Source organism: Mauremys reevesii, linkage group 13 (genome assembly GCF_016161935.1).
Source record: "Mauremys reevesii isolate NIE-2019 linkage group 13, ASM1616193v1, whole genome shotgun sequence".
NCBI lineage: Eukaryota > Metazoa > Chordata > Testudines > Geoemydidae > Mauremys > Mauremys reevesii.
The window spans coordinates 26,055,201-26,199,379 of record NC_052635.1 but is presented as its reverse complement, the minus strand read 5'-3'; the positions used below and the strand labels follow the sequence as shown (position 1 = coordinate 26,199,379).

At 43.9% G+C, this 144,179-nt stretch overlaps 1 long non-coding RNA gene across 1 annotated transcript; it reads right to left on the bottom strand.

Annotated features, from left to right (window-relative positions):
* Nucleotides 1-51,999: 51,999 nt before the first annotated feature.
* On the bottom strand, nucleotides 52,000-138,820 carry LOC120381151. Its single transcript, XR_005587954.1, has 3 exons — nucleotides 138,702-138,820; nucleotides 123,480-123,575; nucleotides 52,000-52,062 (listed from the first exon to the last, which is right to left on the bottom strand). It is a non-coding gene; the product is annotated as an uncharacterized LOC120381151 (long non-coding RNA).
* Nucleotides 138,821-144,179: the final 5,359 nt, after the last annotated feature.

Genomic DNA, 144,179 nt, shown 5'->3' with positions numbered 1-144,179 from the left:
GGACTCTCCATCAGCTGCTGAGGATAGCTGTCTGGATTTTCTCAGAATGCACATGATCAACTACAGGCAAGAAGCATGGTGCCTGTGGATGCACTAACACACTTACTTGCAGTATCATGGCTGTGTGTGTTGTGAAAAGGCTGCTGTATAGAACAAGAACCCAATTGTGGTTGGTGCAGCTGGGTCACATGAGGGTGTCATGCCCTCATTACAAACACACTGTTGTGCTTATAGTGTAAATGAGGCCTTACTGACACAGGAAACGACCCATTAAGCCCTTTGAAATGCTGAACTCAGAAATAAATGGGCAAACTCTTCTAGTATCACAAAGGAGGTGTACTAGGGTGAAGGCTCCAGGGCCCGTATTTGGGAAAGGATGTTAGTCACCAGTGACTCTCTGAAATTACATGGACTGACTGCAGCACTTAGTCAATAGTAAATGACAGAGGTTCCCAGAACTGATTAGGTGTCACTATGCGGGAAGACAGGGGCAGATAAATGAATGCCTTTGAAATAAAATACAGTCACCAGATCGTTAGCAATTTTTCTGATAAGGTCACGGCCAGCAGCAGAAGCATCAGAGAAAACCTTTGATGCTCACAGAAAGTTTTTCGAGTTGTCTGCCAATTTCCAGAAGCTGGTCAGTGCAGCCATCAGCAATGATTCTCTGATTTTCACTGGCCCCAGGAAATCATCAGTTTAAATATCAATTTCAGACTATGGATGGATGAACCTAGAAACATATGGCTATACAGTGGGGCAGGGTTACTGTAACCCAGGGAATGTAACATTTTGTACTGCTAGGCATGGAAACTAGTGGCTAGAAGGATGGATTCTGTTTCTACCTCTGCCACAGACTTGCTCTGTGACCTTAGCCAAGTTATTTAATGCACTCAATTATCTATATTTGAGGATTAATCAATCAGTTTTTGTGAAGCACTTGGAGACTGTCAAAAACAAAGAATGATGTCGTGTAAATGGAAAAATATTATTTTGAATAGATTTATTATACAAATTCTCAGTGACACTATAGAACCAAAGGATCCAAAAGAATTCAGTCTTACTGTCTGTTGGTTTCATAATCCTCACATAAAAATTTTGTCTGCAGTGGGCCCATGACTTAGCAAAGGCTTGCAAATGGAGTCTGACCCAAGTCGATAAAAAATGCCATCCAGAGAGTTACGCTATCTGCTTCGTGATCTGTGCCCAGATAAAGAAGCTCATGAGCAATCTGATGCATTGCCATGTGAACCTGGACCCCTGAACAGACAAATGACTCTGTAGCCTTGCCCTCACCTCCCACTTTCTAGACAACGCTTCATCTTCCTTTGGCTTCTTTGCTTTCACTTTGTGGCCAATCCCATGAGGTGATGGTCCCCTCAATTCCCACTAAAGTGGATTCAGGACCTTTTTGACAGAGGGTCAGCTTGCAAACATTCTGAATCATGCTGAATAATACTTACTCCAGGACGGGTCCCCTGAAGCCAATGGGATTACTTGTGGAGCAGCAAGATGCTCAATAAAAGGATACCAGAAGCTTAATAAGAACCAAACACCCCACCCAAAAAGTTTCTTCCTTTGTTGTAGTTTCAGGGTAACTGCATCTGTATGCCCCCTCTGTGGTCACAAAATTAAAGGTTTCCAGATCCCAGCCATCAGCTCTCTTGGTTTACCTGTGGCTCTGTCCACAATCTTTGTTGCAATGGTGCGTTTGGTCTGGATGGAGCAAGGGTGCTACCTTTGTCAGCCTCTTCCCTTCAGAGAGTTGGCGCCAACATCCCCATCAAGCAGCTTATCTTTCTTCAAAAGCAGCAAAGAGTCCTGTGGCACCTTATAGACTAAGAGACGTATTGGAGCATGAGCTTTCGTGGGTGAATACCCACTTCGTCGGATGCATGGCTTTCTTTCTTCACCTGTTCATAACTCATTTCCCCCCTTTCTCTTTTTGCTAGTCCTTTTCAAAAATAACTGTGAAACTTTTTCCTATGCACTTTTTTCTTCTATAGTACTTGGTTTCCCTGCTATTGGTACTTTTGGCAATTCACAGTATCATAGCTCCCACCATAGGTGGCTGGAGCACCCACAGAAAAAAAATAGTGGGTGCTCAGCACCCACCAGCAGCCCTGTGGATCAGCTCCTTCCCCTCCCAACCCAGCCCTCCCGTCCACTGTGTTCAGTTGCTCAGCAGCATTCTGGAGGCGTGGGGAAGGGGAGGGGGAAGAGCGGGGACAGGAAGAAACAGGGGAGGGGGTGGACTGAGGCAGGAAGAGGCAGAGCCGGGGTGTGACAAGGCTGTACATGGGTGGGGTTTTGGGGAAGGGGCAGAGTGGGGCAGGGCCTGTGGTGGATCAGGGGTCGAGCACCCCTTGGGAACACAGAAAGTCAGCATCTCTGGTTCTCACTGCTGCCATCACATGTGTGTCAGTTTCAGTGTAACTGCACCTATATTCTGCCCTCCAGGGTCCCTCAAGGACACACACACACACAAAGGTTTCCAGCTCCCTGCCATCACCTCTCTTGGGTAGGGACCCCCCTGACTGGGGGTTTTAATGCGGCATAGCTTCCTGTCTTCTACTATAATATCCCCAGAAAGCCAGTGTGCCAAAAAAGGCCAGTGGTTGTGCTTTACTTGCTCTCCAAGGGCTATGACCAGCCAGAAGTTACAAGTTGCCACACAGCTTTCTCTAAGCAATCACATTTATTCTTCAGGTAAAAGCATTACAAAGAAAAGATATACAGGAAAAAAAAACAATAAACATTCCTATATGCATGCTGACAGCTTTCCAGAAATCAGCCCTCAATGTTATGCAGCCCCCAGTAAGCCAAAGTCCTTCTGCAGGGCTTAGGGGTCCCCCTTGGACAGCAGGACCTGTCTGTTTGCTGGCGCAGAAGGAAGGCCTGAGTCAGTTTATACACAGGCTATTTAAGTTAAAAGGTTTTCTTTTGTCTGTTGGTCCCTGGAGAATTCAGTTTGAAGTTTGAGAATTCAGTATTCAAGTGGTACCGCTCTGGGGCGGCGGTTTACAATCTGGCTGAATTGCCTTAATCACCACCCATTGTTTTTAGTTCTGGAGGAGCTATGATAATCCTCCCTCATGGAGTAGAAAAGACTCACACATAAACCATGCATTTAAAACAATGGACCCCAAAGATATTGCATGGTGCTGCAATATCTGTCGCACCTTAACCACACAAATTGGCATGTAAACACAGGCACCTGTATGCAAAGGGTGTGTACAAAACCCAGAGTATATCTTGAAGACCGTCTTTTCTCTCATGCATATATCACCTATACACTTTGGGGAAATTCTCTGATCTTTGCCAACTCTCTTCCCCACTTATTTGTGCCATTCCTGGCTTACATAATGCCAGTTGTCAGCATTAAACCCACAGTTAATAAATCTGTGGGTTTCATGTGATCTTCTGCCTTATAAAATCAGTTGAAAAAGTTACCTTATTTAAAAGACGCACAGGCAGTTATAATCTAGGATGTTTTTAGAGCTGCTCAGTTTTTCTGCCCACTGCCATGCCTCACAACTAGAACTGCTGGAATTACTCATTGCAAGTAAAATATTTGATGAATGTAGCCATAGTAATTATTATTAATTTGCATTGTAGTAGCACTGTCTGAGCCCATCAGGGCTTTGGACTTCATTGTGCTAGGCATGTACATGACACACTCACACACACATTGACCTGTATAATCTAAATATAGGACAAGGGGTAGATAGAACAAAAAATTAACTGAGATGATTGATTGGAGTAGCAAACAGTTATAACTGTGCACACACTAAGTAGCAATTGTAAAGTATTTTGTAGGCATCATGGATATATTGAGAAATTTGAAGGCCACCGAGGCTTTGCAGATTGTTACAGGGAGCTCCCTCCATGGTCAATGGGTAGCATGGGAGACAAAACAAAGGTATTTGCTGGGCAATAAAGACTGGCATAAGTAGCACAGCAGAGTAGGGGGGACAATGGCTTGTTTTACTCTGTGTGTGGCATAGATGCAAGCCAGTTGTCTGGCTTGCTGCACCCTTTTGATGGCAGTTTAGGTAGATTAAAGTCTAGGTAGATTAAAGTCATCCAGTATTTACATAGTTTGTCCAGAAGCACAGGTGTCTATCACAACGTTTGCATGGAAACTCTGGATTTTTGTTTTTACCTAAGAAACCCTTAGCCCAAGAGCCGCTGCCTCATGCTGGAAGCTGTCGAGAGAATCTTTGAGATCGATTGCAAACTGACCCAGGAGGGTGACATCATCTGAATAATCCAGGTCAGTAAAAGAAATTGAACTGAAAGTTATACCAGTATGTTCAAGGAGCCAATCCACTGCACCACAGAACAGAGCTGGTGTCAAGACACAACATTGCTTCACACCAGATCTAATGTGGAACCTATTAGACCTATGGATTCCCCAATGCATCCATGCTCCTGAGTTATTATGTAGAGCTTGAATTAATCTCAGCAGGCGTTGCTTATAGGTAAGCACCTGATTAAATGCTGCTCTGAATGGAGATGGGTTTCAGTACGCACGGACGGTCTTTTCTGAATCAGAACCTACATGCTACAAATATCCAGGCATTCTGATTCATAGATTCATAGACTCTAGGACTGGAAGGGACCTCGAGAGGTCATCGAGTCCAGTCCCCTGCCCTCATGGTAGGACCAATGATGCAGTATTAAAGACATGTTGACAGTTTTGAGATAATTTTCCCTTGAAGTTGGAGATTTATAGCTGAAACATAACATTTTAGCATAGGTTTTTGTTTTGTGTGTACACATTTTCTAAACTGTAGAGTTTATTAAAGTTCAAATAGTATATATGAAGAGGTGTAAAATACAAGAGCTGTGTATATTTACTATCTAGTTAAGGACCAGCCAGAAATAACTCTGACCAAAACTTGCCCTTGAAAATTGAGTGAAAATAGATAGATGAAATATAATTCTGTAGTATCTGTTCTCCTGCTGACCAGCAACCACCCTAATTGAAAGTAGAGTAGTGGGAGAGAGGAAAGAGGAAGGCTATTTGGAAAGGTAGCTTACTTCAGTTCATGATTATTCCTATGATAATCTTACAATCACAATTTCTTAAGGGTGAAATAAAATATGCTGAAGTTGCTGGTAAAAGATGGTTTATTATTAGGCTTGGAAAGGTGAGATTTTTATGGTGAATGTCAATTTCACTGTACACACACAAACTAACAAAAATATTTTCATCAATACATTGAAATTTGCAGATAGGCAAAGAAAAATGCTGCATGAGGACTTAGAGTTTGATGGAAGGATATTTATTTGTATATTTTTGACATGTGGTGTTGACAGTTTTTGTTTTAAGATTTATAAAGCTTTAACTTTTTGATTCTCAACACCTACTGTCGTTAATTATTGTCGGCACCTGCATAATTTCCCACAAGTGTGAAAATGTAAATGGATAAAAATAAAAAAGTGAAAAATAAACATTGATAATACACATCAAAATTATAAAAAAAAAATTGAATTCTGTTAAGCCTACCTATTATATTTTGACTCTTGGCAATTTTCTATCATTGTTCCTGGGCAGGGGAGTGTGAGAATACTTAGCAGGGAACAGCTCAAGGATTTCATGCTGAGTGGTGAATGCCCTTCTGAAGGGGAAGATTGGGGGTGGGGGAAGGGGAGGAAGGAAGATACATGAGCTTTCAGTTAATGGGAAACTGTAGGATGAAATATTTACAAAAATACGCTATCACTATCTAGTTACTAAGAAAAAATCAGCATGTTGAAAAGTGGCTTAAATGTAATAGAAAGGAACAATATTAAACCTTCAGGGCATAAGCCAATTGCTAACTCTTACAGATCAAGTTGAGACCTACATTGAGAGCAGATTATCCCACAACTGTCATTGCAAGATTTTACACCTTCCTCTGAAGCGTCGGGTACTGGCCACTGTCAGAGTCAGCATATTGGTCTAGATGGACATTAGATCTGAGTCTGGCAATTCCATGTTCCTAATTAACAGTTAATGTAGAATAGGCTTTTTGGAATTGGACTACCCTTTGAATGCATAATACTGTGAAACTCTGTTTACCACTTTTATATGGTTATGTTATATTTTTTACAAAGTATACCATGTGAGGTAGCATTTGAAAACTCATAATCTGCTGAATGTTATTATCCTGTTGAAATGTGTGTAACAACACTGCATGTAGAATCATAAGAATTTGCTATATGACTGTTACTGAAACATGTTGTAGTTGGGTAATGCCCACAAAACCCATTTTTCAGAGACAAAGACACACTGGCAACTGGTATCAACAAAGTCAAGTGGGCTATCACTTACTTACACAACCATTCTTCAGCAACAGGGAAGTGTAAACAAGAAATTTACATTTCTTCCCTGCTACGGTATGACTCTCATATACACAGGGGACTGTTTGTCTACACCCCGGTGAGGGGGTAATCCTCAGAGAGAGGAGTAGAGTATAAAAATAAAGGACAGTGACCTCAACAGGTCCCATCTCTTTTGCTTCCATCTCTCCGTTTATGATAATGACTCTCAAAGAACTGAACAAACAAGGGAGTAGTAGTCCCAGGCTTTAAAGGGATGCAGCCTGTGAAATGTATTGCAGCTCATGGTGAGACACACCTTTTGCTTTTAAGACTATTTAGTCTGGTAAAGTTAGGAATTAGCTTGCGGTTTTATTGTTTTATTTCTTTTGTAACCAATTCTGACATTTGTGTCTTACCACTTGTAATCACTTAAAATCTATCTTTCTCTAGTTAATAAACTGTTTTATCTAAACCAGTGTGTTTGATTGAAGTGTTTGGGAAATCTCTACTCAGGCCAACACAGCTGGTGCATATTCATTACTCATTGCTGGAATGATAGACTGTTTATGAACTTGTACTGTCCAGTGGCTACTGAGCAGTACAAGATGCACATTTCTGGGGGCCAAGGCTGGGACTGATGGATATGTGGGTGTATGTAATTTCTAGATGTATTGGCATAGGATTCATATATTCAGCTTGGAGTGGTTCATGTTGCACCCTGGAGAATGTCACAAATACAGGAAACTTTAAAAGTTGCTGTAAGTGCCTCTAAAATCAATCAATAGTTTATTTGACTCGTGGGAGCTATTAATCAAAAAGTTGCTAAATGTAGAACTCCCTTGTAACAGCTTGGAAAGTCCCTTCTGTTTCTTGCACTCATATGGGACCTGAATTCGATGAGTCAAACTCTGCATCATGGAACTGATCAAGTAGACAGAAGCAAACATGCTCCAACATACCATCTGTTTACTTGATCTTCACCTAGCTCTCAGTCTAACATTTTACCCTGCATATTTTTAAAGAAATAAGGCAGGTGGATAAAGACGTATGCTTTGGATTTTGGATGTAGTTGAAGGTGTTCACAATGCTTCCTACCAATTCCAGATCTATTTCCTGGCTCCTAACCAACCTGTTCAGAAGCCAAGCAAAATGTTTGCCGAAGCACAGCATGATTCTCTGATATCTTGGATCATCATCTAGATCTGTGCAAACTGCTGCCACGCTGATTTGGTAATGTTCAACACTCTGCATATGTGTCAGTGACTACACAACAGGTAAGGCCGTGGAGAAGCAAACTCTTTGCACTTAATTTACCTATTATGGTCTGATTGGTTGGATCTTCCATCTCCCTATCCTCATTGTAATATTACCAATCATTGTTATTAGGGCTGATTGAAAATTTTCAATTCAAACTTTTTTCTAACAGCAAATTGGATTTAACGAAATGATTTTTGTTTTCTTCAAAAAAAGTATTTACTTTCTGTGGAAAAATTATTTTTTTTAAACTGACCTCTCCAAAATAATGATGAAAACAAAAATACTTTGATTTGGATATGCTGCTGCAGTGCCTCATGGAAGATGTAGTTCAGTGGCCACATGTCCAGGTTCTCTTCTATGGGCTGGGCTCGCCACCTGAACACCATCTCCAATGAGTCACTGCAGAGTTATGACTCACAGTATACGGTTGCCTCCCTCACCAAATGGGGAGATAGTAGTGCATTATGGGAGATATAGTCCAACCAGGAGAGCCCAGCCTAAGAAGAGAATAGGAGTACAAGGCACTTGAAGTACAAATTCTAGGTGGTGTCATGGCAGCATTTCAGAATCTAAATATTTTGTCATTTGGCTGAAATATTTTGGCTTTTTATTTTATTTATTTTTGCCAAAAGTCAACATTTTCAGTGGGAAAAAAAAACAAAAACACCATTTTCCAGCCAGCCCTTGTTCTTATCCTGGATCAAGATTGCTTATGCATTGGATGGTTGATTATGCATAGAAAGAGACTACTGTACAGTGTGTCAGCTATAGACCTAAAGGCATTACAGATAAGTTCAGGTCAAATGGAGCAATCAGCTTTGCCTAACACTCCAGAACTCTCATAGCAGTTCATATCTCCAGCACCTGTATGCATCACCCTGTGCATCAAATCCCCTTGCTAAATTAGAAGCAGTAACAGAGCCTTGGAAGTGTTTTACTAGCTGATCCTTGGTCTGTTCTTTTACTTCCTAAATATTAGTTCAACACCTTCCTTTAGACTAAGCTGTGGTTAGAAGCAAAAGCTACTATAATTAGACATCATCAGGATAATGATTTCATTAAAACTTATTGGATGGATTAAGTCATGTACGAGGCAGGGTGTTAGAAGACATAGTCAAACTATTTATCACGCCAGTATAATTGGAGTTGTAGGGATTACAGTAAAAGATCACCAAAAGGTAATTTCCAATTTGGCCAAAGCTCTCGCTGATTCCCTCTGGCTTCCAATTATCATATTTCTTCTCTGAATCAGATCTCCTCTACATTCTCAAGCTGCTGTAAGCTCAAAGCTATTACAGCAACTCTAATCCTCACACGGAGCACTGAAGTTCTCATTTGCTCTTTACACAAGCTCATCTGTCAGATATTTACTGCTGAGAACTAGGTTTGTGGTTCAACTCAGGTGATAAATAGCCATGGCAAGACTTTCCGAGCAGAAAGACAAATAAACATTTGAAACTGATTAATCTAAAAGACACTTCGATCAAATAATGTTACTGGGCTGATTCAAACGCACAAAGGTAAGAAACAGAGAAGCTCAGGCACCAGCCTATGGGGTCTAGGTGTTGCATTAATGTGTGCACACTTAGCTGGTCTGAAAGCAGACCCCAGTGTATGGTATGGCACAATGCATTATATAAGCAATAATGAAACAGGAAAAGGCATTCATTTAGAACAAGTATTTACTTTTAACTCAGAGGTGGGGCATCTGATTAAATATATTTCAGTGAAAGTTAATCATCATTAAGACCCCAATTCAGCAAGCTACTCAAGCATATGGCTAACTTTAAACATGTGAGACTTTTCATTGACATCAGTGAGGCTACTCACATTTTCAAAGTAAGACATGAATTAAAGTATCTGCTGAATGGGGCCTAATTCACTTAGCTTCTCTTTTCTTCAGTTTGCCTATCTGTAAAAGTGGGCAAGTGTTTCCGATACCACAGTGTTAGCTCGTAGTAGTGGCAATTGTATGGGACATTTTATGTGAGCATTTCAAAGTCCATTATAAAAAAGGACAAGGACTGTTCTAATTTTACATACGGGGAAAATGAAGCACAGGAAGGTTAAGTGACCTGATCAAGCCCATGCAGTGAGTCAGTAGCAATGCTGGGTATAGTGCCCAGGTTTTCTGACACTCAGTTCAATTCACTGGGTCATGCTGCCGCTCATGCATTCTGTCTTAAAGGGTGAAATTCTCCCCATGCACAAGGCAAGCACAATGCACATGTGGTGCATGGGTCTTGCATTGGTCCCATAGCACAGGGGGAAATTTCACCCCAAATGCCTGGCAACGAGGGGTTTTTCCCCTGTATTTTTAATGGATTGTTCCATTCCAGATTATTAGCAATACATCCAAGTTAGTACATTTGTGGCTGTTTATTGCCCCCTTCTGGGGAGGTAAAAGTCACTCATCCTTTGTTCCCCATTCCTTCAAGTACCCTTAAAGCATACTATAGTTGCCCAGAAATACATTCAGCACCAGTCATGTCTGATTATGTACTTAAAAAAAACCTATTCTACATTGATCGTTTAATACATCTTCAAGGGCTTCATTGATGACTTTCCAAAAGGAACGTACAAGAAAGAACTACTGAATTTTAAGCTGCTCTGAACTGGGCAGTACTTTAGAACCCAAATCAGATCCAATATATCACCAGGAAAAGAAAAGCCACTAGATAAAGAACACTTTCTCCACAGGAGGATGTGATATGTGTAATAAGAGCCACCTTACAAAAAAGAGCAGTTCAAAAATGCCCCACTACGAAAGACATGATTAGAGCTTGGATACTCCTCTCTTCAGTTTAAAGCTCCCATGTGCGACTTAATAAACACTAAAGGAGATGCCAAGTTAGCCCTAAGTGTACATTGCTTGTCTTGACAATTCATGCAACTAGCCCCTTGCAAGCATATTTTTAGAGACAGCACGTTGTTATGTGGCAGCTGTGTTCCTTTCTGAGTTCAGCTTTTTTTCCAAGCGAAATGTTTTGTATCAGATGTAATTTATTTTCTTTAAAAAAGAGGTCCGAATTAATCTACAATTGCATTGATACAAAAAGCTAATAGATGCTATATTAGCCACAGGAGGGTTCCTCATTTGTTCTCTGAACAGAACAGAAACATAATGACAATTACAAGATAAAAATCATTAAAAAGAAATTGGAACTTGCAGCCTATAAAGTTCAAACAAGATACATTCTCTACTTTATACCAACATCTGCTTGCATGCAAAGTGTCCAGAAAATTACATTTTATACTGTGTATTATGCTTTGCTGCTGCTGCTTCAAGAATTGAATACACCGTTGTTAAGGTAAAACTAATATGGGGCAAGGTTCTCAAAGAGTTTAGGAACTTGATTATCCCCTGCCTTACACTTTGTGGTGTTCTTTATGTTTCATGTCCCGTGTGCTCAATAACATCATAAGAGGACTGCCTATCTATAAAATTAAACCAGCTATTTAATAATAGAACTATTTATAGAGGTGCTACAACTGAAGAAAGCATTCCAGCCAGGGACACACAAACTGGCTTCCTGGTGCCTCCTCCAAACTCTTTCCTCCTGCAACCTGTGCTCCTCCCTCCAAGTTTCATGCAAGTTGCTACACCTTTCTTTTTAAGAATTTTTGTTGCTGATGTGTCTTTAGTGTCGCTGATACAAAGCCTACCATAGGGATATGGCCTTTACTGACAGCTCAATGTGGCCTGTTAGGCCTCATATTTCTTCATGGGGGCTGGTCTTCAAACCAGTCTCCTTCTTCTCATTTGTGATTGCTGTTGGTGGGGGGACTTGGTTACGTGCTGTTGCTGCCTTCATTCTGTTGGGAGGCATCCTGCTGGACCTCTGTGCGCCTCATTACCTTGTTCCTTCTGACACTGTGTCAGGCCAGTTGATGACTGAGGCTCTAAGTCCTCCTAGTCCAGGTCTTGATTCCATTTGTCTGGATGTGCCAGCTGTTTGCTGCTACTCTTCAGCTATTTTCTCCTCAGCTGTCCTGAGTCTGTAGTTACCTCACATGACCTGTGCCCCTCTGCAGTTGGGATTGTTGCCTTTTGCCATTGCTTTATTTGATGCTTAGACCCAGATACACTCATTTGTGTTTAGTGGCCTCAGGCCCTTGGCTCCTTTGTTGTAGCAGGCTGCCTGCCTAGCTTGGTGTTCTCTAAACTGCCTCTATATTCTGTCTGTTGTTCCTCTGTTGGGTTGCAGCAGACTATCCGTCATCGGAAGCAGAGTCTTGGGTCTCTGGCCCACCAGTTCCTGCACTAGGCTACTATCTAATCCCTGGGGGGGACGTGTTCCAATGGGATCCTTTCCTGTCTGTTTTGCCTTTGCCTTCAGTCTCTTGGGTGGCTTTATGGCTGCCTTTGCCTTCCCATAATTGTGTTGTTTAGCTCGACTATTTAAACTGTTAGCCCTTAATGTGGCCATTTTCATAGATTCTTACCCTGTGAATCCTTGAACTGTTAAATTTCTAAGTTAGGTTTAGCTCCTTGTCAATGAAACAGCTGTTAGCAGTCAGCTCTTCTGCAGTGGCATCATGTGAGCTGCTGTTCCAACAGCATAAGAAAGCGCAGCAGTTATGCATGGCCACCAATCACCACGCTGTCAAAGATGTGGTTAGAGAATCCAAGAGCCACCCATTCATTCTGCATCTGAATGTCCGCTGACACTTGCAGTACCCAGAGTCTTCTCAAGAGCAGTAAAATCAGCTCCCCAAGCCCTCATATTTGTGATGAGCAGAAAATCAAAGGAGCCTGCATTGGATTTAGAAGAAAAATCAGAATTCTGCTAAAGCAACAGTGCCTTGACAACACTCACGGCTGCAAACATCACTTAACTTGACAAACAACCTGTAATAGCTACAATGAAAATACAGAGTTAGGCAGGTAGAGAGATAAAGAACCAAAAACATGCTGAGCAAATAACTGCCTTTTGAGAATCAACATTAGCATAATTACTAAACATATGTAATTGCTGAAATAATGTTTGCTGGCATCATTTTTATTTCTAAATGGAACATTTTCTCCCTCCCCCCAACAAACTTCCTCTATGACTATGAGGGTTGATAACATTCAGCTTTTAGCTAAGAGAAAGATGGCATGGAAATTGGCATAATCTGAAAGCCGAGGGCACCAAGAGGAACGAACAGGTTTAACACTTTGGAGGCCAACCATCCTTTTGAAACAAGGTTGTCACATTCAGGGCTATGTGCCCTGTTAAAACACAGGCACTGTACCATCAGCTCAGCATCTGTCCCAGAGTCACAGTTGCTTCTTGATCAGGTTGGACATTTTCAAATCAATTCCTATTGATTTCCTTCTGCTGCAATAGGTTAAGAATGTGACAGATACAATGAGCATTTAGTACAGTGTATTGAGCCATTCCAGCAATAGGCAGTGAGTTGGCTGTAAAACAACAGTAGCAAATGCAATAACATGCAGGGCATAAGCAGAGGCCCTGGCTACAATCGCCAGCATTTTCCAGGCCTTATTAAAAAGGCATTTGGCTATGGTGCTGATGGAAGGGTGGATGAAATATAAAAATGAAACAAATGAGGTTACATCTGTGAAGGACATGGGGCTGAGCTGTAATAAATTATGAATACCGTATGTGACCTGGTTATTGAGATAGCTACTGTGTAGCTATACTGGGTGATTGGAAAACTTACCGTATGCATATGTTGATTTAGTTTAATAGCAGGGCTGTTAAGAAGCTATCAGTAAAGCAGCACAATCTCTCTAGATAAGTAACCTCCTGATAAACATGGTAAGGTCATTAAGAAAGAGTGCCAATCTATTAACAGTGAAGATCCCAATTCCTTGGTTCCAGCCCAAAGCTTTGCCAGGAGTGATAATGGACAGATCATAATGACTTGAAATGGCTGAAAAAAACCCACCAAAAACCATTCTCTAGAAAGAGGGGGAGCACTTGTCAGGGGCTGTTTGCAAGACACAGGCCCTGCAGAGGTGGTCTGACACAGCTGGACCTTCCTCATCTTCCAGCAGGATGGTAAGCCTTAGGTGAGATACACATGGGTATAGACTGTCACATTGTTTTAAAATCCTCTCGCTTTTATGCTGTGTTCCCACCATTAAGATTAAACAATACTTTGTTTTAAGAATGCTGTCTGGTCACTCCGTGACAGATATGACATATGCAGGTATATTTTGAGATGATTGTATCCACGTGTAGAAGGGCTTGGCCGAGGCTCGTCCCTCCACAGGGCTGTGGGGGATCCCACCACCTCGCAATAGTTCACTATGGGCCCCGGCCCTGGGTCAGGGCGGGGCAGTAAACAAACAGTCTGGAGCTCAGGCCCTTAGGCAGGGGCTGAGCCAAGAGTTCAAGAGAAACCCAGGCCCTGGGTCAGGGTGGGGCAGCAAACACACGGTCAGGAGCTCAGGCCTCTGAGTGTCTGGTGCGAGGGGGAGATGCCAGCCATGAGTGAGGTGGCAGGGGGGACTCAGGCCCACCCACTCCACTGCGTCCCAGCCGGGGGCCCTAGCAGCGGCAGGAGACTCGCTGCTGTGTCAGTGGGGATCCTGACTGCAACACACTGACATGGGTTCTGGCTGAGCTGCGGCCAGACCAGGGTCGATTGCCCCAGGGCTACTTCCGGACTCCCCCTCGGAGGGTACCTGGGTCAGGGCTGTGTCCTCTGAGGTTTCCAACTCCATCGGTTCCTCCGGGTAGCGGGCGAGGGGTAGCTGGGCTGCTCCTCAGGGTAGGTGGCCAGGGGTAGGCTTGGCTGGCTCAGCCAGTCCTCATGTCGGCCACAGCCTGCCAGCATGTCCCAACCTGGAGCTAGGCCACAGGCATCTGGCCTCTCCAGCAGCTGGCTTTCAAGTAAGCTCTGCAGTTGGGCTTTTCTACTTCCTGTCCTGCACCCTGCCCTCAGGGGGGTGGGCGCAGGACCCGCTGGCTCCACCCACGTTGGTGCTGGGGGAGGCTCATCCCTCCGCGGTGCTGTGGGGTATCCCACCACCTTGCTACACCACTTTATAAATGTTATCTGTGTGTTTGAAGTTTCCATGCTCCCAAGGGCTGGCTCACAAAGACTATGGTATTGAGATGTGCCAGATGATATGGGTCCATAGAATATTCATAGACTGTTTCAACAAGTGTTATATATATTTGTGTGTTCCTGGCTAACTGGGTGGATGTCCTGTGGAATGTGAAATAGCTAGGATGAATAATGCAAAATCCCAATGCTGGTTATGCAGATACCCAGCCTTTGAAGCTTCACTCCCTGCTGGGAAGAGGATCAGTAATTGGTTTTACCCATTTCAGGAGGCCTAGGAAACAAAGAAATGCTTTTGGGTATAAAGGTCCATTTAGGCCCACAGCTGTACACTGTGTGCAAAAGCTGAGGGCTTGAATCTCCAAGTAAATGACTCTGAACACAGACTAGAGGCACAAGTACTGACACATGCAATCCATTTTAGGGGTATAAAAAAAGCAGGCACAAATTTTGTGGGGTGCAAATTGCCATCCCTCTAAAAACTCACCCAAACATCAAAAGATTATTTCCCCTGAAGACACTCAAATGCAGTAAGCAAAACGGGAGATCACTGGGCAACACAAATAACTAAATACAAATATAAAAACTGTAGAAACATCAAAAATAAGGAAAAGGCCTTGTCTTTCCTAACTGTGCAAATGACAGCTTTTAGAAAGACATTTCTTTAAGCAAGGAAATCAGTTTTTCGCTGTCATTCATTAAGGATTTACCAGTTTTGAATTGATTTTTCTTGTGGTGGTCTATGTACTTTAATTGCTGCAATAGAAAAACAAGTTGCTATACATGACATTTCCTTTCTGAGAAGATGGCAACAGAATTGTAGGAACCACCAGTAGACTCACTGATTTCCCCAGTGTGTCTGTAATAAAATGATGACTGAAATGGCTTGTCCCTTTTGCTAGTCCAAAACAGCTATTTTTGCAAGAATTCTCATTTACTGTGGATTTAAAAATCCCCGAATTATTAAATAATGTGGCCAACATTTCAATAGTTCTTCACTATTACTAGGTATGCTGTGTGTGCATGTGCCCGCACACCCTGATTTACCAGATATTAGGTTATTATATGGGAAAGAAGACAGCATGAGAAAACAGAGAAAAATGCCCCTGAGTTCCTGGAGTGGGTTAACAACCTGAGAATAAGAGTGAACTTTTTGTATGATCAGCATGCGACTTTCACATTAACATGCTACCATCTCAACTCCTGATACTGCATTTGGATCCTCAAATTGATCTGATTCCAGGATCAGGGCCTAAAAAATCTGACTCAGGCAGCCCAGTTTACATACGTGTTATTTATGACAATGGCACAGGTTCATAGGCTCTCTCTCCTAGGAAATTCAGAACATCTGGTCACCCATGTGATATGAGAGGCAGGAAAAAAAAAATGTTAAATTTAGAATTGGGAGAGTAACTGATTGTTTTTTCACTTCATTGGATGTTCTGAAAAAAAAGTCATTTCAGGTCAACAGGAAATTAAAATGTTTTTAATTTTTCACCGACTAAAAAGTAAAGACAATTTATTTTGGGTCGAATGAAATATTTTGTTCAAACACCCCCCCAACCAAAAATTATTTAGTTTTCAAGTTGTTTTACAATGCTTGTAAATAAAATCAAAGTAAAATTTCAACATAAAAAGCTGTTTTGAAAATGTGGCAACAAAATGTTTCAGTTTTGGGGGATATTTGGGTTTTTTTTTCCAACTGAAACAATTAAGCAAATAAAACATACATTTGCAAAAATATTTTGGACAACCTGAATCTGCATTTTTTGGCAGAAAAAAATTCGTCTAAATCACAAATTTTGCCCAGCTCTGGTACTAGTATGTGCATAGATCCCTAATCATTAGCGATGGAGAAAACCTATTAAGTTATGGAGGCCATCTCCTTGGCCAGTGCAGGATTTGCTCATGCTTTGTCCGGGCTAGTTTTAACTGTCTCAAGCAATGTGGTTTTCACTCTTTCCTTTGGAAGTTGCAAGGCTTGGTACAGAGTATCTTCCTGAGGCTGACGTATGACAAGTGCTTCCATCTTTCCCAGCATAGGCGCTGACTCTGTGGGAGCTCCGGGGCTGGAGCACCCATGGGGAAAAAATAATGGGTGCTCTGTACCCACTGGCAGCCAAGCTCCCCTCACGCCCTGCCCCACCTCCTCCTCCGTCACCTCTTTCTCCCCCCCTGAGCGCGCTGCGTCCCTGCTCCTCCACCTACCTCCCAGCGCTTCCCCCCCAGCCGCCGCCAAACAGCTGTTTGGCAGTGTGCTGGGAGGGAGGGGGAGGAGCGTGAACGTGGTGCACTCAGGGGAGGAGCTTGGGAAGAGGTGGGGCCGGGCGGGGATTTCGTGAAGGGGTTGGAATGGGGGCGGGGGTGGCGCCAGATGTAGAGGGGTGTGAACACCCAGGGGAAAGTGGGGAAGTCAGCACCTATGTTTCCCAGTGCTTTTCTGTCCCATCTTTTAATACCATAGTCCCTCCTCTTTCCTTATTTACTAATGTCTGTGTATGCCTATCTGGCTGGGATGAGCTGAGGAAGCAGTTTTACTATCATCTTTTATTTGCAAATTCTAAATCCCTTATTCAGGTTTTGTTCACTTCTGCCTCAGGCAAAGCTCCCATTACTTTCAATGGGAGTTTTTGCGTAAGTAAGCACTGAGAAGGGATGCCAAGAACTGACCCGTTGACAGTAGTTTTAAAAAAGCGTGTGCATCCCAAGCAGAATCTCCTTTACCCCTGAAGAAGTCCACTAGAGACCATACCATACGTATCTAATTATCCAATAATGAAATGCTTTGCTATTATTTATTACAATAGCACCTAAAGCCTTCAACTTAGTTGGGGTCCCACTGTGTTAGGCACTCTACAAATATATTTTAAGTTTATTAGAGAATATTTGAAAATAAACGATACAAAGTGTTTGAAGCGTCAGTTATTGTGTCATTGGGGGTAACATACAGGTTGTAGGGGGATATTAGCGTTTTGGTATTGGACAGCATATACCATATACAGTCTGTCATGTCCCCAATGTGGGGTGTACGGTGGGTGGGATCAAGATACAGTCAGGAGGCAGTGGGGGTACATCACTCATACAAACAGGTTACAGACAGTCATGGGCATGAATAAGCGGGCTGGATAATGGGGATGGGACGACCCTCACATGGTGGAGTTCGGTTCGGTGGGTTTAGGGCTCAGGGGATAGAGTCCAGCATGGGGGGGTTCACTAGTACATGAGAGTCCTTGCCCCAAAAAGCTTACATTGTAGTCTACAAGCTTAGCTACAATAGTGATGGCACAACAGAAAACCATAGATAAAGGAAAGTATGCACGTAATACCTTGCACTTATGTCACTCTTCATCCAAGGGTCACAAAGGGCTTACCTCAATGAAATTCCCTTAGTGGTAGAGTTCTGGTTGGAATGACAATTATCTAGAAGTATTTTGCCATGTTGTTGTAGCCATGTTGGTCCCAGGATATAAGAGCGCAAGGTGGGTGAGTTAATATCTTTTATTGGACCAGCTTCTGTTGGTGAAAGAGAGAAGCTTTTGAGTTACACAGAGCTCATCTTCAGGTCTAGGAAAGATAATCAGAGTATCACAGCTAAATACAAGATGGAACGGATTGTTAAGCACGGAGTTAACACACATTGCAAGAAACCATTCAAAATGAAGTGGACAATTAACACTTCTACAGTCATTAGAAAAAGGAGAGTTAGGCCATGGCTACACTTGCAAATTTGCAGCGCTGCAGCAGGGTGTGAAAACACACCCTCTCCAGCGCTGCAAATTGCGGCGCTGCAAAGCGCCAGTGTGGGCAAAGCCCCAGCGCTGGGAGCGTGGCTCCCAGCGCTGTCTGTTATTCCCCACAGGGAGGTGGAGTACGGACAGCGCTGGGAGAGCTCTCTCCCAGCGCTGGCGCTTTGACTACACTTAGCGCTTCAAAGCGCTGCTGCGGCAGCGCTTTGAAGTGCAAGTGTAGCCATAGCCTTAGCGTATTACAGATTGTAGTAGAGACATAAAAACAGGGTCTCTATTGAGTCCATGAATTGATGGCAAAAAATGGAGGAGAGGAATTGTTTAGGGCAATACAATAGGGGGTAGAACTAGGATTAATTGCACGAAATTAAGCAAAGGAAAATGTCAGCGTGATTATCCTGAGAGAGAGAGACAGAGACAGAGACCAACCAGCACATAAAGGACTAGATTCTCTAGTGTGACCAAACTGCTCTCAGTTCAAGATCAGGGATGGGAACAAATATAGCTTTAAGCCACACTGCTGATCCTGAGGCTGTCTTGGTGTCAGTCCACTCTCGAGTTCAGCTCTATCCTGCACCACTTGCCCATGGACCTAAGGAGACTGTTCAAGCAGCTAGGGGCTAGTTAGTACAGGGATAGTCCAGTCCCATCCCCTTTTACTCAGGCAGACCCCAAGCACCAGAACCCAGGATGGAGGTCGCATGGAGCTGGAGTGATGGCTCTGTGCCCCCCACAGATTCTCCTATACCAGCCTCAGATGCCAGTTAAGCAATGCTCTCAGCTGTTTTGGACCAGCAGGGCAGCACATTTAGTTAGGGCATACCAATGAATCTGTCCCAACGTTAGTAGATGGAAAAAGTCATGCTCCGAGAAAAATGAACACAAAAAAGTCTGAGTGTATTATGCCATCTATGTCAAGGTACCTCATTAAAAAATGTAAACAAAACCCACCTGGTGATGAGAAATATGTCAATCAATGTGCTGATGAACTTTCCGGAGTTTGTTATCATTAGATGTTTTGACTAACTGTCTGAGAGCTCATGCTATCAGGAAATTTCCCAATGGATTTTAAAATAATGTTTAAACCATTGGCTTCTCAGTTAGCTGGTCCCTGTGTTAGCATACATGGACGGGAACCTGAGGACGGCTAATTATTTGTATATAACAGGCACGCTTCATAAAATATATGTTACATTCTTCAGAAGGCAGGATAGATTCCTTTGTACTATAGAAGCATTTATCAGTGCTGTTTATTAAGGACAGGCAAAGGTTCAGACAAATTTAAACAAGTGTCATAGCCATCTACCTCTTAAACAGAACTGAATCAAAAAGGTTGAGTAACTCTGAGCTTATTTTCACATACTTTGGTATTTAATTATTCCGGTCAAAACTGGAAATTGAAAGTACCAGAAATCTGTGAGGTAGCCTGTTTTCCAAGATGTCCAGCATGATGTAACAGAGCCAAGGTTTGATCAGTCAAGCAGTCAGTCTGGGTGATGATCTCTAAACCAAACACAACCTCCACGTTTTTGAGGACCCCCCCCCCAATGCTACTGTCCTTTCCCCCAGAATGATGCAGAAGTCCTTACTCAGGATTTAATCAGGCAAACTCCCACTGGTTTCAGGTCTGCCTTGGTCTTCAGGCAGAAGAGTTAATGGGAGGTGTGCTTGAGAAAGTACTGAGCAAGGATTCAGAACTTAAAAGAAGTTAAGCACTAACTGCCATGTGGCTACTGAAGTCCCTGCTGTTTGCTTGTCTACATAAATATTTTTAAATTGGCTCATTTTGGGTCAGCTTCACCATGATCCACTGATTTCCTCCAAAAATGTGAGTATTCACGTACCAAGACAGCCAATGCAGTGGTAAGTATTGGAAGAGCCAATGATTAACTTGGAGTCCATACAGTGGAATGATTTGGGACAGTAGAAGAGATTTACTAACAAAAACACCACTTTTCTCTAAATGGAAACGTTTTCTTTCTTTCTTTCTTTCTTTCCTTTTTTAATCTGTTAAACACAGTTATGCCTCTAAGGGAAGGGAGAATGAGCACTTGTGAAATAAATCACAAAGGGGTGAAAAACAAAGGAAAGAAGCATCACGTATGAATGACTGATACTGGGTTGGGAAGAAGTGTAAAGGAACAAAGCATCTGGGAGGAGGAAGTCTTAGGTCAATCACAGCTGGTGGTGGCTAAGAGAAACAGATTAGTATGGGCCTTTCATCTGAAAAAATGTGTGGAAAGTGAGTATGTGTTCATTTAAAAGTCAGATATGGGCCCACATTAAAGCTCCTGACATGGTTAAAGTTAATCCTTTAGAATCCTCTTGACACGTAATTGATGTAGCACTGGTTACATTGTAACCAATTCACAGTCACCTAGGCCTTCAGGGCATGCTACCAAGAGGAGAGAGAGTTGCAGGGGTATTCTGGCAGGCTGGCTTACTGTCTATTGTCTTGTTGTGTTGATGGGCTACTGTTAGGGACTGATTGTGAAAGCTAGTATAATAATTGTACCATTAAAAAATTCTTATGGGTGCCTAGAACTATGTACAGGAGTTTTGTTTTCATTTATTATTTAGCATTCATTTTAATTGTTATGAAATAAGAAAACCGTAAAGTTTGACTCTCTTAGGCACTCACAGACTAATCCTGTGACTTGCAATCTAGTCAGTATTTGAAAAGATTCAATCATTATTAGAAGCAAATAAATGGCAGCCTGCAGGTTATTAGCAAATACCTCCTGTTGGTGTTCAGGCTTCAGAATTAAATCAGTCACATAACTAGGAGGGTTAATACACTCATCTGAATCACACAGCCCAGATTCTAAGTTTTATGTGTTCATAAATGCTAGGCCATATGTTCAAATCAAATAAAAGCATTAGCATTTGTGAAATATTTGTTAACACTTTTTTCTAGTAATTAGCCGGCTGTGTTAATAAGTACTAAACCTTTGGTAGATTCAGCTAAGTAACACAGAAATGATAAGCCCCATAGTCCTTTACTAGTCCCCTAAGAACACATCTGAGGAATTACATGAATCATACAGCAGATATAAAGAAGGTCACATTTTAGGCCATATATATTCAATTGAACAATGTCCCTTTAAAAAAAAAAAAACAGTAAGAAACACAGTTCCGAGCAGACTACTTGTCCTGTGACTTCTGACATTAAAAGCTCGGGGTGATAATGAGTTAGTGATTAGTTCAGGAATCAAAAGAGAGGGAGTCAGAAGCCATGAAAAGTGTCATCGCAGAGATTATTTATACAGCAATAATAGCTACACATAAGGAGAGAACAGCTTGATACAGGGCGCTAAGTCATTAAAAGGTTTAGATGATGTGGATAAATATTGATGGCTTGACAACTCTGTGCATACTATGTTACCAAATGGAAGTAGGAAAGGGGCAAAACTAATAACCAATGAGTGATACATGTTAAAGCCTGGAGCATGCATCCAATGTGTGCACCTTTAGCTGAATTACACCTTGTTTACACTGAGATTTATACTGGTGGAGTAGCTTCACCAATGTAGCTATATCAGTGCAACCCACTAGATCAGTGATTTTCAAAGCCGGTCTGCTGCTTGTTCAGAGAAGTGTAATGGGAGCTGTGGGAAGGGCGGCCAGTATATCCCTCGGCCTGCGCCGCTTCCCACAGCCCCCATTGGCCTGGAGCCGCGATCAGCCGAACCTGTGGACGTAGCAGGTAAACAAACCAGCCCGGCCTGGCAGGGGCTTTCACTGAACAAGCAGCAGACCCAGCTTTGAGAACCACTGCACTAGATGCATTGTACCAATGTCACTTGTGCTAGGGCAACTTATGCATATCTACACCTCCACACAGAATAATTTGAAATAACAATGAATGAAATGTGTATGTATGGCCATGTCCAGAACATTATATAAATATACATATATGCACACATATTAATTCATATATACACATTTACTTAATTGCCATTTAAAATGGTCATCTCCTAAAATTCTATTGGTAGTTTGAAAAAAGTATGGAAAATTAATATAGTTCTGAAATGTCATATTCCTTCCTGAGTAACGTAGTTCAGTTTTATGTAGCAGCAGTAGGTGTGTATCTTGGTTATACCATTAATATTACATTAAATTGTTCTGTTTTCCATTCTGCTGAAATATGTCTGGCATTTTTCTACAATACAAAATGACAGAGATCAATTATGAAACTATTAAATGTCAATTAGCATCTTTGGAAACTGAATCCAAAATTAACTTTCTGAAGCTACTTTATTATATGTCACCTGTATGTGGAAATGCTGATTAAATGTTTAATGAGTAATTAAAAAAATAATTACCTATTTACTACTTACATAATGGTAAGGTCATCCCACCACAGGTAGGTGTGTCCCTTAGAAAAGTAAGCCAGAATTGGCAAACTTGGATGTCTAAAGTTAGGCTCCTACATACATATTAGGCTCCCAAATAAAAATAGCCTGATTATAGAGGTGTTCTATACCTGCATCTTCCATTAATGCAAACATTTTTATTAAGAACCCTAAATATAAACTTCAGAGTCTAACTTTAGGCAATTAAATATAAACATTTTGGCTTTATTAAACCTCCTTTTGTGGGAGGAAGGAGGGTTATAGTGATGCCCATCATGGTAGTGCATATGGCCCATAGGCCCATACAGCAACTATGAAGCATTGAGCATTCCTGTAAAGGTCATAATCTCAACAAAAAACAGCAAAAGTAATGTTCAAGCAATAATTTAGGATGAATTGTACTCAGCACAACAACGTTAACAGGTCTATTCTTATGACAATTTAGTCATTGCACTTGGGATGAAACCTCTCCCTTTATAGAATATTTAAAAAGGGATCTTTGCTACAAGTAATCAAGACTTTGGCATCTCAGCCAAAGGACATCACTGTGACGAGTTTGGTCAGAGACCCCCTTGGGGCTGTCACCTGATGTGCTGAAATTACCTCTGAGCCTGTTTTCCCTGCCAGCTTGGGACTCTAGAACCCTGCCTTGTTGAGCCAGACATGCTAGCCTGCTGCAACACAGCCTCAGGGTCTGGGCCATGCCCCCAAAGCTGCAGACTTTAACCAAAACCAGCTCAGCAGGTTACCTCTCCAGCACCCAGACACCCAGTTCCCAATGGGACCCAAACCCCAAATAAATCCATTTTACTCTGTATAAAGCTTATGCAGGGTAAACTCATACATTTTCTCATGACTGACCACCCCCTTTGTCCTGCTCCATGCCCTTTTATAGCTTTGGCACAAGGCAGGAATCTTTTGTCTCTCTGGGTCCCCCACCCCTCCTTCTAAATGGAAAAGTACCAGATTTAAGATGGATTTCATTATTAGGCGACATGGTCACATGTCATTGTAAGACCCCATGTCCATTCCCCATGGGCTGACCCACACGTACACAGGAACGCTTTCAAGTAATGACGGCCATTTACAACTGATTGTTTCTGGAGCACCCTCAATGGTCTCCACTTAATATGTTTACTTCAGTGATACAAGTTTATATCTTATTCTTCTAATGCCAGATAAACAAATAGGATGAACACACTTAGTAGATTACAAGCTTCCTAATGACACCATACAAGGGGTATTTAGCATAAAGCATATTCCAGTTATGTCATATTCATAAGCATAGTTCCATAAAATATATGGCGTGCAACGTCACAATCACCTCTAGCAACATAGCTCCTGTAACAACAGCCAGTGTAATAGTTCAGACCCAACTCAGAGGAAAACCACCTGCTGATTGACCAAAACCACATCCTATAAGCACCTCTATATTCCTTGGAAGTCTCCCATGTCAGGACTGGCTGTTCCCCTCTTAGCCCTTGAGACCTCACAGGCTCACAGCATGAAGTAGAAGGTAAGCACAAATTAATACAGCTGATGTGTTGAGACCACTGACTGATAGTCTCATTGTCTCCTTGTGCTCCCTAATCCAACTGTATCCAGCTGTATCCATTTGTTTTTTCTTATCCTATATAGCTTATAGATGTGATGGGTTTGGGCCCTTTGGGGTATCACCTGATATGATGGGATGCCACTGAGTCAGCCTATTCTGCCAGCCTGGGTTCCCTTTACCTGGCCTTGCTGGGCTAGGCTAGCCTTTTCCAGTCAAGCACACAGGCAGGGCCACACCCCACTGCACAGAGAGCCAGATATCCACGCTGGAAGATTCAGCCTTAAGGGCTTGCCCCAACACTCTGGTGACCACTCCCTTTATGGGGTACAAACCTGAAGGTTTTATGAAATTCACCCCTGCCCTCAATGTGGAGGGAGATATGCACAACTTCTTGCCTCCCCAGTTAGAAATTACATAAACTGGGCTATATTATAAACAAGAAATAAGTTTATTAACTACAAAAGGTGAATTTTAAGTGAATATAAGAGATAACAGACAGAACAAAGCAGATTAGTGAGCAAAGTATGCAAGCTAAGCTCAATATACTTAAGAAACAGGTTACAAAATGCAATTTCTTACCCTAAATGTTATTTTAGGCAAGTTGCAAAGTTTCTGTGGTTCACAGTACCAGTTATATTTCTTTTCAGACTGGACCCCTGTCTCAGTCTGGACTCCTCTACCCCCTTCCCCCTCCACCTTCCCTTCAGGCGGTGTTAGCAGCAGTCTCTCTTCTTGGGCAGACAGGCCATGGAGAGGAGGAGTCCTGTTTGCCTTCCTCCTCACCCTTAAATAGGATTTACATAAGGCAGGAACCCTTTGTTTCCCAAATCCCTCCCCCCTTCCCTTCCTGTGGAAAGTTATAAGAAATCCCAGGTAATGGTTAGTATCAGGTGACAAGACCACCTGACTCTGTAGTATCACAGCGTCCATCAGTCAGTGGCACTATGGAGGGTCCGCAGGAAGGCCAAGCATTTTCACAGTCCATTTTCATTGCTGACGGGCCATCAGTCCTGTCTGGCTTTTCCATTGTTGTACCTCAAGTGTTAGCAGTGGGTATCACCCAAAGAAGCAAAGTTGAAATACAGATACATAGTCAATATTCCTAACTTCAGATACAGAAATGATACAGGCATACAAATTGGATAATCACATTCAGTAAATTATAACCTTTCCAATGACAGCTTACAAGACCCATCTTGTATAAAGTATATCTCAGTTATGTCATATTCATATCATAAGCATATTTTCATAAAGAATATGGAGTGAAACATCACAGTAGGTTCTTTGTGTCAAAGACTGTCCTTTTCAGTCTGTGTTTGTACAGCACCTAGCACAATGGGGTCCTGGTCCAGGACTGGGGCTCCTAGGTGCTACCACAGTACAAGTAATAAATAAATGTGTTTGTTTGCCCTCCACATTCTGATAGGTGGGCTCTGCTTTCTTGACCCAGCTCCCTTGTTTTCTGGACCATGTTGGAGATAAACATATGAGGTGAGATTCTTTGAAAGCCTCCTAGGTGACTTGATCAGCTAATTCGCATTACAGTGAATCCACAGTGCACATCCAGCCTCCATGCTGTGGCTTTGAAAATCCCAGATTCAGTTTTTCCTCTCCTCTTTGTACCAGTGACCTCCAATGGTGGCCATTAGCGTGAAATTGTACTGCAAAGGGATCTTCCCAAGTAACCAAAGCTTGACCTTGGCCAGCAGATTGCTTCATCCACAAGAGTAATAAACTCCTGCCACTGAGTAAACTGAAACCAAACTTCTGTATTAATCTCTAGCAAAATGCAGCAGCAAACACAGGGGTGACTGCTCTTGAAAAATGGGAGAATCCGGGGAGTGAGGTTTTCGTACACTAAGGGCATTGTTAACAAGGGGGTCTCCACTGGGGAGAATTTTCTCTTCAGTATCCCTATTCTGCATGAGTGCTAAGCCAGAGTCATTGCAGTACCTAAAAATGACAGCAAATGCCTCAACATAATTCACAGGGGAAAATGCTGGGTGTTCCCCCCCTCCCCATTAAATAGCAGTAGTAGAAAGAGGGAGTTTTGTTTGGTTGGATGTTTTAGGAACATAATTTTGGTAATTCAGTTGCTTCTCTGATAAATGTCTGCCCTCTGAACCCAGCTACAAAAGATGGAATTAAATGTAACTAGCTTTGACAGACAGAATTTGTTTGCAGAGTTTGAAGCACATTTAAGCGGCCCCAGGAAAAAAAATTACAGCAAATTCTATTTTCTTATCTCCCCATTCTAGCAATGCAGCAGTAGCGCAGGGCTGTGAATGATCAGGCCCTAAACAGAACAGCCCCTGAGAAGCTTGCATTATGGAAAATAAAGTTTAAAAAATTCTATGGAAAGGCAACATGTTCTAGTAGATAGGACACTGGACTGCGAGCCAGGAGACCTGCATTTGAATTATGTGAGATATGGAGCAAATCACTTTCCCTATTTGTGCCCCTGTTTCTCCCACCATTTGTCTGTTGCGTATATAGACTGTAAGCTCTTTGGTGGAAGAAGTGGTAACTTACAATGTGTATGTGCAGTGTCTAGCACAGGGATCGGCAACCTTTGGCCCGCGGCCCGCCAGGGTAAGCCCCCTGGTGGGCCAGGCCAGTTTGTTTACCTGCTGCAGCCACAGGTTCGGCCGATCGCAGCTCCCACTGGCCGCGGTTCGCCATTCCAGGCCAATGGGGGCTGCCAGCACATTCTTCGGCTACGCCGCTTCTTGCAGCCCCCATTGGCCTGGAACGGTGAACTGCGGCCAGTGGGAGCCGCAATCAGCTGAACCTGTGGACGCGCCAGGTAAACAAACCGGCCCGGCCCACCAGGGGGCTTACCCTGCCGAGCCGTGTGCTGAAGGTTGCCAATCCCTGGCCTAGCATAATGGGACCCTGATCTTAGCTGGGGCACTGGGTGCTGCTAGAATATAAAGCATCATCACCACCACCCTCATCACTTTGCTTGTATGTTGTATCCTTTATTCCTACCTGTTTGTTTGTTTAGACTGCAAGCTCCTGAGGCAAGACTTGCACCTTTCTCTGGTTGGAATATGCCCAGCACATTTTTGAGTACTATCACAAAGTTATAGATGCACATGAAGGTGGGCACAATTTTGCAAATGCAATTATTGTATCTTGGACATCTATTTAGCTGGCTGGGATTGCAAATCGGGTACTTAGACATTCAGGTAACAGTAATTATGCCTGAAAGAAGTGCAGATGCTATATTCTGCCTCAAGTTTTTTATACACACAAATTTGCAGGTTCAAAAACAGAGACAAATTTATGAAAAATCTTACTTGTTGGGACCCTTTAATTCTTATACTCTTGAAAATGCCAACAAGGCTGCCTGTTAGTGCCAGTGTGTTTTTGTCATGCAGACACATCTACTAGGAACTGGTCTGATGCTACTAACTTAGTTAACATCCATCAATGAACAGCACTCAAACGGAAATGCCTTTCAACCACCACTAGGCTGACATTGCTTTGAACGAATGATCTAGAGAGGTTAAAGGTTCCAGATCTCATTCCCAGTCCCTGGAACCAATATAATAGCATGCAGGGTCTTTCAGGGACTTAAACTCCCAAATGTGTGGCACAGCCAGCACTAAAAGCATGCAACATCCAGAAGAGACCCCAGATCAGCATTATGTTAGAGAAGGCTTCTGGGAGCCATTTGCTAAAATTCCCTGCCAAACTGTAGAAAGGCTCAGAGTAATTTCTCTGCCTCTGATGGACTCATTCTCTGGATATTACTGAATCATCTCTGAGAGAGATGACTTATCCCTGGAGCTTATCAAAATACTTCAGAAGGAAGGGAGAGCAAACTCAAGCACAGAGAAGTGACAGGCCAAATAGACATGGTACACAAAGGATGGGAGACCAGAAGATGCAGATGCACGAAACCCAATTCACAGGGGCACAAACCAAGTATCTTGCCCAAAGTCAACCAGGGAGGCTGTGATGGAGACAGGAATTTGACCCTGGTCTCTTGCATCCCAGTCCACAAAACCCATCAGTGCTCTGGGGTCTTTTTTTGTTTATCAGTGCTGTAACTGCTCTGCCTCTTCAAAGAAGGTAGGAAAAGGGAGCCATTTTTATCCATATCCAGAACCTGGACCACAGATATGGCATCTGACAAGACTTCTTCTGTTCCTCCTCTTTGGAGCCCCCGCCCCAAACATCTGACTCTAGTGTGGCTCCTCCCTTGGTCTGGAGCTTTCCTCCCTGCCTGCCTCGTGGACAATCATTAAACTCATTACACTTTCCACAGGGATCTAAGTGATCTAAGTGATCCCTTTTTAAATGTGAAAAGTCGAGAGGGAGAGCAAGAAAGAGAGCGAGTCTGTCTGCCAAGCGAACAGGCTGATTACGTCAAGGGACAGGAAGAGCAGCAGTTGGGAATCAATACGGATGAGGCTTTGAAAAGGTTGACTGACTGCACTGGATTAGCTATTGATTTTTGTCATTTTCACAGCTAGTGCTCTGCTCTCCACCCGCTGAGGCCATTAAGCTCAGAGGCCTTAAACTTCTAATCCCTCGCTAATAACAAACAAGACAATGGCCCTGCAAGCGTCGTATCTAACAGAATGTCCAATAGTTTCAGAGCTGTATTGAGTGTCCCAGTGCCTAGAAAGCAATCCAAAGCAGCCCAGGGACATGAGATACAAACAAATACAGACACAAATTGAGACATGGATCATCACACTCAAAGGCCAACTGAAAATTGAAGCTTATTGCTAAGCACCTCCGGTCTGCTTCCCTGCCATGTAGTGCTGACAGAGTGTAATGTACCCAGCTCACTGCAGAGACCTTTCTATCCTTGGCGTCATTAAAACAAGGGTTTGCTTGGCTGCCCCTTTTTTTTCTTTCACGAGGTGTGGGGAAGGGGAGAGGAGCTTAGGTTTCATAAAACAAGGGAAATTTGCCAGGCTAGCTTAGACCATTGGTCTCTCTTTCTTCAGTGAGACGGTCACAGAGTCCAGTTTCTGCCAGCTGTGCAGCGATCACCATGTTACTGGAATCCAGACTGTGACCCAGCAAACTCATGGCACATAGCTAAACAGCCTTTGGGTGGTAACTTACAGTCACTAGCCCCTATCAACCTGCCCCACTGGCCCTCACATTACACCCAGTGAGCCGCAGGAGAAGGTATTCGCAGCCCAGGAGCACTCCTCTGAGCCATCCAGGGCTTCTGCTGGCTATACAGAGCAATGTGAACAGGCCTGAAAAAATGTGCAGGCACCAGTACACCAAAGCTTCAATCCCACGACACAGAGCATGTGACAGTCACAGGACATTTCCCCTGTATTCCATCGTGTGACATGGCCCCCGTGGCTGGCAAGGTAAGGCTGTTCACAATCCCTCCTCTTTGGCTGAGTCTGGTCTTATAGGGGTTGATTCACCCTTGGCGTCAATGGGAGTTTTGCCATTGACTTCATTGGGTGCAGGATTGGGGGAGGCCAATGTACAGTAAGGCCCAAATCTCTAGAAACACTTACATGTGGAATTGCATGTACAAACTGGGAGTGCAAATGGCTGATTTTGGCCACTTGCGGGTACGAGTTAGGTAGACTGTTGCATGTATATTTTGTACACATCACGAGTGCCCAACTTTTCTGAGTCTTGTATCTGGTATTTACTTGAAGGTCCCTTGTGGTGTTAGGCAACTATGGAATTATTGTCAATATACAAAACTAATGGGCTCTTCCCGAATTCATCCCTTTGGCATAAGGGGAGCTAATGCTTTTGGAATAGCAATCACCCTCACCCACTCAAGTGAAGGGCAAACAAAAGCAAGAGGAATGTGCTAAGCAGCAGACATAACTTTGCCATTCAGAAATCACTTGCAAATCAAGCCAATGCCATGCTACCATGTCCCTCGATGTTTCATTCAGGCAGGCAGAAAGCAGAAGTGAGTCAAATTGAACCATTCCCTTCTATTGTTTAATTAAGGTTTAATTCTTTTTCAATAGTGGCATCACAATGCTGGCTGAAGAACATAAGAAGATACATAAGAATGGCCGTACTGGGTCAGACCAAAGGTCCATCCAGCCCAGTATCCTGTCTACTGAGAGTGGCCAATGCCAAGTGCCCCAGAGGGAGTGAACCTAACAGGTAATGATCAAGTGATATCTCTCTCTCTCTGCCATCCATCTCCACCCTCTGACAAACAGAGGCGAGGGACACCATTCCTTACCCATCCTGGCTAATAGCCATTAACGGACTTAACCTCCATGAATTTAACTAGTTCTCTTTTAAACCCTGTTATAGTCCTAGCCTCCTCAGGCAAGGAGTTCCACAGGTTGACTGTGCGCTGTGTGAAGATGAAAAATAATTAACATAGTAAAAAAAAAAAAGAAGATCAGGGTCAAACTGTTCTCTCTTACCTCTGCTTAAATATGGAGTAACTCCAATGAACTGAAGTGATTTGAGGCTAATTGAGAGCAGAATCTTTAAGGTGGGCCTAACCCATGTGACATAAATACGTGCCAAATTGTGTGGTCATGGCAGACCCATTCCTACCCATAAAGAAAAACTGCAGTGCCTGAGATTTTCTTTCTTGGATCAACATTCACTCCTCCCCCTGCTGCCCCTCCCTCCCATAGACATGGTTTCTGTCTTCAATTTAAATGGGGGGGGGGGAAGACATTTAACAATTTCATTTTATTTGTTTTAAGTCATGAAAACAATCGTCCCCTGGCTTTGGACCAGCTCCTCAGCCAGTGTAAGTCAATGTAGCCACCAGAGACGACCCATACCTGCCAATAGTGGGGAGGACAAAGTGAGGGCAGTGGCTTCAGCGGATGTTACTGAGCATGCTCAGACCATGTGTGCATGCTCAGTACAAGCCAAGGAGTAGCTGGAGGTGGGGGGTGGAGGGGAGGCATGTAATCCCGCCTGCCCCTCCACACATCACTTCTGGTATCCACACTTCAGTGGCACTGCACCAGTTGAGGAACAGGCCCTTTTTCAGCAGCGAGGGAAGATGACACGATGAGCTAGATTTTGTTCTCATTCATGCTGGCGTACATCTCCTTACATGAAGGCGTGTCTCTGGGTTCACACCAGTGAGATTGAGATCAGACTTTGTCTTGGTGCCTGTGATGGGGTATACAAATCCCACACAGGGTTAATAAGCAATTGCAAGCTCAAGCAGTCCCCTCCTGCCACACCTGTGAGAGATGTCAGATGTGCAGGAAGGAGCTTAAAAGGGACAAACACAGAACAGCTGGGGGCAGAATGCAGAGGAAAGCAGGCCCCTAGTCCTCAGCATCTGGATATGGGCAGGTGCTTCTTGAACAACTGTTGCTTGATGCTGAACCACTACTGGGGGAGTATTATTATAGACTAGTCTGACTGGGGCCTCTCTGAGGAAAGAGTCTCCTATCACATCTGTTTCCTTTTGTCCACCGACAACACTGGAAGGGGTGGACTAGCTTGGACATGGCTGGAGAGCTGAGTCTCCCACAACCGGAGCTGGGCAGTGAGCCACACTGATGTTGCCAAACAGGAGTGGGTGAGCACAAATTCCCTCATTTTGGGCCAGATCCTCACCCGATGTAAATCACTGGTGCCCCATTGCCCTTTGAAAATATTTTGTTTAGCAGGTTTATGTAAACATTGGTAAGTATAAGTAGATGATGATGATTTCCTTGGGTAGAAAACAGGCCCATAAGTCTCTTGTTTGAACAAGCTGGCTTGCCTCATCACCTACACCTTTGATGCATGTTCTGTCATGTTGCTTTGTTAAATAACTGTGTTAATTTTTAAGTAACAATAATTGTCTGTAACAGACACAGAAACAGGGAGATGCCAGAGGCAAAAGTGACAAGAAATCATCCAGCTCCTCAGAGAATGCACATGCCGGGCTGAAGGTGCTATATATTCAAGTTAAATCACAGCCAGATTTGGAAATAGGTAACTTTTATTAATAGGCCCTTCACTGTCACTGCTTCGGGGTAGGTGGTTCAGTGGATAAATACATGTGTGTTTCATCTCTGACGACCTGGATTCTGATTCTATTTGCAGTAGATGGGGGGCGGGGGGAGAGTTTTACTTAGTCTAGTTCTTCTTGGGCATGATTGACCAGCTACTGCTCTGCGACCTGAGCCCACTGAAGTCGAGAGGGGCACTCACTGACGGGCTTTGGCTCAAGGCACTGAATAGACCCACCACCAGAATTACAGGGGATGTTGAGGTCAGGAATGAGGTGGACTGGCATAGCTGTGGGGACCCCAGGCTGCAACAAGGGAGGTGGCTGCCAGCCACAACAGAAGTGCAATGGCAGTTGTGTAAGGAGCTTAGCTGAGGCATCTATATATGGCTACAGCTACGCAAGGGGCTGCCTGGGGTACCATGGTTACACTACTATTTTTAGCAGACTAGCTCGATGGGAGCTAGCATGAGTATGTCTTCATAAGCTGGGAATCTCACACAGCCTATGTCTCCAAACTATCATCCTGCTCATGTGTTATATCCCATCCCATTACCCTTAAGCCTGGTCTATACTATGGGGTTAGGGCAAATTTAGCTGCGTTAGGTCGATTTAAAAATGAATGCGTCCACACAACCAACCCCGTTCCGTCGACCTAAAGGGCTCTTAAAATTGACTTCTGTACTCCTCCCTGGTGAGGGGAGTAGCACTAAAATCGACTTTGCTGGGTTGAATTTGGGGTAATGAGGACGCAAATCAATGGTATTGGCCTCCAGGAGCTATCCCAGAGTGCTCCATTGTGACCTCTCTCGACAGCACTTTGGATTCCGATGCACTATCCAGGTACACAGGAAAAGCTCTGGGAACTTTTGAATTTTATTTCCTGTTTGGTCAGCATGGCGAACTCAGCAGCACAGATGACCATGCAGTCCCCCCAGAATTGTAGAGCATAGAATGTTGCTACGCTCCCCCTATCATCTTTGTCCCTGAAGTTATCGCAGATTAGAAGGCGAAAAAACGCACTTGCAATGACATGTTTTCCGAGCTCATGCAGTCCTCCTGCATTGATAGGGCACAGCTTAATGCATGGAGGCATTCAGTGGCAGAGGCCAGGAAAGGACATGATGAAGTGTCTGTTGGGGGAGCAAACGGACCTGATGATGAAGTGTCTATTGGAGCTGCAAGAAAGCCAACAAGAGCACAGACTCCCGCTGCATCCACTGTATAACTGCCTACCCTCATCCCCATGTTCCATAGCCTCCTCACCCAAATGCCCAAGAACGTGTGTGGGAGCCCTCTGGGCACCCAGCCACTCCACTGCAGAGGATGGCCAAAGCAACAGAAGGCTGTCATTCAAGCAATTTGATTTTTTGGTATAGCTACAATAAGCAGTGTGGCCTTGTCCTTCCCTCCTCCCCCACCTTGTCAATTAGCTCATTTTTTTTAATTAATAAAGAAAGAATGCATGGTTTCGAAATAATAGTTACTTTATTTTGAAGGGGGGAGGGCGGTTGGCTTACAGGGAATTAAAATCAACAAAGGGGTTGGGTTTGCATCAAGGAGAAACACAATTGTCGCATCAACGCCTGGCCAGTCATTAAACTGGTTTTCAAAGCCTCTCTGATGCACAGCGCGCCTTGCTCTTCTCTTCTAATCGCCCTGGTGTCTGGCACAAAACGATTGTCTGCCGTTGCTTTCACGGAGGGAGAGGCGGCTGACGAAATGTACCCCAAACCACCCGCGACAATGTTTTTCATCCTATCAGGCTTTGGGAGCTTAACCCAGAATCCCAATGGGCAGTGGAGACTGCGGGAACTGTGGGATAGCTACCCACAGTGCACTGCTCCATAAGTTGATGCTAGGCATGGTAGTGAGGACGCACTCCGCCGACTTAATGCGCTTAATGTGGATATACGACTGTATAAAATTGATTTCTAAAAATCAACTTCTATAAAATCGACCTAATTTCGTAGTGTAGACATACCCTTAGTCTGTCTTCCCTAGTAAGACGGTGAACTTTTTGGGACAAGATCTGTGTTTGCACGGCACCTAGCCCTTTGGGGTCCTGATCTTGGATGGTCCTACTGTGCTAACCATACCAGACCTTACCATAATAAACATAATAATGTCTATCTAGATCTACGTAACTGGCTTTCATCTCCATAGTATCTGAATGCCTATCTTGCCACATGTCAAATCTGAGACACCTGGCTGTCCATCTCACTTTGGTGATCAATATATTCACGCCTCTTTGGGCAGCGGGATCTCTGCAGAGTTCTGTGCTTGGCTAGCTCCAATGTGCCTGTTTCTCTGCCCACCTTTCTGCAGAGCCTGTCCTCTGCCTGTGTTTGTGAGTGCAGCCCTGAGAACCACAAGGTAATGGGAATGTGCAGCTCACTCTTTATTTCACGGGAGGCAGAACACATTTTTGTTTTATCTCTTTCCAGACAGTTGGCTTGGTTTAATGGACTGTCTTTCAGCCTTGTGCATAATTCTTCTCCAAATTAAATTCTCTTAGAAGCCCAACGTAATGCACACAGGGTTGTCAGCTCATTACTTTTACATCCTTTCTTGTTCTGTTTATGTGAACAGAGGTTTAATTAACTATAATCTACTGTGTAGGCAACAGGAAAAAAAACGTACCTGAAGGTATGTATTTATGTCCTGTTATATTTTGAAGCTCTTTTTTGCGGGAGGTAATTTTTTTTCTGCAGCCAGGCCAGCGTTCATGTCCAAGTGGAGCCAAGGTAGCCTCAGGTGGCTGCTTCCTTCCAAGAGTGAACTGTGGGTTAATGTGGTACAGTCTTAAGTCTGCAGTAGATCTGGGTTTAAATGTCTCCGGAGTGAAATGAGAGGGTTGGCCTCAACCTAGGCCTAGCTTGCCTCACCACACTGCCCTGAAATTTGTCATAATTGATAGTCTCTGCCTATGGGCCCTAGTTTTAGGATTGCATGCACCAAATAACAATGCTTAGTTAACAACATGATTTCGGAATAAGCCCTTTGAATGACTCATTCTTCAAACTATGCAACAAAAATGTTAGATGTCTCTCCTATATATGCTTGCAAAATCTATCGGGTCAGCCCTTAAATTGCATAAATGTTGCATTTACCCAAGACAAGTTGCATGAACAAATGGGCATATATATGTGCAAAATTGATAACTGAAGGTGTAAGTGCTCATTTATGCCAAATGCCAGTTTATATGTGTAAATGTGCGGGGGCTGCATGTGCAAATGGATGCACTCACAAGTATAGTGGGTGCAAATTTGGAGGTCACTTGGCCCTAAATGGGTTTCACTGAGTTTTTTTTAAAAGGGACAAAACTAATTGGACTGTGATTCTCTCAGATGACAGCAATCTGCTTAACGCAAGGGGAACCTGCCAAAACTTGATCTGGGCTAACATGATTAATCGATTTATAGTGGTTGCCATTTCATCTTCAGCGAGTGTCAATCAGTGCAGCGCCGGTGACCTCAAGGGATCTATTCAGTGCTGATTTATATCTGCTGGGAATGTACCCCCCCAGCTGCCTTGCACATTCTGCAGTTACTTCCTATTGCATGCTCAGGATAATAATAACTACACTCTTTCAGACAGTGCCATGTGATAACTGTGGATAAAGGTTGGCTGTCTATTGCTTACTACTAGTTTTCCATTTGGTAAATAATAGGCCAGATTCTGAGCTGCGATCTGGCTCCTTTGCACCCCCATCGCGGTGCAAAGGGGCTGGTCAACACTGGTCTCTTCCAAGTTGGGGATTCTGTGGAAGCAGAGCAGGCCCCAGCTGTCACAAACCTGATGCAGAGCCAGAAGAGTTGACTCCTTCACCATCCCCCAAGAAGTCCTCATTGTGGGCACATGGCGAAAGCCCTGCTGTGTTCTGGCCTCAGCTGCCCCCTTATCACATATCAACAGCTGGCATTTCTGAAAGTATGCCAGGCCGAGGCCAGTGTAGAACTAGTCTCAGAATTGGGGAGCGGTAAGCAGCTCCTTTGGGAATGTTCCTCTCGGCTGTGCCCTGTAGATCCCAAACACAACTGCATATGTGGTTCACTGTCCCTTGTGTCTTTTGCTATTAAATCATGATGAGCAAGAAAATAATGACAAATATTAAGTGAATTTATCCTTTCTGCTCACCAATAGCCATGAGCAGAACATGTTTTCCTTGTTTCTCAGATTTATTTAATCACCTTCCTCTAGGGTGACCAGACAGCAAGTGTGAAAAATCGGGACGGGGGTGGGGGAGGGTGGTAATAGGAGCCTATATAAGAAAAAGACCCAAAAATGGGGACTGTCCCTATAAAATAGGGACATCTGGTCACCCTACTTGTTCTCATTTTGGTGGACTGATTATGAACCTGCATTCAATATTCAAGCTCTTTTAATTATTGTGACTAGCCACATAAGTCACATGGTACCAGTTTCTGTTCCCTGATTGGGAGAGAGTGATTGTGGTGGGCATTTCCAATGCAACTGCTCACCCATGGAAGTTTTAAGTTTGCATTCGTGTTTGCACAATCCAGTTTGAATTGTGCTTTCTGTGAGTATTCATATGAGTAAAAATGATCCCTCTCCAACTCACGGGGCCCATTCCTACTCCCACTGAAGTGCAAAGCTCCACTGATGTCAGTGGGTGCACGACTGAAACCAAAAGGAGCAATACATGAGTTTGGCTGTCACCTTGTCATGCAAATTTGTTTCTGTGGCATTTCCTCTGCTCTACTATTAATCAAGGACTCTTACTTTCTCTTTAAATTTGCATCTGCAGTGAATCAAGACAGTTAGGCTTGGTTCTTCAGTCACACTCACCCATGTAAACTCTGACTTTGGTGGATTTATTCCTCGTAAGCAAGACGCAAATCAGACCCACTGTGTTTTGTGGTTAAAACACAAACACGGCAGTGTAAGGGGGTCCACTCATCACTAAGGGCACCTCCTCCTGGTGGCTCTGGGGATTAGCTCTTTCCAGGTGTTAAGCCCTTCTCTACCCATTGCCCTCTCTCACATTGCAGCCTAGGGGCTGTGGTTTCCTCTGCATGATGTGGCCTCCCAGTTAGGTCACCATGAACCTCCCCTTTTAGTATCAAAGTATTTCAAGGCAAACTGTCCCAAGCAGTCCACTCCCCCTGTAGCTGATAAGAGAACCCGAGCCTGCCCTCTGCTCTGGGACTCTCTGATCAGCATCTAAGGCCCGTTGCCTCCTGGATCTTACTATCTTTCCCCTGAGCCCTTTCTTTACCGTCAGGCTTCTCCTTCCCTGCTGGGTTTGCCAGCCTCACCACTCCCTCCTCCCAGGAGTAATTGTAGGCTCCCCAATTTCTGTGGCCTCAAAACACACCTCCCTTCTCCCACGGAGTGACGACAGCCTGCTTCCTTGCCATAGTCCTCTGATATCAGATCCCTGGATTTATAGCAGTCGCACCTGTTCGTGCACAGGTGAGCTTCCCCTAATTAAGGCTTTCCTCTCAGCCTTAATTCTCCCAGTTTACAGCCTAATAAGTTAATTGGCCCATCTGGCCTTGATTATCCCCTATGGGGCAAGTGTGGGACCAACACCCTATGACAAGCAGCCAGAAGCTGAATTCTATTTCCCACTCTGCCATAGACATCCTGTGTGACCTTGGCAAAGTCCCGTAACCTCTCCATTCTCAGTTCCTCCACCTATAACAGATTAGCAGAACACTCCCCTGCCTCACAAAAGGTTTGTGAGGTTTAATGCATTAATGCTGGTAAAGCACCTAGCACAGATTTCTTGTGGGAGTTAAGGGACCAAATTCTAATAAGGGACCTAACTTCCTGAGTAGCTTTGAAAATCCCAGTTTTAGAGATTATGAAATGGAAGTGTCTGTAGAATCAGAATCAACCTAAATGCCCTCCACAGTTAATGAGGGCAGCACAGAAAAAAATCATAGGCAATGTAAATTGCGTTTTGTGAGGGTTTTCAAGTTTCCCCTCAAGAGTCCCTATTAAAGGTTTCCCCACATCTGTGCACAGCTAGGATTTATTTTCTCAGCACTGAACGACAAGGTTTAATGCAAAATGCATCAGCCCCTGCAGGCAGAACCTGTTCCTGGCTAACCCCTAAGGGGTTAGCCGTGTTGACTCACAGTCAGATTTTCAAGGACAACATGCCTTGCCAGCAACAGACATGCCACAAGTGAAAGTGTCAGGCACTGCCTCCTCTGTATGTCTCTGCTGCATCACACAAACACAGGGGAAAACCTTCATCTGGCATTACAAATTAACTGAAGAGGAAATATTCATTTGTCCTTTGTGCCCTTTATTTCGCTATTACAATATATAAATACAGTTGTGACACTGGCAGGTCAGATGCCAGCCTTGCCCAGGCTGCAGGCATTAGCTAAGGACTGACAAACTCATAGCTGGAGCCCAGACCACTTCAACTATACGTTAGTTTTGATCAAAGCAGGTATTTGTCTTATAAAAGTGTATTTAGTGTTTAGACCAGGGGTTGGCAACCTTTCAGAAGTGGTGTGCTGAGTCTTCATTTATTCACTCTAATTTAAGGTTTTGCGTGCCACTAATACATTTTAACGTTTTTAGAAGGTCTCTTTCTATAAGCCAGGACCAGGACAGTGTGAGTGCCACTGAAAATCAGCTCACGTACTGCCTTCGGCACGCGTGCCATAGGTTGCCTACCCCTGGTTTAGACTCTATGAAATGCTTGTAAATTGCTTCCGGCATTAATCTCACTTGTAATGTCAGTATTTCATCCTATAAGAAAATATGTAAGTTTTGCTTTATAGCTTTGAAATTGATTGTTCTTGAACTTGTGAACCCAGGCATGGGAATTGCAGGGGGGCCATTTCAGATTTGGAAGGAGTGTGTGTATGTGCGTGCGTGCACGTGCACCTTTAACCATGATTCCAAGGGCTACTTAGGCACCTGAAAACTCTAGGGGATTTTTTTGTTGCAGATAATAACTTAGAAATTAGCTGATCGGAGCATTGTATCTAATTCCTATATTAAAAAAGAGGATTTAATAAATATTAAACTCACTCAGCTCTAATGCTAATATATTCTCACACCTTGTGTCAAGTCACTTAAGGAACACTGGTTAGGTTTATAATTTTAATGTATATTCTTTCTTACTAACTCTTGAATACAGCAATTGAAACAATTGTAGAAAAATCTAGATGACTTTCTGTCACTGTTTTTTGCAGTTCACCAAGCTTGGAATAGATCACTTAACTTTGGAAACATCCTACTAGGGCAAGGCCCTACCAGTTTATACTGCACCTGCCTGGGGCTCTAGAGGTGTTACCGCACTACAATAGACTAAAAACTAACCTTAAAACAGGAGTGAAACTGACACTTGCAAGTCACTTTCACAGTATCGCCAATCCCAAATGTTCAAAAATCATGAATCAGGCTCTCCAAAAATCATGAGACTGGATTTAAAATCATGATATTATGTAAAAATAACAGATTTGGGTTTCTTTATATTTGCCGTCTGCCTTTTGAGCCTTTAGGGTGTACTGGGGGCACATCGTGAAGCTTTCTCCACCACCACAAGGACTAGAAACTTCATTTTTCTTTAAGAATGAAGGCTGAAATCATTGCATATCCACTTGACTCCAGGAGGTGGGGCTTTAAGGAAAACAATTATCACAAGACTCGTGACAAAATCCTGAGAGTTGACAACACTGCTTCTGCGTCTGTTTAAAGACTAGTTACTTTCCAGAAGGCTCTTAAACACAGCATTACAATAATTGAGTTGCAGTTCTCACGGGAGAATATTTAAAACCAAAACACCAAGAAAATTCTATCTTTTAAAGATGAGAAAAAAAATGAGACTTCCGAGGTATATGAAGGCCACTGCAAGCGGAAAAGGAAAATAAACAGTCACGAGAGCTCTGGGCAGCTCTTTCCTTAGAAAGAAAGTTGGAGGGTCAAATCTTCTAGTCCTTAATCAACTAAAACGTCTATTGTCATCAGTGTCTTTGTTCTCGAATAGGCCTGAATAGAACTGAAGCCTTAAGAATTTGAGGCATAAACACATCTGATACTTATCACATTTTCTCATTCCTTCCTTTTCTCAAATTCAGAACAAAAACTGACTGAACAAAATGGTTTTCAGTAGGGCTGTCAATTAATGACAGTTAACTCACGTGATTAACTCAAAAATTAGTAATGATTTAAAAAATTAATCACAATTAATCGCACTGTTAAACAATAGAATACCAATTTAAATTTATTAAATATTTTTGGATGTTTTTCTACATTTTCAAATATGTTGATTTTTATTACAAAACAGAATACAAAGTATACAGTGCTCACTTTATATTATTTTTATTATAAATATTTGCACTGTAAAAATATGACAAACAAAAGAAATAGTATTTTTCAACTCACCACATACAAGTACTGTAGTGCAAGCTATCATGAAAGTGCAACTTACAATTTTTTTTGTTTTTGTTTGTTATATAACTGCACTCAAAAACAAAAGAATGTAAAACTTTAGAGCCTACAAGTCCACTCAGTCTTACTTCTTGTTCAGCCAATTGCTAAGACAAACAAGTTTGTTTACATTTACAGGAAATTCTGCTGCCTGCTTCTTATTTACAATGTCACCTGAAAGTGAGAACAGGTATTCACATGGCACTTTTGTAACTGACATTGCCAGGTATTTATGTGCCAGATATCTAAACATTCATATGCCCCTTCACGCTTCAGCCACTATTCCAGAGGATATGCTAACATGCTGATTATGCTTGTTAAAAAATAATGCATTAATTAAATTTGTGACTGAACTCCTTGGGGGAGAACTATATGTCTTTGGCTCTGTTTTACCCACATTCTGCCATATATTTCATGTTATAGCAGTTTTGGATGATGACCCAGCACATTTGTTTTAAGAACACTTTCACTGCAGATTTGACAAAATGCAAAGAAGATACCAATGTGAGATTTCTAAAAATAGCTACAGCACTTGACCCAAGGTTTAAGAATAAGAAATGCCTTCCAAAATCGGAGATGAAGAAAACATCCAAAAATACTTAAATAAATGGTATTCCATTATTTTTAACATGATTAATCGCGATTATTTTTTTTAATCACTTGACAGCTCTAGTTTTCAGTTAAAATGTAAAATTGCACAGCAGCCATTGCTGTACAACCCAGCATGGGACAGAACCTGCCACCACTTGGGAGTTAACTGAGCTCCTCTGTCTGACTCTCATTCTTCATCCTTCCTAACCTCTATGCTGCTTTTCATGCTGTCAGCCATGACATCTATCCTGGGACTGTTTGCTAGCAGCTCATAGAACTGACCACCTTGGTTTTGCTCCCATCTATCAGAGTCCTTCCCCCCACAGCATGGAGCAGAGGGAGAGAGGCTGGTCTGCTGGATAGGGAGCTACCCCTGAAAGACCTGGGTTTTACTCCCCCCATGGATTTCCTGTCTGACCTTAGGCCAGTGCTTTAAGGACAGAATTACAAATGTTTTTAGGCACCCAAAGATGCAGCTAGATATCTAGTGGGGTTTACAAAGCACCAAACCTTCTAAGTGCACTTGAAAATTTCAGTAGGTGCCTAAATAGATTTGAAAGTCAAGCCTTTAATCTGTGTGTGCCTCAGTGCCCCGTCTGTACAATGGGCATAACAGGAGGGGATGGGAGGAGAAATAGGTTAGAGATTGTGAGGTGCAGCTTCAGGTACTATGGTGATGGGGCCACATAAGTACCACAGGTAAAGTGGGAACTTCTCTAGACACTGCTAGCCCTTCCCTAGGTTTGACCCCTTCTTTTCACCTACACCCCCAAATCGCCCCCTTTTCTGAATGTAACCTAGGTTCAGTGCTTTGTTGTATTTTTTATGAGGCCCCTGTTCTCTCTAAAACAACCCCTCCCCCTCCTCCTCCACAGAGGAATTCCTCTTTTACAGGATAAACTTTCATATCCTTAATTTAATCACCAGCCCTTTCTTATCTTAATCACCCTGCCTCTGTTTGTAAACAAAATACTGACTCCCCGCCCCAGGGACACCTCTCCTCTGCAGAACTTACATTTCACTCTAATGCTGTGCTGTAGTTAAGAGCTCCACCCGGGAGCTTGCACATCTCCTGTATGAAACTGAGGGAGAAGACTCCTGCCCTCCCTAGTTGGTGCCCTTGGGGAATGTGTGTGTGTGTGTGCCCCCACCCCACACACACACACATCCAGAAGAACTATCCAAATCAGATGGGCCATCAAGGAACATCACAATACAAAGGATTGGTTAACGCCCTATCACACCTTGGAAATGCTACATGCAAGGAAGCTCATCCTGTGGACTTGGAAGCTGAATGAAGGAAATAAAATAAAGTTACAGGATTGCTGTTTGAACACTCATGGGGCCAGAGAAACCAAATTGAAGCCAGAGATCCCCCGGGGCAGCCTCCAGGGTCTGCCCTGAAAGACACTTTGAATTGACAGATCACTACAACTCTGTCACTCTTAGGATCTAGAACTCATTTGTGTGTATATGTTTGCTTGCTTTAACCTGTAAATAATGCTCATTTCTTTTCTTTTTCCTAGTTAATAAACCTTTAGATTGTTTATTACAGGATTGGCTACAGGCATTGTCTTTGGTATGAGATCTAGAGTACCAATTGATCTGGGGTAAGGGACTCATCTTTTGGGACTGGAAGCAACCTGAATATGGTGTGATTTTTGGCATAAGTGACCATTTATCACTAAGTTCCATTTGTCTGGGTGGCAAGATAGACCGGAGAGCCTAAGCGGACTGTCTGTGACTGCATGGTAAGACTGTTACAGTCATCCAGGAGTTCACATTTGTTACTGGCTTGGTGAAGTCGAATTATAGACCACACCACCAGTTTGGGGTGTCTTTCCTGAGGCAGCCACTCCAGACCATGTGACGACAGCTTCTGTAAGTTTGGCTGGGGCATTAATAAAGTCTTTTTCCTGATTGATTTCACTGTAGAACATTGGAAATATGGAGTCTCGTCTCATCTTGCTGGAGGACCCACTGGAAAAATGGGGTGGGAAGCTTTACTGGCCCTTGATTGAAAGAGTAGGAAGTGGGCTCTTTCACGCAGAGAGAGCTTGTCTCCCACGTGTTTGTCAGGAGTGTGAGTTAAACAAGAATCAAGAAACACTCAGAAAGCAAAGAATTTTAAAACATCTGATGAACCCCTGCTCACCCTCTCAAATGTTCAGGTTTTGGTGTCTCATCTCTAATGATGGTAATGCTGCTATCTCTTGAGCCTTCCAGGGGGTCTTCTTGCCAAAATCTTGCAAGGAAGGCTATTTTCATGAGATTTCCATCATTTGAGGGGATAAATTTTCATGAGACAAGACTGTGAGTTTTGGGTGCAACTGAACCCAAACCCCTACCTAAACATGCTTTACAAAGGAGGTCAGTATCACTTTCCCCATTTTACAGATGGGGAAACAGAGGCAGGGAGCTGATAGGCCCAAAGACACCCAGCAGGCTAAGGGCAGAGCTGGGGTTAGAACCCAGATCTCTCAAGTTCTACTCTGATGCTCTAGCCTCTATACTCCTTTAATACTGACTCCTTTAATCTGGATCTGAACACCCCGCTCCTTAACCCATCAGTAGTTATGCTAGGTACTGACATTCCATATATACCACGAGTGAATTCAGAAGGTAATTCTTGGACTGCTACTGTATGTAATGTCTCCTGGGAGAACAGCTTTGCGTGGAATGGTTCTAACAACGACGGCTTCGAATGGCTGTTCTGATCTGTAAATTGATGGCATAAATTCACGGGGGGCTCCATAGTTATTGTCTCTCTGTGGCTCCCTATAAAATATATATCCAGTCCATTTAGAAGTAACAATTTTTGTTTTTTAATTACCAGCTCTGACAATTCTCTTTGGGCCAAGGGAGTCAGACTGGGGGTCTTTCCTTTTCAGTCACAACCCCCAGAAATAAAGCTTCTGTGGGCCAGTGTATATCGCCCAGTGACTCCAAACACAACACGCTGCCATCTATGGATTTGCACAGGGTGACACTGACTGGAACACAGCAAACAAGTCTGTTGGTGCTACAAAAGCAGGAACAGAATCCCGCTGACTCTCCTCGCTGTATTGGCTCTGCAGGGCTAACAGCGGTCAAAGAAAAACAAACAGGTTTTTTGTCACCGGGGAACACAGACAGAAGCTGAATACACAGAAGGAGCCAAGCTCTCCAGTCAGAAAGTGCCAGTTTTAACACGGCCAATTCCAGAGCAGCACATTCAAATATTAAGACTGTCATGAGCTACGTATAGTGTGATGCTGTGGGGCTAGATTCTGACACCTTTACTCCACGAATAGTCCCTCTGCAGTCAGGAGTAAGGGGGTCCGATATTAAATATGAATTGTTATTGCTGGGCTAAATACTGCAGACAATACTCGGAGCACAGACTGAGCAAAGAACTGCAGGGCTTGGCTCTGTTTTATTGCCTCTGCAGCACCTTCAATATCTTGGGACTGAAGGCACAAGGCAGAGCATCTTTGACTTTGTCACCTCATGAGCCACAGTCACTGGATTTGCAAATCACCTTGTAATCTTGGACCATTTTTACTCATGCTCTACCATTCACAAAGATTAGGATCAGTATTCAGGAAGGCTGGAGGTCAGATCCTCAGAATCCTCACTGAAGTCAATGGGAATTTTGTGTCATCACCCCCTGGCAGAAGATGCTCAGAATCTTGCAGGATCGGGCCATAAATTCCAGGCCAAGGTGGATATTTTTGATCAGCAAGTTATTAAGTGTAAGGCCAAAGACTGAAAGTACTCTCACCACAACAAGGCTGGAGTTAATAAACCATAATTCAGGCACTGGAGTGTCTGACTGCAAAACCGAAACAGCATTAGGAAGTGCATTTTTTTTTCAAAATATAGTTATATATGTTAATAAAGTGAGGATGTTCGTCAGTTCTGAGCAGTAAATTATCTTGTGTTACATTCACTGCCTCTGGTTCTCATTAGTCAATCTGATCACTTGATTTCTCCTGCCCGCAGACAGCATCAGCGCAGCCTTGAATAGAATGCAGAACTATGCAATTTATGTATGTATTCCCCTTCCACACAGAGTATCAGAAAGGCTTTTGTAGAGCAAGTCAATCAAACAGAAAAAGGAAGGTTGCAAACAAAGTTTAAAGTGGGGAAGTGATTCAGGACCAGATTTTCATCCAGCCTCAATTAACCTTTTCTGAGTTTGCTCACCTACTTTTATTCTCCCCTCCCCCTTTTACAGCCATCGCTTTCTGATTCAAAGGGATCGCTACAGGGAGACACAGATGGTACCTATGGTTATACAAGCAAACAAGGTATGAAGAATACACATGGAGTTATGCAAGCTAATGATGCAGTGAGCTAGTAACACAGGCATATTAGCTGTCCAAATGGCTCTGCCACAAAATCAGGGTTGCATCCATTTTGCATGCACAGCTGCCCATAGCTGCATACTTAAATCTAGCAGCTGTGTATCAAAATGCCCAATTCACCAGCACAAATGAACCAAACCTCCAAGATCAGAAGAGTTGGAGAGAAGATGGACATGAAGTCAGAGAAGCAGAGCTCAGCGAGTACAGGAAAGGTGTGTGTCTGTTCTTGCCATGAGTTCTGTGATGACTCTTATTATCAGTAGCTGAAATTATACAAATGTGTCAAGGGGAGAATACACCCCAAAATATTTTCCTTTGCCTTCATTGCAGTGAGACTGCCAAGCTTTCTAACTGAATGCTTCTAGACCACACTGAGGCCTGGTCTACACTAGGCGTTTAAACCGGTTTTAGGAGCGTAAAACTGATTTAACGCCACACCCGTCCACACTGAGAGGCCCTTTATATCGGTATAAAGGGCTCTTTAAACCGGTTTCTGAACTCCTCCCTAACGAGAGGAGTAGCGCTAATATCGGTATTACCATATCGGATTAGGGTTAGTGTGGCCGCTGATCGACGGTATTGGCCTCCGGGCGGTATCCCACAGTGCACCACTGACCGCTCTGGACAGCAATCTGAACTCGGATGCAGTGGCCAGGTAGACAGGAAAAGCCCCGCGAACTTTTGAATATTTCCTGTTTGCCCAGCGTGGAGCTCAGATCAGCACGTGTGGCGATGCAGTTAAAAATCAAAATAAAAAAAGAGCTCCAGCATGGACCATGCGGATGTGATCGCAGTAAGGGCAGGCAAATCCGTTCTATCAGCGCTCCCTTATAGAAGACGAAATTCAGAATCATTTTTAAAAATTCTCCAGACAGATGCCATAGCAGGGGCTCAGCGCACTGCTGCGTGACAAACGTAACGGAAAGCCAAAGAATCAAATGGACGGTCATGGACTGGCGGACTCAAGCTATCCCACAGTTCCTGCAGTCTCCGAAAAGCATTTGCATTCTTGGCTGAGCTCCAAGTGCCTCTAGGGTCAAACAAACAGTGTCCATGGTGGTTCAGGGCATAGCTCGGCAATGTACACCCCCCCACCCACCCCAGAAGTAAAAGGGAAAAAATCCTCTCGTGACTATTTAACATGTCACCCTATCTTTACTGAATGCTGCAGATAGACGCGATGCTGCAGCCGTCAACACCAACATCCTCACTCCTCCCCCCACCATGGGTGGCTGATGGTGCAATAGGACTGATACCCGTCCTCGTCATCATGAGCTTTTTGTCACATGGGGCAGTGCAAAAGGACTGGTAACCATGCGTACTAGCATTTGTCAGGGCCCCTTGTGCCAAGTGCACCTAATTTTTCATGGTAGATGGTGCAGTATGGTTGATAACCGTCTTCATCATAGCAACAGGGGGCTGAGCTTCATCAGCCCCCACTCTTCATGTGTAAAGAAAAGATTCAATTGCCCCTGGACTAGCAGCAGGATGCTGGGCTCCTCTCCTCCACACTCCTTAATGTCCTGTCTGGACTATCATAGCAGCTGGAGGCTGCCTTCCACTCATTTATCACTAACAAGTCACTGTGTCTTATTCCTGCATTCTTTATTACTTCATCACACAAGTGGGGGGACACTGCTATGGTAGCCCAGGAAGGCTGTGGGAAGAACGGAATCAACAGGTGGGGTTGTTGCAGGAGCACCCCCTGTGAATAGCATACAGCTCATCATTCCTGCAGGATCTGACACAGAGCAGCTGTGCTCTCTGGTTCTATGATACAGTGGTTCTCTAGTACACTTGCCCATATTCTAGGCAGGACTGATTCTGTTTTTTTATACCATAAAGGAGGGATTGACTCAGGGAGTCATTCCCAATTTTGGCTTTTGCGCCCCTGGCTAAGAGCAGCCAGGGGCACTTATGACAGCAACAGATGGAGCAGTGCAAAAGGACTGGTAACCATGATCATCTTTTTACCAATTTATGGATTGGTAGATGGTGCAGTATGGCTGATAACCATCTCTGCTGTCATGCAAAAGCAAAAGCATGCTGCTGTGTAGCGCTGCTGAATCGCCTCTGTCAGCGGCATCTAGTACACATACGGTGTCAAGTATCAGAGGGGTAGCCGTGTTAGTCTGGTTCTGTAGAAGCAGCAAAGAATCCTGTGGCACCTTATAGACTAACAGATGTTTTGCAGCATGAGCTTTCGTGGGTGAATACCCACTTCTTCGGATGCAAGCAGTGGAAATTTCCAGGGGCAGGTGTGTATATATAAGCAAGCAAGAAGCAGGCTAGAGATAACGAGGTTAGATCAATCAGGGAGGATGGGGCCCTGTTCCAGCAGCTGAGGTGTGAAAACCAAGGGAGGAGAAACTGGTTCTGTAATTGGCAAGCCATTCACAGTCTTTGTTTAGTCCTAAACTGATGGTGTTAAATTTGCAAATGAATTGGAGCTCAGCAGTTTCTCTCTGGAGTCTGGTCCTAAAGTTTTTTTGCTGGAGGATGGCCACCTTAAAATCTGCTATTGTGTGGCCAGGGAGGTTGAAGTGTTCTCCTACAGGTTTTTGTATATTGCCATTCCTAATGTCTGATTTGTGTCCGTTTATCCTTTTCCTTAGAGACTGTCCAGTTTGGCCGATGTACATAGCAGAGGGGCATTGCTGGCATATGATGGCATATATTACATTGGTGGACGTGCAGGTGAATGAACCGGTGATGGTGTGGCTGATCTGGTTAGGTCCTGTGATGGTGTTGCTGGTGTAGATATGTGGGCAGAGTTGGCATCGAGGTTTGTTGCATGGGTTGGTTCCTGAGCTAGAGTTACTATGGTGCGGTGTGCAGTTGCTGGTGAGAATATGCTTCAGGTTGGCAGGTTGTCTGTGGGCGAGGACTGGCCTGCCACCCAAGGCCTGTGAAAGTGTGGGATCATTGTCCAGGATGGGTTGTAGATCCCTGATGATGCGGTGGAGGGGTTTGAGCTGGGGACTGTATGTGATGGCCAGTGGAGTCCTGTTGGTTTCTTTCTTGGGCTTGTCTTGCAGTAGGAGGCTTCTGGGTACACATCTGGCTCTGTTGATCTGTTTCCTTATTTCCTCATGTGGGTATTGTAGTCTTGAGAATGCTTGGTGGAGATTTTCTAAGTGTTGGTCTCTGTCTGCGGGGTTAGAGCAGATATGGTTGTACCTCAGTGCTTGGCTGTAGACAATGGATCTTGTGGTGTGCCCGGGATGGAAGCTGGAGGCATGAAGGTAGGCATAGCGGTCTGTAGGTTTTCGGTATAGGGTGGTGTTAATGTGACCACCACTTATTTGCACCGTGGTGTCTAGGAAGTGGACCTCCCGTGTAGATAGGTCCAGGCTGAGGTTGATGGAGGGGTGGAAGCTGTTGAAATCATGGTGGAATTTTTCTAGAGTCTCCTTCCCATGGGTCCAGATGATGAAGATGTCATCAATGTAGCGTAGGTAGAGAAGGGGCGTGAGTGGACAGGAGCTGAGGAAGCGTTGTTCCAGGTCAGCCATAAAAATATTGGCATATTGTGGGGCCATGCGGGTGCCCATAGCGGTGCCACTGATCTGGAGATATATATTGTCATTAAATTTGAAATAGTTGTGTGTGAGTTGTGTGTTTTCTCTAAGGAAAAGGATAAACGGACACAAATCAGACATTAGGAATGGCAATATACAAAAACCTGTAGGAGAACACTTCAACCTCCCTGGCCACACAATAGCAGATTTTAAGGTGGCCATCCTCCAGCAAAAAAACTTTAGGACCAGACTCCAGAGAGAAACTGCTGAGCTCCAATTCATTTGCAAATTTAACACCATCAGTTTAGGACTAAACAAAGACTGTGAATGGCTTGCCAATTACAGAACCAGTTTCTCCTCCCTTGGTTTTCACACCTCAGCTGCTGGAACAGGGCCCCATCCTCCCTGATTGATCTAACCTCGTTATCTCTAGCCTGCTTCTTGCTTGCTTATATATACACACCTGCCCCTGGAAATTTCCACTGCTTGCATCCGAAGAAGTGGGTATTCACCCACGAAAGCTCATGCTGCAAAACATCTGTTAGTCTATAAGGTGCCACAGGATTCTTTGCTGCTTCTACACATACGGTGACAGTCACAAAAGGCAAAACAGGCTCCATGATTGCCATGCTATGGCATCTGCCAGGGCAATCCAGGGGAAAAAAGCCGCGAAATGCTTGTCTGCCGTTGCTTTCCCAGAGGAAGGAGTGACTGACGACATTTACCCAGAACCACCCGCGACAATGATTTTTGCCCCATCAGGCACTGGGATCTCAACCCGGAAATTCCAAGGGGCGGGGGAGGCTGCAGGAACTATGGGATAGCTACGGAATAGCTACCCACAGTGCAACGCTCCAGAAGTCGATGCTAGCCTCGGACCGTGGACGCACACCACCGATTTAATGTGTTTAGTGTGGCTGCGCGCACTCGATTTTATACAATCTGTTTTACAAAACCGGTTTATGCAAATTCGGAATAGTCCCGTAGTGTAGACGTACCCTGAGAATGCCACACTCAGGGCAGACTGCAAGAAACAGGGCAGGTACACTCCAAAAACTGGGGGGTTATTCTATAATTAGGTTTACCAAACCAGTAACAAAAGGGATATTGTAGCACCGCACTGGTTAACAAGAAGCCAAATACAGTCCCCTTTACACATAGAATCATAGAATCATAGATTATTAGGGTTGGAAGGGACCTCAGGAGGTCATCCAGCCCTTGGTTCCCATCCAGCCAAACTGGTCTAATATAGTGAGAGGTTACTGAAAACCCAATTAATCATATGTGAGGTTCTACCAATCCCAAAGGATTAGACACTTATCCCCAGGTCAATATGTATTTCAGATCTTACCCAGATATCACACTGTCAGCCAGTCCTTCACAGACTAGCTAAAGATTTATTAATAAAAGAAAGAATTGAATTATAAATGGTTAAAAGATCATATACATACAAATGATTGCAGAATCCTTAGATCAGGTTTGTAGCAGTGATGGAATAGTCTGCTAATTTGTAAAAAGTCTCTCTGGAATCACCCAAACAGATTGGGGGTCATGAGTCTTTGTTCAAAGCTTCCTTGCTAGAAATCCAGTTCGGAGATATGAAGCAAGAAATGAAGACAGAGAAATGATGTCACAGTCTCCACTTATATACCTTCAGCCCAGGTGTATGCAAAGTTACTGGCCCAAAATGGAGTCTTGGATCACATGTCCCTACATGCTTTGCTGACTCACAAAGGCGGCCATTGGTTCCATGCTGTCTGAGGGATCCACAGGAAGGCTCATTGGGCAGGATGAGTTTCTACAATGACCCATTGTGTGAGTAGTGTCCTTAATAGGCCATCAACCCGTAGATTTATGTAAGGGCTAGACAGCTATCTGGGGTAGCACGAAGGAACATAATACATGCTTGAGGTACAAATGCAATGCCAATATTCATAACTTTAGATACAAAGATAATACATGCATATAAACAAGATCATCATACTTCGCTTTCCCATTGATGTCTTACATGACATACTTTGTACAAGATTTATTGCAACTTTGTAACAATAGTGACTGTAATAGTGCAACCAGTCAGATTTCTTTGTATGCAGTATCAGTGACAATCCTGAACAGGCATCCTAATCTCTCTAGTTTCTTCCATACGTTTCCAGCATTTAATGTAGCTGAAATCACCCAGCCTTTTTCCTCTTAGTTCACATGATACATGCCCTGAATCCTGGCGGTAGAGAGCAGGTGAGCGTTTGATATTAATCCAATATTGCTTGATATTTTATAACCAGGATTTTTAGCTACTTCTTCTTGAACCTACACAAGCATGGTTTTAATGCGCTCTTGATGTTCTCAAAGACATTGAAAAAAGATCCCCCAACATGCTGAGAGTTTTAAAAACATTCCCAATCACTGTCTGTCACAGGGCCTTTGAAGTTTTCATGCTTATGCAGAAATCTAATTTTTGCAATTAGAGATAAATTCAGATTTTCTTCCGCCTGACAGTAACTGTGTTGTACAGCAGTTTTTCAGTGTGCATTAACCACATCAGAAAGAAAGAAAGGAATCTTACAGTTATGGGCTGTCTCTAGAAGCAAGTTATACTTTTGAATATGAAACTAGTTTATTAAAGATCTTTAGTGTCAAATCCTATGAGGGACTGAGTGCCTTCAACTTTCATTAACATCAGTGGGAATTTAGGGCACCCAGAACCACATAGATATAGGCCCTAAACTGGAACTAATCAAGCTTATTATCCCATGTTTTAATGTGATCATAAACAGCAGATACAGACTACATATTTAATTTCCCTTATGTCCTGACTTACAATGATCAATTTATATTGTGTAAATCTTTTTTGCCTAGGGGTAACAGTCGAAGACTACGTGTTTCAAGAGTCTAAATGCCTTTGAGAATCTAGGCCTAAATCCCATGCAGCAGGGAATGTCTCTGGGTTGTTTGTGCAGTGCTGAGCCCGGATTGGGCTTCTTTAGGTCCTACTGCAATAGAAATAATAAATAATAATAGATTAAGTTCTTCACAGGTAGAAACCATATTTTTTATGCCATGCACATTTATGGTATGATGTTATATATGAATATTAAATAATACATATTTTATATTATTGCAAATTATATATATATATACACACCCTGTACCTAAACGTACACAGATATAAATAAATTGATGTGAGCAAAGCTTTACTATGAAAAGAGATAGTGTAGCAATTCTCCTGGCATCAATTATAATTCCAGGCAATTCTAAAATGAAATTAGCACAACATAATGACAGACAAAATATGGTAATTGATGTGATTTACTCTGGTTGCTATAGAAATATGACCAAAAACAAGCAGAAGTTACAGACGAGTTCAAGGTGAACCAGAAATGTAAGTGGTTGGCAGGGTGTTATTTCTCTAGCTGATTAGGAGTTTAGCTCTTCTGTCTGGCAACCAGTTATCAATAGGATTTAATCCATTTAATAATCCAGTAATCACTTTAATCCAGTTGGCAGGAAAACATCGCGCAACTGGTTGCACAGTTGATTAACAACTGTCTTGAAGAAAAACTAGAAGCTATCTGTTCACTGCATATGCAGCAGCATTTAGGAAGGAATTGGTTTCTGCTGTAGGAAATAGAAGGTGTAACAAATCGAAGTACTTTACGAATGCATAACCTCAGTGCACAAAGTAATCCACTCTTTTAAACTCATTTTCTTTCTTCAATAGGTACAAGTGTTCCTTTATTGTTGAACCACAGCTGCTACCTGTGTATACCAGGTATGTCACTTTTAGGCACTGATGTGCCCATATGATATCAGAAGGCCAACAATATGGGAGAATGTTACTGTTTAATGAGCTAACGTGCAGTGTGGTCTACTGGATAGCACACTGTACTAGAACTCAGAAAACCTGGGTTGTACTCCTACTTCTGCCAATGAACTGCTGGGTGAGTTTAGGAAAGTCACTTCACAATTCTGTACCTCAGTTTCCCCATCTGTAGAATGGGAATAATGATGCTGAAGTGCTTTGAAATTTAATAAAGAAAAATGGTAGGTGATATTAATTATGATGTTGCTGAAGAGGGGTTGGGTTAAACCAAAAAGGGTTCTTTTACTGAAATAAGATGTCCACACAGGGAGTTATTTCTGTATAAGTAACCATACATGTATAAATGATCAAAACACAGAATTTCCATTTCACAGGAATTTTGACATTTTTTAATTTGTTTTCAATCCAAACAAACAAAAATAGTTTCAATGTGTAATTTATTTGGTGGTTTTTATTTTAGATTTTTATTATTTGTACATTATTTCATGACTTTGGTAGCAGTAGTGAATAATGTAATTTGTCTATTTTGTCAATACAGCATTTTCCCATAGAAAACGCCTTTGATTAAAGTTTTCTGACTAGCTCTAATACACTTTGTGAAATGCTTTGATATCTACTGATGAAAATCACTATATAAGAGCTAAAATCAAATTGTTTCATTACAACATAAACAGGAGACACTTTGAGCTAGAAAATAATTTAATTTGTTTCAATCAATACTAAGTAGCAGCTGCCCTTAATTATTTTTTAAAATAGAATATAAAATAATTTATAAAATATGAACAGTCAATTCTGGTAGTGCATAGAGTAACTGTTATGTCATAATGACAATTTGATATGATGTGTGATTTTAGATAAAATATAAAACAGATTTATTAACTACAAAAAGATAGATTTTAAGTTATTATAAATAGCAAGCATAGAGATCAAATTTGGTTACCTAAAAAATAAAAGTAAATTCGCAGTCTGAGTTCTATAAAATAACAGGATACGAATCAAGCAGTGTTTCACCGTGACAGATGTTATAGTTCCTCAATACACAGGCTGGGACTCTTTTCCACCCTCCCCAGTTCAAAGTCTTTGTCCTCCAGACGCGTTTCCAGGTGCTGAGTTTTGGGGGGAGTGAGGCCAAGTCATGCTGTCACTTCTCCTCTTTTAAAGTTTCTTCCAGCTTGCTGGAAAGATCTTTTGATATGGGGATCAGGCAGTCCCCACTGGTCAGGCAGTCTCCATTGTCTACGTGCTCTCTCTGAGAAGTCTTCTGGGATGGCCATCGAGAGTGGATTGCCTTTAATAGGCCATCAGCATGTCTGGCTACTCCATTGTTGTACCTGAAAGGCTGGTTGTGGGTGTTCCCAACCTCACAACACATTTCAGTAACACACAAGTCGCACAATTTCATAACCGCACGTACAATGAAAGCACATAGAATCCAACAGGATACACTGCTCTACAGCCAAAATGCTTCTGAAATAAATGTAGTCTAACTTTACTAATTCTGGGTCACTGAGAACAAAAATGATGCTTAAAATTGTTGATTGGCTCTAGTTTTCAAGATATGCTATTGGGTCAGTATATACGACCCTTGACTTGGGAATAGCGGAGGATAAGTGAGTTATAAAGGGAAGGGATCTCAATTTAAACCAGAAATGACTAAAATACATCTTTGACTGGATCTATGAATAAATCTATGACTGGGTTTGGACAGTACTTGCTTTTTAGGCAAAACAATGAATGATGCAATCTGAAGCTGGTATTGCGTCATACATGATATGAATTGCATCATGTTATTCCTAGAAGTCATGGATGATGCAATCATAACGAAGCTTACATCACTCTGCTGAACAAATTGCCCTATATCAGCTCTAGAAATCATACAGTGTCGTGCTCTCTTATTTGTCAGTGTTTGATTTTGCAAAGGGACACATTTCTGTTTAGCCAAAGTGAGCAGAGATGCCTCGTACTTGTGTGAATAGTGCAGATAACTTCTGCTATGTTTGTGGTGAAGTGACTTTTGCATCACAAAAGCGCAGTATAACCACTATGGTTAAGAAAGCCTATCACCTTTATTTTGGCTGCAAAATTGGAGATCAGGACAAGAGGTGGGCCCCACACATATGCTGCAACACTTGTGCAACAAATCTTCGCCAGTGGTTGAACAGGAAAAGGAAATCTATGCCTTTTGCAGTGCCAATGATTTGGAGAGAGCCAACAGATCATACCAGCAATTGTTACTTCTGCATGGTGCCTCCAGTTGGGAAAGGTGTGTCAAAGAAGAAAAAGTGGACTGTGCATTATCCAAACATTCCATCAGCTATACGCCCAGTACCCCACGGAGAAGGACTGCCAGTTCCTGATGCACCAGAATCATTCTCACTTGAGTCAGACGAGGAAGAGGATGAAACTTCTGGTCCTGAACCATCAATGTCACAGGACCCACATTTTCTCCCATCCTCCTCCTCTGAACCACACCTCATAACACAAGGTGAACTGAATGACCTTGTCAGGGATTTGGAACTACTCAAGAGTAAGGCAGAGCTGTTGGGCTCCAGACTACAGCAGTGGAATCTCCTGGCAGGTGATGTTAGGGTTTCCATGTTCCGTGACCGTCAAAAGGATCTTGTCCCATTCTTCTTCATGGAAGGTGATCTTGTAGCCTGCAACATCATCGATGGTGTGATGGCAGCCCTCAACATTGTTCACGATCCAGATGAGTGGAGACTGTTCATTGATTCATCGAAGACGAGTCTTAAAGCTGTTTTACTGCATAATGGCAATGTTTTGCCATCAATTCCAGTTGGTCATGCAGTCCATATGAAGGAAACCTATGACAACATGAAGCAACTTTTGAGGTGCATAAACTATGACCAACATCAGTGGCAGCTTTGTGGCGATTTGAAGGTTGTTGCTCTCTTCCTTGGTCTGCAGCCTGGATACACAAAGTACTGCTGTTTTCTCTGCGAATGGGATAGTCGTGCAAGAGATTCCCACTACATCAAGAAAGATTGGCCACTCCGACAGTCATTGGAGCCTGGGAGGAAAAGTGTTCAGCATCCACCACTTGTTGAATCAAGGAAGATTTTGTTACCACCCTTACACATCAAGCTGGGTCTGATGAAGAACTTTGTCAAGGCCATTGACAAAACACAAGCAGCTTTCAAGTACCTCCGTGGAAAAATTCCAAGGTTAAGTGAAGCTAAGATAAAGGAAGGTGTCTTTGTTGGTCCTCAGATTCGTGAACTTCTTCGAGATGATGCACTTGACCATGCACTGCGTGGCAAGGAAAAGACAGCATGGAAAGCCTTCCAGTTAGTGGCAATAAATTTTCTCGGAAACAACAAGGCAGACAACTACAGGTTGTTGGTGGAAAACCTCCTCAAGGCATACAAAAGCCTTGGTTGCAACATGTCACTAAAGATACATTTTTTGCACTCTCATCTAGATTTTTTCCCACCGAACTGCGGAGCAGTGAGCGATGAGCACGGCGAGCGATTTCACCAGGACATTGCAACAATGGAGAAACACTATCAGGGCAAATGGAGCCCATCAATGCTTGCAGACTATTGCTGGACAGTGACAAGAAATGCTCCATTTAATGAATACAAGAGACAAGCCAAGAAGCGCCGAGTAGACACTGACTAGGACTAAACTATGTACATAATAGTTTTTTGCCTTTTGTTTCATAATAAATTTTATTTATATAACCCTTTTGCTGATTTTTAAAGTGTTACATAAACAGGACAGGTGAAATATTATCATGTAAAGCAACCATAAACACATGAAAAGACCTAGGTTTACAATTTATGATTAAAACTCTACTATCTACACAATATACATAGACATAAAATGTAAAAACTTAAATGTCTTAGAAACAGTAGCCAATCAGTTGTTTTAATTGTCTTATTTGAATTCAGCACATCAAAATACATAATAAATAGCACATTTTATCTCTGAAGCAGACGACTTCTCAAAAATTGTAGACAAGTGATATTAATGTTCAACAGATCAAGACTTTTAAAATGATACCTCATAAGGCATACTTTGTATGAAACATATCATAATTATATGACAGTGGTGAATATGGAGGTTCCAGGGTATTGCTTTGAGGTACAGAGTGCCATAGGCCATTTCAAAAATATACTCAAAGGAACACAGTCTTTAGTTTACAGTCTTAAAGGCACATTAACTCTGCTACATAGTCCCCCTAGCAGAATCTGAAACTATTCATTCTGACCAGAACAATGAAAAATTAGGCCCTTTTGGTTTACAGGAATTTTTTGCAAACTATAGATGGGCCTGAGCCACTGAGTTCAGATCCAGATCTGGATCCAAATTTCTCCAAAGTTCATGGAGGCTTAGATCCATCTTGTAGAGATGGACCCAGTTCATGAAACACAGGTCTGGAGCTGAACTTTACCAAAGACTAAAGGTCTTTGGCTTCATTTGTTCAAGTTCAGGCACATCTCAAGTGTGAACCATTTTAAAAAAATGGTTTAGGGCCATTCCGTAAATTTCAATGGGCTCAAATGAATCTACATCATAAAGTCAAACTTGGCCCAAACTGCCACCTTTTGCAGGGATTGAGGTCAACCCACGTAAAACCTCATGGTTTTACAGGCTTTCCATTTGAAATTATAAATCAGCTCTGTGGGCCAAGGATCACTTGGTACTGATATACAGACTTGAATTTGGATTCCAGGCGCATTTGAAATGTGGACCCAAGCTTGATTCACTCAAATCATTGGCTTGACTCACCCCAAACTCCAGCCCTATTTACTCAAAGCTGAATTAAATATGAAAATTCCCACACCTCTGAACAAAAACTGGTCATCAATCTGCTTTCTCCTTAATGTTTTTTGTTTGTTTCAACCTGCAAGAGCCAGCACCTTACTGTTTTTTGTTTGTTTCAACCTGCAAGAGCCAGCATATGAAGAGGAAGTCTGGGGAAGACTCTTCTGGCAAATCACAAGGAAGAATCACAAGAGTGAAATGCCTGCAAGCTGCATGAAAGGATAAGAAAAATTATGAGAGGTATGGAATAGCTTCCATATGAGGCGAGTTTAAAAAAACAGGACCGTTCATTGTAGAAGAGAGACAACTAAGGGGGGGGGGATATGATAAAAATCTATAAAATCAAGAATGGTTTGGAGAAAGTGAATGAGGAAATGTTATTTACTCCTTCATATAACTCAAGAACCAGGGACCACCCAACAAAATTAATAGGCATCAGGCAACCTAAGCACTTCTTCACATAGTGCACCAGTGGAACTCATTGCCAGGGATATTGTGAAGTCCAAAAGTATAACTGGGTTCAAAAAGGAATTAGACAAGTTCATGGAGGATTGGTCCATCAATGGCTATTAGCCAAGATGGTCAGGGATGAAACCCATGCTCTGGGTATCCCTAAACCTCTGACTGCCAGAAGCTGGGAGTGGATGACAGGATATGTATCACTGGATAAATTGCACTGTTCTGTTCATTCCCTCTGAAGCATCTGGCATTGGCCAATGTCAGAAGACAGGATAATGGAATAGATGGACCATTGGTCTGCCCAGCATGGCCATTCTTATGTTCTCATGTAGAAATGCGCCTTACCTTGATTCCCAAGCTGAGTGCCAGAAACTCAGGTGAAGTCTCTTCTGGCAAATCAAATCAAACCAGACATCTTTCCATGTTGGCCTTGATGCCAGACATCCCCGGGCAACTCATGCAATTAGAAAAATGTTAACTCCAGCAAATATATTTGGAGCTTTTTATTTAAAAGCTTTAAACAATATCAACATCACAAATTGCGAGAGAAATGCTTGGCATCTATCAGGTGCAATGCACCTTAGATTTTGGACTCACTGGCCTCTGGTGATGTCATTGAACCTGAGGGTTGCAAACCAGAACACATGGATCCTGGACCTGATGGTCTTCTCTTATTCCCCATGCCCTGAGCTATCAAGTATTAATAATATAAGTAAAGAACTTAAGTTCTAATTTTTTTCATGGGAAATATAATCACACAATCAACACTGATAATTATTTTTTGGGGGGGGGGGGGGAGAGGTTTGTCAGTTTCTGACCCCTTCTGTTCTCTTCATCCATCCCTAGAAATGATGACATCCCTCAGGAGAAAGGATGGGCATAGCTTTTATCCAAAGTTTGTGTTTCTAAATTTGCCACATCGGGATAAAATTATTCCCCATACCAACTCTCCACTCTGCTTCTGCCATGTACCATTTATGCAAAGATTCAGCAATACGTTTTCTAACAGAAGGAGACTTAAGGTCATTACACATGAAAGAGTGCACACGGTTGCTACATTGCCCATGCAATTATTATGATTGCCTACGCAAATCAAGCTGTTGGGTATGCAAATGGTGAGTAATGTCTAACCGGTGACTTACATTTGCAAATACTTGAATTTAATTTTGCAATCAGTAATAGCATATACAAACATATATAAAAATGTGTATGCGTATTATTGGCTGACAACCTTAGACCTCCTTTTCAAACATTTTTGGCTCATGTCTATTAAAAACTATGTGGGTACCATATCCAACTGCTTACAAGTGAATAATGGCTCATCTAAAACCAATGATCACTGTGAACGCCCAATCAGTATAATGCTTCCAGATATGGTAGGAGGCTTAGACCCAATAATTAGTAATTAGCAGTAACTGTTTTATGGAGCAGAAAAGAGTTGATTACAGTTGTTCAATCAGCTGGCATAATAACAGGAAAGTGCTGGTTTCAGAAAGGGGAGACAGAGGGATGATTTTGGGAGATAGGCTCTCACTTGCTAATGGTCCATCATCGGAACAGCAGCTTCAGGGATCAGAAGTGATTGATTTCAAGGGGATTAACTCTCAGCTACAAGTAGTTCAGTTCTGGGGCATCATTTTCAATGAGATCTGCAATCATAAGCAGTCCAGCACCGGGGGCCTGATCCAAAACCCACTGAAGTAAATGGGAACCCGAAGATGGCAATTTCAGGGACTTCCCTCGGTTAATCAGAGTCCAGCACTTGGACAACAGTTTCAGAGTGATTTCAATTTGCAGAGACTCTAGCACAAGCAAGATTCTCAGTTACAATCTACCCAAGACACAAGAAAAGTGGTTTTGAGAATCAGAAAGGGATTTCTCCCAGGAAAGGTAGCTCTGGGGATTGCATCTAGCATATACTAATTCCATCATGGCTGCTCTCCTCCTTTCATGCCAGCAGAGAAAATACTAATAGGTAAACAGCCTCTGCTGACACTGAACTCCACCTTCTGCTACTCACAATGTTAATTAACTTTTGCTCAATTTGATTTGACATTCAGACCTGTGAATTTGTTTATCCTCCTAATGGGCACTTCTCCCTTTTCCTGCGTTCCTTTGAAAGGTTTAGTAAATGACAGTGACTTTTTTGAAGAGGCTAATGAGCCTTTAATTTTGTACTTATTTATCTATTCCTTCATTTAGCTTCAATGCTATCTCAAAAAGCAGCCAATCCAAAGGGCATGTCTGTGCAATGTGTCCCTGTTCTTGGTTTAAAAAAACAATGCATATTTACGGCCAGCGTGAGGTCTCTGGTCCATGTGTCTGTGTAGAACCATGCCAGGGCTATCTCAAAAAGACTACATCACACTCTGTAACCAAAACCTACATCAGACCTCAATACTCAGAGAAACAGATGAGCCATACAGTTATGGACAACTCCATGGCCCGTTCCATCCTTGATCGCGCTGCTAGGACTGCCATCAAGGGTACCTAACAGGGCTAATTGTGATGGTGATTTCTGTGATGTAGACACTTGCGTGCTAGGAACTGGACAGAGCCCCTCCCCATCTCCTCATTTTCTACAGGCCACCACAAACCTGCAAGATGGTACTTTCCTGTTACTCAGCACCTGTGCTAGATAGAGGACCCAGAGCTGAAAGGGTCCACATCTTGTTACCCATCCCCATGAACCATCCAGCATTATCGGAGGTAGTTTTAAACAACTCCTGGCATATGTTTGATAGTGCTGGACAGAGATATGGAAAGGAGCTGTGACGTGGAACATGTGAGGAGGGGAATGGAGGTAGACCCTAAAAGAGACAGGTGAGTAGTAAAAAGACAACGAGGGAGGAGAAGGACAATTGAACAGGTAGGTGAGAAAGCAAACAAGGAGGGGAAAAGAAGACAGTGGAAGGAAATAAGGAAAAAACAGACAAGTGCCAGTCTTATGAAGTGTTTTGCTCTAGCCATGGTCAGAGACAGGCTCCTGGACTAGATGGACCATGGGTCTGATCTGGGCTGGCAATTCCGTTGAAGGCAGGCCTCCAAAACAATTTCTGCCCAAGTGGAGTTAGCATTTGACTTTGTTTCCCCAGGGAAGGGGAGGAGGCATGGATCTTAGCTGATACTCCCTGTCTGCACACATTCAGGGAGCAACTCAGAAGGATCCAGACACTTCTAGACTAGAGTGTGGCGGTTTCCTCACAGCTGCGCCAGAGCGTGAAGGGGCAGGGGAGGTTATAAATACAGGAGTTACAGCCTTGTGGATTCAGCAACAGCAACGCAGGACCTAGAGATGTGTCTGCTGCTAGGACTGGCTCCCAATCCCCGTACCAAGCTGGATACAGGGTGCTGCTATTCTAGCTTCACTTACTAATGAAGCCTTCCATTAGGAGAACTTTTGGTCCATTGCGGTGTGTTTTATGGACCTAGATGGAGAGTTGGGAGGGGAGCATTTGTCACCCCTAGTGGCTACAGAGCCTGGAGAACGTACACTGAACTATCAACTAACTGCTCTGGACTGGGATTTTGGCTCAGTTAAAGAGAGACTGAGGCTGCACTTAGTGAGAGGAGAGGTTGTGAGTTCTTTCCCGGGCTTATAGAGAGAAGATGGTGCCCTATAGCTTGAGAGCCTTATAGAGACCCAGAGAGTGGATATTTTATAGGCTGATCCCAGTCCCTAATCCATTTTGGATACAGTATAGATTTCTGTCCCACCAGCAACTGAAAGGACTGACATTCCAAGGGCTGGAATGCTGCTAACTGTAATGATTTCCAGACTGTTTGTTTGCTGACAGGGTTCTGAAGTGCTTGAAAGGACTGAGATGCTGCCATTTCTCGAGCTCTGAAATGTGCAGGTGACACATTGCACTCTACGGTCATGCCATAAAGACTGAGACATTATCTCAGAGAAAAATCCGAAAGGGGATGTGTTTTGATGTGTGTGCTAAAACAAAGAAAATGTTATGTTGAAACCTTATAACTGAATGTAAATAACAGAAACAAAAGGGGCAAACTCTGTTAGGGAACACCAGTAACTATACTGTTTATTCGCTTTGTTAAAAATTATTCATAGTATTGCAAATATTATTTACAGTATTTAGTACTATTTGCAGTATGTCTTGTGTGCATCAAATACTTGTTTTGCTAAGAAATTGTATGGTTTTCTCTCTCTAAAAATTGACTAGGAATTATTAACATCCATTTATCCGGGTTTTATATGCGATAGCCCTGAGGCTTAAATGCTTTCTGAAAAAATCCTGAAAAGACCAAACTATGGCCTGTGCTTCAGCAAAGGGTTAAGCTGAGGTGCTGGAGGAAAGGGAGTGTATGATGCAGAACTTTGCTTGATCATTCCCTCCCCGTCACATTAAAAAAACCCAGACATTCTGCCACAAATACAAACTAGCCAGGGTTTAATGAGCCAGGAAGAGACATACGTAGACACCTCCGATTAGAGCTAGTTGAGAAATTGTGTGCGTGTGCGAGAGAGAAAGAGAGAACAAATGTCAATAAAAATGAATTTTTTTAATTTTCAAAAGAAAATGGAATTTTGGGGAGAAAAAACTCCATTTCCACCTATAGCTATGTTAAAAAAAACAGTTTGAAGGGTTTTTTTTTGTTTTTGTTTTACTAGCTTTAGCCCTGAGCACTGGCTATATTTCTGCTAGCCAGCAGCCTAACAAGCCCTGTGTCATGGGCCCGGAGGTCACAAACCCTCATTCCTATCAAACACAAAATCCTCAGTGGTAATCTTTAGAAACCTACTCAGGTAACGCTGCTAAGCAGTTGTATTCTGACTCCTTCTGAACAACTGGCATCTGGGCACGTCCCTGTGGCTTTCTTTTGACTTTTGGTAGCAGAAAGCCTGCACATGTATGTGTGTCTTCAAACAGATGACCTAGTAGCTGCTGGTGTCAAGCACTGCAACCTGAAAACCATGTGCTTTGATGAACAAGCCTGCTGCCACTGGCAATGTCTTTTATCTCCCTCCAGCAGAGACTCAACAGGCGTTTTCTGCCTGCAGAACTAAACAATACAATATAAGGGTGCAAGAAAAAAAAATCAGTCATCTTTACGGAATTTTCTCCCAAAGCCCTCCCCCCGCAATTGACTTAATAGCCTAGCGATAAATTTTCTGCACAATCACCTAAAGCTGATTCAATGGGACTTTTACTCTTTAGCCAGTTAAACACTTTTGAAAAATATTACCCAGAATGCTCAGCTTCTGAAGGGGCAAACAAACAAACAAAAACCACTCTTGTGCCACCCAGCAGTGACCAAGAAGCCTGTTATCCTTGTAGACGCTGGGTCTTCCACATCTCCTGCTGTCCTGAGGCTTTTACATTGCCATAGAGCACTGATGGGTTCTACTTGGCTGTGCCTATATCATTAGAAAGCAGGTAAGGAATGGCACAGATGAGCCCTAAAACAATGGGGAAGGGTTTGGGAAGGTATTAGCATGGGGGCGGAGGGAAGGGCTGGGCTCTGGCCAGAATGTAAAAGCTCCTTAGGCCAGAAAAGAACAAAAATGTGCAATAAAGAATAGTGTCCAGAGTGAAAGAGAAAGCTTGGCTGCCTCAAAAGGCTACACCAGGCTTAGCAAACAGAGAACATCCTTCTTCTCCCTGTGTGTTGCGTGTCGGGGGTTCACCCTCAGACAGATAAGGCTTTATCACATGGGCCCCACTGCTCTGATACATTCAAGGGCCAAATACTGATCCTGCAAAGTAAATAGGAGTGTTTCTATTCATTAATACTGAACCAGGATATTTTTTGAAGTAACGTATTGGAAGGAGGGAAGGAGGGGGAAAGGAGACATGGGGACTGACAAGGGACCAGGTTCTGACTCCTGCAAAATCTGCTTTGCTCCACTCTATCAGCACAAAGCAGACTTAAGTGGCCAGGTGAGGAGTCCACTTTGCCAGGGGGATTTCCTCATCACACCTAGTAGACCCTGGTGTAGGAGGCATACTGGGGTCATGGTTGATTGGAAGATGGTACGGCTGAAGTGCTGCTGCACTTTAGTGATGCAGGGCTGCTGGAATGGCCCCTCAGGGCCATTAAAACTAGTCACTTTATTGCTATTCTAAGTAGCTCCAAGGAATGAAACAAGTATCTTTGCCCCCCAGGTCAGGTGCTGGGTTGAGCAGATCATGGCCAGAATGGAGGTTCTAGCCCCAGATGTTCAGACAGTGTTGAGAAAGAACGTTAGCGGATATGATCTTACACAGCATGAAGGAATGTACAACCAAACGGTTCTACACTTTGCTGTGAGCAGCATTTGGCCCTGGTCATGTTCTGAGGCAGGATACTAGAAGAGTAACATTAAGATGATGGGATTTGTGGTTTAAGTGGTACCCAATGTTGTACTAAGACCTTTCGAGATGTATTATAAGACAGGCCCCGAGGAGAACTGTGCAATGTAATTTCTGACAATAAAGGCCCTAGAACAGTCCCTTGGCATCTGAGGCATTAAACTAAACCTCTGTTTGAGCATAACCTCAGAAGGGGACAACCTGAAGTGAATGTTATGCTGCTCCCTTTGAGAGGCGCCTGCCATCCACCAACAGTTAAAACTAATAACCTCACAGTTTTTGCCTGAATGGGCATATTGCCACACCCATTGACCTTGTGGTCAAAGGTAACCACCTAACTGTACATCCTCTCTCTGACTCTCCTCTCAACCAATCCCCAGCCTTGACATCAGGCCTGTGGATGGTAGGAGATGATGGCTCACTCTGTGACTCCATCAGAGAGAGGTCTGGGGTGGAGGAGCAGGTGCTCATCCTAATTCTCCAGGTGAAGCCCAAGAAGCAGAGTTGGAGCCATATAAGCATGCACCTTCTGCTCCATGCCATGTCTGAGATAGGACTGATGTAGGATCAATGATCTTATCAAATGCTGCAGAGGTCCCGTAAGACAAGTATGGATGTGTGTTCCTTGTCCATGGCTAGGAGGCGGCCAATCATCAGTGAACTCAGTGAACTCTCTGTTCTGTATCTTGGCATATCTGTATAATGACTGTGAAGCAACTAGGATGTCAGCAGTTCCTAAGCAGAGGTGGAAGTGACTCTTTGTGAGCTTCTCAGTGAGCTTGCATGGGAAATGCAGGTTAGATACTGGAAGGCAGATGGAAAGGATGGTTGCACTGAGTGATGGTTTCTTAAGTGCCAGATGGATTCTGGTGTGCATTGATGGGGTGTTGATTAGCAGGGGGTCTTCTTTCACTTGCCAAGAAGGGCATTGATCAGAGTGGCAGCTGGTGCCTCAGTTTCTCTGCAGTGATTCCTTGGGTGTGAATTGGCTGAATTCATAGAGGAAAAGTGGTGTTGTATCCTCTGCCCAAAAGGCCAGGTTGGATAGGGTTGGGTTTCTCTCAGAAGCCAACAGGCAGTTCTTTGTAGCAGGACATGCTGGGTCCTGGTGGTTGAGTGGAAACATTCAGGGTTAAAAAAAAAAGAAATTAGGGACCGCAGTAGTTCACTAAGATGCAAACTAGTGGCTGCTAAGGAGGAGAAAAGTAGGGATTTCTTTGCTTCTCCCACAGCCAGAGGTTGCCTGGCAGGAATCCTTCATACCAGACCTTTTCTGTGTCTACCTTTGTTTTTTTGCCACCGACACTAAGCTTACACTACATGAGATGGTGAATGAAGTTCTGTGATTAGCACGCATAAGATCGTCCCACCAGTAAGTCCATTTCACAGCTGAAGTGAAAGCCATTGGATTGCTCAGGAACAATTCTGAGACTCCAGCAGGGCTCTATTTTAAGACGTGAAATTGGTCCATAATGGTGCTGTATCTTGCTTGAATAGAAAACAATGCTTTGCTGAATTATAGGGTTACAAAGGGCTCAGAGCAGTGGCAGAGAGAGAAAAAGGCTCACCTAAGGTCATTGATACAAGATTGCACATACACACACCCCCAGTCACACACCCCATCCCTCTTTTGGAACTGCAATAATTCCATTAGCCTGAGTGTTATCAAGTAGTACTTGTGAGGTCTGATGTCCCTGGGGATTGATAATAACATATGACATGTGCCCTTTGATAGGATGAACTCTAACAGAGGAGAGAATTGGTTCGGATGGTCAGGGCTTGGCTGGTTTTCACTTTGTATTATGATAATTTTGTTAGGCTTGACTCTGGAGGTGTAGTGGGAATTCTCAGGTGTGTCTGAATATGGCTGGCTGGCCGGCTGCTCCTAAGTGACTCAGAGTGATTCTGAGAGTGGAGAGGTGGCAATAAAGAACACAGGGACTGGAACAAATGAAGCAGATGAGGGACTGAAAGAATCAAGAGGTGGCTGGAGTGAGGGAAAGGAGAGTAAGACAGGGAGGGAATGAGAGTGGGAAATGTACCTGGTAGGCTGGGATTTTCAGAGTCTGGAGGGAAATGGGCACTAAATCCTGTTAAAATCCAATGGGAGTGGCACACCTAACTCCCTTAGGCATCTTTGCAAACCCCAGGAATGTCTTGAAGCTTGAGCTTGGGCAGTCATACGTTGTACACACAGAAAAGCCAAATGAGAGGGCACCTTATTTGGCAGCACTATTTGCTCCCACTCTGCTCTCCTTCACACCTTTCCTCCCTCTTTTGGATTCTTCCACCCTTTACTATTTTCCTCCCTTTTCAGACCCTTTTTCCTCCTTTGTTCCCGTGACTCACCTTTACCCATCTTCTTCCCACTTCCCTTCTCCTACGTCTTGAGAGCAGGGTGCTTCCTGCATGATGGTTTTGAAAGTATTCTGCTTCCAGCACCCTATATGTATGCAGCGCTATCACCAAAGGGCTGATGTACCTTCCATTCGGCGCCATCTGAAATACGTACTTTCCTGTTTCACTGCAAAGCACTTAGGGGTATTCAGCTCGTCAACTGATGCACACTCCTGATCCTAACACTATAATTTCGTGGAGTGGGTGTCTCAGGCATGGCTGACAGCAACAGGAAGAAACATAATGTTATGATTGCTAATTGTTTCCTGGAATGTTGCATTTTACAGTTAAATCTGGATCTGCCAGTACATTTTGTGTCTGATTTGTGTTGTCTGCTTATTAGAGCAAAAAATTAACGCACAAATTAAGGCTTTTTGCTGTTCACAAGGCATCTGTGGAGTAAACCTGATTTCTCTGGCTGTATTTGTTATTTGGATGCATCAGATAATGTATGGGACCAGCTCATTTTGAGTAACTTTGTATTATATAGTGTACGATTGGTCACTCAAGTGACATAGTGCATCTCCCTGATTGGATGACTCACACTTTTAAAAACAGGAGGGAGACAAATGACAGATAACGAATAATCAGTAGGGAATACTCTGGTTTGCAGAGAAACAGCCTGGTTGGCAAGTGGCAATAAAGGTAAAGAATGGCTCTTTCCGCCCCCCCACGCACTACATACCCACAGATCTCTCCAGGATCAGGGGAGCAAAGAATGTGTAATCTTGATACCATCCCCCATCTCCCCAGCCAGCACAACTGAGCCAATGAGGGGGTATTAATCTGCTACATGTCACGGCTATGGTATGGGGGCACTGCTTTTAAGGGCTGAGTTTCCCCGATGGAGAGTCTGGGCAGGCGCTGTGGTGCTCTGGCCATTCTGCACAGCCTGCTGGAATCAAACACAGAATAAAGCAGAACTCTAGCAACCACCTTAAGCAATGAGCGATCACTGAACACCTCAGGGGCCAATAGCAGATTACTAACTGCTAGGAGCAAGGGAGAAGCACACGTCTTCCTCCTGGGATGGCACAGCTACACACCTCCCCTTAAACAAGGCAGTGTGCAAAGGCATACTCCATCCCTGTGTTTGCAGTGGCCAACTAGTTCTCATTATTTCCAACCTGATCCTTCCTTCCCACTCAGGCTGGGAGATGCCTGGCTGCATGAGCAATCCCACCCACATCAATGTGTGCAGCAAGGTACGGCCCAGTATGTGTGTGTATGGGGGGAGTGGATCTATTGTAAGCTCTGTGGGGCAGTGTATGCAGTTGCCACATGAGGAATACAAGGCTGGATCACAGAATGAGAAGCAGAAACTGCTCCTGTGACTCGTGACATCCAGAGGTGAGTCCCAAAGAAGTCCAGCGGGGGTCTAAGTTGGTGTCTCTTACACTTGCTTCCAGCCCTCCATGTGTATGTTACAGCAGCTTTGAGTGCCTTAGACACTTATCCCACTTACCAAAGCATAACATGCTGTTGGCCTGGCTTGACATGAATCACTGGACATGGGTGAGGTCTCATTTCTTGGGATACAGGATTAGAGAAATAAATGGATCAGAAGGCTGGAAACAGAATGTCTGTACTAGCTAAGATAAGGGGTAAAATGCCGGGAACCTCTGACAGTGGACAAGATAACAATGGCTAAAGTAAGCCTGAAACATAGGATGAGATAAAGAGACCATCGTGACTAGATGACACATGCTGTACGGGGATTGGTTCCTACAAAGTGACCCAAATGTGCCATGCAATGTACAGTAAATGCAATGTAACGTGTGAATGTACATAAAGGAAGAGGTTTGCTGTGCAACTTTGGATGTGTGGTATGCCCTATACCCACCCCCTACACGTGAGTCTGATTAACTCAGTCAATCTTTGCTATGTGCCAAAAAAACCCCAAGGAACCTGAGTGACAAGATTGAAGTCGAACTGAGTTATTGGAGAACCAAGTGGGAAAAAATCTCAGGGAAACCCCAACACATACAAACCCCTCCCTCCCACACCACCTCCAAATTCGGCTGACTGGATCTAACTGTGCATTAAGGAAACTAAGTTGGGGTAGCCCCCACCTCTGAATTTGTCTTCTAGAACCTAGAGATAGAAAAACACCCATTAGGTCACCATTCCCCATCCCAGTGATGGTCAGGGGGTGTTTCTCCTGTACATTTGCAAACTATCTTTGTCCAGTCTAGACTATGTCATCCCCAGTTTATGTTCAGAGTGATGTTTACAGGTTCTGAGGGGAGACATGTCAACTGTCTATCTTACAAAGCACCCATCACCATAGTATCTGAGTGTCTCACAATCAATATATTTACCCACAAAGTACCTTGAAAGGCAGGGCAGTGCTATTATCCCCATGGTATAGATGGAGAGCTAAGGCACAGAGATATGGGGCTAGATTTTCAAAAGGTATTTAGGTACCTAAAGGTGCAGATATGCAACCAGTGGGATTTTCAAAAGTACCTAAGCCCCTATATGCAACTTTAGTCACCTAAATACCTTTGAAAATCTGGTCTTGCATGATTTGCCCGGAGTCACACAGGAAGTCTGTTGCAGAGCTTGGAATATAATCACACTCTTCCAGTTCCCAGGTTAGCACTGTAACTATCAGACAATCCTTCCTCTCAATATTTCCACTGAGTGGGGCTGTGGCTAAAAAAAATATAAATAGACTGTCACCCTCAGTGGACCCTCCCTTCAAATTCCTCCAAGTTCTATTCCCTCTTCATGCAGACCTCAAAGGTCTCACCACACACTGGGGTCAGGGCCGGCTCCAGACCCCAGCGCGACAAGCAGGCGCGTGGGGCGGCACTTGCCGGCAGGGGCGGCAGATTGGGCCGGCGGACCTGCCGCAGTCACGCCTGCGGGAGGTCCACCGGAGCCCCGGGACGACCGGACCTGCCGCAGGCATGACTGCGGAGGGGGCGCTCCTCCCGCGGCTCCAGTGGACCTCCTGCAGGCATGACTGCGGACGGTTCGCTGGTCGCGCGGGTCAGCTGGACCTCCCGCAGGCATGACTGCGGCAGGTCCAGTCGTCCCGGGGCTCCGGTGGACCTCCCGCAGGCATGACTGCGGCAGCTCAACCGCAGCCGCCGGACCAGCGAACCGCCCGCAGCTGCGGGAGGTCCAGCCGAGCCGCGCGACTAGCGGACCCTCACCAGTCAAGCCCGCGGGAGGTCCGCTGCTCCCGGGGCTCCGGGGCGCCTCCCGCGCATGACTGCTTGGGGCGGCGGAATATGTAGAGCCGGCCCTGACTGGGGTGACCAACTTTTCAAAAGGCAAAAGCAGGACACATGCAGGAGTCCTGCCCCCTGTTCCTCCAATCCCCCCTGAGGCCCTGCCCCCGGCCAGGCCAGAAGCTGGGGCTGGGCAGTGGTAAGAACTGCCCAGAGAGCTGGACTGCTGTGGGGAGCTCCAGACACTCCACTTGCCCTGGGCGATGGACCGGGGGCCCCAAGAGTAGCCTTCAGCCCATGTCCCTGCCGCCCAGGGCAGGTGGAAAGTCTGGGGCTCCTCACAACTGCATGGATCCCTGGGCAGCTCTTACCGCTGCCCAGCTCTGGCTTCTCACCTGGACAGGGGCAGGGCCTGAGGGGAGAGAGGAGGAGCAGGGGATGGGGCCTCAGGGTGAGCGGGGGCTAAGGCCCACTTCATCCCCCTCTCACCAACCAGGAAGAGGCTGGCACTACCCTGGAGCCTCAGGCAGGAGCAGAGCAGCTGTCCCGGAGCCATTCAACCCTGGACTTGAACTCTGCATTTCATGACTGTCCCACCCAATTAGGGACAAGTGGTCACCCTACCATACACCACAGGGAAACTGAAGGCGAGGGGAGAAGTGCCAACTTCTCATGAGATGGCTCCCCCACTAGCTGGTTCCCGACAGGACTTTGCTGGAACTTTCCAGCTGCATCAGACGCCCCCCTGCTGACATTACCACAGCTCTGTACCGGCTGCCTAAAGAAGCATCAGGAAAGCATATTTGTGTTCAGTCAATGTAGCAGAGAATAATAAAGGGGTGGGGGAGGGGGGAGAGATGCCGTCTGAATATTATGCCTGAATTTTCTATTATTATTATATCACTATGTCAAAATTGAAAGCAATGTAAGATTTCTCAAGAGGGGCCATCAATAATGCATGGCAGAGCTGTGTGTAGGTGTTTTATGAAATGCTTTTTATTCAGACCAGTATATACAACACTAACATTATTGAAAGAAATTGAAGGCCCAGTCTGCTCTCCTTAATATATTCATTATTCATGTTATAGTCTTTTAACAAAAACTAAAGCCAAATACATATTCAATTTAATTTTTTTTCTTTCAAACTTACCCACTATTCATCTCTGGTGTCCAACGAAGATGAAATGTCCTCTTATTATTCCTGTATTAGTTTCTGACAGTTCAATTTCTCTGAGTGCTGTGCCTGAGACAATCCCTAACGAATAGCCACATAGGTAATTGCTTTGATCCAAATTTCGTGCCAAATCTTTTAGATCTAATGTAGATCGCAAGAGGCAGAATGTTGACACATTCTGATTCAGCCCAGGCAGCTGATGCTGTGGGGATTTTTTCTTCTGCTAAATATTATTGGAAAAGGTTGCAACACAGAAACATTCCCCAGTCCCCTTGCCCAGTAAGACATTGCAAAGATATTTTGCCATCTACGCTTTAAATCTATGCTTCTATCTTCATCCTGCATTGATAGAAATTAAATGGCATAGATCTATTAGTGCATCTAGACTGGTGGTTCTAAATCTAAACCTTAATTATTCTTCATGCTACTTCACAGGAGAGAGAGCCAGTCATGGATTCGTATCACCTTCCAAAACCTTGAACTCTTATTTGGTGCGCAAAAGGTTCTGTGGATTGCTGATCTAAGTCATCTTCCTACCAATGAATGATTGTTCCCTACAGAGGGCTCAGTGTTTTATTCTGACTAGTTTCAAAGGACTTCAAAGGGTTTCCACTTAGAAATCTCTTGCACTTATCTTGCCTTTCAGGAATATTTCAGATTACATTTTCCTTTACTTATTATTAGTTATTTACACAATGGTAACACCTAGATGCACCAGGGGAGATCAGAGCCCCAAAGAGCTAAGTGCTATGTAAAGAGAGATTGCTCATCATGCCAACAGACAGGGAACAGAATAAGATGATCAAGAAATTCTTTTCCACTGGGAACAGTATTTAGAATTAGCCCTTATTTCGGTTTCCAAAGGAAAAAAACTAATGCACTAAACCATAGCACAAACGAGATTCCCTCAAAGTACTTTTTTAAAAAGTCAATTTCACACCTAATCTACACATGCTTATTTGCAACTAAGATCTGTTTGTAAGTATCTTGACAAGATCTATGTATCCATTCCTCCTCTTCTCCCTGGGGAATTACATTGCCATGCATGCCCGCCAGAATGTGGGCACCAGAAATTTCAGTCTGTAACAAACTGCAATGTAGATTTGAAAAAAATATTAAACTAGTAAAAAAATAGTGCTCGCCGATAGGTGACCCAGTTCAACAAAGTGCAGATGGTTGAGAATTCAGCACTGGTTGCAGATCACCCATTGCCCTTGCAGGTAGAGAGGCTGGTGGTTGTACAAAGGTATCTTTACACTGTCTTTGTGGCCTCCTAATCCTAAAGCTGCTTTCAGGGCTGCTGTGCTTTATGCCTGACTGCATAACTATGAGTTGCTATGTTATCCAGGGATGGCCAGGACATACAGATGACCCAGCCATGACCCTTTTCCCCTGGCCACACCCTCTATACGGAGGCCTGGAGTGGGATAGTGTGGGAGTCACTATAGCAGTCTTCCAATTTCCCTGCAAAAGGAGAATCATCCACTGGCCAATTAGCAGCTTCAAAGGACCAGAGAATCTGGCCAGGGAATGTTGGTCCCCAGAGTGAACTTGGTGAGTTCCCTACTTTCTCCAGAGCGGGGGGGAAAAACGGTATTTTCAGGAATGAGAGTACAGCCACCAAGGAGGCCAACTCAGTGACATCATTTCAAGCTTCATTGCCTTCCATAAGTAGCTCTTATTGAGTGTGGCACTGCAGCACCTGCTACATAGGATTGCCCTGTGGGTGATGATTCGGTACAGTGTCAAGCCTATCAAATCGCTGCTCAAGGGAAGGGCATGTATTTTGGGTACACCTGCAAGCAATGGCAGGTAACAAAACTCTCCCTCTGTCAACTCATGTGCCAAATGGAGTACCGTATTTTCCGGCGTATAGGGCGACGGGGCGTATAAGACGACCCCCTAATTTTATAGTTAAAATATAGGTTTTGGGCCTATATTCGCCCTATAAGACGACCCCCCCTTCCGAGGGGGGGAGCCCAGAGCCTTTTAAATCCCAGCCGCAGCGGGGAGTCAGAGGGCTCTGGGCTGCCCGCTGCGGCGGGGAGCCCAGAGCCTTTTAAATCCCAGCCGCCCGGGATTTATACCCGGCGTATAAGACGACCCCCGATTTTTGGGGTTTTTTTTAATATAGAAAGTCGTCTTATACACCGGAATATACGGTAGATCAACTTTTCCACCCAATCCCGTCTAAGGGTTAAAGAGAGCGAGAGAGAGAGCGCACGTGCAGGAGAGAGAGTGTGTGTGTATATTTATTTATTTCAGGACAGTTCTGGGTTCTGTGGAAGCAATTTTACTGAACATCAAAGGCTCCAATTCTGCACCCTACACTTGTGGAGTTACACCTCATTAATGCATTTGTGAGAGCAGAACCAAGCTTAGAAACCATGTGATCTCACTGAAAGAAAATAAAGCAGTGGAGCTTTAAAAAATAATTAGGATTCTCTGCAAATGGCTCGTCTACCACAGAATTTCATAACACAGTTTCATTACGATCAAATGAATGACCCTCACTTGAGGCTATTACCACAACTGAAATAGAAGAGCAGTCACCTCTTGTAGACAGTTTTCTAAATGTGGATTCAGCAGAGACACAACAACTCCTGCATTACTCCTGAAGCACAATGGCACCTGAGCACGGCTTTTGGGATCCACAGTTCTGATGCCATGCTCAGCAGGGATGTGATTACATATTTAATGACTTCTGTGGGCACTGTATGAGCTGAGTTCCATTAGCAATGCCTCTTGGCAGAGTTAATCCAGTGACTTAGCGCTGACACTTTATATACAAACAAAATATGGCTTTGGAAATACATCTTAAAAGAATGACTAACTCAAATTAATCACTTTGGTTCCCATCCTGCACCACTGGCCAAAGCAAAACTGTTGAAGTCATCAGGAATTTAGCCTGTCATCAGATAGGTGGGACTGGGCCCATCCAACTAACTGTAGTGAGCATTATCCATCTCCGTGTTGCTTACCCTATCATCTATTCTATAGAACAGAAAGCCAACACCTGACTGCACAACTAATGCCACATCGACTAAATGTACGAGCTGAGTCACACCTGGAATAGTGCTAACAATCTTCCCAAATACACAACCCTACTCTGTATTTAATAACAATATGTTGTTGTTCCATCCAAGGATCTCAAAGTTCTTGTGGTGGGGCACCGCGGTTTTGTTAAGTGGATCTCAAATCCCTAGCCACATGCTTGAGGGAATCCCGCTAGCTCCTCACTAGGCCCAAAGCCCTTGGTTCCCTTTCACCACCTTTGAGGAGGCATGAATTAACCTCAGATCAGATATAAACCAAAGACTATCATCTGGGCAGACAACCCCTTTGTAAAAGGGGCCCTTCAGGATGCAGTGCGAGCTCAGACAAGTGAATCTCAATCTCTGCTGCATTGCCTGGCATCTGTCCTCCTGGTCATTGCACTGGTCAGGACTCCTGGGCTGACTCAAGGCTGCCTTCCCAGCCTGACTGCAGCTCTGCCCCCAGCCTGCTCCCTGGGCTGATACCTAGTCCCCAGGTTTGGGCTGCATCTGAGACTGCTCCCTCCAGCCACCAGATGTAGCACAGGCTCTCACCTCAGTGTCTCGTCTCTCCAACCATTGGCCAGAGCCAGCGAGATGGCCTGAAACCAATCCCCCGGCCCCACTTGGGTAGGGCTGAACTACTGCTCTGGAGGGAATTCCCTCTTCCAGGCATGGTATCAGGGTAGGATGTCCTTCTAGTTCTCTAGCCAGCCAGTGGCCAGGCACCAGCTCCCCCTCTGTCTACCCCCTAATCAGGGCTCATGGGGGTACAGCTAGCCCATTCACACTGTGGCCTGGAGCACAGGGGAACCTACTCCTGTTGTACAGCCATGAATTTATCTCACACTAATATCAAGAGTCAGCATGCAGGTAAGTGTCTCTTTAGGGTGCTGATTAAGTCCACATCCTGAGACACTCCCATGCCCTACCTGCATCCGAGTCCTCTTGCTCTGGTGCTGTGCTCTTACTAAGGAGAGTGAGCATACCAGTGTGCTATTCACTGCAGAACTATGCCTAGTGCTTGTAATAGGCTTACTTGCAGCTCTGTAGAGTTCCAGGCAGGGTGTGAATTTTGGTAAATGAAGGAGACAAAGCTGGAACTCAAGCTGTATTGCTTTTTAATAGATGCATGCTGTTTAGAAAGAGTTGTGATTTCACATATCATATCCTTGCCTTTCCTTGTGCCTAATATCTGTGCTCACCTAAAGACTTGCAGGATCTAGGACTGTATCGCTAATGCACCAACTATCTCTGTGTATACAATATACCACATGAGCATAAGCAGTTAGAGAAAATCCCCATTCATATTCTCTTTGCAATAGCTTTTTTTTACTGCTGCCAACTGAACATTTTAAAAAGCAGGATCAACCAGGTGTGTCGTGATTTCCTGATAAAAGCCCTGTTCCCAATCTTCTAACTATTGTGCGGTGTTCCCTGTATTTCAACCACCTACTTTAATGTGATCTCTGCATGCAGCATGAGGGTCCGAATGCTTTAGCTGTGTCAGCCTAGCACACACACCAAAGGAAATTCAAATAGACTCCTAATAAATAAAGTATAGGATGACATGGAGGCCAGTCTAATCGCTCCCCAGTAAATAAAACTGTAAATAAATGTGTCTCTAGTGTTTTCTCCAGATTTCAAACAAGATGGTACGGGGAAAGGGCACACATCCTTCAGTCTTATGAGACTCAACTGCTGAGAAGTCATAAAATGAAGTTATATCTGTTGCATCTTCCTTAAGCACCAAACAGTATGGAAACATATATAGAGACCTAAAATCACTTGCCTATTCAGCTTTAAATTAAAACAAAAAATCACAGACATTGTGGCAGCCTACTCACGGGTAATTGATGTGCTTGATTTGGGTGAATCACCAGCAGTAATCATATTATCATTTCTATTAGTTTTTTTTCCCTCTCTTCCACAGTTTTTATAACTCAAGTGATTCATCCAGTAGATAAATAGATAGAAACAGACAAATACTTCAAATTGTTTTCTGCGGGGTGAGGAGCTGTTTATGTTCAATTTGCCACATAAAAAGCCTAACTCACCTAATTTTCCACAAGCTGAGGCTGTTATTAAAAACATAAAAAATGCCACAATCACAGTGGAGTATAAGAGAGAAGAGAGAGATTTTGAGGGTTGATCTTGGGGGAGAGGGAGAGGATAATAAGGAATAATGATGCACACAATAGCCATCTAGAGGAAAGGATGCACAACTGCTATCCAGCATTCTGTAATAGAGAGGGGAGAATCTGTGTTCTATAATAAAGATGGAGAAAAAGCAAGTTCATGCATTTCACAGCCATTGAATGAATTGGGAATGATATACCATAGACAAGGTAATAATGACTGATAGGCTCATTGTTTTCAAGATGGGGATTCTGAATGAACAGTGGGACACAAACTCTACCTAGACGATTAGGAGTTGAAGGTCATGCAGTATGTCATCCACATGGTAATTTTCCCTCCATTGGCAATAAAATCTGAGCTTTTACTTTATGTCAAAAGCTATTGATGGTCTCCAGCACTGAAAAGGGGATATACAGGCAAACAAACAATTCTTTTATTTTTGATAGATTTGCCAGATTATTATTAATTTACAAGGATAAAAGGAATCAGTAGAACTCAGTCATTTTTAAAGTGTTGCTTATTTGCAGTGAACCTCAGCTTTCATTAAAAGAAAAGTATGTTTCTAGCCTTCATGGCTGTGGAGAAAAGCCTGAAAACATGACCCAACTGACCCGTAAAAGGCTCAAAAGGCAAATAAAAAACACATCAAATATATCATTTAAAAAAAAATCTCATGCTTTTCTAAGTCAAATGTATAATTTGGGGAGTCTGACTCATTTTTTAACACATAGGATTGGCAATATTATACTTCCCGGCATGGGCATGCAGGAGGGCTCAGGACTACACCCTTTGTATGGGATTTAGAACTGTTTACCCTCACCCTTCATACAATGTATTTACACTGGTTAATTTCTGCATTTTTTTTTTTGGTGGTTCATAATAATTAAAAAAATCCTTTATTTTTGAAGGTCATTATTGGCCACTGATAAATTGTCAGTTGCAAGAGGCACTAAATCACTTGAAATTTGCATAGTGTCTTCACTAGATATTCAGTTATGCTGTATATTATAGTAAGCTTTAAGTGTTATGTTTTTTATTATATATTAAGCTTCTGATAATATGAGCCTGCCACCACCACCTGCACACTTTCTATTTCCTGAAATAAAATTGTGTGCAGGCCTAGGCAGTTCATAAGCAGCAATAGTTATCATAGGGATAGAGAGTGGATCATATTGGATCACAGAAGCATTAAATAAAATGGACAAGTCTTAATGCCAGTAGGTATCCCTGGAACAAAGTCACGGGGAAGAGTTCCAGGTGTTGACCAAAGAATGGCCCAACCTTAAGAGCAAAGTTCAAAGACCTGACTTGGGACTCAGTTGTGCCTTATAGGCATTGGTCCGCATGGGGAGCGATACAGGTACGCACCACCCCAGAGGGATTTCCTCCCAGAACTTCCCAGTGGTCAGTGGAGTGAAACGCTGCTACACGTTGCAGCATACTATCCCACGCACAGCCAGCCAGCCTGCCCAGTGCTGAGGGGGGCACCCAGGACTGCAGTTGTACAGGGGACCAAGTCAGAAGAGGCTTTGTGGGCCCTCCCCTTCTTTTGTGAGCCTCTGAATCACCCTGGTGATGTAGCTAGTTGGGACAATTGCAGTGCTCTGTAGTCACTTAGGCCCAGATACTCAATGGGAGCTAGGTGCCTAAATACCATTGATGATCCGGGCTGTAGGGCCTGATTCAACAGTCATTGAAGTCAATGGAAAAAGTGGGCTTTAAATCAGACCCCCAGGTCATTTCTAGCTTACGTTTACCTGGCAGTGTGATTTTACACTCCTGTAACTAAATGAATTCGGTAACAACTGCTTGACTATCATCTACCAGCTGCACTGCTTAAATTAAGTTGCTCAGCTGGACTTCCAAATAAAGCCATTTTAAGAGTGCAATGTACCATAGAAAGCAATTTGTTTCTCTAAGATTTAGTACCAAATGTCTAGATCGATTTTGATTTTAAAGACGGCAGCTTCTGGCAAGGTGAGTAATTTGAAACTTAACATAGTTCTCCTCCCTATGATCTGAACATATTGAAATTAGGTGTAAAGTGCTTCTAATTTGTCAATCATTATGTATATAATTCTATTCCTACATTACCAAGAAAATTGCCCAGGAGAATTTTTCTGCTTCCCTTCATCTCCTTTTCACTCCACTGTTCATTTGACTTGATCACAATTATGCAGGCAAACAACGCCCCCACACCCACCTGCATGCCTTCTCCCATCATGCCAATTGTTGCTTCCAGACCACATATTTCCAGTGCCATCTGTAACAGTGATGGGTAAATGGGTCCAGATAAAATGAGAACAAGATTGAACCACAAACTCAAACCAGTGTCTGAATCAGATCTAAAATTAAAAAATGTTTGGTAGATTAGCAAGTGAAAAAATACAAATATCTGAAGATAAATGAATCCTGTGATATTTCAAATCAGAAACCTGTGCTAGAAATGTCATGAGAGAACCTGTTCTTGCAAGGTGCCCAGCTGATCTCTAGATCAAAGAAGGGTTCTGAGAATATTCTGATTTAGAGCTGTGAAAAAATTACGCCATGAAAGCTGAACCACACAAAATTTGTTGGTGTCAGATATTGTTATAAACTCCAAAGTTGCATAACACTTTTTCAGCATAGAAAAAGTTCTTAGAGCCTAAGTTTATGGATTTGCATAAAAATTGTGCCAATATTTGCAAAGTTTCAGCCGGAAACCAGGTGAAGATGAGGAGTTTGAGCTATATTTCATTTTCAATTTGGTTTCAGGTCAAAATAAAACTAAATCATGTGCGTGTACATATGCCCATACAGCTCAAAAATCACAAAATACATTCACACAAATCCCTGCAAAGTACAATGCTGTGCTTTGCACTGATCGGCATCTTATCAATAAATGTGTGAAGTAATGAGTGCTTAGCTGAACCAATCCTCCTGAACCATGACAAGCTTGCCCATCATTAATCTGTAGTGTTGGGCAAGAATGTCACTTCTTACTGCTGGAGAGGACGGATGGATTTAGGATCCAGGTCCTCTAATTCAAGTACAAACTGCTCTGATACTTTGAGCTGAGCTTTCTTTTGCAGAATGCAGGAACATTTCCTTTGCTGTATCGGATCAATACATGATGCTTCAGAAAAAGGCACAAACCCCCTCCCCCCACCCCATTCTGCTACTATTGCATCAATTGTGCAGTGCTGTGCATGGGAGTGGAACAGCAGGATAGATTCCTTCCCAGAGCTCTGCAGTCTGAGATCTCAACACTCTTAACACATATAACTACACATATTATGCTTGGTAATAATATTAGCCATCTAAAGTCTATTTATAGTGCTTGACTCCATGACTCCCCTTTAGCAGTGAGTATCACAGGCTGATTACATGCTGTATGAGGAAATGTTCCTTTTTTCATTGTCCTAAAAGTACCTGCCACTAATACCATTAAGTGACCTCATGTTTCTTACATTATGGAACAGCAAAAAAACCATGAAAATGCCAAAAACAAATCAGTTTGCACTATACCCTTCAGAATCCAAAGTTAAGCCCTTTTAAACTCTCCTGAAGCAAGGCAGAAGATACAGGTGAATAAATACAGAGCTATAAAGAGGCTTGCTATGAAGGAACATGCAAACATTTCACCCATAAGATGTCAAGACTTTCCTAAGCCTGAATGTGATATGTGCTCTACTGTATCTGGAACCCATTGTTTTAATCTTCCTCCATTTCTGGGGCTGGTTACTTCCCCCATAAATTAGCAATTTGGAATATCAGTTTCAGCCTTTTGAGTTTGATAAGAATGATGCACAAGCACAATCAGAGTGATTCTTCCCTTCACTAGGTCTGCTGCAGTGCTGCTGGTGTTCCATGAACATCCCGTTGAAATCAGAGGCCTGCTAGCACCTCTCTGGTGAGTTCAGCAGCACAATCAGGTGCCTTCTGTCAGACATACCTGGAATTCTTTTCAAATTTATAAATATTGAAAAAACTTTGCAATAAAAAAATTGGGAAAACTTTTGGCAAAAGTTGTCCACGAATTTCCCACTCCCACTTCACCTTATTTTCCGATTATAGCGCTGGTTGACATTTTCAAAAATAGGTGCCGAAGTTGTGGCCGCAAAATATTCCCTCATGAGCTCACACAAGTAATTTATTTTGCAAACGAGGCAGTTGTCCAGTTTAAGCAGGTGCCTGCTTGTGCAAATATATATCCACATTAATTTTTCACATGCCACAGCCTCGTTCGCATTTATAACTACCTATCTGAACATTCACATGTATACTTGGTTTGTATATAGATGCATGTTTTTGGAAAGCTGGCTATGTCTCCTGGGTCCTGCTGGTGAAGTCATTAAAGCAGGGGGCTGGGAGACAAAAGGATTGGGGTTATAATCCCAATGCTCCCACAATGTGACCTTGAACATGCCTGAGTTGCCTATTTCCCCATCTGTAAATTGTGGATAACGATATTGACTCACCTTTGGAAAGTACTGGAGTTACTCAGCCCTGGTCTACACTATGAATTTAGGTCGAATTTAGCAGCATTAGATCGATTTAACCCTGCACCCGTCCACACGATGAAGCCATTTTTGTCGATTTAAAGGGCTCTTAAAATTGATTTCTGTACTCCTCCCCGATGAGGGGATTAGCGCTGAAATCAACCCTGCTGGGTTGAATTTGGGGTAGTGTGGACGCAATTCGACGGTATTGGCCTCCAGGAGCTATCCCAGAGTGCTCCATTGTGACCGCTCTGGACAGCACTCTCACTCAACTCAGATGCACTGGCCAGGTAGGTAGGAAAAGCCCTGTGAACTTTTGAATTTCATTTCCTGTTTGGCCAGCGTGGCGAGCTGATCAGCACAGGTGACCATGGAGTCCCAGAATCGCAAAAGAGCTCCAGCATGGACCGAAAGGGAGGTACTGGATCTGATCGCTGTATGGGGAGACAAACCCGTGCTATCTGAACTCTGTTCCAAAAGACAAAATGCCGGAATATTTGAAAAAAATCTCCAAAGGCATGAAGGACAGAGGTTATAACAGGGACCCACAGCAGTGCCGCGTGAAACTTAAGGAGCTCAGGCAAGCCTACCAAAGAACCAGAGAGGCAAACGGTCGCTCCAGGTCACAGCCCCAGACATGCCGCTTCTATGATGAGCTGCATGCCATTCAAGGGAGTGCCCCTGCAACTACCCCACCCGTGCTTCCCTCCTCCCCTGCCCCTCCCGGGCTACCTTGGCAGTTATCCCCCCATTTGAGTGACGAATTAATAAAGAATGCATGAATTTGAAACAATGACTTTATTCCCTCTGCAAGTGGAGATCAAAGTGGGGAGAGGAGGGTGGTTGTCTTACAGGGAAGTAGAGTGAACCAATGGGGTGGGTTTTCATCAAGGAGAAACAAACAGAACTTTCACACCATAGCCTGGCCAGTCATGAAACTGGTTTTCAAAGCTTCTCTGATGCACAGCGTGTCCTGCTGTGCTCTTCTAACTGCCTTGGTGTCTGGCTGCATGTAATCAGATATTGTGGAGCACAAAGCAAGCAGTAATAACGATGGGAATATTGGTTTTGCTGAGGTCTAACCGAGTCAGTAAATTGCACCAGCAAGCTTTTAAACATCCAAAGGCACATTCTACCACCATTATACACTTGCTCAGCCTATACTTGAACTGCTCCTTACTACTGTCTAGGCTTCATGAGCCCTGGGAGCAAGGGGTAGGCTGGGGTAGGTGTGACCGCGCGGTGCTGCTGACTGGGAGAGCAGCCTGAGGCAGAAGCCTACAGCTGGCATGATATTCCAGGCAGAACTGAATCTCCATTAGACAAAACTTAAAGAAGAGAATGACCTGGAGTCATTCCCATTTTTATCCAGGATCCCCCGACTGACCTCACCGACCCCGACAAACCTAACTGAGGTTGGCCAGGAGCACCCATGGGACGACGATGACAGTTAGCAGTTGTATTGCACCGTCTGCCGTTCACAAGGCAAGGCAAGGGGGCTGCTGCTGTGTAGCACTGCAGTACCTCATCTAGGGTGACCAGATGAGAGGAAGAAAATATCGGGACACATTGAGGGGGCTGCCAGCGGAGAAAAAAAATACAGAGTGTGAAATATCAGGACAAATTGCCTAAATATCGGGACAGTCCTGATTTTATTAGGATGTCTGGTCACCCTAAACATGTCTGCCAGTAGCACCCAGGAGACATACGGTGATAGTGAGCTGAGCAGGCTCCATGCTTGCCATGGTATGTCATCTGCACGGGTAACCCAGGAAAAAAGGCGAGAAACTATTTTTTGCCGTTGCTTTCATGGAGGGAGGGAGGGGGGCCTGACGACATGTACCCAGAACCACCCGCGACAATGTTTTTGCCCCATCAGGCATTGGGAGCTCAACCCAGGATTCCAATGGGTGGCGAGACTGCGGGAACTATGGGATAGCTACCACGGTGCAACGCTCCGAAAGTCGACACTAGCCTCGGTACTGTTGTACACACACCGCGACTTAATGCGCTTAGTGAGGACACACACAATTGACTATCAAATCGATTTCTAAAAAAACTGACTTCTATTAAATTGACCTAATTTCGTAGTATAGACATACCCTCAGATGAAAGGTGCTATAAACAGTGCAAATTACAATTGTTACTGTCACATGGAACATACCACTCTAAACGGATTTATATCTTTTGCCCAATAGGATGGACTAGAGATGCTTAGATCCAGAAATGGTGGGTACTATAAGAACCTGACTAGACTAGAACCTCCTAGGTCTCTTCCACCTCTAACTTCTAGAATTCCTCTATAATTTGGCTGAGAAAGGAAGGTCACTCCAGGGAATTTCTAGGCCACAGTCCCTTCCCCCTTGCATTGCACATGTAACCTATCAACAAAAACAAAATTTAACTACTGCCCATGAGCTGCATTCTATCATGCCTCATGTACCATCAGCAAAATCACCAGCTGAATCCAGACTCCAGCCTTTATTGATAGTGACGATTTATGAGGCAGAAAGAAGAACAGAGTTTGGTTTTCACACATCGGGTTGAGCCTGCAGTCCTGGCAGAGAGAGAGAGAGAGAGAATATCTAGTTTTGATTTGTAAACTGAGCAAATTGATATGGAAGTCACAGATGGTGAATAAATATGTGGTAAGGAGATGTCATTTTGCAGTCATTTTTCCTGACCAGTTTAAGAGGAATGTGTTGTATTCTAGTTTGGTTCAGTGAAAATGTATTCTGTGCAGCAGTTACTCATTTAAGAGGCCTTCATTGTTTCATGAAATATATTGGGGTTTGGTGCAAACACAATGAATTCAGCCTTCTAATATTGTGTCTTACTTTTCGGTGCTTATTCTTTTATGGCATTTATTCGTTCATCATTCTTCTCTCAGGGCATTAGTTTAAAAAAGCTTTGCACAGCAAAAGAAGAACATTTGAGCAATCTTAACTGATGTAAAACTCTATCCTAGGACACTGCTCTGAGCTCTGCCTCCAAATAATCTGACAAAGGATATACTCTGTACTAAGTCATTTGTTACGTAGGCCTTTTTATAGCACTGATCATGGTAGTATCTAAGCACTGCAGTGTGTTTGATACATTGCTATCTTGTTACATTTTTGGAACCTGATGTCTTCATATATAAAAGTAAAATAAACTAATGGGCTGGTGGAGTAGAGGTGTCTAGTGAGTAGAGTAAGGACGGGGAATCATGCCTGGCAAGAATCTTCGGTTCTAACACCAGCTCTGCCAGTTGAATAACTGTAAACTTGGGCAAATCACTTAAGTCGGCAGTGCTTCAGTTTCCCCATTTATAAAGTACAGCAGCACTCCACCCCCAGGTTGAGGAATCAAGGATGTGGTGTAATATGATCCTACCCTAGCCATGGCCATTGACACAGCAGATACCAAATGGCTCATATGGGCAGCTGAAAAGAAAGGAAGGATCTCCTTGGTCTTCTGATGCCCTGTGTCCGATGGGGGGGTGGGGGTGGGGGGAGAATGGAAACTTGAATTCCATCAGTGGTGGAAAACAAAGGATGGGACTGATAGGCTGAAACAGAATATTTCTCTAAGACTATGCCAAAGTTACATCACAGGTCAAGAGAATTTACCTCTTGTCTCACTCTCCCCAGAACCTTGCCCGAAGTACCTTTTCAGGGGGTACGCGGATTCTTCGATCCAGACTGCCTGTAGTCAACAGCAGTATTCAGCACCAAGCACTGTGAAGATTGAACATCCTACTTTGCAGAAGAGATCTCTCATATTTGGGAAAGTGTCTCAGGTGGCAGGGATCTAACCGCTGTCCCCCTGCTGGCCAACAAACAACTCACCTTCATTCTATGAATACGGCACATTTACACTGCTGAAAGGACAAGGCACCTGACCAAAGATCTTCCAATCTGAGCCCTGCCCTTCCTGACTGGTCAAAGGGAGTCATGAACAACTAGTGCCCAACTTGACCATAATCGACTATATTTGCCAGAGGCTGGAAATGGGGGGCAGGAGATGAATCACTTGATTACCTGTTCTGTTCATTCCCTCTGGAACACCTGGCACTGGCCACTGTTGGAAGACAGGATACTGGGCTAGATGGAGCTTTGGTCTGACCCAGTATGGCCGTTCTTATGTTCTTAATAACCAATGCCCTCTTCCTTCAAACATGCCGTATCCTGATTAACACTTAAGAAATCCAATTTTGATGCATTAGAGCTAATCAGTTACCACCTAGTGTCAAATCTTCCACTCCTGAATGAGCTCAGAGAAGCTAGCTAGCTAGCAGTTAAATGAGACTGTCTCATTTAACTGAAACCAATATCTTAGGCCCAACACAATATGGACTTAAGCCAGGACGTGGAACAGAAACTGTATTAGTGGCTCTGCTGGATGATCTGCTGGTGTTGATGAATGGAAGGCAGATGTCCAGTCTCATTTTCCTGGCTCTTCTTGCAGCATTTGAGACAATAGATCATGAGATATTGCTGTCCTATCTGAAGGACATTGCAGAGATCCAAGAGAACACACTGAAATGGTTTGAGTCCTTCCTGGAAGGATGCAGCCAAAGAGTTATGATGGGAAACTGCACCTCCACCTCCAGATCCATCATTTGCAAAATCCTACATGGCTCATTTCTTTTTCAGGTCTTATTCAGCATTTCCATGCAACCACAGGATGAACAACTAAGACAGCAGGCATTCAAGTGCCAACAATATGAAGCTGACGCACAGCTCTACTTATCCCTCACCACATACAGCTGTCTCATTACCACTAAAATGGTGGTTGGTGATTGGATGAGATTAGTTCATGGATTAATAACTGAAGCCAAAAGCGAACAAGATGGCAGTGATGCTTGTTGGCACAGGACAGCACTTTGAGGACTTTTCAGCCATGGTGCAGTCTCCTTTTGTTGAAGGCACACACCACTAATTGGTCCATTTAGTCCAGAGTTTAGAAGTCCCAGATTCCTCGCTGACACTAAGTACCCAGGAAAAAATGCTTTCTGCTCTCTCCACTTGGTTAGGAGACTCTGTCTCAACCTGATGGATGATGTCTGGACTTGTTTATACACACCATCATCTCCTGGCTGGACCACAGAGCATTTTTTTTTAAATTACTCCTTGGCCATCCCCTGTAACAACTAGGCCGTTATAATGAATTGCAAATGCCCCCTCCCTGCAGCTCTGCTAATGTTGTGGAGCAGCCTCTAGCGTTTGGGGCCCTGGAGCAGCTGCTCCCAAATGTGTGCTTTATCTGGAGGGTGGCAGTGCTGTGCTCTTCAATAAACAGCTGTGAAAAGCATATGGATTCGGGAACAGTCAGTTCTTTAGTCTTTGCTTCCATGTTTCTGAATGGGGCAGTGGCCCAATGGTAGACATAAGATTAGCACTAATCACTGAAACAAGAGATAGGTCAGAGCTGAAAAATTCAGATCCAGATCTGGAGTTTGAATCCCCCCTCGTACCTTTCAAATTTTGGGGCATTTGGAAACTGATGGGCTTTGACCCTTATTTAGATGGAAGTGCTACAAATAATTCAAGTCTGGGGTTCAACCAATCGTAGAGTTTGGGGATATTTGCATCTGGAATCTTTTGTCAGACCCATCTCTATAATAAAACAAAACTAGACTTGTCAAAACAAATGAACAACGTACAGTTTGCAATACAGTATCCTTGATTCATTTCCGAATCACGACTGTTCACTTAGTGCTAATTAGCAAGATTCTCATTGTAATTAATGGTCACACAGCACTTTGAGATTCTCAGATAAAAAGAGCTATGCAAGGTCAGAGCATCATTATTATATGCTTTGGTTACAGAGTATGAAGAGAATATTCTTTTAACAGCTCTGTTTTCACTTACCAGGTAGTTCAGCAAATGAACTCCACTGCACATCCGCTCCTACAAACACAAGAATGCACCAGAGGAGCTTGTTTGAAGTTCCTCTACAGTTATTCCCCTGTTATGAGTAATCCTGCAGGGGAGAGGGAAATGTATTGTTAACAAGTTTCAAAATATAAATATGAACTGGAGCGATTAGAGCTTTCAGAGAAGTCATCCAATCAGAATCTTTGCAAAGCCCGAGATACATATCTGCACGGAGGGGTTATTAAATAGCTCCAGAGATGAAAGCAACATGTGATGGTATCTTCTTTAGTCACCGCATTATCATATCACTGATTAAAAAATGCCAGCCAAATGTTGTGGCTTAGAAGCTGATAATACAATAATTAGCATTTGTCCTTTTCTTTGCTGGTATCTGTATGAAGGAAGGGGAGAGAAGGCAGCTAGGAGGGAAAAAATGAAAATTCCTGGAATGCTAGTGTCTGTCCATTCTGCTCTATTTTGTATCAATGTATCTGTTATAAATTGAGATCTAAAAAACCTTGCTCAGAAAAGGAGGCCTTTGGTCTTCAGTTTACCAGGCTGCAGTTAAGGAGAACATGCAATGCACAGTGCTGGCAGTATGCTTCATATAACACACTGTAGCTACCAGGATGGAGATAGTGAATGGTACAGTACCTCATACAAAGACATATTTAGCCTCAAAAAGCACAGCACTGAATGTCCTGTGAGGCTGCACTGACCCACACTGGCAAGGTATGTTTGTATCTTGCAGCATTAACAGGCCTTCTGAAGTTTATCTCATTCACGAAGTAACTGAGGAAGCCATGTCAAGGAACTGCTATCATATCAAGTTTTGTCAATCTCCTCTGCATGATGTAGAGAAGTAGGAAAATCTGATACCCATCCACATGATGCCGGGATATGCATCTCATGCGGCTTCAGCAATACAAGGTGTGAAAAGTGCCTTCTACAATAACAGCAGGAATAATTAATGATTTCCATCCTAGGATCACAGTGGGCCACATTCCCAAAGAAACTTAGCTGTTGTTTATGGGGCCCAATCCTGTATGTGTGCTCTGAGCATGCCTACAGACCCTGTTGGCAAGATAGGTTCAGAAACACCAAGTTTGAGAATCCCGCTCTGGGGTTTCTAGGACTTTGGCTTGTGCTAGGACTTCAGGCAGCTCATTACAAAATGGGAAATGACTGCCTAGGAAGGAGTACAGTAGAATAGGATCTGAGGGTTATAGTGGACCACAAATTAAATATAAGCCAACTATGGAATGCTGTTGCAAAAAAAGCAAACATCATTCTGGGATGTATGAGCAGGAGTGTTGTAAGCAAGATATGATAAGTAATTCTTCCACTCTACTCAGCATTGATAACTGAACTGGAGTATTGTGTTCCATTCTGGACACCATGCTTTGGGAAAGATGGGGACAAATTGGAAAAAGTCCAGAGAAGAGCAATAAAAATGATTAAAGGTCTAGAAAACAAGACCTATGAGGAAAGACTGAAAAAAAATGAGTTGTTTAGTCTGGAGAAGAGAAGACTGATGGGGGATAACACTCTTCAAGTATGTAAAAGGTTGTTGTAAAGAGGAGGGTGAGAAATTGTTCTCCTTATCCACTGAAGATAGAACAAGAAGTAATGGGCTTAAGTTGCAGTAAGGGAGATGTAGTTTAGACATTCAGAAAAACGGCCTACCAGTAAGGGTAGTTAAGCACTGGAACAAATTACCTAGGGAGGTAGTGGAGTCTCCATCTAGCCTTTTAATGAGCAGATTAAAAAAATACCTGTCAGGGATTGTTGAGATAATAGTTAGTCTTGCCTCAGTGCAGGGGACTGGACTGGATAACATCTTGAGGACCCTTCCATCCCTCCATTTTTATGAGTTTACCATTAACTGTGGGGTCGTGTCAAGACTTAGGCAGCTCCTATTCGCTGGTTTTGAGAATCTCATTGGCACCAAAATGTTGGACTTAGGAACCGAAGTACTTTTGTGACTCTGGCCCCCAGTGCTTACAAAAAATCGTTAGTGTCATTTTTCCCATTTTACGGATGGGGAAAAAGAAGTGAAAAAGGAATGAAGAGCCTTGGCCAAAGCCACCCATCAGGATGGATAAAAAAATTGATGGACTTTTAAAAAATAAAATAATTTAAAAAAATCAGATTTTAAATTTTTTTTAATTCAATACATTTTCCTTTTTTTTTTAAATAAACACATTTAAAACTGAATTTGAAATTATAACAACCTGTGTTAAGGTCTAAACTTACTATAATCTATAAAATGCAGTGTATCTATAGCCATGTCAATCCCAGGATATTAGAGAGACAAGGTGAGTGAGGTAATATCTTTTATTGGACCAACTTCTGTTGGTGAGACAGAGAGAAGACAAGAAGTTGGTCCAATAAAATATATTACCTCATCCACCTTGTCTCTCTCTAAGCTATTAAAATAATTTACAATTAATTATTTCAGTTCAATTACTTCAGTTTTAATATTTCAAACAGTGTATTTGCTGCCAGAGTTTTAAAGAAAGACAAATGACTGAGTCACTGACTAACACTGAAACTGGAGTTTGTTGAAGTGCTAAGGCAACTTTCGACAGCTGCAGTCTCTACTGCAGGTACAGAGAGAATATTTTCTTCATTTCAGTTTATTCAAAGTTGAGAAACCAATTGGGAACTCAAAATGCAGGAAAGCTTGTTTTCCTCATCCAATTTGTGAATCAAAACGAGTGGGGGAGAGGTTGAGATTTATTTTTTCTAAAACCTTGAAAAAGACAAAGACCTGAAAATCAGTTCAATTCACCAACGACACTACACTTCCTTTGTTTAATAAATTAGTTATGCTTTAAAACATTTTTGATAAACTTATTTTTCTTATATACCCAGCATATTTAAAGTGATTTTATTTAACTAATAATAAATTGTAAAATGTAGTTTTTATTAGGGCTGTCAAATTATTTAAAAAATTAATCGTGATTAATCACTGTTTTAATTGCAATGTTAAACAATAATAGAATACCAATTTAAATTTATTATAAAATATTTTGGATGTTTTTCTACATTTCCAAATATATTTATTTCAATTACAACACAGAACACAAAGTGTAGAGTACTCACATCTATGGCAGGTAAATACCTTGCAATACTGGCTACAGCAGTGCCATGTAAATGCCTGTTCTAACTTTCAGGTGACCTTGTAAATATGAAGTGGGCAGCATTATCTCCCATAAATGTAAACAAACTTGTGATTGGCTTAACAAGAAGTAAGACTGAATGGACTTCTCTAAAGTTTTACATTGCTTTGGTTTTGAGTGCAGTTATGTAAAAAAAATTGTACATTTGTAAATTGCACTTTCACGATAAAGAGATTGCATTACAGTACTTGTACAAGGCAAAATGAAAAATACTATTTCTTTTGTTTATCTTTTTTTTTCAGTGCAAGTATTTGTAATAAAAAATAATATAAAGTGAGCACTGTACACTTTGTATTCTGTGTTATAACTGAAATAAATATGTTTGAAAATGTAGAAAAACATCCAAAATATGTATAATAAATTTAAATTGGTATTCTGTTATTGTTTAACAGTGATTAAAATTGCGATTAATCGCGATTAATTTTTTAATTGAGTTAATTTGTTTTGAGTTAATAATTTGCGTTAACTGTGATTAATTGACAGCCCTAGTTTTATATATCACTGAATTCCAATTTCCATCTAAATGAAGTGTGACACAAATCATGAGTAAAAAGAATAATCTAGTAATAACAAATGAGGCATTTGAAACATAATAAATGTAAAAGTTAAGAATTTGAATAAATGTATGTAAGATGTGTAACTGCTTAAATAGATATGTATAGCTATAGTGTGTCCTCCTGGTTAGCAACATTGTACCAAATTTTATGGAAAGGCTATATTTAGTAGTTGAAAATCAGCATGTTTAATGGTTATACCAACCGATAAGAACATACCTTTCTTTAGGAAAATAACAAAGGTTCACATGCAAAAAATCAACAATTTATATCAAGGCTTCCTGCTTGCTGACTTAAATCTTGATTAAAATCACTTCAAATCACCCTACCACACACTGAGTCCACAGAAGAGATAAGATTAGAGCCAAGCCTCCTGATTTCCATTCCAAGTTCTGATCACAGGTGAGTCGGATGACAGTGAGCCCCATGACAAAGCAAACACCCCAATAGCCAGATCATGTTTGCATGTGACTGGCATATTAGGCTGATGAGAAATCTGGAATGGAGTTAGCAGTAGTGTTCATAAAACTGGGGAGTCCATGAGAGCAGAAAGAAGGGATAAACTGGCTGACTTTTAATGGCCACATGGCACCAGATTCAAGAGAGCACTGAAGTGTAAAGGCTTCTTTGAGATTCAAATATTCTAAATCAACAATACTATTATTTGTATAACAGTAGCAGCCCCTAAGTAAGATCAGAGCCCCACTGTGCTGGACACTGTACAAACACATAATGAGGAACAGGGCCCTCCCCTAGGAACTTACAAGCTAACTAGACATGGAAGACAAGGATGGGAGGGGGGGGGGGAAGAATTATTATTCCCATTTTACAGATGGAAAAACCGAGGCACGCAGCAGGGAATTGACTTTGCCCAAGGTCGGAATTAAACTCAGATCTCCTTGAAATCATGAGATGAATTCTATTTACTGGTCCACAGTTTTTAACTGATAGGCTGGATTTACTGCAGCTTTAAGGTAACCTGAATGCTACATAGAAAAGGCATTGATCCCAGGTTTACTGTTTTTAAAAAGGGGCAGATTTCAAAACATTTACTCAAGTTGATAGTTCCTGTGAAAATGACACACACCTTAGTCCCAAGACGGCGCTGGGACTATTTGTGGAGTTAGGTGGTATTTAGCATGAGAAGCTGGCCCAAAATGGAGGTTACATAACCATGCATCTTCCCAGTTTTTAGCAAGAGATCAGCATCAGGGAAGCAGAGGACACAGATGACCGCTGAGCTAGCCCTCTGTAGCACTGCATTTTGATTGGATGACATTCATGAGTACTGCAGAGGAATACTTCTCAGTTTATAATGAAACAAAGGATGCCACATCACTGTTTGTGCACAATTCTGGCAATAAAAAATAAAATGCTGAGGTCATCAACATTGAGTGAGTGTTAGAAAGGTTCTGGTGCAAACATAAGCATCGTCTCCTCATTGAAAAATGTTGTGTTGGCTGCTACCCCTAGAGAAAGCCTGACAAATTTCAGGCACAATACAGTCAGTGCAGGCTACTCAATAATGATATGCTCAGCCTGCAAAGATACTTAAGTGGCACGTCTCACAGGGAACAGATTTGAAACTGATTCTCCATAGAAATAACTACTCCTTAACAAGGATTTTAATTCCACTTAGGGGATACTATTGCTTAGGTCTTTTGTGTATCTCCTGCCCTCACTGGTTCTGTTTGTTCCTCTTATGCAGCTTCCTAGCTGTGATATGTAACAAAAGTGTTATTATTATTACACATTTAAAGACACCCATCGTTGTGGCACCCGACTGCCTTTCACATGACCTAAACAGAGAAGCAAAACCTGGCCAGTTGGCTGGGTTCCCAAGATTCCATAGCTCACAATGGGTGGATGGCTTTAGCACAGAGATGCATCTTGCAACTCTTTAAATGTGACCAGGCTTCTGCTTAAAAGTGTTTCCAGTGAGACTGAGTGGCAGAAGAGTCAACCCACTAATAAAAGTGCCTTGCTTCAGCTCCTGTGAGATTCTCCCTTGGACAGTCAGTTCCAGCATTCCAGCTGAGCATAGACCAGGCAGGTCCTTGATGTAAGCTGTCTTTCCATTGGCTTCAACAAGCTTTGAAGCAGGCCCTAAATGATTAACTTTGATTGAAATCAATGGGAAGCACTTATATCCTGAGGTGTGGGAATGGGTGAACAGGGACTTGAGACTCTAAGAGCAGTGATGGGTCTAGTGAGACCCAAAGACTATTGACTGTAGAACAGTTATGGATTTTGCAAGTTCTTACAGTGCTTCCTCATGCTGATCAGCATCACTTGACTTTTCTGGGGCAAGCTTCATCCAGCTGGCTGTCATTTAGGGCCAAATTTTGTGCCAGACATTCCAAGAGTCCAGCAAGGAAGAACAAAAGTAAAGTCTCCATGAGAAAGCATACAGTGTATACGTGTGCATCTCCTCTGACAGTCCACACTGGACTGGTAACAAAATGGTTGTTAATCTCTGTGGACAGCAGAGCCATTCGAGATTTAAAGGTACAGAGTCAGTAAAGGGAGAAGAAGATGACAAAGAACATTTAAGAGAGGGTGGAGGGCAGAGTGTGTGTCAGAGGAAACAAGACCTGAGCTACAAAGATAGGATCCTTGAAGGTGGAGACAAGGAGTTTGAAAGAGAGAAGCCAGTGGAAGGATCTGAAGATAGGGATGATGTGTCTGGAGCTGCGGGTTCTTTAAATTTCATTTCTATATGGTATTACTTTCTATGGATACATTAATTTGTATGTGCTCTAGAGCTTCCTGGCTTAGTGTTATCAAAAAGGGCTCATAGGCCGTCTTTGTCAAAGAAATATTACAAATTAGTCCAGATAAGTAATGGAACTAAAGACCTTTAAAACTAATTTGCCATTATACAATCTCCTTAATGTCATTTCTTGTGTAACGAAAAATGGGAAGGCAATTAAGGGCAAGTACCAGTAGTCCAGTCAAGGGTAAACAGAGTTCACTTCTCATTTGGGGAATATGGAGTTTGCCACTGCCCCGCCTGGAACACCAAAAAAGTTAGTTTACCCCTTCATTTTTTACCACTATACCACTGGCAAGTACCAAAAAAATCAGCAGCCGGCCTGTTGCATTAATGTATGATTAATATGCCCTGGGCTTTTCTTCTCAAGAGAGCAAAAAGATCACCCTTCAGTAGCCAATATGGTTAAGAAAAAACACACCCACTGAATTAGCCTCCAGCTTGTGACTGATAGTAAAGGAACATCTTTAAGAATAATTCTTTCAGAACCCTGTCTGGGAAATGAGGTGTTTTTATGGGTGTCTCCTTACTGACTGGAGAAAGCCTATATTTACTTAAGTTTTGATAAACCAGTGCTGAGCTCCTGCTGGGGAAGGGTTCTTGCTGACAGTTCATAGAATCATAGAAATATAAGACTGGAAGGGACCTTGATAGGTCATCTAGTCCAGTTCCTGCACTGAGGCAGGACCAAGTATTATCCAGACCAGTGGTTCTCAACCTTTTTTAGACCAGGACCCAATTGTAAACATTGATAGCCAGTCCCAACCTGGTGAATAGCTTACGTAGAAAACATACAGTACAAGTAATTTGGCCCCAAAATACTTATTACCCACTACGCAGCACCATCATCCCCCTCCCACCCACTGCCTTGCACATGCAGCCTTAGCCCTGTAATGGACACTGCAATCAAAGCAGAATCACTCCCTCACATTTACTTCCTCACCCATCTCTTGGCTCCATACAGCCTCCCCAGGAGCATGGTACCAGCCCGCAGTGGAGCTCAGTCTCTGCCTCTGCCCTTGGCACTGTGTGGGGCACTGCGCCCGGCTGTCCCCAAGCTGCCCAACTCTGCCAACTTCTCAGGAAAGGCCGAGCAGGGCATGCCCAGTGCCCGACCCCCGCGCAAGCCCCATGGTGTGACCAGTGGGTCTGCGGTGTACACAGCCAGCCCCAGCCCCACTGCGAGTGCCCATCAAGCTGGGCAAAGTTTGCATGGGCACATGCGAGGTGCCATGGGACCCAGCTGCTTGCAGAGCACCCCAGGTGTTCTGGCTTCAAAGGTGCCCCATGGGGACTCTCCCTTTCCCACCACTCCCTGGGACTCTGGTATCTGCCACTACTTTGTGAGGCAGGAATAATCCCCCTTTCTACTCCCCCAGTGCTTACCAGCTCCTGGGTCAGAAAGGGGCTGCTTGAAGGCATCCTCCCTCTTGGGGCTGCTGCAGCCCAAGCCTGGGTGATGAACCTGAGGCACTGAAAGTCCCCAGAGGCACCTGGGGATGGTGCTGGGGCTAGGCACCTTGACAGGTGTTTGTCTAACCTGTTCTTAAAAATCTCCAGTGATGAGGATTCCACAACCTTCTGAGGTAACCGGTTCCAGTGTTTAACTATCCTTATAGTTAGGATTTCTAATATCCAACCTAAATCTCCCTTGCTGCAAAATAAACTGATTTTTTCTTTTCCTACCCTTGAGAGACATGGAGAACCATTGAGCACTGTCCTCTTTCGCTTATTTGAAGACTTATGTCCCCCCATAGTCTTCTCCTCTCTAGACTGAACACCAAATTCTTTCAAGCTTTCCCCATGGGTCACACTTTGTATGCCTATTCTCGTGTTTGCTTCTCTCCTCTGGACTTTCTCCAATTTGACAACATCTTTCTTAAAGTGTGGTGACCAGAACTGGACACGGTACTCCAGCTGAGGCCTCCCTAGTGATGAGGAGGGAGGAACATGGGCTAGGATCAGGGAGAAATCAGTTCCACAAGCCCTCTGTATTCAGGCTACAATTGCTTAGAAAGGGTCAGAAGAGAGAAGTCAGAGGCAAGAGGATAGGAAAAGTGCTCTCAGACCTTTACCGACTCTCACTTGCCCTTAAACCAGTGGTCTTCTAGTTACAGCTCAATTATATGAATACCTAGTATAATCAGTGCTTGTATAATATCACTACATACAACCTTTCACTAGCTCTAAATGCCCTTAACATTGCTTTAAAAAAACACACACAAACAAACAAAAAAAAACCCCAACAACAGAGAATAGCCACAACACAGAAGAATCTTCAAGCACTGCAAAGCTGCCATAGCAGCTGCTACTTGGCAAGAGGAAGGTCTGTGGAGGCTGCTCCTAATTGACTTGAGGTTAGACATAAAAGGTGGAAAACATGGCTTATACTCATAGACTTTAAGGTCAGAAGGAACCATCGTGATCATCTAGTCTGACCACCTGTGCATCCCAAGCCACAGAACCTCACCCCCCACACACACCCTGCTACCGTAATAGATTCCTAACCTCTGGCTGAGTTACTGAAGTCCTCAAATCATGGTTTAAAGACTTCAAGTTACAGACAATCCACCATTTACACCTGCAAGTGACCCATGTTCAATGCTGCCGAGGAAGGGTTGAGACTACTCAGTAAAATCTTAGGACCAGATCCTCAACTTGTGCACATTTTGTAGCTCTATTGAAGTCAATGAGTTATTTACACCGGCTGGGAATCTGGCCTCTAGTACCAAATCCTGCAGTTTTTACTCAGTCCTTTCTCAGGCAAAATTACCAGTCAAGTCACCAGGAATCACTTATATTTGGGTGGCAGGATATGGATTCATAAAGTCAACCTAAAATGATAATACTGGCTCTCCCTGTATGATAATACACATTCCTCCTTTGCTTCTGTATCTCTGTCTTATCAGTAATTCTGTGCAGCTCAATTAGGTATGCAGTCACAATAACTTTTAACATCATTATAAGGGCAAACAAACACGCCGCACATTATGAAACGCTTGCTGCTGTTCAGAAGCCCAGGTGGCCATTTACTGCTAAAGATGTACTTTTTCATTAATGAGTTATTGCTTTTTATCAGGCTGCACTTTCCATACGAGAAAGAATCTTCCACCCCAGGTAAAACGGATCTTGGGAAATCTCATTTAAATTTCAAGGACCTCTTAGGGATAGTTGCTAATGGTTATGCTAATTGGCAGAGGGTCTGAGTGACAGTTATGTCCGGGAATGATTTGCAAATCACATTTTCTTGGAGCTTATTAGCAGACTCATTAACTGTACAACAGTACATTACTTTCAGAAATTCAGATCTAAGCAGAAAATTAAAATTATTTGCTAAATGACCTAATAAAATTGAATAAAATGTGCTGAGAAAATGAAAACTAAAGCGAATCAAGGCTTCAGAATTTGGCCAGAAATGATTTCCATTTACAGTTGACATTCACCTCCATGTGGGAGAACTTGCACACTATATATAGGTACATTAAAGGTCTATTTGGAGATCACATCAACAGTGACAACAACAAAAGCAGCACATCACACCCACAGCCACTGTTAAGATTTAGAGTGTGTGTGTGTGTGGACAGACAGTGGGGGACCATGATGTTATTCTTGCAAGGCATCTCTCATCTCTTTCAATCTGCCCCTGCAATTCCTCTACATCCCTCCTCTCCCCTCCCACCCTCCACATCAGCTGATGAATGCATTCAGAGAAACAGCAGCCCCCTGGTTCCATGTTCTTCAGGGGAATCCACCTGTGGAGCCCACTGGAGTCAAAGGGATTCTGTGCAGGTGAAGGGTCCAAGTGGGCAGCTCTTTTGCAGGTCAGGGCTTTACATTTTTGTACTTTTCAAAATCTTCACCCCCCTCTTCACTCAGCCATGGATTTTGAGGGTCTTGCAAGCCCGTTCTGGTCGCGCTCTATTAGCAGATCTCCTTGGAAGGGATGGAATGTGCTTTGGAGTCTCCCGCCGATACATCAAATAACATGGTTTCCAAGCTGCACTGCAGTATATTTATCTGAAATCCAGTTTATTTGCCCATATGTTTAAAATGTTACAAAACTGACAGGATGCTATTCAAAACACAGGCTGCGACTCGATGTATGTTCCCCCTTATGATTTAGAATATACTGCATTATACCAAACTACTTGGTGCCAAGTTGTCAAAGGGGGAATCTAAGGGGTCAGCCATAAAAACAATGTATGCAAGCATGACTCGTTCAAAGAACATGCTAACAAACATCTCCTTACACTTGCCAGGTAATTGCACACCTACTGGAGACACCCAGCTCTGTAGTTTTGCCTCACAGAGGCTCATGCAGATATTTCCCTTCATGTCTGTCCAGAAAGCAACAATTCTGTTTGGATTTCAGGTTCAAAGTCTCCAACTAAGGGCTAGTTTACCCAGCCACGTAGTTCAGATTGTGGGGGTGTGAATTGTTGCATGCACTGGTGTGCTGTGCCATAACTCCCGCAGGGGAATGCTGGGGGTGTGAACTAAACAATACCTAGTTCATGTAAACTTAGTCCTATTTAGAGAGGACTATGCTAATACAAACTAGGATCTTTTCGTTCATGCCTACAGCATCCACATGGGGAGTTACAGCATAGCACTTTAGTGCGCACTGCTAGTCACACCTCCATAATCGGAACTGCAGGGCAATGTAGACAAAGCCAAAATTCAGTTGCATTCACCTGATTGTGTCCTAGGCCAGTGTGAAACAATGCATTTCCCGTGATTTGAATGCAAAACCATACAGTGAGCCAAGATCACTCATACCCCAGGTCCATTTAACACCGAAGGACTTCATTGGGAGTTAGATGCCTCAATACCTTTAAGTAACTGGAACATTGTGTCTTGCTTTGAAGATCTGGCTCTAAATGATACTGAAGTGGTCTAGTTTTAATGTGTTCCGTGCTCCAAGTTTCCCAGCATGTTAAGTGTACTGTTAATCTATTTGGCACACCTGCAACCTGTTTTATGAAACATAAGATATACACTGCAGCGGTTATTTCCCAGTATGCACAAACAGCCATGTTGAACATTTAAGGGGGAGAGAGGGAAACCATCTGAGATATTTTACCTTGAAGAAAAAAGAATCCCTTGAGAAATGTTCAGTTTTCCAAACAGTAGGTCTGTGTGCTATTCTACAATTTGCAAGTGTGTTACTTAAACAAATCCCCTGATTTCCAGTTCTATTCTGTTCCCGGCTCTGCCTGCTGTATCTTTAATATCATCCAAAAATACCTTAGGGAGGCTGGGGAAATACAATGGTGCTCCCAGGTGCAGTAGCTGTCCAAAGTTCAAAGTGACTTGCACTTTGGACAAGGAAACAGCCAGTGTTCCAGGCTGCCGAGTGCTCTAGATGGAATCAATGTGCCACCAGATGAATCTGCAAGTTATGCTGTTGGGCATGCCTTGCTTTTAAAACAGTCTATATTAATATATGTGAATTTAGTGCTAGTGAATGGCGCTGGATCGGCAGCTCTAGAGAACATGATCCTCCCTGTAACTGGAGCATAACTGTGAACAAGCAAAGTGGCAATGCAACCTTCGTCACTCCGCCCCCACCAATATGCCTCAGTCCAGACCTGGAGTCACCACCCAGAGCGTGAGAGGGTAAATCACTTGGTCCTTGACTTCTCTCTTTAGAACAGGGTGATAATTTTATGCTATGGTTTTCTGTCATCTAGGAACTGGGAAGATGCCATCAAATCTGTTCACAGGGAACACTGAGCCGGCACCGGATGGGAATAGCTTTTGGCGACTGCTAACCTGATCCAAACTCAAAATGCAGGCCGACAGGTGATAGGAAACTGTATTGCTGTAGAGCTCTCTTATCCTCACCACAGGTTTGGAGGTTTGACTGCCACTGCTGTCGGGAATCGGATCTCTCTGTGAGTTCAGTTTCCCCCAGCCTACACACTCAGAAGATTCAGTTTTCCTGGGACTTATGCAAACAAGGCGCTGTTGAAGTGATTGAACGGTATGTGTGCCTTTTCCTTCTTCAAACGTCTTGTGCCAATTATGGTGCGGGCCTTTTCCACCAACTCGGTTCCCAGAATGTTTGATTCAGTGAGAGGGAAGGTAAACCAGACCCTGTACCTCAGGGCAGGGATGGGCATATCTACTGACACACAGGCTGCAGGCTACAGCAAAAGTACTGGAGTAGTTCTGATTGGCTGCTGAGCATTTAAAGAGGGAGCTTTAACCATCATGAGCCACGCAGCTTAGTTGAACCTGCTCCTCATTCTAAATTGCCAACTTGTACCTTAGAAATACCCACTGTCTCCCTCTTTCAGCAACCGAAATAGCTCATGTCACTGACTGGACAAGGCAAAAAAGGAGAACTATCAGGGAAAATGTGCCCCATTCCTATGGAAAGCACGTATTTTCCCAACATGGGACAGTGCGTAATAGGCACAATTGAGCTCCCTCTATGGAAAAAAAGATAGATTTGTTATTTTCATCTCAATGGTTTTGCTGGAAGCTTTCGCCCTCTGAGTATAATGATGTTATTGTAATGTATACATTGCTTTTCACTTTAATATCATCCAAATTTATGCTGCTCATAAGCTGGTAAACAACTCCCCAAGTGAGAGTAAAAGAGACCAGTTTATTCAACGGCACTGGTGGCAAGGGGAAGAAAACTCTGTTTCAAGGGAGTTTTACTAGCTAAAAAAAGGTGCTGCATGTTCCATAATCTAAGTTTCTCATCCCTTCCTATTAGTGAAATGTAGGAGGAAGGCATCTGTAGCGCAGACCCTGGGGAGATTGCTGTCATTGCAACATAACATACGGTGCTGCAGCAAATCAATAGAATTTGCATCACAATATGTAGTTTCCTAGCAGCATACTGCAAAACATTGCACTGTTGTTAATAATTATTTGATTACAGTAACACCTAGAGTTTTCACCCAAGAGTGGGAGCTCACTGAGTTCTGCAGACAGTGTTTCCAGTCTCAGAAGAAAAAGCCTTGGGAGATAGGAAGTAGTATCCCCATTTTACAGACAGGGAACTGGTGAACAAAAACATGTAATTATTTCAGTCAGAGTTTCAGGGTATTTGGCCTATCCAAAATGAAGCAATATATTTATGAGCCTAAATATGAATTTTGGAGACTAATTTCAGCCTCCACTTTTTTTAAATCTTGGCCCAGGGCTCTAATCTTGTTTCTGACATGGATTTAATTATGCCCTTGGGCAACTCACTAACCTTCCTATAAAATGGGGATGTTGATATCTATTTTATAGGGATTTTTGTGAGGCCTAATTAAATAAGGAGTGTACAGTGCTAGGTAAGTGCCAAGTATCAAGGCCAGTGAGTGGAAAGAATGGAACTCAGAAGTCGCCAGCACCCAGCCATGTGCCCATTACTTAAGATCATGCAGCCATGGGACCACATACTCATCTGCTTAAGGAACAATTGCTTTGCTTTCACAGAAGTTTTGTGAACTTGAAAAGAAGCAAATTTTAACTGAAGCCCCCTTCAAGATCACTATATCAGCTAGCTCCCATCCCTATAAACTAAATCCCTACAGCAAGTTGGAGCTTTTCCAATGCTTTAAGATAGCTTATCTGGTTTCTAAACTTGGCTGTTTTGAAATTTTGGGGCAGATCCTTGGCTGATGTAAATCAATGTCACTCCCAACCAATGGAACTGATTCAATTTACACCAGCTGAAGATCTGATACCTTTTACTGATCAAAGTGAGAGAGGTCTTGAAGTTCTGTATTAAACAAATTCGTATCCTCAAGGAATGAGGAAGAGTAATGTACAAGAGAACACCCTTTCCCTCCTCTTTTAGCCCCCCTTCCCCCAGTTTTATTGTTTTTTTTCTCCCAAAGTGGGTGTGGGAAAGTTTAGGCACATTTGGAATCTCTAAAGTGCTAAGGATCTCCCAGGACCCTGGGCTGAAGACTTAAAAATTCACCATGTTTTAGAAAAGACACTCAGAGCATCATAATCGTGGAATCAGACAAAAAGAAGGGAAAACAAAAGGACTGAGCATGTTCAGTAACACTTAATTGCCTATAAAATCCAGCAGCTACTTGTCTTTTAAATTTCTTTACATCTTCTTGATTTTCAGAAGTGAAAAACCGGTGACATTTGGATAGCACTCCATATGGTGGATTCAGAAACTAAATTACATTTAGGACTGGTGTGCACAAGGTATGGGGTGTGGGGGGTACAAAGACCCTCTGCACAGAGGTCAGGCACAATCTCAGTTCATGTGCTCCCATCCACAAGCACCAGGAGATCCTCATGCTGAGAGCAATGCTAAAGCCTCCGTAAGTAACAGGGCAGCCAAAGGGCCTGCTCCCCCACCTGCATTGGCCAGGGGAGTTCAGTCAGCATGGCAGGAAAGAAAGCGCATGCTGCAATCAATAAAATGCAGGGAGGGGGGACGACAGTAGTCATCTAAGCACTCACTCCCCCAGAGTCATCACAGCAATGGCTCCATAATGAAGTCTGCATGGAGATTTGCACTTGACACAGGACTAAAATCCCTTTTTCACCCTTTAGCTATTCTGTTTTGCTCCAAATATAGCCCAACAGTTCTTTAAATGGTTCATCATAGCTTAGCGGCTCTCTTCTCTGCTTCTTCTTCCCTATACTCACTGCCAACTCAAGCTCTACTTTCCTTCCTCACCACATAGCCCCATTCACCCAACATGTTCCTCAGCCGTGAATGTACCTTCCCTAGCCTCTACTGCTCCCTGACATTCCACAGGTCCTCCCTGGCTCTCCTCCCACAATCCTGCTTCCTCTAGGTCACCCACCCAGATCCCTCCTAGGCACCCCAAAACTCCCATGTCCCCCACATATTGCCTACATGTGCTCCCACTCAACATGTTTCCCCACAAGCAGCCATAGTCCCCACTGTACCCCATAACTCCTCCTCCACATTCAGTTTTGAACTTTGATTCTCTATCAACATTTAGAGGCAACAGCATTGCAATGTATAATACTGATACATCTCAATTCTGTTGCAGGTTGAAGATGGTAGGAACAAGAAAAGTAGGAAGCATGGATAGTGATATAGAGTGGGGCAGTGGATGAGGGGGCAATCCAGGAAGGTGGTGAAAGGGAGGCAGTGGAGGATGAGGAGAACTGATGAGCACATGGGTTAACATGGGTTAACTGGTTATTTCCTTGCTTTGCACAATTCAGTTGGTGGGCTAGGCAGTTGGACAACCCGAACTGAAAATTGACCAAGTGCTGTGTGCAAATGTATGAGTAGGATGTAAAAAACCTTGCTCCAATCCCTGCAAGCTGCTTACCGATGCCAAACTTGCACTCAGCCTCAATTTCAAATATACATAAGATAGCATTAGACACAGTGCCCAACTTAGAGATCAGTCCACACCTATGTGGATATTAGATCAGCCTCCCAACTTCCCCCAAATATGGGTCTGGGACATGAGCGTCAATCTCTGATTTGACCCATTTCACCGACAGGCTCAAGTCACCACATTTGGATTCAGGTCTGAAATTCCCCAAAGTTCCGATGAGTTGGATTTGGTCTGGGCCCACCTCTACTCTAGCCAACAAAGAACAAGCCAGTGGATGGTAAGGAAACGTGCAACCAAATGTAATCACAATTCAAACTGAGAGATTTCATGAATATCCATCTATATGTCACTTTCCCCTCTCTAAAAGCAACAAAGAGTCCTGTGGCACCTTACAGACTAACAGACGTATTGGAGCATGAGCTTTCGTGGGTGAATCCCCACTGTGTCTGACGAAGTGGGTATTCACCCACGAAAGCTCATGCTCCAATCTGTCTGTTAGTCTATAAGGTGCCAAAGGACTCTTTGCTGCTTTTACAGCACCAGACTAACACAGCTACCCCTGTGTTAGTCTTTCCTCTCTCTGACAGCCAGCAATGCCCCTCATTTACTACTGGCTCGGGCCTTAGTCCACCTGGCCCACAGGTAAATTCAGATCTCCATGCTTGGGGAGGGAGGGCACCGACAGACAACTTTCTTCATTTCAGAGGGCGTGTATTTCCACCATTTAAAGTATTGATAGGCAAAGATCTTTGCTTTCCTCTGAAGTAAACATGCTGGCCATTTATGATGTTCAAGATTCAAAAGATCCAGCAGGTCTGTTTCAATAAACACCTAAAATTTCAGCTGCTTCTCCGAACTGTCCAGACATGGTGGCCACATGACAATTTGTATGCAGTACCTTTTAACCCAAGCTGTTTTCACACCCCTGTATCAGCCAAGTCCTGGTACATTTCCATTTGACTGCAAGGCAAATTAGGTTCTCAGCAACACCTATCAAAAAAAATCAAGCCACTAATATCTGTACAAGGGTTTTGAGATCCTTAGATGGAAGATCTCTGGACAGGAAAATTATGATGTCAATAAAATGGTTAACTTTGTAACATAGTCTAACAGGAGTCCCTCCTGGGATCTTACTTATCTCCCATTCAACATCAACTTTCCATCTCTTGCCAGTACAGCAAAAACAAGGGAACCAGATAACTGCTACCAGTTTGCTGTACTAGCTCCAATTTTGCAACATTTCAACTCTACTCCATGTGTGTGATGTTTTACAATGTATTCTCCCTGCATTCATGTTGTGCTACACTGGCAGTTTTAGGAGTGGCAGTATCTTGGACTGCACCCCTAATTCCCAGTGCACTGCTTTTAAAAATGTATCCTGAGTACTAGCAACCCATCATGTGGGCTCTTAATTCTCTGCTGCTACATCTTTCCTCTGGGTTTCTGTGTCTGTAGCAATAAAAACAAGGCAATAATTTTACTCCCATGATTGCGGTACTGAAGCTTGTTTTTATCCCAGTCTCTTATCTTCTCCATTCAGAGCCAATGTATCTTATTACTTTGCAGCAAACATGGTCAGAGAGATGAACGATTCTGTCATATATTTTCTCCTTCATATTAAACCACAAGGCTTTATCCCTCTCTTTCATTTTTCAATCTTAGAACTTCATTGTTTCCGACTATCTCTTCCATATTTGAATCTGCTTTTTGCCTTTTGTGTAGATGCAAGTATGTGCTTTTCACAATTTATCCACTTTATCAAAACAAAATGAAATTGGTAACACTTTAAAATAACAGACCACTGAATGCTGGTTCATTGGTTATTCTCTGCAATAACCTTCATCTGGAACACTTAGCATTATGCAGATACCAGGACAACATATTTTCATGGTTTGCAATATTTCTATGTACACGTCTTACCTGTTTAACTCATTGTAACTCATAGCCGAGAAAAGGGGCCCGATCCTGGGAACACTGACAACTCCCAATGGGCCAAATCCTTCCCACTCCTTCATGATTATGGTGAAACCCAGGGATTCGTGCACTTTCACTGAAGTGTTGTAGTTGCAGGCTACAATTAGGCCATCTTTACTCTCTCCCCTACCCTCAGTGGAGTACAGCTCAGCTGAAGATGAGGATTAAACCCCTGGATGATTACATTAACAGTTTAATTAATTGCCCACCCTTTCTTCTCCCTTCAGGTCTCTTATGCTTTTTCTTTTAAAAATAGGTTTTGCCCAAATAGTGGGACTTAGTTGTATCCTGCTAGGGCAGAAATGGGAACCAGCAGATATGCAGTTGTGCAAGCTCAGATTAAATAATAAGATGCCTTGCAGAGGAAAATAAGATGGAAATATCAAGTCCCCAGCTGAGTAAAGGAGTGGGCCCTGACTGCAGCTCTAGGCCACTAGTCACATTTGTTGGGGGATAGCAAGCAGTAGGACCCAGCGGAATTCCAGCTGGCGCTTGAGGAGTGAATGCTGGAACAGGGGCTCCAGCATCCTTTGAACGGTCAGTGTAGAGGGAGGGGCTGTTTCCTCAACCCTGTGGGGAATCTAGTGCCAGTGGTTGCACTAGCCTCATCCTAATGCAATTCTTTGCCCTCCACACTGCAACCAGAGAGGGGCAGACGCTCCCTGAGAATTGGAGTAAGAGGGACAGGAGGGGGAGTGAGAGGAGATCCTAAGACTCAAAGAGGCTGGGAGGCTGGGAAGGAGGGTCCCAGGGGTTCATAGACTCATAGATTTTAAGGTCAGAAGAGACCATTATGATCATCTAGTCTGACCTCCTGCACAATGCAGGCCACAGAATCCCACCCATCCACTTCAGTAACAAACCCCTAACCTATGTCTGAGTTACTGAAGTCCTCAAATTGTGGTTTGAAGACCTCAAGCTGCAGAGAATCCTCCAGCAAGTGACTCGTGCCCCATGCTGCAGAGGAAGGTGAAAAACCTCCAAGGCCTCTGCCAATCTGCCCTGGAGGAAAATTCCTTCTCAACCCCAAATATGGCGATCAGTTAAACCCTGAGCATATGGGCAAGACTCACCAGCCAGCACCTAGGAAAGAATTCTCTGTAGTAACTCAGATCCCACCCCAGCTAACATCCCATCACAGACCACTGGGCATATTTACCTCCTACTTGCTCCCAGGCCCATGCCAGACCTTCCGGGTCCCACTCCCATCTCTCCATCCCCAGCCCAAGCCCAATGCCAGGCCCTGCAGCCAGCCACTGCAGCCCTTCCGGAGCTGGCTTTCATCCACCCTCCCACCTGCCCCACACCTCCCTGTGAGAGTTTACACAGGGGCACAGCCCCAACAATATTTCCAGGGCAGGGGTGCTAGCCCTCCCTTATTCCCCCACTTCTGCTACCCCATCTGCAACAGGAGCTGCAGGCCCCTGCAAAGAACAGCAAAGGGGCTTGTGTTCTTTCAGGTCACCCACACAAGCCAGCCCAGCCTGTTCCTTTGGGATATAGGATTATCCTAGTAACCAAGGGATCTTTCTCTAGTGCCGTAGGTTATTTGTCTAGCACAATCCTGGGACCCAATCAATTCGCTCGGTCTACTGATTTCAATGGACTCTGGATCAAGCCTCAAGGGCCAGGTTTTTTTAGGCACTTAAATACCTTAAGTGTACAGGATGCAGATGCCTCCTTGCTACAGATGCACTCTGGAGCAATGCTCACCGGCGGGCCAAATTCATGTGGTTGCTTTACAGCCACTTTGGCCCAGATCCTCTAAGGTGTTTAGACACCTAACTCCCATTGATTTCAGTGGGAATTCGGTGCATAAATGCTTTTGTGGATCTGGGCCTTCGTGCCTGCATTGGTGGCACACAGCGGCCACAGGGCAACCATGAATTGTGCCCATTGAGAAAAACATCCTGGGGCACGTTGACTGCAGTCATTGCTATTTACAATTCTGTCCCACCCCAGAATCTAGAGAAGTTTTGAGCCTCTCGATCTAGCTGAAGTGTGGACTCAGGATGGAACTGAACCAGTTCAGAATATTTGGTACAGTAGCAACTCTTCAGATCTTTAACTAATTAATGTTAGCATGGTAATAAATACTGCAGTAGCATTAATTGCTTGCTAACACACATACTACATTTTAAATAAAAATACATAATATTTTACTAAAATGTAATATCATCTTATAAATACCATGGAACAACAGATATGCTGCAAAAATGGAAATAATTTACCATTGTAATAATTTTCACAATAAAGTGTGTACTAATGTAATGATAAACAGTAGAGTAATAAAATGTAATACTATATACCATATAAACATTGTGAATGCCATGGTGATGTTAATGGGCATACACTGCTAATCAGGATCACCTACCATCTGCTCTTTGATGTAAGTTTAACATACTGATCCTACAAACACCTATGCACATGAAGCCAATATATATTTATGCCTGTATCTGTAATTCTCACTCCATATGTCTGAAGAAGTGGGTTTTTTACCCACGAAGGCTTATGCCCGAATAAATCTGTTAGTCTTTACGGTGCCACCGGACTCCTCGTTATTTTTGTGGATACAGACTAACACAGCTACCCCTCTGTTACTATTTTCAGGAAGTCACACTGAGCCCAGCGGGATTACTTGTCCAGTGGGGTTGCTCACAGGGGTAAAGTTACATATAGGTGGGAGTGCTGGCAGGATCAGGGTTAAGGCTGAGTTTCCAATTGCAAGGGATGGGCATATACCATGTCTGCTGGTTCATCAGGTAGCAAGAACAAAATACAAGTCCCCAATTTTTTAAAAATCTTGCTACAGATCTCATCCTGCCCCCAAACGCTCTCACACATGTTTTGTTTGTGTTTCCCCCTCCCCCCAAAGCATTTTCCTGGTCTATTAGCATCCTTGATGCTCCTGTGCAGAGGTGCATTACCTCTAATATGCTAGAATGACAAGAAGCAAAAGCAGTTTGATGTCCCGATGGTTTAATCCATAGGAGACCTATAGTGTTTAATGAATCCCCTATGGAGAACTCCACATTAGCCATGGTTTAATGCTCCATAATGGCAGTGAGTAATTTATCCACGAGCAATAGAAACTCCTAGTTCTCTGTGCATTAAGAGTTATTTATGAGGTAATTTTAACAGTTTCACACTGGCTGGTCATTATGTTACTGGATGTTTACCGATGGCAGTTGTAGCAGAGGAGGAAAAATACTTTCCTTGTCATTGGCTTAGTAGTAAACAATGATACAGTGGCACTTTGTGTGTTGGCATGGCTGTTTAGAAAGAGGGCAGAGGCAACAGCTGTATGGAACAGATCATGAATCCTCTGACCTTAGGGCAGTTCTGCATCGGTATGGCTCCATCGACATCAGTGGAGATACTCATTTATGCCTGTATTAGAGGCGAGTCTGGGCCTTGAGGTCTGAGCTCAAGACCCTTGTTGGGAAGTGACCCTGCCTTGGCTTGAAAGTAGTGCTGGGTAGCTGCTGCAATAAACAAACAAATCTTTCTTCCATGTTTTCAAATGAATTTGCTTCTTCTGTGGTTGCACCTGCTTCTCAATGTTAGCAAACTGATTTGCAGGCAGGAAGAAAAACAGCACATTTATTCTGGTGCTGCTGAATATTTGAATTCCTAATTGCAAGCATTCCCACTGGAAACAGAGGCCTAAAGCTATACCTATACTGGAGTTAGAAGGCATAATTTCCTGCTCCAGTAGATGTACCTGTGCTAGCTCTGATTGAACTAGTGCTCTAAAAGTAGAGGTGTAGCCACAGCAGTGCGAGTGGCTGCAGAGACTAGCAGCCTGAGTACATACCTATGGTTTCAGATAACTGTACTCGGGGCTGCTAGCTCCTGCCACCCCTCGGGCTGCTGCAGCTACACTGCTATTTTTAGCGTGGGAGCTTGATCAGTGCTAGTGCATGCATGGCTATTCAAGCTGGAAATTACACCTTCCAGCTCAAGTAGACTGCAGTCGCAGGATGCGACAGCAACTCAAGTAGACATACCTGAGCTAGCTTTGATCTAGCTAGCTCAGGTACAGGAGCAGGGACCTGCAGCAGCGCTAGCTTCGGTGCAGGCTGTATAAGTCCACCCAGGACCCTGGGAAATTACCTGCAGGGTTAGCTTGTGAAGAAGCCTATGCTGCTGCAGCTTCATGGCTCCAGTATCCAAGCCAGGTTGGTCAGAACTAGTGCTGGTAAGTCTCCTCGAGCTGCAACAGTAACCCATGACCGCAATGCAGACATATCCTAAGAGTTACACCTATCCAGTCAGGAAGCAGAACCGTAACATGTGACCTCACCATAAAATCCTCACTTAAGAGCAGATGGTACCTGGTCTTCATATGAGTGAGCAGCACTGTGGGAGGGCATAAGGAAATTTCACCCTGGCCTTGTACAGTCTGTGTAAGGGCCAGGCAGAACTGCAACCCTGTAATCAAGGGTGTGCAGGAGCAACTTTCTACCTATGCCCCAGGGTGCACAAGGGCAGGATGGAGCCCTGGCTCCAACACCCACCCAATGTGCTGGTCAGCAGAGCTAGCCAGTTATCAAGGCATTTCAAAGGGCATGCTGGCCCTTTAAGGTGGGTTCCAGATCCAGCTGTCATCTGTTCCCAGCTCCTGCCCAGAGCAGGGGGATTCTGAGGAACAGCAGAATGCTGGGAAAGGATAAAGTTACCATACATCTGGATTATCCCAGACATGTCTGGATTTGGGGGGTTTAAATAGCCATCCGGGAGGACTTTGTAAAAATCTAAAAAGGTCCAGGATTTCCCTCCTAGTGCAGAGCACAGTACGGCTGACAGAGTGGCTGGGCCAGATTGAACTGCTCGCATCGGGGCCTCCAGCAGCCAGAGCCCCTCCCTTGCTCCTCCCTCCCCCGCAGCCTCAGCGCGCCATGCCGGCAGCGCTCTGGGGGGGCAGGGCTGTGCAGTTCATGGGGGAACGCGGCAGCGTGTCTGCAGCAGCATGTGACACACTGGTCTGAGCGGTATGGTAAGGGGGTTTGGGGGTTGGAGAAGGGGCAGGGGGTCCCAGGGGACAGTCAGGGGACAGGGAGCGGGGGGGTTGGATGTGTCGGGGGTTCCTGGGGGCTGTCAGGGGCAGGGGTGTGGAGAGGGTCAGGGCAGTCAGGGGACAGGGAGAGGAGGGGTTGGATGGGTCGGAGTTCCTGGGGTGCTGTCAGGGGCAGGGGTGTGGAGAGGGTCAGGGCAGTCAGGGGACAGGGAGCGGGGGGGTTGGATGGGTCGGGAGTTCCTGGGGGCAGGCTGTCAGGGGGAGGGGTGTGGAGAGGGGTCAGGGGACAGGGAGAAGGGGAGGTTGGATGGACGGGGGGTTCTGGAAGGGCCTGTCAGGGGGCGGGGGTGTGGATAGGAGTCAGAGAAGTCAGGGGACAGGTAGGGCATGGGGTTCTAGGGGAAGTTAGGGTGGGGATCTCAGGAGGGAGCAGTCAGGGACAAGGAGAAGGGAAGCTTAGATAGGGGGTGGGGTCCCGGGGGCGGTTAGGGGCAGGGGTCCTGGAGGAGGCGATCAGGGGACAAGGAGCAGGGGAGCTTGGATGGGTTGAGGGGTCTGCGGGGGGCAGTCAGGGGGCAGGAAGTGGGAGGGAGTGGATAGGGGCAGGGCTACCCCCCCCATGGAGTGTCCTCTTTTTTGAAAGTTCAAATATGGTAACCCTAGGAAAGGGCACAGCTCTATATAATCTCCACTTCCCTGTCACAGAACAAGTTTAAGAGGAGATTGTTGGAAAGACCCACGAACAGTCACCAAACATCCTCATCAGGAGCATGAAAGGCTGCAGAGAGAGTGGGCTGGTTGGATGAAGAAAAGCCTAGAAAGAAACATTTCTGTATTTTGATGCTGCTGCTTGGAGGGATCCTGGAGAGGGCAGAATCCTGGGAGTCAGCAAAAGAAGAGGCCTTGGGCAAGGAGCTGAAGAAGGGCTTGGAGACCTGAACTAGGCACTCGTGTCCTTTTCCAGACTCCAGCAAAAGTGTCAGAGGAAGCTCCCTGCACTCCGCTGACCAAGGAGAGGCAGATCACTGGGACTTTGTTCCGTTTGTTTCTGTTTGAACTGTCACTAGCCTGGAAGGGGAAGAGTTTTTTGATTTAGCTGGCAGTCATGTGAGAGGTCATCTGAGGCTGTGGCCACGCCTATTGGCAGAAAGCCAAGCCATTGCTACGGGGAGCATGCTGTACTCCCTAAAGAGGGTAGTAGCAGGGCAGAGGGGCGCCACACCTGGGAGTTCCTGGAGGCATTCTGGCTCTCAGTGGTCCCCTGCAGGCATACAGGCTCTGCATCGCCCCAGCACAGGGCTGTACCAAAATGGCACACTATAGCCATCTGTGTTTGTTCTGGTCTCACTCAGGCAGATCCAGTGGAAGTCTTGTCTGAGTAAAACCTAAGTAAGGCTCTCAGGGAATGTCTGTAAGAGCAGCCCCTGGCTAAAATACCCACCTTGGCCCAGGTCGGAGTGTCATTTTCTCCTTACCTCGTTCAGCAGAGCTGCGGGCTCCCCTGTGCATGGTGACTGTCGCCACATACACAGTATGCTGAGCCCTAGGCAAGGTCCTGTGTACACCGCCGCCAGTTCCCTACATACAATGGCATTCCAGTACTGAATGCTGGGGTGAAGTGGAAGTGAGCATGAACAGGGCTTTTATTCCCAAAAGCTGTTTTGCTGTTGATGTGCAAACCAGAATAGAATCCAGCCTGCTTTCCCAGAGCTCTGGGGGCTCTGCCAACTTAGAGCGGAGCTGGCTCTGAATGTAGTCAGGGAGCAGATCTGCGGAGTAGGTGTTTGCATGACACATCCCCATTTTCAGAGGAGAATTGCATCAGAAGGCGTTTAATGCCCTCCCACCTCTGCTTCCATATATACACTCCTTGGCCATCCTCATGGATTTGCTGAAATCTGATGCAAACCTCACCCATCAGAAGGAGCATCATCTGGCTCTTTGGATTCAGTTCAGCTGGAAAACTAAAAATAAACCTCCCATCTCCGGCCATTTCTCTGACCTGTTGGTTTTTGCCCGAGGGGTTCTTTCTTTTGAATTCTTTCCCTTCCCTCTGCCCTTCTTCTGGTGCCAGTTCTCTGGCATCTCTCACCAGGCACATGTGGGGAGTAAGCTTTATTTTGCCCTCCGCACTAGCTGGTCGGATAGCCTCTCTCTTTGCCATCAGACCAGGTTTGTGGCACAGGGATGGACCAGCAGATCATAAGGCTGAGTACTATGCCATGAGCACCGGACAGAGCAGACATCCCTTCTTCCCAGTGCAGAGCTGTTTCCTCCACCAGGCTGTCACCTAGACAATGTAGGTCACTTACTGCTTTACAAAGACCAGACCAGCCCCAGCTTCTGCTGGTATAAGTCCAGGTGCTAGGGTTCCAGAATTGAAAGTCAGCCAGAGGAGGAGGCTGCAGCTGCTGAATGGTTGGGAGCTGTGAGGAGCCAACCACCAGAAAGGAGTGGGTAAGGCTGGCTGGCATGGGGGTGCGCCCAGGATGAGCCAGTACATCACACTAACAGTCTACATGGGCTCCTATGAAGCCCCTCTCCCTGGCGAGCCTCCGGAGGGTGATTGTGGTAACTGACTGCTCATCCCCTTTAGGGGCACAGAGGGCTGGACATGGATAGAAAGGGGTAACTTACAACTCCCTGTTCCAGCTCCAGTGCATCTGGCCCATTATCTAATTTATTGGATAGGTTAGGGTGATTTTAGCAGCCCAGGCCTCACCCAGACAGTGCAATTTATGACTCTCTTTTGAAACCTGGTCCTATGTATCCTGCTCAACTTGTACGCCAGAGATGGGATGCACCCCATTGGTTTACCCAGTGTGTAAGAACTGAACTGACCACTGAGAAGAAACCACTGAGCACTGGCACTCATCTCTTTGGAAAATCTCATGGCAGAGGCCTTCTAGGTTGTAGAGAATGAGGGAGATATTTATAAAAAAAAGTTCTGGCTATCATACGGAACTCAGTTTATCTGCATGATATTATTCTGTCTGACCTCACAAAGTTAAAGGCACTGTTAGGAATAGGAAACAAAACAATGGTAGAGATAAGACACCTAAGGTAAATAAATTACGGTAAAGAGAATTAAGATAACAGTGGCTAGGCCATTAATTGGGAAGATACTGTCTTCCAGGTGCCAGCAGGTTAAACTACTGTTTTCCCAGGTCAGGGCCTAGAAATGAAGGACAGGCATGTCTAGGCTGAGAGAAACCTACCCAAAACTTATAAGGAAACAATAAAGTAGATAAGATCCAGGAACACAGACCTTTGGTTGTTTTATCCCTTTTCTCTGCTTCCTATGTATCGTTAGGTGAATAAATTTGTTTTGAAGAAGCTGTTTGTGAGTCACTTTAATCATGTTCTGGTAACAGGCTTCTGAAGGAAAAGGCCCGACGTGTCAGACACAGGTGGGCCCACGCCGCTTCCCACAGCTCCCATTGACCAGGAACAGCAAACCAAAGCCACTGTGGGGAGCTGCGGGCAGCCGTGGAAATGTAAACAAACAGTCTGGTGGCCACTGTGGTGAACAGAGAGCGGAGCTCTGGGCTGCAGCCCACTGTGTGGTCCCACCCAGGGAGGAGTTAAGGTAGCAAACCCAGGTACCAGAGGGGTGCATTTGATTGGTGGTGCACGAAGGTCTAACAATGTAGCTTAGCCTGTAACAGTAACGTCTGTGGATTCGATATTTGCTCCAGGTCTAAAAAAGTCATGTGTACAGCATGGCTGTCGTGGGCATTTTAGAAACCCAGGTATCCATTCAGGATGCAGTGGTCAGAGGAAGCTTAAGTGATGATGGTGGCAAATACTGCAGTTGTTTCAGATGATTTCTCAATGTGAAGAAACCAAATTAATGACCCCTTTTGAAAACAGTAGCCTAAGCCAATTGATTCCACCCTCTCCCCCCTTTCCATTTCCTCTACTCATTTTCTTTTGTCTTGTAACTGTACTTCACCCAGGAAAGCTCAGCATGGATACAGCATCTACTACTGTTTCTTCTGTCACCCTGTTTTCTAGCTGGGGTTTGATAGGCACAAGAACAGACAGAAAACTCAAAGTGCAGATGGATAATTCAGTAGCTAGGTCATGACTAGAAATCAGGATGCGTCTGGCTTCTCTCAATCCTTTTCCAGAGACTACTACAGTGTGTCGTCTTCCTGACGGCCCACGATAGCTTTTCTAATGGTCTTCTGATCTCCCACTACTGCCTTGGCTCACCATAGCAACAGCATTGGCAGAACTAACTGTCCCATTGGGGTGCCTCAGATGTGTTCTGAAGAGCCTCTAGTGCCAATTAGTGCAAAAGTGGCAGTGGATTTTTCTCCTTTATCTGCAGGGTATGAACTGAAGTGAGATCACCAACTCCAAGCATGCAGTTTAACAGCCATCAGGCAGTAAGAACTTTCAGTCACTATAGACCTGAGCATCATTGGAGCCGGTAACCTAGAGATAAAAGGCTCTCATTACCAGTGTCCTTGGAGACATCCATTATCATAGGATCAAAGGTTTGATTTAAAACATGGTACTAGGCCTGAGGTGAAAGAGTCCTCTACCTGGGCCTCACTTAGAGGGGAATAAAACTTGATTAAAGTACAGACTCTGGAACCACTTTCAAGACTGTTCCATCCTGTAATGATTTGAGTATTGTCACATACACTACTATAAGGGGCAGATTCACCAAGAAAAAAAAAGTTAGGCACATGGCTCTATGTTGAGTGTATATACACAAGAAACTGACCAATGCTGGTTATTCATGACACAATTAACCAATCTGTATGCACTCAGAATAGGTGCACACGTGTGTGTGTACTTTGCAGACTTGGTTATGGTTAAAAGCTGCAAAGTCAGGCACTCAAAAACTCACTAAGGTTGCAGAAATCAAACATTCAGAAGTTAGCAAATGCCAGAATTAAAGTTACCTGTGTTACCTTGATGTGTCCCCCTTGGGCAAATGCAGTATGAGAGTCTTTAGTTACATAGTCACATATTACTTTTCCACTGGCCCCTTGTCTTTTTCAGTGCACAGCATTGACAGTGCTCACTGAATGGGCAGCTATTCAACACTGAACAATGAGGATAAAACAATGTCTGTTTTCCAGGCCTTATTTACTGCCCACTATTCAAACTGTGCTAAAAAACAAAATTATTAAATTTCCTCACAGGGTGTTCTATGGCACTCATCACTGTAATAGCCAAGTGCTTCACCCACTAATGCACGTGTCTTCATTTTCCAGATGGGGAACGGAGGTAAAAATTTATTTCAAATGCATCCACTAATGTCGAGTGCCCAATCCCAGAGGCCTATGGTCTGATTTTTCCGGGTATGTTGCTTTCAACATGTAATATGGTATATAATGCACAGCTCCTATTCACTTCAGTTGCAGCTGTGAGTGCTCAGCACTTTGGCAGATCAGATCCTAGGGTCTCACATTGGGCACCCAGAAAAATAAGCAAGACAGTTAGTGGCCAATTCCTCAACCCTGACTCCTCATTCCAAACCCCAACCTGCTCATCTTAGTACCAGTCTCTTTCCACCCTCACTCAGAAACTAGTTCCAGTCTCCCCACCTTGCCATCCTCCTCATCCCTATTCACTCCAGCCAGCTTCCTCCTCCTTGCTGCCTGGGCCCAGCAGGAGGCTCATTGAGAGCATGGGAGAGCATCTGCTTTATCAGTTCCTATGCCCAGTGGTATGCGGAATCTGGGATCAGCAATTACAGGGAAAGTCCTGCTCAGCCCCTGCAGCCCTGGGATGGCTTGTAACTTGGCCAAATATGGGTGGATTTTCACAGGAGCAGCAAAAAGCACATCCCTGACACCAGGGTGACCTCTTTCCCAAATTTCCAGGCCGTGCTCCAAATCATGTGGGCACTAGAGAGTCTCAAAAGAATATTTAACAGTTAAAACAATGTATTTTCCCCTAATCTTGTTCTTGGAAATGGCTAAATGATTGTTGCTGAAGTCTTAAACACACAAAAATGACTCTCAGACTGAGCCAAGCACCCCCACATGGAAAATTTCAGCCTAAGCAGTTAAGTTTGGCAGAGATTTAAGGAACTGAAAACAAGGTCTTATCATGGAAGTCTGCCTATCTATTCAATGTGAACTTGACTCACAGCCCATTTAAATCAATGGAAACACTCCCACTAACATGAAGGGGCTTTGGATTGGTACATATATGCTATGAAGTGTACTATAGGCGTAGGGAGAAATTTTATACTTCAGGATGGATACTAACTCCCATGACTGGATCTATGTGAAACTCCGTGGCTTTGAAGTTCATGGGGTTGATCCATATATCCTTAGAGGAACTCTGGAAAGTCAAAGTAACTAACAAGTGTCACTTTCTTTGGCTATGAAGTCATAAGCCAGTCTAGAAGTCCATATATTTGCTATATGAAAAGAAGGTCATTATGATATCCCGGAGACACCTATCCAGCCTGACAAAGATTTTGGAAAAACTAAACTCCCAAATCACTTCAACAATAATATGCCTGAATAAGGACTGTCAGGGCTAGATTCCAGCATTGTAAAAGAACTGAATTTAATAGACCAGAGAAAGATTGTAGGAGGAACTTTACCTCATTTGCTTTGCTTCTCCAATCACAGTGATCTCTTGATTGTGCTGAATCAGTTATAAGCGTGAACATACTAATTCTATCACTCCATTCAGCTGCCTACCCAGCCAATTCCATATAAAACACACTAGCATGCTCTACACTAATGGTCATTAACGCTGCAGTTTCCAATAGTGTTAATCCAGCATTTTTGAGCATTAGCAAGGTCCCCCAAGTTGTGCTACAAAGCAGTTTTCTTAGAAGTCACAACATAGTCTAGAAGCTGTGCTTTTATACTTCCAGACCTGAGCCTTATCCTGATCTCACACCAATATAAATCAGGAGTAGGTCAACTGAAGTCAGTGGAGCTGCACTGATGTAAAACTGGTTTCTGAGAGCTCAGAGTTGGGACATGTCAGCTTCTGTTTGTAAAAAAAAAAAAGACTTTCAGAGCTTGCTTCTCCTATCACTACCCCAGAAAAGAAGCACTTTATTCTGATTTTTCACAGGCATAAATGACTACACAAAGTGCAAGGCTGGGGAGGAAAAAGGTCTGGTATATGAAAACTCTTAATATAAAATGTTTTTGCCCAGGTTGTTGGTTTTTCCCAAGAATTGAATGTAACAGGATGTCTCCTATTCTAGCCATTTCCATATGTCCCCTGCAGAACTAACAATACTCCTTTTATTGATTCCCTCCAGCCTTTCTGCTCTAATTCAAGATGACCACTGAGTACATCAGTAAGCAAGTGGACCAAACCTTGACATCATGATAATAGAGGAGAGAGATGATGAATGGCTCATACACTCAGGACTATTCCTGTCAGCAGGATACCTGGAACGGACTTACTGGGAAAAACAGCTATTTGAAAGCATTGTCTAGTCAAATTCACTCAGAAGTAATCTATGAACAATTAGATGTTGCAAGGCACTGATAACCTTGGAATAGCTTCAATAAACTATTTTCTTGACAGCCCAAATAATATCAATTTGCCATTTCTAGTTTTAAATGTATAAGTGGACCAAGGGACCAAGGGTAGCTGAAGGGGCAGCTGAGCCAGGATTGGCTGAGCCCTGAGTAGGGGGAGGAGCCAGGCTAGGAGGGGCCTATAAAAGCGGCCGCCCAGCCAGGCAGCGGTGCCGCTGCTCGCAGCGGCACAGGAGGCAGCAAACAGGGCTGACAACAGGGGAGTTAGCGTGGGAGTTGGCAGGGGGAGGTGGAAGGGGAGGCCCTGCACCCCCCAGGGAAGAACACCAAGCGGAGCCAAGACAGCAGCAGCCAGCAGCCATGAGCCAAGCAGCAGAGGACACACCAAGGATGAGAGCATGCAGCAGCTGTGGTATGTACCTGGTCCTTGCGGGGGACCCTGAACAGTACTATATATGCATGAAGTGTCGCCTAATAGAGCTGCTGGAGGAAAAGATCCAGGGCCTAGAGCTGCAGGTGGAAACCCTGATAGAGAATAGAAGGGGGTTTGAGAGGCTGATGGAGCAATGGCAAGCAGTAACTGAGGGGGAACGCCCAGGGGCACAGGGGGGAGCAGGGGCTGAGGCCAAGGAAGGGGGACCACCAGAGGAGGAAGATGGGCGGTGGAAGCATGTGACCGTGAGAAGCAGGCAAAGGAAAAGGAGAGCCAGTGAGGGGGAAATTGAGCTAAGGAACAGGTTTGAAGGTTTGGAGAATGAGGAAGGGGTACAGCAAGTGGTAGCTGACAGTGAGAGGCCAAAGAAAAAGAGGCGAGCGGCCAGTCCCATAGATAAAGGGGAGGAGTCGATGGAAGTAGCACCAAGTTTGGGCCCAGGGAAGATACAGGATGGCTTAAGGGGAACCACAAGGGATGATAGGAATGGAAGGAGCTTGCAACCAGGGGGAACAGGGGATAGGTTAGAGGACCGTGCTGTCCCCAGGCGAAGGCAGGTCTACGTGATTGGGGATTCCATACTGCGAAGGTTGGACAGGCCTGTGACCAGGGCCGATCCGGAGAACAGAAGGGTGTGCTGTCTACCGGGTGCTAAAATACGGGATGTGGACCTGAGGTTGAAAAGGATCCTAAGAGGAGCAGGTAAGAACCCTTTGATCATCCTTCATGTGGGAACGAATGACACGGCTAGATTCTCGCTAGAGAGGATCAAGGGAGACTATGCCAGGTTGGGTAAGACGCTCAAGGAAATTGAGGCTCAGGTGATCTTCAGTGGGATTCTACCTGTCCCTAGGGAAGGGCGCCAAAGGGGTGAGAGGATCGTGATGATTAATAGTTGGCTGAGGGAGTGGTGTTACAAGGAGGGCTTTGGGATGTATGGGCACTGGGAGGCTTTTGGGGACAGACAACTGTTCTCAAGGGATGGGCTCCACCTAAGTAGGGAAGGAAGTAGACTTCTAGGAGGGAGGCTGGCTCATCTGATTAAAAGAGCTTTAAACTAGACACTGGGGGGAGACGGTCGGGAGAGGTCCTAGTGCTCTCCACGCCAAATTTTCACATTGGGAGTGAGGACAACAAGATAACAGATATAGCCAGAGGGGGGCGGTTATGTGTAAGGAAGAGGGGGGGGACAGATTCTAGATCTACAAGTCATACTGGAAGTACTGTGTCCCTACCGAGTTGGGTGAAAAGAGTGAGAGGAGCCCAACAGGAAAAATTAGGATGTTTGTTCACCAATGCGAGAAGCTTAGGTAACAAAATGGAGGAACTGGAGCTCCTGGTCCGGGAATTGAAACCGGATATCGTAGGAATAACAGAAACATGGTGGAACAGTAGCCATGACTGGAGTACAGGTATGGAAGGGTATGTGCTGTTTAGGAAAGACCGATGCAAAGGTAAAGGTGGGGGAGTAGCACTGTATATCAATAATGAGGTAAAATGTAATGAGATAACTAGCGCTGCAATGGACAATACAGAGTCTGTTTGGGCAATGGTCACATTGGGGAAGAAAACTACCAGAGCCTCATCCAGGATAGTGATTGGGGTGTGCTATAGACCGCCAGGATCTAGCTTAGAGATGGATAGAGAGCTCTTTAATGTTTTTAAGGAGGTAAACACTAATAGGAACTGCTTGATCATGGGGGACTTTAACTTCCCGGATATAGATTGGGAAACAAATGCTAGTAATAATAATAGGGCTCAGCTTTTCCTAGACGTGATAGCTAATGAATTCCTTCATCAAGTGGTTGCTGAACCGACGAGGGGGGATGCCATTTTAGATTTGATTTTGGTGAGTAACGAGGACCTTGTTGAGGACATTGTTGTAGGGGACAACCTTGGCTCGAGTGATCATGAGCTAATTCGTTTCCAAATAAATGGAAGGATAATCAATAGTGCATCTGAGACTAAGGTGTATGATTTCAAAAGGGCTAATTTTACTAAATTAAGGCGACTAGTTAGGGAAGTGGACTGGGCTAACATATTTAGGGATCTAAGGGCAGATGACGCCTGGGGTTACTTCAAGTTGAAGTTGCAGGAGTTGTCAGAGGCATGTATCCCGAGAAGGGGGAAACGGCTCGTAGGTAGCAGTTTTAGACCGAGCTGGATGAGCAAGCGTCTTAGAGGGGTCATTAAGAAAAAGCAGAAAGCGTACCAGGAGTGGAAAATGGGAGGGATCAGCAAGGAAACCTACCTTATTGAGGTCAGAGGGTGCAGGGAAGCTGTGAGAAAGGCAAAGCGACGAGTGGAGATGGATCTAGCGAAGGGGATTAAAACCAATAGCAAACGGTTTTTTAGCCATATAAATAGGAAGAAAACCAAGAAGGAAGAAGTGGGACCGCTTAAAACTTTAAATGGAGTGGAGATTAGGGATAATCTTGGAATGGCTCAATATCTGAACGAATACTTTGCCTCGGTCTTTAATGAGGCTAATGAAGGGCTAAGGAATAGTGATAGAGGGAACGATGGGAATGAAGATATGGGGGTAGACATTACGGTAGCTGAGGTAGAAGCCAAACTGGAACAGCTTAACGGAAGTAAATCGGGGGGCCCGGATAATCTTCATCCTAGAATATTAAGGGAATTGGCGAGGGATATTGCTAGCCCGTTAGCGATAATCTTTAATAAATCCCTAAATTCGGGGATTGTACCGACTGACTGGAGATTAGCTAATGTAGTTCCTATATTCAAGAAGGGGAAAAAAAGTGACCCGGGGAATTATAGGCCTGTTAGTCTAACATCTGTAGTATGCAAAGTCATGGAAAAAATCTTAAAAGAGAGAGTGTTTCAGGAGAATGAGGCCGTTGGCAACTGGGATAGATTACAGCATGGATTTACGAAAGGTAGATCGTGCCAAACCAACTTGATCTCCTTCTTTGAGAGAGTAACAGATTTTTTAGACAAGGGAAATGCGGTGGATCTCATATATCTGGATTTCAGTAAGGCGTTTGATATGGTACCGCATGAAGAATTACTGGTTAAATTGGAAAAGATGGGGATCGAAGTGAAAATCCAGAGGTGGATAAGGAGCTGGTTAAAGGGGAGACTGCAGAGGGTAGTATTGAAGGGGGAACTGTCTGGTTGGAGGGGGGTTACCAGTGGAGTTCCTCAAGGCTCGGTTTTGGGTCCGATTTTATTCAATCTATTTATTGCTGACCTGGGAACCAAGAGTAGGAGTGGGCTGATAAAGTTTGCGGATGACACCAAGTTGGGGGGTATTGTCAATTCGGAAGAGGATCGGGATATTCTCCAGGGAGATTTAGATGACCTTGTAAACTGGAGTATTAGTAACAGGATGAAATTCAACAGTGAGAAGTGTAAGGTTATGCATTTAGGGATGTCTAACAAGAACTTTAGTTATAAGCTGGGGACGCACCAGTTGGAATTAACGGAGGAGGAGAAGGACCTAGGAGTCCTGGTTGATCGCAAGATGACTATGAGTAGGCAATGTGATGTGGCCGTTAAAAAAGCTAATGCGGTCTTGGTTTGCATTAGGCGAGGTATTTCTAGTAGGGATAAGGAGGTGCTAGTCCCGTTATATAAGGCGCTGGTGAGACCTCATTTGGAGTATTGTGTGCAGTTTTGGTCTCCCATGTTTAAGAAGGATGAATTCAAACTAGAACAGGTACAAAAAAGGGCCACTAGAATGATCCGAGGAATGGAAGGCCTTTCGTATGAAAGGAGACTTGAGGAGCTCGGTTTGTTTTCCTTAACCAAAAGAAGGATGAGAGGAGATATGATTACACTCTTTAAATATATCAGAGGGATAAATACCAGGGAAGGAGAAGAATTATTTCAGCTCAGTGCTAATGTGGACACGAGGACGAACGGATATAAACTGTCAGTCAGGAAATTCAGGCTTGAAATTAGACGAAGGTTTCTAACCATCAGGGGAGTGCAATACTGGAACAGTCTACCGAGGGAAACAGTGGGGGCGAAGGACCTCCATGACTTTAAGATTAAGCTAGATAAGTTTATGGAGGGGATGGTATGATAGGATAACGGGCTTAGTCAATAGGTCAATTATGTGCCTGGTATGATATAACCTTTTCCAGAGGGTTTGGCTGGAGAGTCTTGCCCGCATGCTCGGGGTTCAGCTGACCGCCATATTTGGGGTCGGGAAGGAATTTTCCTCCAGGGAAGATTGGCTATGGCCCTGGAGGTTTTTCGCCTTCCTCCGAAGCATGGGGCAGGGTTCACTTGCTAAGGAGTGGGTGGATCGGCTTATGTGGCCTGCATCTTGCAGGAGGTCAGACTAGATGATCATAATGGTCCCTTCTGATCTTGAATTCTATGATTCTATGATTCTATGATTCACTACCCGCCGTATCGGCGGGTAGCAATCGATTTCTCGGGGATCGATATATCGCGTCTCATCTAGACGCGATATATCGATCCCCGAACATGCTCCTGTCGACTCCGGAACTCCACCAACCCGAACGGCGGTAGCGGAGTCGACATGGGGAGCCGCGGACATCGATCCCACGCCGTGAGGACGGTAGGTAATTCGATATAAGATACTTCGACTTCAGCTACATTATTCACGTAGCTGAAGTTGCGTATCTTATATCGATTTTCCCCCGTAGTGTAGACCACCCCAAGATACAGAGGCTAACTCTCTGAATATTCTTTCATAGGGGCCCCGTTAACTACAATCAATGATTTCTGGGGCCCCAAACTTTGTATTTATGCCTGTAGCTTGTGTAGCTTATGAAGGGCTAATAAATGACCAACAGATGTTGGGTAACATTTTCAAAGTTGCCTGAGTGACTTCGGAGCTTAAGTCTTATTTTCAAATGTGACTTAGACACCTAACTCCCAAAGTGCCTAATCTGCTTAAATGCTTTTGAAAATCTCACCAAGCACCTGTCTGCCTCTTCAGACACCTAAATACCTTTGAAAATATTGCCTTAAGTCACTTGGGTAAAGTTTTCAATAGCACCTCTCATAGGCATGAGACAGACAAGAGCAATATTTGTTATAAGCATATCTGTAGACAGTATTATAAATTATTATAAGACTTCGTTATAAACAACCTATTGCATTCATCTGATATTACAACAAATGCCTAACAATCTATTAAGACAAGCACCTATATTATGTACTACTTAGAAGTAATATAAGCATGGGCAAAAACCTTGCTGAAATTTTTCTCAACTATTATGACTAGAGCAATATTGTAGTAAAGCAGGGTGTAAAATAATTCCATCTGCATATACAACATAGCCTCCCTGCTCCATTCAACACAAACATCTGCAATATAACCTCATCTGACACAAAGTTTCAGCCTTATGATTAGGTGCAGAATACTGAAAGACTGCAATTGTTTAGACAGTGCTCAGGGGATCTGTAATGGAATACAGAGCTTCTAATCTCCAGGTCACCAGTTTGGATCTAGCACAAGCTGCTAGTGATTTAAAGTCCATGATCTATCATTGGCTAGTCTTCTACTCATTTCACATAGGGGTTCTCAGAACAGTTCTTTGTGGACAGGCAGCCACATAATTAAAAACACTTCCACAATGACACCAATGACACCTTTGGCACCTCTATGGGCAGACTGAGTAGCTGTAATACTTGAACGGGGCATTGGTATCAGTGAATCGCTCACTGAATGAAGTCCATTCAGATCAAAGTTGGAAGGCTCCCAGCTGGTGGAAGCACATATGGGGCAGATTAAAATGACACTATCTGTGCTCTCCCTCTTCCACGATTAGGTGGAGCTTTTGTTGTCAATGTGTTAGCATGACACTTAAAAAACCAACACATCTCTGATGTTGCGTTGACCTTCATAACAGGAGGCAGAACACCACAAGCAGCTAATGAATACGGCGGCTTCCTTTAAACTGGTGACTCTTTTGACCTCTGGAACAGATCTAGGTTATGCACTGCCCATCGCCAGCTGACGTACGCAGGGTCAGAAACCATCGAGAGGAAGCAGGGAACAGTACGAGCATGTATTTGTTTGACCTTACCTTTCTCATTGCAGTGGAGTGAAGGCCAGTGGAAACGTTTCCTGTTTCTGATCTCAGCGATTTGAAACTAGTCAACAAGGTGCTATATACTGCGCACTAAAACAAAACAAAAATACAGTTAAAGAAAAATCAGATCAGAGGGGATTTGCTATGGTATACATGTTGCAGAAGCCTAGATGTACAGGGGAACAGGAATGATATATGAAACTTTTCACTCCTAGTTTGAATTAACCCAGCTCAGTAGTTACAGTTATTGTTAAGTATCTTTTGCATAGTACTGTAAAGGTACACAGCTCTGTGCAGGTTAGGTCATTGCCTAACATCCCTACCCTGATGAGTTTACGTTAAAAGCAGAGGCAATACAGACAGGACAAGAGGAATGTCAACCATATGGGGTAAGGCTATTTGAATGCAAGTAGTTCACTTGTGAGGCAAAGTTTATTAACAGAGGGCCTATGTAAAATGTGCTGGTATTTAGGAGTGTGTTATTTCCTTTGCAGGAGAGTGAAAATGCCAACAATACACGGTAGCATCTCCTAGTCTAATACCTTTAAAATACATACACTTTTAAAAAGTAATTGAAAGTTTATAACCCTCAGACATAAAAGACCATTGCCAGTATTGCAATAAACAGCTCCAGTTACTATGCTTGTAAGTCCGGCATTCATTTGTATTTGCTTTTTTGGATGCAATTATGCACTCAGTGTGTTGGAAGCCAGGCCTTGTGTGTTTAAATCAACCTTCAGAATATAAAATCCCCAACAGGATTCCTCTCTCGAGTTCTTACACTACTATTCCAATCTCACTATCACTTGCTACTTTTCTGCCCCCTCTGCCCAGCCATCTCCCTTTATTTTCTCAATTCAAAGCAAAACCAGTTGCTCTATCACTTTATTTCACACACAGCAACACAATTCAATAATTCTCTTCCCGTGTAAGCACTTGACACTCATGGCAGAGGCTCATCCCATTGCTCATGGCTGCTCCTCATGCTGGAAAACTCTACAACTCTCGCCTGATTTTTTGTTTTGTCCACTGACAGTTCTAGTACCAGAGGAAAATGAATATTTATGTTTGCAGCGCTAGTTATCCCACTTGATTATCCCTCCCATCTAGAGTTGCCAACTTTCAAATTGCACAAAACTGAACACCCTTGCCCCGCCCCCTGTCCCCGGCTCACTACATTCCCCCACCCTCACTGGGCTGGGGCAGGGGCAGGGACTTGGGGTGCGGGAGGGGGGGAAGGCTCTGGCTGGAGGTGTGGGCTCTGGGGTGGGGCTGGGGATGAGGGGTTTGGGTGCAGTAGGGGGCTCCGGGTTTGGGACCCTCAGGGCTGGGGCAGGAGGTTGGGCTGTGGGAAAGGGTATGGGCTATGGGCTGGGGGTGTGGGCTCTTGGGTGGGACCGGGAATGAGGGCCTTCGGGTGCAGGAGGGGGCTCTGGGTCGGGGGAGGACTCAGCACTGGGGCAGGGGGTTGGGGCTCGGGCAACTTCCAGTCAGCAGTGCAGTGGGGCTAAGGCAGGCTGCCTGCATGTCCTGACACTGCACTGCGTGCACCCCAGAAAAGCCAGCAGGTTCAGTGCTAGTAGGCAGGGGAGGCGGGGGGGGCAGGAGGCTCCGCGCGCTGCTCTCGCCCGCAGGCACTGCCCCCCCCCAGCTCCCATTGGCCGAGTGCGGAGCCGGTGCTCAGGGCAGGGGCAGTGTGTGGAGCCCCATGGGCCCTGCACCTAGGAGCCGGACCTGCTGGCTGCTTCTGGGGTGCAGTGTAGTGCCAGGACAGGTAGGGACTAGGCTGCCTTAGCGCCACAGCACTGCCAACCGGACCTTTAACTGTCCAGTCGGTGGTGCTGACTGGAGCTGCCAGAGTCCCTTTTCAACCAGGTGTTCTGGTTGAAAACCAGATTCCTGGTCACCCTACTCCCATCCAGCATGTAGGGTGACCAGACATCCTGATATTAGGGGCTTTGTCTTATATATTGTCAGGGACTCGAACCCTGACAGCAAAGTTCGTTGTCTGACTGCAGAGAGACAGGCAACACCAGCAAGGTCCGATCAAAAGCTCTTTATTGACAAGTGCATGCGTCAATAGAGAGCAGCTCGTCTCCAGAGAGAACCAGCCCCCCTTTACAGCTTAGTGTTAGCCTATATAGATAGTTTTATTACATCATACATAATTCACTTGAGCAACCCACCCCCCCTTTGTCTAACAACTGGAAACTAGACACCTCTAATATACACACATGCCTAGTCTCTGTGTCTAAAGCATTAGATTGTTAATATCTTAACAAGCGCCAAAAGTTAGAAATGTAAGGGAGTTAAAAACACACCGAACACTAAACCAGGGAGTTAGAGTCAGAACTGTGGGATGCTTGTGTTTCTTATCAGTTCTTCAAACACTGTTCCTAACACGACACAGCTGGTACCAGCCCCTCACTTATCTCATTCTTTCCCAGGGCTTTGTGAGACAATGCTGCTTCTCAGTATTTTCCACTTTAGGATTACCCAGAAACCTCTGTTAGCCTGACTTCGGTCAGGTTGGCATAACTGGTTTTGTGCTACATCTTTATTCAGGCCTAACAATATGCAACTATTTCCCCCCTCCCCCCCCAAAAAAATGTGTCCCAATTTTTGACACTTGCTATGTGGTCACCCTAGCTGCACCTCCATTGGTATGACTTCTGCCCCCACATTCCTCTGACTCCTCATAGCTTCCTGCCCTGCCTCCTAACTCATTCCACCTCTGCCTCATTTTCTGCACCTCCATATTCTCCTGTTCCCCACCTGGCCTCCCCATGGGACACCAGCCCTGAGGGCAGCCTAGGTTCAGCCCCATTTGAAAGGCTGACAAATGGGGACCATCTTTGCTAGGGGCAGCTTCACTCTCAGCTGCAAAGGTTGTAGAGAAATGGCAGCCTCCTTGCTGAGCTCAGCCTGTGTCTTCACTCTTATTTCCAGCAATGGAAGGGAGGGGCCATTTTGTATAAGGGCAAAACTTGGCAAGTTGTAGGAATCAAATCAGAAAATCATGAGAGCCTTTTAAGAAAAAGGCAAATATCATGGCTAAGGGGCAATGCTTTGGAAATGATTGTTAATTTGTTTCAAATCAGGGAGTACTGCCACTCCCTAAGTGAGTACGATGCTGGTTTCAGAGACATCCCTTTGGCTATTGTTTATTAATAATGTAATGTGGTTCTCAGTTTCTTAAGACAATGGAACTCAGCACCCTCTCTTCCTCACATTCTCTCCATGAGGCACTCCTCAGCCACCACCTGCTCCCATCTTTGTCCCTCTCCCTAACACTTAGCTCATGCCTCAACTAGCCTCCCAGTCATTACCCAAATTCAGAGTAAAAGCCCAAATGATTTTTCCAGCACTGTTTTACCATAAAGAAATTCTCGTGATAATTTCTCAATGACTTCAGCCTCAGCCCTGCACTGAGTACTGCACAGGCACACCCCTGCAAGCTCTGCTGCTTTTAATGGGGCTGCCTGTCTGTACAGAGGTCCACCAACATAGTTCTCCATTCTGGCCCTTAATGGCCCACATGAAAAGCACTGGTGGCTGAGGTTTGCAGCTCTAGAGTTCTGTGGTCAGAGAACTCAAGCTGTTAATTGACAGAAATACAGAAGGGAAGACCCTGAATGAGATTTCTGTGCCTCCTGATAGTAATGAATCCTCTTAAGAAGCTTACATGTAGGGAAGTAGCACTGACTTCCTAGAGCCCAGGCATGGTGGGTTTCTTCACAGAAACAGGAATGAATCCTCTGCTGAGTTGAGGTGGGGGAAGCCAGAGAGAAAAGGTCACATCCAGGCAGCCATATTTTGTAACAGTACCCTCTCTCCACCAGTTACAACTGGACTATTGGAAGGTGGGTAAAGGAATATATTTTATTGGGCCAACTTCTGTTGGTGACAGACAAGCTTTTGAGTTTACACATATCTCATATCCTGGGACCAACACAGGTACAACACCACTGCCAGGCAGGTGAATGTGCAATTGCCTGTTTTGTTCACATAGATGCCCCTTTATGCAACCCAATGTAACTCTGAGCAAACTCATTTGCCCGTAAGCATTGCCATCATATTTCCAAAGGCTCTATAAAAATTTAGCCCATGATTCATTGCAAAAGGAGTCTACATTCCTCCCTGTGCCAGGATATGATCATATCTAAGGAGTACAAGGGGGACCCTGAAGTTCCCATCCCACCCCAGTAGCAAAGAGGTTAAAGAACTCGTATCACCTGGCTTTAATAAGGTTTACATTTTCAAGGAGGCCTAAGGGAGTTAGGCACTCAACTCCTACAGAGAGTTTTATTGAGCATTTCAATGGGATTTGGGTGCCCATGGTGCTGGGTGCAGGAGAACTAAAGATCAATAGATTTAGCTTTCCTTCCCCCTGCAACTCCTTTGATCCCAGCTGAACTGGTTCTTTCTAAGCAAAAACTGCACCATTTCCTCCAACAACATTGGAGAGATGAGGAATAGACAAGTGCAACCCTAACAGAAAAGGTTTTATATCCCACTTAAGATAAAATATGTGCCTGTGTCACCAGGTGATTACCTGGTGGGCCAGGATGGCATGACCACCACCAAAATAGGGGGGAAAGGGAGGTAGAGAATGTAGCATTTCTTATAAAAGGTACATCAGTATTTATTTGTTATCTTCTACACCCATTTACTTCAGTGCCATTTCCCCATGACTCCTCTGTGCCCAGAGCACTTACAGGAAGGCAGGCCCACCCTGTACCCAAATTCTCCCAGGTTTAATATTTGCTTTCCCAAGGTGTTGCTTCTCCTCAGACACTGATCTAACATGCTCCTTAGAGCACCCTTCTAGCACTATCCCCAACATTCCTTCAGCAGCACCCCTCACCCTTTGCAAGGGGCTGGGATTGACTTATATAGGACCCAGACTCCTCCCATTCCCAGCAGCTCTGAAAGGACTAGTGGTTAAGTGGAGCCAGCTGGGCAACTCCCTAGTTCTTGTGTTCAGAGACAGTCCATTACCTACAGCCGCTTGGTTTTTTCCCCCCATGCATATGACAGTTCACTTTGTCCCAGCCTCTCTTTTCCACAGCATGGGCTTCACTTATGTAAATGACAGCAGGATCCATGAGGAGCCCTCTGGAGGGGAAATCAATCACACCCAGAGTAAATAAAAGGCTGCCATTTGTATGTTAGAGAAGATCAGCTCAAGCCTGTTGCATTAATGATCCATAAAACCAAAATCACACAGGCACAGGGTTTTATTGGCACTGGGATTTATACCTCAATGGCTAGACCTCTGTTGATTCGTAAATAATGGGAACTCGTGCTGTTTTTCTTCTTTGCATGAAAACTACTGTTAGCTGTTCAGGGTTTGGAAAAAAAACAGGTGTTCATTAGTATTCTGGTATTGTGCTTCTGTGCCTCAAAGAAATAATATCTCCATCTTAAAAGACATTACCTCAGAACTGTGATTGCCATTAGAAAGGTAACACTGCTAAAAGTTGCCACCACACAGTGATATATGAGGTACCATACTAACTCTGTGCTTTGCACAATAGCAGAAAGATGCTAACATCTTTTCTGGCTGGAGTGCAACATTCTCTGCTCTGTGGAGTTCAGTGCTCATGAGTGCCATGTGTCACAACTCATCATCAGGGCCCTGTGGAAGACCCAGCGGAGAAACGCCTCAGGTTAGAGATGGATAGGAGACACCATACGCATTTTCCTACATACTTCAGCGGTGTTAAAGCAGAATCACTTCCCAAACAGTGCGTGATAGTCTGAAGTGCTGAACTGTTGCTATAAAAGCATATGAGGTCACTGTTAAGGCTTTGCGTTGGAGTGCCACTGTGAAGAAGTTGGGGTACATACTGCTTTTTGGGATCTGTTAGAGATGGAAGAATAAGCCTTATGTTGTGTTAGAGTCAGGGCCGGCTCCAGACCCCAGCGCGACAAGCACGCGCGTGGGGCGGCACTTGCCGGCAGGGGCGGCAGATTGGGCCGGCGGACCTGCCGCAGTCACGCCTGCGGGAGGTCCACCGGAGCCCCGGGACGACCGGACTTGCCGCAGGCGTCGCTGCGGACGGTTCGCTGGTCGCGCGGGTCGGCTGGACCTCCCGCAGGCATGACTGCGGCAGCTCAACCGCAGCCGCCGGACCAGCGAACCGCCCGCAGCTGCGGGAAGTCCAGCCGAGCCGCGCGACTAGCGGACCCTCACCAGTCAAGCCCGCGGGAGGTCCGCTGCTCCCGGGGCTCCGGGGTGCCTCCTGCGCATGACTGCTTGGGGCGGCGGAATATGTAGAGCCGCCCCTGGTTAGAGTGTGGTCCTGATAGCATTGCAGGCAGCATGAAAGTGGAAAGGAATATGCTAGTCTTTCCCTTTTATTTCTTAGTCCCATTCTTTTCATTTTGGGGGAATGGATGGATGGAATATGTCATGCTGCCCCTGTAGGTGCCACTAAACATAGATTTTGTTATAGCAAGAGTTCCTACGATTAAAATAATATCTTAGCCAGGGTAAGAGATGGATTCTGATCTGTTACACCTGCATAAATCAATTGAAGACAATAGAGTTACTTTGAAAATACACCGTAAGTGTATGCAGGTGTAACGCTTGTGGAAACAGCAGAGAGGAGATAAACACCACAGAAATACTTCCTGAAGACTTTTAATAAGCAACCAAAGAGCAAACTACATTATAAATCTGGAACAAACAAATGCCCACAAGTCATTTTTATTTTTACCTTGTGTGCATTAAAATACATAGCAAGGCTTTATGAGATGGGCTGTAGATTTTTTCCTCCAGACATTCCTAATGTGTAATATGGTTAATTTGAATTGGAAAACAGAACAACCTTGGAATCATTCGAGACATAATCTTGGGGATCTTCCAGTGAATTCAATTTATTTTGGCCTTTGCATATGGGACTGAATAAACACTGGAAATTATTGGAGGCATTTTTGGAATTTGTGAACCAGACAATACTCTCAGTCACACCAGTGTAAGTCTGGAACAATTACATTTAAGTCAATAGAGGTCCTCTGGATTTACACCAACGTGAGATCAGATTCTGGCTGCATCCCTACCTTTTGCTTTTTGAATGTAGATGAGAGAAAGCAATAGGGCTCAACATGTCTATTTTAGAATCACATTTACATTCATAAAATGAGCATCTAGGAAAATGTTTCCTCTTCTATTTAATTTTAACAATAATGGCTAGTTTCAGATTTTCAAACATTCCAAAAGCTACTCGAGGTCATTAAATTGCGTGGCACTTTTTGCAAGAGTAGGGACATTATATTCCAGTGTTCTGGTCAAATTCTAATTTGACTAGTTACATTCTGCCACCTAAATCCCCCCATTTTAAATGGATGTTTCACTTCCAGCCCTAAACTGCTATTCCCCTGTGCACTATTTAATAGCTGTGTCTTTCCACCCCAGAGGTAACTGCATGTCAACAACACGACATGATTTTTCTGTCATATATATATATATTATATATATATGCCACACATCAGAGTAAGGAATAAAGGATTGGACATTTAAAAAGTGCTTTAGGATCAAATGGGATTAAAGTGGCTTATAAAAATGTAAAATATTACTGTTATTGAAGTTGATTGAGATTGTTTAATTAAAGATGGTGCTTTTAAAGGTTTCAGTGGTGATACTGAGAGCATGAGGCCGAGTCATGGCTCAGACACCCAACAGTCAGACAGCCAGTAAGAGCACAGTGAAAAATGCCTGGGAGAACTATTAAAATCTGATTGATTAAGAGAGTTGGGCTGGGATTTTCAAAGGCTACCAAGAGAACCAGGGGCTCAAACTCTCATTGAAAGTCCAGTGAAGACTGGACAAAGCATCCAGTCAATGGATGCTATTTCTAGGATTACTTGCTCCGTTGGGCAGGTTTTGCTTTAACCACGTGGGCAGGCAGAGAATTTCTTCTCTGAAGGTTTGTCAGTAAACTGATCCATTGCCATGAAATGAGAGTGTGTCTGAGCATCTCTCAGCCGTGAGTGAGCTGCAGTTCTTTCCTGTGTTGGATTTATTTTTATTTTGGCCATTCGATTTTTATTCTGGTTGAAAGTTTTGACTGGCTGCCCTATTTTCTGTATTTATCCTAAAAGCCCCCGAGCTCCCTCTAAGATGGTAGTTTTGTGGCACCTTTAAACTCTCCACTGGGTGCCTTTTGACAAATGTAATTGCTTTACCAGCAGGGAGGCTGTCAGAGAGGTAGGACTGTCTGTCAGGTGTCTGAAGATCTGAATACATTGCCAAGGCTAAAAACTGATGTGATTATGCAAATTAATCTCTCTCTCTCTCTCTCTCTGAATGGAACACAGTAGCTTTCCCTGAACTTTGATGGTTGTTTTTAAGATGGTAAAAGATTTGTCTTGTCAAAGAAATGCTTGCAGAGCAAGAAAGGGAAGTGTTGAGAGGAGTCAGAGTGGAAATTAAGGTTCAACAGGACTGCACAGGCCAGATCGTTAGCTGGTGTAAAGTGGTGACTATAATGATGCTATGATGATTTCTGTTCTAATTTAGTCAGGTTCTTACCTTGTTCTCAATGAGGCAGCATCTGAGCTAACTTGCCCAAATGGAGGACATAGCTAATCGTAACTCCAGGCATTTGCCATAAAACTGCCTTTTGAAAACATCATTTTCAAAAGGGATTTAGGAGGTTCAGTCCCACCAACTGTCAATGGGATATTGCCTCCTAAGTGCCTTAATCCCTTTTGAAAATGAGATAGAGGGCTGATCTACACCACAGGAGTTATGTGGACATAAGGCAGCTTATGTCCACCTAACTCTGTCAGTGTCTTCACTACAATGGCGCCCCCACCGCTGTAAGATGCCCACTACACATTCACTCCACCTCCACGAGAGGCGTAGTGCTTAGGTCGGTGTAGTTAGGGCAGTGCAGAACCTACAAAGTTCCTTACATTGACTGTTGGCTGTCAGCCCCATGCGGGCTCACAGCCCAGAACTCTGCTGCCACATCCTCATGCGGGATGGCTGGGAGGGGAGGAGCTCCTGAGCCTGGCCACCGCCCAGGCTCAGGCTGTCCTCGTCCCCCAGTCCCTAACTGGGAGGGGCAGCAGGGCTCCACGCTGTCAGCCTGGCCGGGCTCCAGCTGTCAATCTCAATGGCGGGGGGAGATGTCCAGCTGTCAGTGCCCACAATGCCACACTTCAGTCAGTGGAAGCACTCCTGGTGAGAACGCACACTGCCGACAGAGGGGGCATAGTGTGGACATGAAAAACTGCAGTAATTACTGCAGTGGCTGTACATCAGCCTAATTTAGGTCGACTTAATTTTGTTGTGTAGACAAGGCCTGAGGCTCCTAAATCAGTTTGGTTTTGCACTACTGAGCGCAGAAATGCCTAAATACCTTTAAAAAACTGGGCCATAAGGTTTTGCATTCAAAGACCTGGATTCAGCACAAGCTGAAGGCGCCTACCACCTTCCAGGAGTGTCTCAGCATCTCCCACAATCTAAAATTAGCATGGGCAGATTTCAAATGAAGTATGACTAGCCTCTCTTTCCCCCCATGGAATAAAGACAGTGCCATAGACTCAGGAAATAAATAGTGTCAGAAAGCTAATAATAATTAGAGTAAAATGGTGAGAGTCAGAACAACATGTGACGAGGAGGTGAACCCATAGAGCAGGCTATAGCAGACTCGTCTCGGTAGCGGTGCTTTGAATAAGCAGCTGTCAAAAACCTCTCCATTGGTGGAACAGACGTAATTCAAGCTAGCGGATGTGACAGCCCATGAAAATGAAAGTGAAGGGAGAAGCGAGAGAAGCTGTGAGATCAGGAACAGCAGCAGTTTAACAGGTGTAAAGTGAATGAGGAGCGGGGGGTAATGGTTGAGATACGTTGGAATATTTTATTATTCAAACAAGCATTCACTTCCCATTACAACCACACACTGGTGCGGGGACAATTATAGCACCCAGCAATTTTTTTATGCAAGGGGAAAAGATAGAGCCAGAGTAGGACAGTGTCACGGATACATGTCAGCTATGCTCACTGGGCAGCCGGCGTGACATGAATGGGAAGGTGGCTGAGAGACACAGGCAATATTTCACTCCAGCAGAGTTTCATGCCACTAAAAGCGTAACACTTCATGGACGTGAAGAAAGCAAGGGAAATGGAAACAATGTGTCAGGGATGTCTGGGGACGTGAAAGCAAGCAGGTTACCAGCAGCTCATTCTCAAGAAGGGGTAGGAATGCTGTGGAACATAGGGTATATCTACACTCCAATCAGAGCATTACCTTTGACCTAGCTAGCTCCAATAACAGCAGCGAAGCTGTGGCCAGATGAGCTACCCAGATGAGTATAAATTCAGGGCCCCAAATCAGGTTTGCATAGCTATTGTTATTGGAGCTGATTAGATCTAAACATACTGCAATCACATTTCTGAGTGCCATATAGACATAGCCAGAGAGAGCATCTTCAAAGTGTAGCAACACACTCACACTTGAGATGTCATTGGGTTAAAGGGCTGCTGTCTAGTGCAGGGATTGGCAACCTTTGGCATGTGGCCTGTCAGGGAAATCCACTGGCGGGCCGGGACGGTTTGTTTACCTGTAGCGTCCACAGGTTCGGCCAATCGCAGCTCTCACTGTTCCAGGCCAATGGAGGCTGTGAGAAGTGGTGCGGGCCAAGGGAATGTGCTGGCCGCCGCTTCCCACAGCCCCCATTGGCCTGGAACGGCGAACTGCGGCCAGTGGCAGATGTGATTGGCCGAACCTGCGGACACTGTAGGTAAACAAACCAGCCCAGCTCGCCAGCGGATTTCCCTGACGGGCCACATGCCAAAAGGTTGCTGATCCCTGGTCTAGTCAATTTAGACCCAACATTAAGGTTTTATAAAAACAGATATGGGGGGTGGGGGAGCTTAAGGGCCACAATTTTTAAAAATTGGGGATCAAAGTTAGACTCTAAAGTCCATCTTTAGACACCTTAATCAATGGCCGGATATTCAAAAATACTGAGCCCTTAGCAGCTCCTATTATCAATAATGGGAGTTACAGGATACTCTGCACTTTTGAGCATCTGGCCACTGACTCAGAAGCCTAACTTTAAGCATCCAGTTTTGGAAATCTTGGCCATGGTCAACAGAAAAACATTCAATGAAAAACATTTTGGGTGAAATAAAAAGTCTTGCCTTTGACTTCAATGGAGCCAGGATTCCATCCGTTATTTTTATGGCTGCAAATATGTTTGTAACCCAAACATTGTCCTATTGGGCTAATGCACGATAGCCAGAAAATGAAGCTTTCTATAAAGTGACTATAAATAAAAGTGAAGGTAACAAGTCTGTTTTCATGAGATTTGAGCAAATGATTCATAGCAACTCACCGAATTGAGCCTCTTGTCTGCTCACAAAATATCAGTATCACATTAATTGAAATTATTCCTTTTTGTGCAAATGTTGTTTGCTCTGTGGTTTGCAACTGAAAACTGGAGACGTGTCACTTTGCTGCAGTTGATCCCCTAACGTTGTAGTGTTCCTCTCCCAACTGAATGAGCTTGACTCTAGATATTTTTGGTATTAATGAATATATGTAGAGAGAGAATTTAAAAATTCATTTTCCACTAGTATGTACCTGGGGGAGCTTAACATTTGCTTTCCTTGAACATTTGTTCAATTGCTCAAATGTCTGCAACATGGAGGGAAACATGGAAGGAGGTCAAACCTGAGGGACGTGAATACCTTTAAAATGCAAACAAATATCTACATACTTTTGCTCTCCCTTATAAATATACAACCCCACTGACTTCAGCATTTGGCAGCTAGAATGTTAAGGGATATTGGAAAAAAACCACACATATGTTCTTAAGCATACCTTTCTTCAAAGGATCTCAAAGCACTTTATAGACGTTAATTAATTATGCTTCACAGCACCCCCTGTGAGGTAGGCAGTCTCATCACATCTATTTTATGGAGGGTTATACTGAGGCATCAAATGGTTAAATGATACCCACAAGGTGACAGATTCATTCAGCAGCAGAGAATCCGGAATGCCTTGCTTCAAGTCCCAAGTAATTTATTAACCGCAAAATTTAAATTTTAACATGGTGCATCCAAGTATTAGACTTTTGCTAAAGGTACTGTATTAGCTAACAGATAAAAATGCACATCATACTATCGGCCAAACGCTTGGCTGGTGTAAACTGGAGCAGCTTCACTGACTTTAATTTACACCTGCAGAGAATTTGGCCCCAAGTTTCTAAAAGGAGCATAATTAAAGGAGGAATTTAATTAGCTGACAAAAGTTCAGCCTGTTCTCCTTTTGATATAGGTCGAGACTCAACCAATTTAGTTATTAGCTACTTTATATATGAAACTACTGAGCTTCAAGACAATAACACAGAGGGGCTGCAAGGGAAGAAGAGGAGAGATAATAGAAAACATTGATGGGTAAAGACAAGCAATTAATAGCCTGAAGATTTCTTTTAAACCTGCTATCTCGTAAACAATTAAATGTCCTCCAGTATGTTTTTAAATTAGATCCACCATTGTGCCTTAAAGTTTCATAAATTCCAAGGCCAGAAGGGACCATTGAGAGCAGCTAGTCTAACCTCCTAGAGAATATAAAACAAACAAACCACCCCACTCTTGATTTAAAAATGGCCAGTGATGGAAAATCCATCATGACCCCTGACAAATTGTTCCCAGGGTTAATGACCCTCACTGTTAAGTTCTAAGTCCCTATTCAAGAATGCAATTAAAAGTCCATCCCTCTTCAGAAAAGCAATTACATACACATGAAGTTAAGCATGTACTTAAGTCTTTTCCTGAATCAGGGCCCTAGTGACATAAAAACCTGCATAAAAACCTTGGGCCTGACTCTCTATTACCTCGCAGTGTGTGTAGTTATTCACAGTAGTGCAAAATCAGTGCAGGGTGGGCATAATATGGTACCATTCTGACTCAACCTCATTTTACACTCTAGGCTGGTGTAAATGATTATAAAAGGTGTCCCAGCTTCCAGCCCCAGTCAGCCCCCAAATCCCACTTGCCCCACCCTGCCAGCCTCCAATCCCAGCTGTGCATCCACCCACCCAGGGTCTTTGTCCCAATCTATCCCCTTGGCGGACCCCCTCAGGTGTGGCTCTTATCCCCTCAGCATTAAAATTAGGCAGCTTTCTCTTCCACACTTCATAGGCGTCCACAGGGGGAGCATTCAGAACACAGGAGAAACCAGCTCCGTGCTCTCAGTTCTGGTACCTAACCTGAGCACAGACTACAGCAACCCAGAGCTGCGCTTGCACAGAAAGAAAGTCTCTCTCAATCCTCTACAGTCCAGAGCTTTAGCATGCTCCGTGCAGACAGAATCTTCAGAGTTTTTAGCAGCAGAGCGCTAGCAAGCCTCTACAGAGCATGTTCAAACTGTGATTTTTCAAAGACTTATAACTTGGCCAAATTTGGGCACATTTTCATGGGGATGGTAAAAGGCTCACCCTTGACATAAAGGCCATTCCTCCAACTCTGTCAAATTTCAAACCACTGCTCCTGTGGTAGAGTTTTCCAAAGAAAAGGTCACCAGAATTTTTTAAAATGGGCATAACAATGTATTTTCAACTAGCCTTGTTTTTAGAAATGTTTGAATTGTTTTGGCTGAAATTTTCCAAACATCATTCAGCCCAAATGGTTAAAGTTTGGTAACGTTATAAGCAATCAAAAACAGGCTCTTATAATGGGAAGTGTCAGGCAACCTTAGGTTATAATAGGTGGTAATAGTTATTAAGCCCTGCATGGGTGGTTGATCTGGCAAGGCACCCCTCACATTTACTTCCATTCATCCCCTCATTTCAATGTGTGTGGTTACAACAAGCAGAATAGCAGAATTAATACAGTATCTGATTGCTACATGGAAAAAAATAACCTTAAACTGAGCCTGCTCTCAACGGTGACTGTGTTGGAATTGTCAAGTGATAACTAAAACTGTCAATAAATTTTGTTCACAAGTTTCCATTTTTGGTACTAATTTCAACCCAAAGATCAACTCTGACAGTTAATTATCTGAACATAAGAAAGGTCATACCGTGTCAGACCAATGGTCCATCTAGCCCAATACCTTGTCTTCTGGAAGTTGGGTGCTGAAATATCTTTAAGGGTCTGAGCCTTCACTGCTGCTATTTAATAAGGTAATAAAACATCCAAGGAGCTAAACCCAGGATTGCAAGAAGGTTGGGAAAAGGAAACAAGATTCACATGGATATTCAGATAGTAAAAACTGTTGGGTGCACAACTCATTCAACTGGACATGAAAATAGATAATTCAGCACGCACACGGTGTAAAGGTTTGGAAAATCTGGCCTGCTATGTAATCATACATGACAATGGCATTCAGTTCCAATGGTTAGGATTAGCTATTGGGAATAAAACACCACCAACACTGTGTCATGTACATAGTGCTTTTTATCCATCGAATGCAATGTGCTTTCAGAGAGGCTGGGGCAAAGCTCCCTTCTCCCCCCAACTAGCCGGGGATGAGTTGAGAGAATGGGACCAAAGTAAATGCAGCCTCCTCCCTCCTAGCAGGACAGGTGCCTGCTGATACTAGGAAGGCCCCGTGTTAGCAGGGAGAAGACCATAGCAGGGGAACTCTGCCTGCTGACTCCTCCCAGCCTGAGAGTGGAAGGACTGATTGGGAAAAGGGCTGGCTCGGGGAGAAGCTGTCACTACAGCTGGCCTAAAGTACAACCTGTCTCCAAGACAGAGAGCTAAGGGGTTCCTGCCTTAAGAAGAGGGACAGAGGGATTGTCCAAAGTACAACCCAGCTCCAGGAGGAGAGCAGGGCCTTCCTGAACAGGCAAAGGAATCTGATCAAGACTCATACGTGGATCCAGAGTAGGTGTGAACTTAAGTGGCTAAATAAGCAAGTTATCTCCATAGAATGAGTAAATAAAACTAGACACGGCAAAGGAGTATTTTTGTTTAATTTTGTTTTGTTTGTTTTTAATTAATCTGATCTGGGTAATTGTCGCTAGAACTTGAGTGGGGTGTTGAGTGCAATGCACCTGCATGGCCATGTGAGGCCACAAGAGGGCATGCTTGAGAGATTCACTCCTTGACATCCCCCTTCTGACTGCTTATCTTGCTACCTATGTACTTACCCAACACCTGTCTCCATTGTATCTAAGCATTCTGCTGTCTGATGACAAATGGAGCCAGATCCTTAAAGAAAGTGTGTATCTACATACACAACTTACCATTTCACGCACACAACCATGGTAACTTCACATGCAAAATAGGCTTGAAATTACACGGGTCTCTTTGCATGCTCAATTGTGTGGCTATTTTGTTTGAAAATCCGGCCCATCAGTTCTGGATGCAAAGCAGTGGTTGCCACCAGTTCTGTCAGCAAGAGACAAAGAAGATTTGAAATAAGAAAAAAAGAAATAATACGCTGGAGGTGAGAAAGTGAGGCCACCAAGTCCTAAAAACCGCCTCTGACTAGAAATGCCAGTGACTTAAATTTGAGGATTGCTTCATAATCACACATAATTAATGTTTTCTATCTTTCTGGAAACTGCCAGATTATTATTATCTCATCTTTTGTGTTTCCAGGAGAAACACACTAGCCAGCGAGTGAAGCATTAGGAAATTATTTACAATTATGCTGTTCAGAGCAGTTGGCTAATTCCATCTGCTAATTACCACCACTTCTAGAAGTATAGGGGGAGTGCTATAAATAACATTAATGTGTGCCATGCTGGTGCCAGGCTATTAGAACCTGCATGGAGTGTTGGAACAACCTCTCTGGCAGCCTCTACATGGGTCTTTAGTCTCTCTCTGTAGCCTTCAGAGCACAAAGGCGGCACCAAATGAATTATTCTGTTCTCTCTTGGGAGAGGCAGACCAAGTGACTTGCAAAGGCAAGTATTTCTAGCATGCATTTGTCAGTGGCCTGACACCAAAGAAGACTTAATCAGTGAATGGAATTCCCATTTCTGGACTGGTCTCAGTGTGTGTGGGAATCTCTGACCCCTGTACCTGGGGTTTAGACAAGGGCTTTTAGGGGGAAGTGCTACTGAATGAGCTAAAGCCTTCTATACAAGACCAACATCCAGATAAAAATGGATTTTAAACCGGAGACCTTCAGGCACCTAATTCTCATGTGTTTGGGTTGCTGGTTACTGAAGGCTGCTTCAATCAGGACACTGAGACTCAGGGGTTAAGTGCATAGCTATGAGAGTTTTACATATCAGATCTGCACTGCATGGAGTATTTACACATCGGCTGAACTCCCAAATCAGGAGCACCAATGAGGGGTGTTAGGAACAGAGAATACCCCCCCTCAAGGTTTTTGCAATACCTGAATTAGTGCCATTGTCCCAAAGTAATTTCCCAGCACATGGTGGGCTTAATGTAAACCCTGGCATGGATTTTCTAGGGGCTAGTCTCTGGTAAAAAGTCCAGATGAGAGATCCCCAGGACATTAGAATGTCTATATTTAGTTCCTCGGGTACTGGAGGAATCAGTTAATTTATTATGTATTAAATCCATTCATTTCCTCTTTAAGTACAGGGCCTATCTGTATAGCAAAAACAGACAAGAGCTATTGTGTAATTCAGTTTATTGGCACAGCAGTGTTCCTCCACTCCTGCAGAAAGGAAAAAGAGCCCCTCTACTATGCTACTGTAGGACACATAAGGTTCTTTTATGGGCTTCATTGGGAAGCAGGGTTAAGAAGTTATGAAATCCCATTTCAGCAGAGGATACATGGGCACTTACAGAAGTGAGAGGGGAACTAGCCTGCCTTACCATGCATTTTCCAGTGCGCTGGCAATTTTTGTTGCAGGGTAGGTGAAACTAATATACTTGTGAACATAGTAAGGGAGCCTAATTCCATCCTCAGTTCCTCTAGTGGAATCCCATTCAGTCATACCGTGCCAGTGGAAGTGAGGGTGCAAATGAGTGTACTAATTCTCAACTCCGGAGGATTTCATAAAAGAAAAGATCTGTTAAAATCTCTCTGTAGAAGACTTGTTGAGTAACATTTTCAAAAGTGCCGAAGGGCCAGGTTTTCAAACGTATTTAGGCACCTGAAGATGCAGACAGGTGCCTAGGGGGATTTGTAAAAGCACCTAATTGCCATTGAATGGGAGTTAGGCACCTTGGCAAAATCCTAGTCGATGCCTAAATACCTTTAAAAGTCTGGCTCTAGGACCCAGATCCTCAAAAGTTTCAATGAGAGTTAGGCATCTAAACACATTTGGGGATTTGGGCCCACCTCGTACTGAAAACAGGACTTTGGTGATTCTGAAAATTTTACCCTTTAACCCTCTCCGATTCTTATTTTCCTTGTAGTGTCTTTTATAAATGGCTTCAGGGAAACCTGGAGCATCATGGGATGTGTTTGCATGGAGTAGCATTACAAATTCATACCCTGAAGTAGAGCACCCCAGAGTTAAACCCAAGGCAGTGTGTTGCAGATGCAATGTTCCCGAGGAAGCTGGAGTATAAGGAGATTAACAACTGCCACTCTACTGTGCTTTAAGTATTACTGAAGTAATAAAACAGTTCTTTTCATTGCATTGTATGCTTTTGCTGTTTGTACACTCAATCACAGCCTGTGTTTCCTGCCTAAGTGCAGGGAATTGGCCAGTAAACTCAGCCAAACAGTCTCAGATTTAGAATCCTTAATAAAATGTTCTTTAATACCAACTGCCTGGAACCTTTTTACAAAGATGAAATTGCAGATTGAAGGACACATACAATCAACATTCTCCTTTGTTCTGGGGAAACGTAGCTTATCTCCAGCATAAAGCAGGGGAAGGTGCTTGAGACAGGAGTTCCATGTTCCAGTATCAATGTAGATTCAATTAGAAATATAGGAGTTGCCTGAATGGATCAGGTCTTAATATGGGTGAAGAAAGAAGGCACAAGAAGAATTACTGAATGGGGAGGAAAGGACACCTGGTTTATTACCAAAGAATTAGAGATCAGAGGTGGAAATGGGTTCTGTAATGAGCACTTACGCTGGGACATTTTCAGATGCCCTTTGCATATTTACTCCCATTGGGTTCATTTTGTCAATTTTCCTGTCAACCGTGGCGTGTTCCCTACAGTTTACTCCCAGTGATTTACCCAGCCTGGTTTTCAGTGACTCATTGCAGACCATTGCAATATTTCCTGAGTAACTTTCCTAAAAAAAGTAACTTCAGTCTATACAATGGGCTCAACGAATGTTCATTTGCAAAATAAAATAAAATAAAAAAAAATCTTCACTAAACTGCCTTCCAGAATTAAAAGAAAAAAAGCACCAAAAAGATACGTTTTTGTTGATATTTTTAAATAACATCTATTGTTTCCAACTCAGTGCTTCCTGTTCTCCTCCTCCTCCTCAAGTGTCATTCTTCTAGAAGAGGAAGTTTCTTCTTTATCCCTTCCCCCGTCAGTGAGTCTCAGGGGTTTCTTACTGTTTGCTACCTGCCCACTCTTTGATTCTGCCTCACTTTTGATCAAGAATCATATTCAGCATTTAGCACATACCATCTAAAGAAGCCTCACAGCCCTCTGGACTACTGCTCCCATGGGGTATCTGAGATGCAGAGTGGGTTACATGATATTTTTTCCTTAGGCCCCCTAGCAAGTTATGAGCAGCACTTACATTAGAATTTAGGAGTTCCTGGCTCCTAGTCCTGAGTCCACTAGGCCCTGCTGACTCATGCTAAACTGGACTGCCAATTGCACCTCTTTTATCTGCTCTAGCATCCTCTTTCCCTGGTAGCATCCTCTCTTCTAGACTGTCTAAAACTGCAACCTGGAAAGATGCCTGAAATATCCCAAATTTTCCTTGGAATTTCCCTCTCTCTCTCTCTATCCCTTGTTTTGGGCAGGCCCCGCTTGTCTGTTATGTCAGTGAGGCCACATTTTCTGGAGTCTCCCAGTTTTTCATTCTCCATCCGTTCCCATATGTCGCCTGGAGTATTCAGCATTTGGGGGTCACAAGGAACCTCATTCCTGCTGCTGAGGCATTCACATTGCCTGAAAGTGAAAACAACCCCCAATGAGCTAAATCTGTACTATGAGGATTATCTATGGAGCGTTGCAAAAGACATCCAAGTCAGCACCAGATACTAAGTTTGAGTCTCAACAGAGGCTGGCATTTCAGCCCAGGAGTTACAGGATGCAGGACAACAAACTGTCTGCTAACAATCCTCAGGGAAGGGCATCCAGACACTAAAAAGTGTCTGTGTGCGTGTGTGTGCATGTGTGTTTATATTCTGTCTTGATAAGTCAAAGGCAGAAATGACTCTGATATGATCCTACTTGCAGCATCTCCTCTGGGCCAGTGGATACCAAGAATATGCAATGTGACCATCATGAAGGAGGAAAGTCTGGACTCTGAAAGTTACCTTTTCTCTATATTTTAATTGGAGTATTCTCCAGGCAAGCTTTAAAGCTATCACAACACTTTTATGTCCCTGATTTAAAGGGCCAAAGTTTGCTGGTGTTTTATTTTTATTCCCTTTTATTTGATTTGATATTTTCAACGTGTTGTAAGAGAGGATAGATCAGCAAATCACAGCCTTGCAACAGGACGCAAGCGATAAAGTATCGCCTCATTACACACACAAGTGCTTGGGATTAAAATTATAGGCTAGTAGCACATATGAGACAGGATTATAATTAGGATCTAGACTCATGAGCGATGAATCACAACAGAGCATTAACTATGCCAACCGCCTTATAGTGTGGAGTGGGTCAAAAGCCAAGGATTTAAGAAAAGCAATTCATCAGAGAGCAGCTACAGGAATTGTATGCATATCTCAGTGCTAAAGGGTGACTTCCCTCTCCTGCTATATTTTCTTAAAGTCCAGTTAGTTTTTATGGAACGATGCTGGATTGACAGCCCTAGAGCATAAAGACGTGTCTAAGAGGTTTTGATTCCTTGGAGACCAGGTTTGGAGTGTTGTAACTTTAAGGGAAGAGATGAGCAGGATAGGCGCTAAAGAGAACCTGATCCTGTATTAATAGGAGTGCTACTATGCAGCCACCAAAGTTATTCATGGTCAGGAGCCAGAGTGAAACCAGAATGGGGAATGTTTCGCTAAGCATTTAGTTAGCATGATGAGCATCATGTGTAAGCCCTTCTTCAGACTTGCCAATTCTCTGATATCTAGCTATATATTTTTTTACCCTGAGCACTTAAGAATAAGGAAACAAAGGGGATTGAGACTTTCTGCCACCCAGAGTAGAGCACTCTTCATGCTTCCCATGCATTTATACATAGTGTCCACTCGTGTCTGATGGGGGTGCAGTGGGGGTGGCCATATCGTGCTTTGTTTGGACAAGTGCAGGATGTTCATGAAAACATTTGCACATTCTCAAAATATCAGGAATTTTAGTACAAATGATCATTTGTCCAGAAATTGGTAGCGGAGTGAGTTTTCATTAGTCACTATTTGTTATTCATTAGTCTCCTGTTGAGTTGTTTCAGTCATACATTTAGAAAGTAGAAAGTATATCATGTGAATTAGAAGACCAGTCACACCCCATGAATATAAATAGTCAACTACAGATGAACTAGGTATTCAGATATAACCTTATAAAGGTCAGATTCACAATAATCCCAACAAGGAAAGTCAACTTTCTAAAAAAAAGTATAATGATAACAATTAACCCTTAATTCTCTGTATCTGTCATACACATTGATAGAGTTTATATAAGAACACTAGCTC